Here is a 109,007-nt window from a genome sequence, read left to right as displayed (position 1 = left end):
GACTGCAGGCCGACGCTCTAACCACTGAGCAAAACCGGCCAGGGCAAGAAAAAATATTTTTAAAAAATTTCATCAAGTATACTGAATGAACATTCAAATTCTAATGGAAGGAGCATGCTGTTTTGCCTAAACTAAAACTTTTAAAGTGAAGTTTCCATCTAAGTTAATATAGAGCCACCACTGATTAGCTGTTTTATTTAGCAAGTTACTTAGCTTCCCTAAGCTAATTTCTTCATTTGTGGAAAGGGAATAAAATACATTTTACAGAGTTGATACAAAGTTCTGACATATAAGAATCGTTCCGCTAACAGAACTCTTATTTTAAAATCTCAAGATTATTGGGCTCTGAGTTCTTAACAAAATTTTCTGAAATTTCACCTCCACAGGACATGGTCTGTATATTTATTTTGTCTTTTTCTCCTTTCTAGAATGTACACTCTGTAGAGAAGGGATTTTGTCTATTTTGTTTATTGCTGTATCTTCAGCACCTGGAACACTGCTTGGCAAATAGAAGATGCAAAATATGTATTTATTGTTTGATTGATTGACTTAATTAGCTAAACACCACCACCAACAAGCACTTAACTGCAAAACTACTCCACTCACAAATTACAAATAATAAAGTGTTCAATTGTGTTATTTTTATAATTTACTATGTATGAAATTTTAATTATATTAAATATTAGTTAATAACTTGGTATTGCTTTAATATTGTAGTCTTCTTGCAAAATGGCAAAGGGTTCTATTCTCAAGCTTGCTGCTAGCCTGGAGTGTATGCAAACATAGATCCTCCCTGAATTCTTTTAGAGAGCTGTTGCTATACTGGGGACTTACTTTGTGACTCTCAATAGCTAAACAAAATTAGAGGAACTTTGAAACCTTGAGTTTAGATTTCTTAATATGGTCTTTTCCAAGTCTAGCCCATTTCTACATGGTAATGTTATGGTTCGACTAAATTTCTCTGTTTCCTTGGGCTCTAAAGTTTCTGGGCTTTCTTCTGTTATGTTCCTCCCACCCCCCATTATGGAAAAAAATGACAGGTAGTTCTGGAAATTTTACATATTTCAGGTCATGGATTATCTTTGTACCCAAAAGGAATGTGGGGAAGGAAAGATAAGGGTTCACAATCTCAGATGCTTGCACAGGGCAGGAGAACATGGTAAATGAGTGAAGGGGTGGGGATGATGAGAATCAAATATAAGAATTATAGTCATACACTTTGATATCAGCATGTAATAATAAATACATAATATTAGAAGCTGGATTTTCTTATGTAAAATTCAAATACCCAATTAAAAATAAGTATTTTGGTTATTATGTTTTTCGTCTATAATTATTTTTTTATTTTGAACCAGAGAAATGTGACATTTTTCTTCTGTTATTTGGGAGCAAAATTAATTTTATTCAAATGAATAATGTAACAGTTTTTTTCCAAAACACAGATTCCTTGCTCAGTAATTTTGTGTGTGTGTGTGTGTATATTTAACATATCTGAGTTGTTCATAGAATTCAATTCATGGCTAATTTTCAGAACTACACTTCAGTATACTGACTTCCATTAGCTCTTTATTCTTATTATCAATATTAGCTGAGAAAAGGCAAACTGATCTAAGTTTGTTCACTTTTACAAATATTTACTTGAAATCAAATAACTTTTTTTGAATTCAGCTCTTAGCTCCACAAGGGGTAATCATCACTTAAATTTCTGGAAAATTATTTCTGCATATGAAAATAGGCCATATTTTTCCTGGTTAAGCGAGCTTCACAAAGGCACAATTTGGTTACACATTTGATAAATAAATGGGTGATTTGTTTATGTAACTGGTTGTGAACACACTTATAGAGAAATAGAGCGTATACAATGTCAACCAAAGTCCCAATCTTTGACTAAGTCTTCACTAATGGACCAGCTGACACTTTCTTTAGATAACACAAACCAATTTCTTATATTCATCCAAAAAAAGTATCTTCAATCTCACACCACATCTATTAACATGTCTCCTATGGTTCAAGCCATGGTAGTACATCCATTTCCTAAGTATTCATTACTGTATTCATGATGTTTCCTTTTTCTAAATTAAATGATTCCCGTTTAATTATGAAATAAACATGTTGTGTGACTTGTGCAAACTGCCACCATGGATTTAACACTGGACTTGTTTTTGTAAAACAAGTCCAGTGTTAGTACCGACTTCCTGGATCACCTCCTGCAGTCCTGTTTACCCACTTTACTCATCACACAATAAGACTTTCCTGATATGCCCATTACTAGCATGATGTCCAAAAGCTATACAAACACTTATTATAAGTCTTAGAACCTTTTGGACACCACAAATAACTATAGCTAATTGAGTAGTGTTTGTATATTTTATATCTGTACTCATTGGCTGGGGGAGGGGAGAATATAAATGATTTAACTGTTTCATACAATTTTGTACTATAAGCCCCTTCAGCCTAGATTCAACATGCTAGGAAATAGTGTATCTGTTTAAGCTCAAATTTGCAAATCTTAGTTTCTGTTCAGGAAGCAACATTTGCTGCAATCAACCTTGTTGTAATCCCATCATTGACAAAAGGTTTTCATGCCAAGAAGATTATTTTACTTAATACATTTTACACCATTATCACTGCTGTATTTCCAGTCCTTGTTTTCAGTCCATTAAGCTTTTCATTAAGTTAATTTGTCATTACACGTCTTTGCTATTCTGGTCATAATTCTTACCGTGACTACTTTCATAATAGCTTCTTAAGTCCAATATGATGTGCACTAATAATGACTGTGCAGTATTAGTCATGTAGGAATAGCCTCTTTTCCCACAGTGACATAAGCTTTTCCACTGCTCATGAAGCACATGGCTATGTCTGTCTCTCATTTTTTCATTTTTTATAAAGAGAAAAAGAGTGTGCTGTGATGATAACTGGCAATGCCCAGTCAATATTAAGAAGACATTAGGTAGTGGGAATTATGATGTACCTGAAACACCTGCTCAATGGTAGCAATTTTTATGAATTAGGATTAGGTTTACCTGCTAACCCAATCTCACTTAAATAAAATATAAATGCATTTCTTTTGATTCAAGTTTAGGAAGGCAGTCCTTGGCTGAAGATCATCAAGAAACTAGACATTTTCTATCTTACTAAGAGTAGTACACCCTCTTACACCCTCTATTAGCAGCTTTCCCCTTGTGATTGAACATGATTTCAAGATTCACCCATGTTAAATAATATTCCATTGTATGGATATACCACATTATATCTATTAGCTCATTAGTTGATGGTCATTTGGATTATTACCACTTTTGGGCTATTATGAATAATGTTGATATGATCATGTGCCCTCACCAGGAATTGAACCAGGACCTCTCAGTCCAGGGGAGGATGCTTAATCCACTGAGCCACAACAGCTGGGCTAAATGTCATCTTTTTTAAAAAACAAAACAAACTCTATATCCAATCCTCCTTCCTGTCATTACCTCATTTCTTTGCTCCTTATACAACAAAAGTCCTTGTTGATTGTCTAAACTTGTTTTCTCCAGTTTCTTTCTTCCCACTTACTCTTGAAACGCACTCCATTCAGGTTCTCACTCCTTCCATTCTTCCAGACCTGCTCTTGACCAGCCCCAGTGACATCCATATTGCTAAATCAACAGTCAATTTCTGGTCCTCAGTTTACAGCACTTGACACAGATGATCACTTCCTCTACCTTGAAGCTCTTGTTTTCCTTTGCTGTGATAAAAGTTTGAATTATTGTTTAGCAAATGGTCATTCTCTTCACCCTTCCACTGCAGGTCGAATATGCTTCCCCACTCCCACCCCATGTTGGATTTGGCTATGTGACATATTCTAGCCAACAGAATATTAGCCAACTTGATGTGAGCAGAGGCCTTAAATGTGCTTCAGTGATGCGATCAGAGGCCCCAAAAGCTTGTGAGCTTTGGATTCACTCTCGTGTCCCAGTTATCTACCATGAGGACATCTTTTTCAGGTGGCTACCATCTCTTCAGTCTGGGTGCTGGCATGAACACACATGGAACAGACTTAAGCTCAATCAGCAACTTAATCCAGAGCCCCCCAGCTGAACACAACCTAGGTCAGCTGAACTGCAACTAAACTGTGGACTTGTGGGTATAAGAAGTATATCGCTATAAGCTACTGAGCTTTTATGTGTGGTTTGTTATGCAGCATTATTGTGGCAGTAGCTGACTAACCCACTTGCCTTCCAGGATACATCACTCTCATGATTGTACTCCAACCTCGGTTCTCACTGTTCTTTCTCAGATAGTTCTGTTTATTTACTGTACCCACCTCATTTCCCTAACTACTTAATAGTGGAGTGTCCCAGGACTCAGTGCTCAAACTGCTGGTCTGACTCTTGGTGCTCTTAGCCATTCTCATCTCATGCCTTTAAATCAGTGGTTCTCAACCTTCCTAATGCCGTGACCCTTTAATACAGTTCCTCATGTTGTGGTGACCCCCAACCATAAAATTATTTTTTGTTGCTACTTCATAACTGTAATTTTGCTACTGTTATTTCTTAGGCGACCCCTGTGAAAGGGTCCTTCCACCCCCAAAGGGGTCGGGACCCACAGGTTGAGAACCACTGCTTTAAATGTTATCTGGAGGCTGACTACTCCCAAAGTTGTATTGCCAGCTCTCACTTGAACTCCAGACGGGTATAACCAATTGCCTATTTGACATTCCCACTTAAATATCTAACAGGTATCTCAAATTAAATTAGTCCCCCAAACAATTCCTGACTATCCCCCTTCCACCTTTCTTATCTCACAGTCTTTTTTTTTCAATGGGAGGAAAAGTTTGAAAAAGTAAGGTTTAATTTTAAAAATCATATACACAGCCTAGCTGGTGTGGCTCAGTGGAATGATCATCTCCCTGTGGATTGAGAGGTCCGGGTTTGATTCTTGGTCAGGGCACATGCCCAGGCTGCAGGCTCGATCCCCTGCAGGGGGTGTGCAGGAGGCAGCTGATCCATGTTTCTAACTCTCTTTTTAAAAAAAGAATTAAAAAAAAATAATACACAGAACAACTCCTGACTTATTTCAAACTCTCCCGTGGGGTCTTTCACAGGCAAGTCAGTTTCCCATTGAGTCCAGAGCACTTAAAGATGCACCCACAGTGGACAGCGAGCCAGCCCCCCCTGAACAGGTTAACAACAGCAACTGCTGCTCAGGGTTGAACAAATGTCCATAACCTGATGACTAAGGAACAAGGTTGGCTTCCCAGGTGGTTCAGAAGGCCAGTTTCTTCATCAGCAGATAAGCTCTGGAATCCACTTCAAATCCATGCAGGATGTTGGCATCACGCTGTAGCCTCAGGAGCAGGCTCCCATAGGACGCGTAGGTAGAGAGACGTGTTGCTGCTTCAGTAGAAATTGCATCTGCCTCAGTCCCATACGCTTCCCCATACTTGACGTACCCAAATTGGTCAAACCTGGAAAGTCTAATATCTGTGGGGTTGTATTCACCATCATCCAAGGTACATCGTCACACAAAGCCTACAGGGTAAATGTGAATGTTTACATTTAAGATGAGGTCCACTGTGAAAGATTCACTCTCACCATGTAGTCTACATACTCCGTCAAACTTCTTGCCCTCGGGGTCAGTGTCTTTCAAATAAAAAATATTCTCAAGCAGGATGCCCACCACGATGAAAAGGCCACGAGAGTAGCACGGGCTGAACACGTGACCATGACTAGGGTTACACATACCACCTCACATGGAGAACAGTTCTCACAGTCTTCCTCTTCTTTGTACATGGCAACTATCTCCTTCCAACTGCTCATGGCAAACACCCTGAAGTCATTCATGACTTCTTTTTTCCTCTCTCACACCCCCCATCAGATCCTTGAAAAATCCTGTTGATGTTACCTTCAGAATATATTTTTAAAACCTGATTACCACCCACGTGGTGTGGCTCAGTAGTTGAGTGTCTACCCTTACACCAAGAGGTCAAAAGTTTGATTCCCAGTCAGGGCACATGCTCGGGTTGTGCGCAATGCCTGAGTGTAGGAGGCAGGTAGGGGGTATGCAGGAGGCAGCTGTTTCTCTCTCATGGATTCATCGATGTTTCTCTTTCTCTTCCTTCCCCTCTCTCTCAAAATCAATAAAAACATTTTTAAAGACCTGATTACCTTTACAACTACTAACCTGGAGAAGCTACTTTTATGTCTCATCCAGATTTTGTAAGACCCTCCTAATCGTCTCTGCTCTGCCCTTTCACCCCCCTCTTCTAATATATTCTCAAAAAAGCTGCCAGGGTACTCCTTTTTAAAATTTCAGTCAGATGATGTCATTTCTCAAAATGCTTCCCTTACCTCTTTGACCTTACTTATTACTATTGTCCTCAATTCAACCACTCTGGCCTCCTTACTGTTCTATGAATGTGAACATCCCAGGCATGCCCCAGGGCCATTAGCCTTGCTGTTCTCACTGACTGCGATGCTATAAACTGGATAGACACACAGGCTTGCCAGCTCACATCTTTACAATTTTGGCTTAATGCTTCCTTCCACCAAGGTCTTCCCTAATCACTTTAACATTGCAACTCCCATCTCCAAACCCCTCATCTCCTTTCCTTCTTTATTGTTCTTTATAGCACTTATCACAATGTGAACACTACATATTGTTTATTCATCTATGGTCTGTTGTCCCCAATAGAATGAATGTATACTCCACCAGAACAGGATTTTTTTGTCTGTGTCTGTTTCATTGTCTGTTGAATCTTCAGGACCTGGAACATAGTTGCATTCAATAAGTGTTAAGGGAATGAATCCCTTTGGCCTTCTGCATATTTGAAATGTCATAAATATATAGACTGGTAGTTAGTGACAGACTCAAAGGCAAATATTGTTAAGCAATTGTCTCCAACTCCCAAAAGATTTCCCAAATTGACAAAACAACTCTGTTTTATTATGAAAGCAAAGTTTATCTAAAAGGAAGAAAAAATCCTTGACTTCAAAATTCTCTAAAATTTTTTCCCCATTTTTTGCTTTCCTTTCATGACTACTGTGTGGGCTCTCAACGTTTCATGTTAAAACATCTTGTTCATCATAGTAGGATTAGGCGGTGGAAGGCAAACTCTGGGAGGAAAATATGTTTCTGGCCCACTGAGTGTCCCCCTTACCCACCCTCTCCAGTAATTCTGACTCATTTGTAGCGAGTCCATGCTTAAAACACAGCACAAACCCACAGACCACAGGCCAAGTTTGTGAGGTGCTCTGGTCAGGACTGCAACCCTCAGGTTGTTTTTCAGGTTTCTGGACAATAACTCAATTCCAGTTCTTGGTTTTGCTATTAAAGTCAGTAACTTCTATGGACCCCTATTTTACCTTCCAGCGTTTGATGTCATGATTCCAAAATGTAACAGCCGTTTAGGAGGACTGTAACCAGAAACAAGGCCAGGTAAGTGAAAACAAGGAAACCTGGGTGCACATACCTAAGTGCATCCTCACCCCACTCCCCAGCCCAAGAGGAGCAGTCAAGGAGAAAGCTGGCTAGACTTTGTTACCTGTAGCAGTTGCTGTTACTAACCAGGAAAGTGGTTAACTTAGATTATATACAATTTGCTCTTCTTGTGCTCTGAGTCCCCCTATTCCCCAATATTTGCAGTCATTCTCTTAATAAGCAGAGGAAGAAGCTGACCCAAATTGGGCCTCTCTCCCGGATTGGGTCTGCCCTTCATTTTAGATTAAAAATTATCCCCCCCAAAAGCCTTTTCAAGAGCAGGGGCGCCCTTATTTCTCCCTGTTCGCTGCCAGCCTCATCCTTGGCCAGGTTTTCCTCATTTCAGAATTTTCTCCAGTTTCATTCCTGAATCATGCCTGACGGCAATTTTCACACTATTTATGTTACGTCTCGAGATGACCTCCGGTGATGGCATTTGTGCTGAGAAAAAAGATGTAATTAGTCCACCGGCCAGAATGGATTCCCCAAAGCGGCCAGCAGTGCCCCGTCCCGGGCTCGGATCTGAGCGGACGGGCTGGCGGCGCGGAGCCGGGTGGAGGCGGGGCCACCGGGGCGCGCGCCCCTCTCGGACGCTCCCTCCCAGGTCCGCGGCGGCTCCGCCCACCTGCCCCTGGCGGGTACCTGGCTGGCGGGCGGGGGCGGCGCTGCACGGCGTCACGCAGCGGGGTGGGAGAGTGGGCAGGTGACAGCCCGGTGGCCTCCTCCCCTTTCTCAGCTTAGTCCGCGGCCAGGCTGCAAGGGCCGCTGTGAGGAGCTCCGCGCTCGCGCCGCCACCCTCTGCTCTCGCGCGCGCCGGGTGCTCGGGCTCCGCTCCCTGCAGGGTGAGTGCGGGGCTGTGAGTGCGGGGCTCCGGGCCCGCGGGCTGGGGCCAAACTTTTAACGAGGCGCGGAGGACAGACGGGGGAAGAGAGAGAGACTCCGAGGGCAGGGTCGGGAGCGCCGGGTGGAGGAACTTGGGCGAAGCGCGCGGCTTAGGATCCGGGTGCTGGAGACTCGCGGAGCCAGGCAGGGCCCTCGCTGGGCTCGGGGTGGTGGGGACAGGGAGTTCGCACCCCGGCCTGCGGTGCCCGGAGAGAAGGCCCTTCCCCGCTGGAGGGCGGGGCCGCCGCGCTCGCTCACCTGTGCGCTCCCGGGGAGCCCCCAGTCAGCCTCAGCGTCCCAAAGGGACCTTGGTCACCGGCTGTCCCGGGGCTATGTGCCTCCCCTACGCGTTCCCACGCGGCGCAGGTCCTGCTGTTCAGGGCGGGAGGGCGAAGGTGCTCGCTGGTGGGACTGGGAGAGGGGAGGACCTGCTCGACCTTGACCACCGAGGTCACTTTCCAGCCCCGGGATCTGGCCTCTCTAGCCACCCCCCAGAATCCTCGAGTCCCTTTCTTCCTACTTCCTTTCCCCGCTGGGGCGCTTTGGTGTCCTTGAAGCCAGAATGAACTTGGGGGCGCCGCTCTTGCAGCGGGGCGCTGCCTCTTTAGCTCCCGGAGCTGCGTTCATTCTATCCCGGCGGCTGCTGGTGGCCGAGGAGGGGAGTGATGAGCAGAGCCGTGGAACAGGTCGTGCCGGAGAGGGAAATGGGAAAGCCTGTTGTTTCATCTTCCAAGGTAGCATTCATTAGGAAATGGGCCTCTCCCCTTAATCAGTCAGCGCTGATTCAAACTTACCGAATTCGGGGACAGCGCTGTTGGGAGCTGGGACTGACTGGAAGGGGACGGTGTGGCTGGGGAAACTAGTTCCACATCGACTGAAGAGTAGTTTCGGCGAGCCAAGCCTTTCCCTTCTTGCTGAGATGTCCCCCTCGGAAAGCATTTCCACGTAACCCTATACTCAGGTTACTCTTTATGTCACTCCTCACTTTTATTGTTTAACTGCTGTGAAAGTCATTGATACTTTGTGGCTGCCTCTGTCTTTGTACCGCTCACTTGCTTATTAATTCCCGAATTTTGTAGTTTCTGCTCCTACTACTGGCCAGAAATTGTTCTTCCCAAGGTCACCAAGGACTGAAATAATCTTTTTCCTCCAACAGCAGATATTTATATCGAGTGCTTTATGTGCAGGGCACTGTACTAAGAACTTGTGTTTACTCTGAATCCTCCCAACCATCCTGTGAGGTAAATGATTTCATGGATGAGGAAACTGACAGTAACCTGCCCAAGGGCACAGGAGTATCAGGGAATTCCAGCTAGGGCTGTGGCCCAGCACTGGGGCTGTTAACCACTGCCTCACCTGGAGCTCCTTTCTTGGTCCTTGTTTTCCTGAAGTACTGTGCTGTGTCAAGCCTCATTCACCAGACTGTCTTTCTCAGATTCCTCTTTTCCATCTTGTGTCTCTATTTACTAGTTTGGGTTCTTCTTTTTAACATTTTGTAAGGACATCATACCTGCCAATGATCGTGTCCATTCTGGAAGATAAAAACCATGGCTGACAATATCTCTCTATTTAAATGCCTCTCCCAGAGCAAATTGTTCCAACCCCAAGACACAGGCACAGGAACTCTATAGAGATTTGGTCAGGGAATGTGAGAGCATTTCTTTCTGGTTCCACAACTGCAAAAGCCTATAACTTAAAGTGTAATGTGGGCAGAGCAATTGCATTCATTTTATAGACAGACTACTCAAAACATACATCTCACTGGTTGTGTCAGTGAGTGTAAAAAATTTGAGTTTGTCTTTGAATAAGAAAAAATGGTGTGTGTGTCCAACATCTATGGAACCCGAAGCACATCCAGACAGCACCAATAAAGGGATTTACACTTATTACTTGAATATATGCCACTTTAAATATTCTTTATTAATAATAAATAGGTGGTTCAGAGAGTTCTGATTTTCTCTTGCTATCAAAAATTAGCATATTTTTTATTTTCCTAAATTGCTACCTTTTTGATAATATGTATATAATTACTGATTGCTCCCTGATTCCACCCAAACTCACTCTTTGTTAGAATGGCTGACTTTGCCTGAATGCTGTCAGATGCTGGTGAGATTTTTAAAAAACTGTTATGAATGATATAATTAAATCAAGACAAGGCTTACATTTTGCCTTTCCTACTCTTTTCTTTTTTTACTTTAATTTTTTTCTTTCTTGATTTTAGAGAGAGAGAAAGGGAGAAGGAGAGAGAGGTAGAAACATCGATGAGAGAGAACATCAGTTGGCTGCCTCCTGTGTGCCCCCCACTGGAGATTTGGCTCACAACCTGGGTATGTGTCCTGACCAAGAATTGAACCGGCGACCTCTTGATGCATGGGTCGATGCTCAACCACTGAGCCACACGAGCCAGGCTCTCCTCTTTTCTTTTCTTCCTCCCCTCCCCATCACAACAGAGTTGAGAGGGTATTAATTATTTTTGATTTGATGGAACTGCTTTACCAGAATGCATGGTATCTGCATTTTGCTCAAAAAACACCCAGAGCAAAAAAAAAAAAAAGATTTCATAGGACTTTGTTTCTTCTGTTATCACCTCCACTCGTCTGGCTTAAGATTCTTTGTTTTCCATGTGTCTTACTCAGTATGAATGTAGCATCTCTTACTCAGTGAATATAATATTTCATTTGGACTTGCTCTGCTTTGCCCCAAAGCATCTGTAGTTGACATTATTTCTGTCAAGGGCCCCCTTCATTTTCCTTGTAACGTAGGTGCCAAACTCTGTGGTCCTATCTCTGATCACCATCTCCCAGTCATGAAATCTATTCAACTTTTTCCTTGTTTCTTCCTTCTAGCCTTCTTCAGTCTCACCCTCTCCCCATCCTCTCTTCACCCATCTCCCTCCTTCCCACTCCTGAACACTTAGTTATTACTACTCTCATGTCATTTTCTACTATTGGTAATCTTCTTTCATAAATGTTTGATGACCACAAAAAGATTGTAAACAACTTAGGACTTTACATCTCAGGCCTTACATAAAAGAAAGTGTTCTTTATTATTATTATTGAATTTATTGGAGTGACATTGGTTAATAAAATTATATAGGTTTCAGGTGTATAGTTCTGTAATACATCATCTATATATTTGTGTGTTCACCACCCCAAATCAAGTCTCCTTCCTTCCATCACCACTTATCCCTGTTCTTTACCCTCTCCTACCTCTCCCAGGCCCTTTCTCTCTGGTAATCACCATACTGTTGTCTGTGTCTATGAGTTTTTTTTCCTTAATCCCTCTGCTTTTTTTTACCCAGCCCCCAAACTCCTCCCCTCTGACAGCTGTCAGTCTGTTCTTTGTATCTAAGAGTCTGTTTCTATTTTGTTTGTTAATTTATTTTGTTCATTAGATTCCATATATAAGTGAAATCATATGGTAATTGTCTTTCTCTGACTGGCTTATTTCACTGAGCATAATAGTCTCCAGGTCCATACATGCTGTCCCAAAGAGTAAGATTTCTTTATTTTTTATGGTTGCATAGTATTCCATTATGTAAATGTATCACAGCCTATTTATCCACTCATCTAATGATAGACCATTGGGCTGCTTCCAAATCTTGGCTATTGTAAATAATGTGCAATGAACATAGGGGTGCATATATTTTTTCGACTTAGTGTTTTGGGTTTCTTTGGGTATATTCCCAGAAGTGGAATCACTGAGTCATAAAGAAGTTTCATTTGTTTATTTATTTCTTTTGTTTCTCTTGCCTATTATATCAGATAAAATATTGCTATGAGAAATGTCTGAGATTTTGCTGCCAATGTTTTCTTCTAGGATTTTTATGGCTTTGGGTCTAACATTTAAGGCTTTAATTGATTTTGAGTTTATTCTTGTGTATGGTGTAAGAAGGTGGTCTAGTTTCATTTTTTTTTTTTTTTTTTGCATGTATCTGTCCAGTTTTCCCAACACCATTTATTGAATACACTATCTTTACCCCATTGTGTTTTGCCTCCTGTGTCAAATATTAATTGATGATAAAGGTGTGGGTTTATTTTGGGTCTCTCTATTCTGTTTCATTGAGCTATATGTCTAATTTTATGCAAGTACCATACTGTTTTGATTACTATGGTTTTGTAGTATATTTTGATATCAGGTAGAGTGATTTTTCCAACTGTGTTCTTCTTTCTCAAGATTGCTTGGTCTATTCAGGATCTTTTGTGGTTCCATATAACTTTTTTTAATGCTTGTTTTAGTTCTGTGAAATATACCATTGGCATCTTGATAGGAATTGCATTGAATCTATCGATTGCTTTGGGTGGTATGGACAGTATAATGATGTGAATTCTTACTATCCATGAACCCAGTATATACTTCCACTTATTTGTATCTTCTTCATTTTCTTTCTTCATTGTTTTATAATTTTTCAAGTACAGTTCTTTTACCTCCTTGGTTACATTTATTCCTAGGTATTTAATTTTATTTGTTTGGATGAAATTATAAATGTGGTTATTACAAAAATTTTTTTCTGACAGTTCATTATTGGTGTATAAAGATGCAACTGATTTCTGCATATTTATTTTGTATCTTGCTACTTTACTGAATTCATTTATCAGTTCTAGTAGTTTCTTGGTGGAATCTTTAGCATTCTTTAAGTACAGCATCATGTTATTTGCAAATAATGATAGTTTTACTTCTTTCTTTCCAATTTGGGTGCCTTTTACTTCTTGTCTGATTGCTGTGGCTAGAATTCCAGTACTATGTTGAATAAGAGTGATGAAAGCAGACATTCCTGTTTTGTTCCTGATCTTAAGGGAAACTCTTTTAGTTTTGCCCATTAAGTATGCTGTTGGCTGTGGGTCTGTCATATATGGCCTTTATTTTGTTGAGGTATGTTCCCTCTATTCCCACTTTGCTGAGAGTTTTTATAAATGGGTGCTGGACTTTATCAAATGCTTTTTCTGTATATATTGATATGACCGTGTGGTTTTTATTCTTCATTTTGTTTATATACTATATCATGTTTATTAACTTGCAGATATTGTACCAACCTTGCATCCCTGGAATAAATCCCACTTGATCATGGTGTATGATCTTTTTAATTTATTGCAGGATCTGGTTTGCTAATATTTTGTTAAGGATTTTAGCATCTGTGTTCATCAGGGATATTGGCCTATACTTTTCTTTCTTTGTAGTGTCTTTATCTGGTTTTAGAATTAGGATAATATTGGCCTTGTACAGTGAGCTTGGGAGTCTTCCCTTCTCTTGATTTGTTTTTGAAATAGTTTGCGAAGAATAGGTGTTAGTTCTTCTTTGAATGTTTGGTAAAATTCATGTGTGAAGCCATCTGGTCCAGAATGTTTATATGTTGGGAGTTTTTGTTGTTGTTGTTTTTTACTGCTTTAATTTCATTAGTTGCAATTTGTCTATTCAAATTCTCTGATCCTTTCTGATTCAGTTTTAGAAGATTGTAAGTTTTTAGGAATTTATTCATTTCATCAAGATCGTCCAATTTGTCGGCATATAGTTGTTTGTAATATTTCCTTACAATCCTTTGTATTTCTTTGGTGTTGGTTGTTACATCTCCTCTTTCATTTCTGACTTTATTTATTTGGGTTTTCTCTCTTTTTTTCTTGATGATTTTGTTTCAAGATTTGTCAGTCTTGTTAATTTTTTAAAGAACCAACTCTTGGTTTCATCGATCTTTTGTATTGTATTTTTTAGACTCTATTTCATTTATTTCTGCTCTGATTGTTATTATTTTCTTTCATCTGCTCACTTTAGACTTTGTTGTTCTTTTTCAAGTTGTGTTAAATGTAAATTTAGATTAAGATTTTTCTTGTTTCTTGCCCTGGCTGGTTTGGCTCAGCGGTCAGAGCGTCGGCCTGCAGTCCTGAGAGACCCAGGTTCGGTTCCCGCTAAGGGCATGTACCTCGGTTGCAGTTTGTCCCCAGCCCTGGTCGGTTGTGCGGGTGGCAACCACTCGATGTGTTCCTTTCACATCGATGTTTCTCTCTCTCTCTCTGTTCCTCTCTCTCCCTCCCACTCTACCTGAACAAAAAATGGAAAAATGTCCTCGGGTGAGGATAAAAAAAAAAAAAAAAAAAAAGATTTTTCTTGTTTCTTGAGATAGGCCTGTAATACTATGAATTTTCCTCTTAGGAGTGCTTTTGCTGTGTCCCATAGATTTTGGGTTTTTGTATTCTTGTTTTCATTTGTTTCAAGATAGCGTTTATTTCTTCCTAGATCTTATTGTTAAACCATTTATTGTTTAGTAACATGTTATTCAGACTCCATCTCTGTGTGTTTTCCTTTTCTTTTTCTGTGCGTGATTGATTTCTAGTTTTATACTATTATGGTCAGAGAAGATGCTTGATATGATTTTAGTCTTCTTAAATTTATTGAAACTTGTTTCGTGTCCTAACATATGGTCTATCCTAGAAAACGTTTTATGTGCACTAGAAAAGAATGTATATTCTGCTCTTTTGGGGTTAAATGCTCTGAAGATATCAATTAAATCCATCTGATCTAGTATATAATTTAAGACTCCTGTTTTCTCTCTGGAAGATCTATCCATTGATGTCAATGGGGTATTAAAATCCCTTACTAAGACAATATTACTGCCAATCACTCCCTTTATGTCCACCCAGATTTGGAAAGCCCTCTGTTCTTAAACAATTGCTAGTTGAAATTAAAGAAATAAGACTTTTCCTCATTTGTTTGTCTATTCTCCTTGGTGTGTTACATGTACAAATAGTTTTAGGATGGGGAAGAATGCTATTTACTGAACAAATAATTTTGGAACATTTGTAAATATGGTAGCATGTAAATCGAGAGATAACCTTGAATTTCAATAATATACATTATATAACATAGAAAGAAACATGTCATAAACATATTTTTACAGAAAGATATATCTTAGCTGTATTTTTGTTGACTCGTCCAATTTGGACCACAAGATATAAAAATGTTGAAAACTAGTGCAAATTAGGCATTTTATAAGATTGATCTTAAAAAAATTGACATGTCCAATTATTCCTAATTAATATATATACATATATTAAAAGTATATATTATTATAATGTCAAGTAAAATTTTCATTTTTTTAAATGATAGAAGTAGGCATACCATCATAAATATTTCTAAACAGACGATTATCCAGATGAAATAAGTTATCATATAACTTATAAGTCTGTTGTGTTAAAGACAAGTCTTTATCCATCTGGAGAAGCAGCCACACAGGCCATGTACACCAGCAGCCTAGCTTCTTTGTCCCCTTTACTATAAGGTAATACAGCCAAACCTACCCCAAATTAGGAAATTTCAGAGTGCATGTTAAAAATCATTGAGTTTTAGCTTTTTGTTAGACAAGATGCTAAAGTCAGTTCAGGTCTCTGTGGGTTCGAGGGTGGTTAACAGTAACAGTACAGTGTGATAAACAGTGATTTACACAGATGGCGTAGGGAAAGCTAAGCAGAGTAAGGCAGTCAAAGTTGTCCTTTTGAGATGAAAGAAGGAAGTTTGAAAGTTAGGGCAGCAGAGAAATGGGGTGAGGGCAGAAAATAAAATTCAGGCCAAGAACATGCAGGTGTGATCAGAGGATTGCACGTACAGTAAAATCTCCATGGGAGGGTGTGAGAGGTTGCCTAGGTATGCATGGGATAGGGTACTGAGAGCCTGGTTTGACCTACTTAAGATTTTGGATTTTGTCCCAAATTTAATTGGGAGCCATTAGAGACCTATAAGAAGGGGAGGAAAATGTTAAGATTTGTATTTTAAAAGCACCCCTGGCCCTGGCCAGTTTGGCTCAGCAGTTAGAGCGTCGGCCCACAGACCAGAGTCCTGGGTTGGTTCCCGCTAAGGGCATGTACCTAGGTTGCAGTTTGTCCCCTGCCCCGGTTGGGGTTGTGTGGGTGGCAACCACTCAATGTGTCTCCCTCATGTCAATGTTTCTTTCTCTCTTCCTCCCTCTCTCCCTCCAGATCTATCTGAAGATAAATGCAAAAATGTCCTCGGCGAGGATTAAAAACAAAAACAAAAACAAAAAACGTACCTTTGGCATTTGCATCATCACCTCTCTGAAACCTCTCCTCCTATTGGAGGCTCTGTCTCATTTCTTTTCTTTTTTTTTTTAATCCTCACTGAAGGACATTCTTGCATTTATCTTCAGATAGAGTGGGAGGGGAAAAGTGAGGAAGAGAGAGAGAGAGAAACATCAATGTGAGAGAGGCACATTGACTGGCCGCCACCCACAGGACCCCATCCGGGGTGGGGACCAACTGCAACTGAGGTATGTGCTTGTAGCCGTAACCAAACCTGGGACTCTCTGGTCTGTGGGCTGATGCTCCAACCACTGAGCCAAACCAGCCAGGGCTCTGTCTCATTTCTTTATCTGGTCTGGAAAGAACAGCCACCTTCATTGTTTACATTCGATATCTCAGTCATGCTCAGTTTGCATGACAATTTTGGAATAGAAAATAAACTGCATGCGTGTCCTCTGTGCCACATGTTTATAGAATGCTCATGCCTACATTTAAGATTTAAACCTTTGTCGACAATCAGGAGGTGAAGAGTTTTTACATCTTTTAGATATCAGTAATAGTTGCAGGAAAGCACTACATGCATTTTCTCATGAACCCTCTGAAGCCAGCAAGGTGCCCCATAATCCTCATAGTGCACATGGGTGCAGAAAAGTGAAGAAAGGTGATCAAATGAAAAAAGCAGAAAGAGTGAGTACTTTTTTTTTTACTTTTGTGCACCCATGTGTACTATGGGGATTATGGTTAGAAGTAAGCAGCCAAGATCAAATTCCGGGTATAATTACAATGTTGAGGCTCTTACTCTGCTTGCTAACTCTGTGGGTTGATGTTTTATAGGGTATAAGAGACACTAGGGCTCTGATATCATTCGATAGTTTTGTGTTGGCATAAGGGCACAATTATAAACCTGACTTAGACTTTTTAGGGCCACTAGTAGAAATGTGAGAACTTCTAAGGGTTTGATAATAGTCCCTTATCTAAACACAGCTCCTCCTCCTTCTTCCTTTTTGTCCCACATTTCTGGGTTTTGTCTTAATAGCACACTTGTGATTTATCTGTTTATTATAATTAAATGGCATAACAAGGACAGAACAAATGTAAAAGGTGCTTTTATTTAAGGATGACTTATACTAAGTCTGTCCAGGGGCTTCTCTGCTCACTCCCCTCTGTGCCTATCTTTCCCCTGCTTCTCTAGACAGACGGTGCTGTGTTGGATCCTGTGGGCCAAAACATTTTGTCTTAGAAGCAAATCAGTAAACAAGCAAACAAATTCAGATCTCACATTTATCATTCAGTTAGCTAGAAAGCATAAGCTTATGCCTTAAGCCTCTTTGAAATTCCAACAGGTGTGACTTGAACTTGAAGAAAGAAAGGAGGTAGAAACAACATTCTTAGGAACCCAGAGTCCAAGTACTGATTATTTCAGTAGCGTAAGGTGAGTTTCTGAGTAAACGTAGAATGAAATTAAGAAGTTGCGAGAATCACTACTCATTGTTCAAAGGGAAAAAATGGGTAGTAGATATCATATTTAACAGTAGTTAATAAAATATATATTCTATATCTTATGCACTTGCCATTTCTCTAGATAAAAGACAGTTGGATGTTGACCACTGCATATGGTTCTTCCTAAATACGAAGACAATCCTCTTGACCTCTAACCAGTTGACCAGTGAGCCTATGCGCTTCATTTCTCCATAAAGCAGACTGCGTAGACTGGCTGCCAGTAGCCTGTTCCCTGTTCCAAGTGCTGGGTTGCTGGCTCAACAATAGTCTATTGTAATCATTACAAGCCTGTTGGTGCCAGTTACACTTGTTATTTTGATTAGATAATTTAAACAAGTATGTAAATCTATGAAACATAAGTGCAATTAGGAAGATTTCATAAAAGTTAGTGACTAAAAAAGTGGACAGGAAAACTAAAAGTTTGGAGAGAGAATCATAAAAACTTAAAAGGTAATATCCTAACCTTGCTTTATAAGTTTTTTGTTTTATTTTTGTTTTTTACTTTTTAATTCATTTAGAAAATTAAAACTGAAAATTGTAGAACATAAATTCTGAGTATGGTTTATATAAGAAAAATATTGGGGAGGTATTCCTTCCTCCTCAAGGAAAACTTGAAACTACTTTGGAAAATTGGAGACTTAATGCATATTTATGTCTTCAGGTTAAGTCAATGTTATAGTGTTTATATAATTTTTAAATTTTTTTACTGTAAACAATATTTTTGATTAACTGACCAGAACCAGTCAAAATTACTGCTGCTATTAGCCTGGCTATAATAGTTTATGCCATAGTATAGTAAGTAGTTAAAGCCTTTGCCTCTATAGTTATTCTAAGGACATACATTAACAGAGACAAAGTGAAATTTGCTATTGAGAATGTACAAAGCAGAGTACATAGAGATCTCCTTTTCTTTGCTAAGCATACCATGCTAATGAACTCACACTTCTGTGTGTGTGTGTGTTTTTTTTCTTTAAGATTTTTAAAAGATTTACTTATTCTTTTAGAGAGAGAGGAGGGGAATTGGAGAAAGGAACACATCCATGCGAGAGCTTAACATCAATCAGCTGCCTCCTATACACCCCTGACCAGGGATTCAGCCTGCATCCTGGGCATGTGCCCTAACCTGGAATCAAACCAGCAACTTTTCAATGCATAGGACTATGCTCAACCAACTGAGCCACACCTTCCAGGGACACATTTCTTGTTTTAAATTAGGCTTTTATCATTCATGTAACATTTAAGTTTATTTAAATAATGTGAATCAATATGTAGAACCTAGAGCTGGTTCCTACCATAAAAATTGAAAGTAAAAATACTTAGTACAACATTAGCTAGAGCCTATTAAACTTGATAAATTTCTTGGTGCTGTTAAGCTGACAGGTTGAATTGGGCAAGATAAAACTTATTCAAAGATTCAAGCTAATTACAGAAGTATAGTAGTTTTTTTTTCTAAAGTTTTGCAAGTTAATGAAAAAAGACAACTGATAACATGAAAAAAATAAAAGTACACTTTATAATAATAACATTATTGGACACGTGCTATGTGCTAGGCACTTTGCTAATTTCTACATATGCTTTATCTCATTTATTCTTCACAGCTATTGTTTCCATTCTATAAACAAAAGAGCTGATACATATAGAAGTTAAGTAACTTGCCTAAAGTCATTCGATTAGAAAGTAATAGTACTGGGAATCAAATCCACTTTAGTCTGAACTTCAGTGCTGATATGGCCATGCTTTTACCACTGTATAATGCAGTAATACAGTACTTATAGTCTGAATTTCTGATATTGGGGTGGTTTTTTGTAAGCTGTTTGTTAGAGAGGTGATCCTAGAAAGCGCCAGCAGAGAAAGGAAGGGAGGTAGTTAGGTACAGGGTATGCTAATGAAGGTGCTACCACGACCCTTGTGGGTACCTGGATTTCATTCCCACTGCAACATGCCTTAGAGTTATACCCCTAAGGGGCAAACAAGTGAAACCTTTGCTGGGGTATGAGCGTGTAGACAACTTTTTTAAAGGTAGGCCTTATGTTTATTAATATAACCAATACCTATTTAGTAGTTCACAATTTATAAAATTCCATGCATCATCTCTTTTAATTTTGTTTATTCCTCTCATAATATTTTTAAATTAAACTTATCGGGTGACATTGGTTAATAACATGTTTCAAGTATGCAGTTCTATAATACATCATCTGTATATTGCATTTTGTGTTCACCACTCAAAGTCTGGTCTCCCTCCATCGCCATATATTTGACCTTCTTTACCCTCTTCATCCTCCCCTCACACTCCTTCTCTGGTAATCACTCTCTGTTGTCCGAGTCTATGAGTTTGCTTGTTTTATTTGTTAAAGACGTGTTAAAGTGTTTCTAGCTGGAAGGGACCTAAGTCTTTTTACTGTTGAGGAAACTGAAACCTAATGAGGCCAAGTCATTTGGCCAAGGTCAGAAGCAAGTTCTGATTAGAGTTCAGGTGCTTTTCTAACTTACTAGTTATTTTTTTGTTAGCCTTAACTCTGAATGCACTTTACTACTGAAATTTTGAAGTTCCTTAATTGCCCCACCCCCATCCTTGTCTATAAGTAGCAACATTAATTATTCCTTATACTTTACTGTAGAATTTGAATGGGGCAAGGATTATGCTTTCCCCACATTACAGGTGGGAAAACTGAAGCTCAGAGAAGTGCAATGATGTACCTAGACCTGAGGCCCCAAACCCTCAGGGTTGTATAACCTTGACTCACAACTGAAACTGTAAGACAAGAAAAGTACATAACCTTAACAAAGATGACTAAACCATCCAGCCAAGCCATGCTAGCTCATCTAACAACCCTTTCCTGTCCCCATTCTCTGTTCTTAGTCAAAGTTTATCCCCTTAGGTGACTGCTTTAAAATCTTTGGAAGTAGCAGGGCTAGGGAGGGGTGAGGTCAATGGAGAGTTAGTGGCCACTGCTTTGCTGGGCACTCCCTAAAACATCTGTCAACCCCCAATTTAGGCTTCACCATTTCATCAGTAGATAGAGCAGGGATGAGTGGTTAGCTGTTTCCCTATTAACAGGCAGATATGTGCTTTTGCTGCTATTGTTTCTACTCCTTGTCCTTCTTTGCCTTTATATGTCACGAAAAAAATATTGCATGCATCATCTCCTTGGTGATATGTGTTCTGAACTCAATTCTAAAGACTAAAACTATGAGACTCCAAAAAATTTAAGTGATTTTTGCCAAGGTCACTTGAGTGGTGAGTGGCAGACCTGGGTCTGGAATACAGATATTCTGAGTGCACACCTTGCCACTCTCTACATGTGGCCTTAGAGTCTGTTTCCTCATCTCTAGCAGACAAGCATGGAGGAGGGCAGATAATATGCTTATGAAATAGGACAATTGCAAAGTTTGTGTGTTATAATATATAATTCACATTGCGTTTTTTCCAAAAATGATTTGAAATGCTCACAATAAATACATTACGATCCAAGCATAGAAGGGGGAAATCTAGGTAATGTAGTTGTGATAAATGGAACAATTTAATTATTAGCTGGGAGCTCATACTGAAAGAGTAAGAGAATGTTTTCACAACTCTAATGGTTTGGTTTTTAACCAACAAACATAAATTTGTAAAGTAGCATTTTTTCCTGTAGAAATGAATTGTAAAAGGGATCCTTTTAAAGAGGATCTTGAATTACTTCACATATAATATTTTGAATAACAGTTTTGCTAAAGATGCAAAGATATTTTACACATTATTATCAGTTCTCAATAACTCATTTATTATGGACATTAATGAAGGTAAACTCTTTGAAAACATTTCTCCAAAGGTTCCAGGACTAGGCTAATAAAGTGTAGGTTCTCATAATGATATACAATAACAACTCACATAAAGTGGAGCAGGACTTCTTGAACCTGAGCTTGGTCTATGGATGGACTTCCGAAACATCAGATACATGTAATCTGGGGAGGAGGCCCATAGCACCATTGTCTCAAAGCTATTTATTTAGGAAAGACATGAAATAATTTATGTGAAATGCTTAATAAAATTTAAGTTATTATATGTATGAAAATGATAAGCCTTTAATGTTAATGTTGGAATTAGGCTTATAATGTTGACATGAACCAGCTACGTAGACTTTATCCATGCTATAAGGACACAATTAGCACAGATAGCAGGACCCTAGAAAAGAGATATCTCCCGCAACCTTGGTAGTTTTCATGTCTGTTGTCATCATTCTCCAGGAAGAAAGGTTTCTACTTTTAAATGTTAGATCAATATTCACTCATTATGAAATAAACATTGGCTGTAGACACTGGAGATGTAAAAATGTGTAAGTCATCTCTCCTCACTTCTATCTTTATGTCATGCCCACATCCAAATTAGCAGCAATCATGTCCACAAAATGTATCAATAAACTCCTAATCCTACTATCTCACTGCAATCAATTCTCTATCAAGCAACCGAATTAATTTAACAAAAAACCCACAAAACATAGATTATGTCATTGCTTTGCTTAAAAGCCTCTGGTGAGAGGTTCAGTTTGCAAGATGGAGAGTCCTAGAGATGGATGGTGGTGATGATTACACAACACTATGAATGTTCTTAGTACCACTGAACAGTACACTTAAAAATGGTTAAGATGGAAACTTTTGTGTTATGTGTATATTACCAAAACTTTTAAAAAGGAAAACAGTTATACTACAATAAAAAAAACCCCTCTGATGGCTTTCTGTTGTACCTAGAATAAAACCCTGGCTCTTTAATTGAGGACTCAAGACCCTGCCTGCCTACTTCTCCAAGTCACGAGGCATCACCCTCCTTCTTGTGCCCTGCTTCCTGTTCCTCTGACAGTTTGTTCCCGCCTCCAGACCTGTGCCCTTGCTGTAATCTCCTCCAGGATCACTTGCCCCTGTCTTCTCAAGTGTTCTGTGTCTTTCTGAGTACTCTTCTGTTGCAGTCTTCTTTCCTTAGTGACCTGTCTCATCACTCTTGTGTTGCATTTCTTCATAACTTTTGCCACTGTTTGTTTTATATATGTTTTTGTTTATGTTTGTTTACTTGTGTGTCTTACCGCAAGAAAGTCAACTCTGTGAGTACAGGGATCTTGCTGTAAGTGTCAGAAATGGCAAGAAGGGTGCTGGTTCCCTGACCAGTGTGGCTCAGTTGGTTGGAGCATCATCCTGTACAATGAAAGGTGGCAGGTTCAATTCCCGGTTAGGGCACGTACCCTGGTTGGAGTGTGTATGGGAGGCAACTGATTAATGTTTCTCTCTCACTTTGATGTTTCTCTCTCTCATCTATCTATCTATCTATCTATCTATCTATCTATCTATCTATCTATCATCTATCTCTTCTCTCTCCCTCGCTTTCTCTCTTTAAATCAATTTTAAAAAGAGGGCGGATGCTTGTCACAAAGTAGGTGGCCAAATATTTATTGAATAAATGAATGGAGATGTGGTCCCTTCCCCCAAGGACTTTATGGTTTCTGAGACTGAGTCTCAGGAGCCTTGAGTTTGATTGTGAACAAGGTTTTTGAGAACCTCTCAGCTAAGTTTCACATAGAGAATGGGCAGCTAGTTCTGCCCAAAATAAAATAATGTGGGGGAAGAGGAGGAGAGAATGATGTTGGAGGCAAGAGTAAAAAACACATGTTTGGCTCAGCAGTTAGAGTGTCGGCCTGCAGACTGAAGGCTCACGGATTCGATTCTCTGTCAAGGGCATGTACCTGGGTTGCAGGTTCTATCCCCGGCTCAGGTTGGGGTCGTGCGGGAGGCAGCCAGTCGATGTCTCTCTCTCTCACATTGATATCCCCCCGCCCCCTTTCCACTCTATCTAAAACTCAATGGAAAACTATCCTCGGATGAGGATTACCCAAAACAACAACAACAAAAACACATGAATTGTTTCCTCTCATTCAAGGATGGAGAGAAACCCCTCTATATCCCTCTGTATCTAAAAGAAAAATAAGAGAAAATATAGCTACACATCATCCAGGCATGAACCCTGCCCAAGCCAAGCTTAAAATGAAAATTCTGTAAGATATCATATATCACATTCCCAGAAACGCCTGACTCCTCCAGACCATTTGCTCTTAGAAGGTCCATTATGAGCACTCAATTGTATTAGTCGATAGGACTGTCTTGCCAAAATAAGACCAAAATCTTACCAATCTTTCTGTCATTTTAGAATTATCTCCTCTGGCATGAGTTTTCCCAATGACAATCAAAACTCACCCTTCCTATCCTGTTGTCACACTACAGGTAGTTTTGTGGATAACTAGACTTTAATGTACATATTTTTCATGGTAAATATAGGAAAAGATTTAGAGGTTTATAATATAGACATCAATTGTGCTTGACATGGGAACTCACACTTCCATATAATCAGAAAAATCTTATTTTCTGACTATGATAATAATATATACTGATTTTAGAAATATGGAAAACTTAAAACAACGACAACAAAAACTTGTAACAAGAAAACAGACATCACCCATAATCTGTCAACATAAGAAATATCCAAACCTGTAGAATATTTTTTATAAGACTTTTTTGAGCCAACCTGATCTCAAATGCTCTGGAGAATAACAGTTTTGCAGCTTCTTTTATGCATTTAAAATTAAGGAGGGAGCATAAGGAAGCTTAGAGAAAGCAGGATGAGTATTCTGATATTTCAAAGATGTGTTAACCTAGATGCCAGAGAACAATTGATAGGGCTGGTTTAAAATCTTTCTTTTGAGAAATTACATGCCTGGGGTGTGCCAACTACCTGCCCAGTTAGGATTTTATGATCAGACCACCCTGTGAGGTTACTTTCCATAGAACTCCTTTTTTTGTCCTCATCACCAATTAGAAATTACCATTGTTAACATTTTGGTAAATTGTTTTGTAGCCTCTTGTAGGCATTTTTTTAAAGGTTGTCAAAGGTTTTCTTGGAAAATATTGGAAACTATGTAGATGAATAAACAAAAACTATCTCCTAGTGTACTTAAAAACAAACAAACAAACAAAAACCCCAAAACCCAAACAACCTTATAAGCATTTTCAACATAGAAAGTTTACTTATTTTTAAAAACTCAAGAAACTGCCCTGGCCAGTTAGGCTCAGCAGTTAGAGCATCAGCCTATGGACCAGTGAGTTGCAGGTTTGATTCTGGTCATGGGCTTGTGCCTTGGTTGCAGTTCGTCCCTGGCCCTGGTCGGGGCATGCGGGAGGCAAACCAGTTGATGTGTCTCCCTCCCTCCCACTCTATCTGAAGATAAATAGAAAAATATCCTCAGGTGAGGATAAAAACAAAAACAAAAAACTCAAGAAACTTCCAAATATTTATAAAAGTAGAAAGAATAGTAAAATGAACTGGATATACACATTGCCCAGGCTCATGGCTAATCCCATTTTATCTGTAAATATTTCAATATATCTTCCAAAGATCAGGACTTAATAAAAATTACCACAATACCATTATCACACCTACAAAGTTAAAAGTAATCCATTAATGTCATCAAATATCCAATCAATAGGAAAATTGTGAAAAATAAATGTGACTGCAGTGTAGTAGTGTAGAGAAGCTTAGCTAATAAGATGATATGCAATCTACTTAAAAAATTACATAAAGAATCATAAGAAAATATTAAAAACAATAGAAATTCACTTAATGCTTATCTCATATAGGTAAATATTAATGTTATTAAGCAATATGACAGCTTATATTTTAATAACTTTGCTATTTATTCCCAGTGTTTAATTTAAAATGCAGTGTCTACCTATAGCAAATAAATTTTTAAACTCTCTTATGCGTATTTAGGGCTAATACAATAGGAAAACGTGAATTTGGGTACATAAAACTCAACAGTTAGAAATGTTCCCATAAATCCTATACTGTGATACACTTAATACATTTTCCTAAAACAATAAATACTTTAACTGAAGGGGAATAAAAATGAGAGTGTTAGGCATATGCTCTGTTAAATTAATAAAGCAGAGAACTTCCATTTATTCTTAGGGTTTATTTTAGTAGTAGAAACAATTTTTATGCTATTAAAGGTACATGATAACTTTAAAAGGGAAAAGAAGCAAAATCCTGAAAGTCTGAGGAATTTATTCCTATTACAGTTATTGTGAGGGTGTAACAGAGAGACTTCAGGGAACAGCAAGACATTTCGCTTGACTGAGAGACTAGATTATCTGGAATGAGAGTGAGGGGGATGGTAGGTAGTAAAAGGAGTCCAGTTAATGAAGTCCGCGGTCAGGAATTCCAGCTTGGCTCCAGTACAAATTTCTGGAAAGAGAAAAGACCTGCTCAGAGGTGCTTTGAGCTGGCTGATTCAGGTTGCTGTCTTATCACACTGCCGCGTGGAAAGGAAATTAGGGTGTGAAACAGGAAAGGTTATATCTGACTGGATGGAAAGGAATGGGAAGGGCAGAGAAAGTAAAGGGAAGATGAAGAGGAAGGTGTGGATGAGGGAAGGGTAGGAAGCCAAGTTTTCCAGCCTGGAAACTTGCGTGGATTGTGGCGCCGAAGTTGGGAAAATTGGGTCAGGGAATGTTTTGGTTGAGATTCTGAAAGTTGCTTTAATTCTGTTGTTGGTTAATCATTGCAAGGTAAATGCATAAATTATGTGTAGAATTTGAGACTTTTAACCAAGGTGGCTTTTTCTGGGCAATTTCTTCATGATAGTGCATTTAGAGATTTAGAAATGATTCAGATGATTAAAATTCATTATGGTGTCCAGCTGGTGTGGCTCAGTGGTTAAGCATCGACCCATGTACCAAGAGGTCACAGGTTCAATTCTTGGTTAGGGCACATGCCCAGGTTGTGGGCCCAATCCCCAGTGAGAGGCATGAAGGAGGCGGCCAGTTGATGTTCTCTCTCATCGATGTTTTTGTCTCTTTCTCCTTTCCCTTCTTTTCTGTCTAAAATCAATAAAGTAAAAAAAAAATTTTTTTTAATTTGTAATGGTAAAGTCTGAATAACTAGCATTTCCCCTTACTTCTCCTTCCTCACCAGGAGGAAAACCCATGGAAGTTATTTAAGTAGCTCATGTAAACTTGACTAGAAAGAAAATTTCTTCTTTATTTACTAAGATAAATAAAGGTAAATATTTATAAACATTAGCCATAACCACTTTTATAGGGTAGTCATTGTTTTAATCTTGCATTATCTGCAATTTCTGTTTGTTGACTTTGAGCTATTTATTGTTTGAAAAGGCCATAGCTGGGGAGGCCTACACTGAGACCATATTGAACTAAACTGTATTTTTCTATCCAGAAAAATAGTTGGGGGAAATGTTAGTGTTTCTATACTGTTGTTTCTAGAATTTTTTTTTTTCAAAATTATCTAACTTAAAAATTAAGTAATGATATTTAGCAATACTATACTTAATTATAAATGTATTTTACATACATTATGCATTAAATCAATTTGTCTACTAGCCTGGAAGTGTAATTGCACTTTCCTTGGGAAAATATTTTCTTAGGTTAAAATAACCAAATTATAAATTTTGGTCTCAACTGGATATGTAGAAATGGAATAAATACAAATCCTCTGTTCTAAATCTGTGTTAATTTTTAATTTGTTAAACAGGCTTGAGATACTTTAACATTAATCATTTTAGTAGAACTGAAGAAGGTGGTGTAGACACAGGACCAGCGTTCTGACTTAGAGACCATTTATTAGGAATTTTCAAGACCCAAAATGCTGAAAATCAGAGAAATTGTCCCTGAGAAAAGTGTTCCAAAGTCCATTGAGTAAATCTGTGCTCAACTCATAGGGAGACCCTCTTGTTTTTAATCACAGCCTGTTTAGCATTACTTAATCATCCAACATCATTGGTTATCTGATTTCCCATCTCACAGCAGATTAAGGACAGCAAATTAGAATGAGTGGGATCTTGTAGAAACAGGATGCTGGTGACAAATAGTGTAGGAGCTAACAAGCAGATAGAAGACAGGAAATCTACATTTAAAAAAAAGGGAAGAAAACAAATGCAAGTATTTGAAATGCCTGGCAATTTGGAATTTCTCTCTTGTTATTAGTTTTTGTTTTACTTATTTATATTCTGGTTGGAATTATTTATTTTTGGAACTTTTTATTGTAGTGCAAAGATCCGTAGCTTTAGACATGGATAGTACCAGAGGACACTGCTGTGATCCTTCTGCTCTTAGTAATATCCCCAGTCAACCAGAAAAGTTCTGTAGATAAGATGATTGAAATCTTTCAAAAAATGTTTTACATTTTTCTATCAGAAAATTAAATTTAAAATGAAAGTGATTGAACCTACAGGTAAGCATTTCAGTTATCTAAAACACTTCTGTGAAACACTTTTCCTGGATGAGGCTGAATAAATGAATTGTACCCATAAATAGAAAGAAGCAGGATAAATTAATTTAATCTTACTATTGGTTACTTATCCCACTCTCTTTGAAGACTTTTTTTCCCCCTTTTATGGACTTATCTGTGTACTTTATGGGTATGTATTATTATGTGGAGGTATATTATAACACTTTCCTTATGTTCAAATTTGTAACAGGAAAGAACATGATATTTATTCTTTCTAGGATTCATCAATCCACATGACCTAAGCATCCACCGCTGGGTACCCCCTCTCTCCCACGGTGGGGCTCTATGCCCTATTCCTGTTCCTGCCTGCACTGTACCCATTACTGTTGATTCTGGCTTATTTTGGCAAGGTTTTGAGACCAAATGATTCTCACCCTTCCTTTCTTTCTTGAAATTCTTGGTTACTGACTAAAACAGAAACCACTTACTAGGTATTATAGCCTTTTTGTTGTTTCTTCCTACTGTTAACCACATGTTCAACTCTGTCTTTTATCCTTTGAAATCTGTGTTCCATTGTGTTTGAACTCTCTTATATCCTCAGTCCCATCACCTTCCGAACATAACCTCCCACCCCGTACCATACACTGCTTTTGAGAAGGCTTGTCCATTCATCCACTCAACAAATATCTGAGTATCTGCCATGTCCCAGGCAATGTCTCAGGCGCTAGAGAGGCAGCAATGCACAAAACAGAAAAAGATCCCTGCCCCTGAAGAACTTATATTTCTAGTGTAATTGGAGAGGGGGGGGGGGTTAAGAAAATAAAAAAATAAATAGAATATTGATGAAATACATACAAATATATATAATGATGAAAGTGCTGTAGAAAAAGTAAAGCAATGGAAACAGGCAAGTTCATGTTGGTGGGGGTGGTGAAGGTGACATTTCATCAAAGATATGAAGGAAGTGAAGCAGTTGCCATGGCGGATAATTTGCAAGAAGAAATGTCAGGTTGTGGGAACAGTGGTTTCAACTGCTTTCAGGCAAGAGCATATTTGGTGTGTTCCAGGATGGGCAAGGAGCCCCGTGTGGCTGAAGCTAAGTAAGAGGAGTGAGGAGGAGGTAAGGTCAGAGAGGTAGGACCCAGATCGTGTAGAACCTTATAGCCTGTTACAGAGATTTTTAACTATTAGTATGAGTGAAGCGGGAAGACATTGATTGGAACATTTTAAGCAGAGAAGTGACACTACTTGGGTGTTTTTGTTTTGTTTTGCGTTTTCTTTAACATGAAGAATACATCGAAGAGGGACAAAGGTGAAATTAGGGAGGCCCGCTGAGAGACTATGGCAGTGATTAGGATAAGAGGGTAGTGACTTGGATTACCAATGGAATGAAGAGTGGTTGGGTTCTAGGAAATACTGTCAGGATTTATGATGGGTTTGATGTAACCCACACGTGGGCCCTGGCTTCCTTCCCCCTTATTAACTCAACTATGTCCTGCCCCCCTTTCTTTTCCCTCCTGAGGATGAGGTGTCACCTTGCTGCAGTGGAAGAAGAGAACCACCTGGCAGGCTCTGTCTCCTCCCCTCTCTTTCTCCTCCAGACTTCTCTTGGTTGTTCCTCCTCTATTGCTTTGTCCTCTGACTACAAAAATACTTAAGGTTTTACCAAAAGTGATATAGCTTGATTTTGTACCTGCTTTCTCTTTTCTAGCAGACCTCTTGAGAGTGACCTGTTCAGTGTCTTTTGTTTCTCACTTGCCTTTATACTTGGCTTTTGCCTGATCACTCTGCTTAATGTTCCTCAAGTCACAGGGGCTTTCAGGTTCACTTGAGCCAGTAGAGACTATTCAGCCCTGTCACACTGGACCTCTTTGTGCATTTGTCTATGTTTATCACTGTCTCCTTCTTCAGAATTTTCTCTAATTTTGTTTCTGTTTCTGCATGTACTCAGTTCTCCTCATGTCTTTTGGACTCTTCCTCTTTCATCTTCTTTGTAAGATTCCCTACCTCAGCCTACCTCTTAAATTGTAGTAGTATTCAAGGGTTTGTCTGTCTGTCTGTCTGTCTGTATGTATGTATTTTTTAAATCCTCACTCAAGGACACTTTTTTGTTTTCTGTTCAGATAGAGTGGGAGGGAGAGAGAAGAGAGAGAGAGAGAAACATTGACGTGAAAGGGACACATCAATTGGCTGGCACTGCACGACCCAACCAGGGTCAGGGACAAACCGCAACCAAGGTGCATGCCCTTAGTGGGAACCAAACCCGGATCTCTCTGGACCGCAGGCCAACACTCTAACTGCTGAGCCAAACCGGCCAGGGCCAAGGGTTTGTCTTTAGACCACATTTTCCCCCATTCATCCATTACTGTGGTTTTAATCACCATCTAGATGTGAAAGCTTCCAAAATCTGTATCTTTAGATACCTTACCCCTCTTCCTAAGTGCCTGCTCGACATCTTCTCCTGAATGTCCCATAGGCTTGCCACACTAAAATTTGTGAATTTCCTGCTCCTTAAACCTGCCCCACTTTTCTTTGTTCCTTATTTCATCTGGTGACACCACCATGCGCGTAGTTACCCAAACCAAACCAAACACTTTAGTCACGCTACCTTGTCCTTTTATCTTGTCTAGTGAATCAAGCCCTTCCCATATTGCCTCATAAATATTTCTTGACTTTGCATTCTCCACCACTGCACATCCCAAACTACCTCTGCCCGTGCTGAGGCCTCTAAACATGTCTCACTGGGATGATTGCAGTTAAAGCCTTGTTGGTGTCCCTTCCCTCAGGCTCGTTGCCTCACATTCATTCTTCATACGTCTAGATCACAACACTGGTTTAAACCCTTTAGGGGCTCCCTCTGCTTGTAGTTAAGGCTTGCAGACTGTACAGAGGGGGTGCTTTTGAGTAAGGTTGGGGGGTCAGAGTGGTAGGACTCTGGCAGAACTGTCTGGTTGAACTCTTTTATATAAATATACTTCTGCGTAATATTTCACCTTTTGAAAGCTTCCCATTGCCTGTGCAATATATTTGAATATCTTTTCTCACTATCCTTCATTTGCACTCCTTTCTCGGTGCATTTGTCCATCCGATTACCCCAAAGTGCTCAGTTCCTACCAATCACTAAGAAGGAGCTCAGATCTCACATCTTTCAGGATGTCTATCTATCATTCACACCTTTTTAATTTAGTGACTGATATTTATTGGACATCTCTCAGGCAGCCACCAACATCCTAAAAGGTGGACAATGAGGACATACCTGAGGGCATTAGGGCAGTGCTCCTCAGAACACCTATGCTGGTGGACCAGTTGGATATTTTATGTGTTTGTTTTTGCTCTGCCATGCACTATAAATGGTCCTGTTGCGCATGAATAAAATGCAGTTTGCATCACATATGACTCACCACACAAATTCATCAACACCCAAACTGGTCTATACCTTGTTTAACAAGTATCACATACTTGAATGTCACAGCAATGTCAAATTGCTATAAACATTTCTAAATACTTACACTTGATTTCTGGACTTGCCTTGTGCCAGACTGGTAATAAACCGTCAGCATCAGTCCACAGGCCTCCGGTAGGAGAAGGGACAGTTTATATCAGGGGCTCAGAGGAGACTACACACTTCTGAATGGATGAGCTGTAAGGGGAGAAGAAACCCTTCTAGAAGAGGGTGAAATCTTAAAAAATGAATCAGCTTACCAATCAGGTGAACAAGGTGTTTTATCCATGAGGGGACATTGGAGCATAGAGAGGGCAGATGGAGCAGCCTGGGGCGGCTTAGACTAAGATACAGAGAGGGAACTGCTGTAAGGTGAGAAGTGAGGCTGGAGTGTCAGGTGGGGTTTATTTTATTCATTTGGCAAATACTTTCCAATAATCAACTCTGTGCTAGATCCTTCTTGGGCACTGGGATTAGAGGCCAAGCAAAGATAGTTTTTGTCCTAGTAGAGTTTAGAGAGGTCGCTAAGGGTAGCCAAAGAATTAGACTTCTCCAGGCAGTCTTCAAAGAATTTGAGCTAGCATATGAATGGTCTTGGAAAGATGTCTCTGGTAGGCTGTGGAAAATGATGACTGTTGAATCAGGAAAGTTAGTTGGTAGGCCATTACAATAATCCAGGTAAGAGATGATTAGGGTCAAGAAATAGAAGCTAGGGGTTGGGGGAAGAAGGTTTGAGGGAATGAAAAGGGGACTTTTTAGGAGAAATATTATTAGGGGGATATAAATCACAGGTCTTGAGGGGTCAATAGTGTTTAGGATGGCTTGAAATTTCTAATTTGTGATAAGGTTGTTGGTCTAATTCATTGGTAAATAAGTAAAGTGTCTGAGGATGTCATACCAATTAGGCACCTCCTCTTTGTATTCCTGTAGTGTGTTGTGCAAACCTCCATTATAGAATTGTTCAGTGTGTTTCTGTGCTCCTTGAGAAAGTGTACCCACTTGTCTACCCTAAATACTCGGTACAGGGCCTGACATGTGGCACAGGCTCAAGAAATGGTTCTTAGACTGAACAGAAAGATAGTATATTAGATTTCTATTGCTGCCATAACAAATCATCACACACTTAGTGGATTAAAACAATGTATATGAATTGTCTCACAGCTATGTAGGTCAGAAACCCAGGTTGTCAAGAGTGATGGCTGTGCTCTGTGTTTTACGTGGGGCTGGCTGTCTAGACTCTTATTGGAAGGCTCTAGAAAGAATCTGTTGCCAAGTGCATTCAAGTTGTTGGCAGAATCCAGTTCCTTGTGGTTGCAGGACTGAAATCCCTGTACCCTTGTGGATGTCAGCTAGTAGTTTCCCTTAGCTACTGGGGGGCCTCTCTCCAGTCATTGAACCCATCTCAGAGCCAGCAACAATGCATTTAGTCTTCACACTTCAAATCTCTATGCTTTCCTCTTCTGCCATGTCTCTTCTCCCTACCAGAGATGGTTCTTTGCTAGTAAGGGCTCATGTGATTACACTGGGCTCACCTGGATAATCTAGGATAATCTCCCTATTTTAAGGTCTATAACCTTAATTACAGTTGTAGAGTCCCTTTTGTCATATAACATGATTACAGACTTCAGGGATTAAGGCATGAAGATATTTTTTTGGGGGGGGGGGTATTATTTTGCCACCCATGATAGCAACTACCCACCAAGTCATGTAAGGATTATGATCATGGTTCTTAAACACACATTCCAGCACCTCCCATTTGTACAGGGAAAAACATGCAGACTAAGGCTTGACCAGTGTTAAAAGGAAATGAAAGCAGAGGTAGATCAAGCAATTCTATTTACACTTTTTCTTCTAACCATCCATCGATTTATCCATTCAATTAGTTATTCATTTATAAACATTTGAGTTACCTGCTTTGCTTTAAAAGTCTATGCTAGGATAGGAAGAGAGGGAGAGAGTGAGCTACAAAGGTAAATAACACCTGAGTTTTGTCAGCTCATCTTCTGTATTTTGAGAATTCTGTAAATTTTCTTGAATCCGTACCATCTACTGATGAATTTGGTTTGTGTTAATGCTGTTTTCTCCCCTGCTTAGTGAGTAATTTGTTTTCAGTACTCTGTAGTTTCAAAGCCTATACCAAGGACTCAGCAAATGTATTAGTTATGATCATTACTACTCGATTTACTGCCTTCTATGTCTGGCCATAAAATTTAGGAAACATTAATAAATATTTTTAATTGTTCTAATTTTTAACTGTATTCAAGTAATTGGCAAATATTACCAATTTCTTTTTTTTCCTTTATTGATTTTAGAGAGAGAGGAAGGGAGAGGGAGAGAGAGATGGAAACATCAATGAGAAAGAACATCAATTAGCTGCCTTCTGTATGCCTGCTACTGGGGATCAGGCCCATAACCTGGGCATGTGTCCTGGTCAAGAATCGAACTGGTGACTTCTTGGTGCATGGGTCGACACTCAACCACTGAGCCATACCGGCCGGACACCAATTTCTTATTAATCTTTTCAGAGATATTCTGTGCATTTACAAGAAAGTATTTGTCTTGGACCTGGCATTAATTATATATTTTAGTGATTATTCAATAGCAGTATAGATAAAACTACTCTATTTTGTTTATAGCTGCACAGTATTCCCTCACATTCGTGGACATTTGGAGAGTTTTTATTTCTTTTGCTATTAAAACATTGTTGTAAAAAAATCTTGTACATACACCTTTTATACAAGTGTTAAGTAGACACATAGGACATTTGCATTGCAACAGATATTGCCAAATCACTCGCACAGAGGTTGTCGTGCCGCTTCACATTGCCACCAGTAGCGCACGAGAGTGCATGTTTCTCTGCACCTTGGCCAACAATGAATGTTATCAAACTTTATGGTCTTTATCAATCTGATAAGTAAAAATGATATTCCATTCTAGTTTAAATTTGCATTGTCACATTGCTGAACAAGGTTGGGTATCTTCTTTGTATATACTTTAGAGTTATTTCTGTCTCCTTTTCTATAATCTGTTCATGTCTTTTATGAACTTCTCTGTTGGGTTGTTGGCTTTTTGTTGTTGTTAATTTGTTAACAATCTGTATACTAAGGAAATTAGAGTCATTTTGGATATAAGATGCATGCAATTTTATTTCTGATTGATTTATCTTTTGACTTTGTATACTGAGGTTTTGACATGCACATACATTTAATTTTAGGGGTTCATATTTAATTAATCTTTAAATCTATGACTTATGTGCTTTGTGTCATGTTTGGAAAAACCTTCATTTTAATATTATAAAATAATTACCCCAAGTTTTACTAAGTGTTTAACTTTTTATTTTGAACGGGAAGTTTCAAAGTTAGTACAGAGATATAATGTGTATCCGTCCCTCTCTTTCATTTTTATAGTTTCATGTTTTACATTTAAATTTAATGCATCTGAAATTTGTTTTGGTTAAGATGAGGTATGGATTCTAATTTATTTTTTACCAATCTGTTACCCATTTGTCCTAACATTATTTATCGAATCATCTATATTTTCCCCAGCAATTTAAAATGCAGATGTAGCCCTGGCCAGTGTGGCTCAATGGCTAGAGTATTGGCCCGTATACCAAAGGGTCATGGGTTCAATTCTTGGTCAAGGGCACATACCTGGATTGCAGGTTTGATCCCAGCCTAGTTGAAGCACATGCAGGAGGCAACCAATCGGTGTGTCTCTCTCACATCAATGTTTCTCTCTCTCTCTTTTCCCCCTCCCTTCCACTCTCTCTAAAATTCAATGGAAAAAATACCCTTGGGTGAGGATTAACAAAAAAATAAAATGCAGGTGTATTATGTGCTAAATTTCTACATGTCATAGTTAATTTCTAAAAATATTTAAAGTACCACAACCGAAGAGAAGCTGAACTGTTAGTGTATAGTTTTTTCCAGAGCTACATGTTGAGATGACCAGTGCTGGCTTTGTTGCAAAATCCTATATCGGTGTAATTTGGCTCATTTGTCTAGAATTGACTTTGTGGTGTTGTGGGTTGTGCTGGGGTACAAGTAAATAACATTCATTCCTTGGCTTCCAAGAATTCATCTTTGGCGGTGGTTCTCAACCTTCCTGATGCCGCGACCCTTTAATAACAGTTCTTCATGTCGTGGTGACCCCCAACTATAAAATTATTTTTGTTGCTACTTCACAAATGTAATTTTGCTATTGTTATGTCTTAGGCGACCCCTGTGAAAGGGTTGTTCGACCCCCAAAGGGTTCGTGACCCACAGATTGAGAACTGCTGGTTTATTGATCCCAATCTATTAAGGTAAAGCCTGTAGACTATGTAGTGCTTAAGATTAACCATGGAATGAATGAATCCTCACCAAACATTTCTTTTTTTTTTTTTATGAAATTTTTTATTTATTTATTTTTTTGTTACAGACATTTTACCTTTTTACCCCATTGGCACTCACCAAACATTTCTGAGGGACATGCTATATTATCTCTATTTTGTATATAGGAAGCAGAGACTCAGAAAGATTAAAATTGCCCAGACCTCAGGTCATGGAGTAAGAGGGCAGAGTTCAGACAGGTTCTGCCTTGTGATTAGTATTATCTACCCTGCACTATGTTTCAGGACATGCCTCAGATCTGCCCCAGATATCTCTTCACTCCTTTGATCTGAGATAAAAACCACTGTAACTTCTCAGCTACTGTGTAACTCCACTGTTCCATCTCTGCTTTAGCCAACCGATTGGCTTTCAACATTTTTAATTTCTGCTCTTCAATGAAAAGGCTAAGCAAAGATAGATGACTCATCCACTTATTTAATTATCTGAATTTAGGAGGTAGATTTAGATAATCCTTACATTCTTTTCAGCGCTGTGATTCCAGATACTTTTTTTTTCCTTTAAATCTTGCTAGTATTTTCCATAGTTTTTTAATTCCCATATAGCAGGCAGTGAACAAAAGCATTTAAGGAATGACAAGTATTTTCATGTGGGTTACTTAGAAGGAAAAACATGTTAGAAATTCTTTAATGCAATTAAAGATCACATCTGTTAGGGGAAGTCATGTAGGTGGGTTATTGTATAGTATAATAATAGACTTAATTTCAATTCATTACATTAGATTGCTAGCATATATTTAAAGGCCACCACTTAAATTCTGTATGTGCTTTGAGTTTAAGGTTATCAGTTCACACACCCTGTAAGGTCCTCTTACAGTTTTCTGTTAGCTGCAATATAGTCCATGTGATGCTTTACCTAGAAAACGGATTTTAGGAGAAATAAAGCAGGTAAGTCTCCCACTCTGAATTTTCCACTTACTATTAAGAATGATCACTGTAGCAAAGTAAGGTCTTCCAGATGATTCTACCCACTTCTATTGGAAGCTGTGTCTGTATGAGGTCTCCATGGATAGCACTCAAACTGGCCAATTTGGATACCTAAATACATGCCATTTAGTGTGTTTGGTGGGAAGGAGTATATTTTTAGGGTTTAGTGAGTTAATGCAAGACCAGCCATGTCCAAGAAACTGGTTCATAAACTAGAATCCCAGGTCTTTCATTTACAGTTAGTTGTATAGTCCTAACCAGTATGGCTCAGTTGGCTGGGCACCATCCCATGTACCAGGAGGTTGCCGGTTTGATTCCCCATCAGGATGCATGCCTGGGTTGCAGGCTTGATCCCTAGTAGGGGCATGCAGCAGGCAGCCAATCGATGTTGCTCTCTCACATTGATGTTTCTCTCTTCCTCTAAAAATCAATGAACTACTCCTTAAAATAAATAAATAATAACATTGGTTGTATATGTAGACAAAGCCAAGATAGAGCAAATGTATAAGTGAGTAATTCTGCTAAGAAGATCCAGGTCTAGGTGAGAAGATTGGTCAAATTAAAGCAATAAGAGCTTGATTATCTCCATTCTCCTCTCTAGGGATGTTTCCGTTTTTTTAAAACCTTCCTTTACCACACCCTTCTTTCTATGCAGTGCTGAAAAACCCTGATGTGTACTTCACCAACTATGTTTTTGAGATTTCGAGAGGACCTCTTTCAGTCGGCATTGTTTTACATCACCTTCCTTAATTTCAACAGAACTTTCACAATCTACTAAAGTTTATTCACCGTATAAATTCTGCATTACGTCTTTTCATATGAAGGGTGGAACCTAATTGCTATTAGTAGGTTGGCTGTCTTTCATTCCCAGTCCATGGCTAGCTCTTTATGCAAAGACCTCAACTCTATATTAACCTCAATCTGTGAAGGTAAGTGGTTGGCACTCTAGATTTTATCCCTGAATTTGGAGCTGTATCCTATTGGGGACTTGAACTTTCTATTTTGGAATCTCCCTTTACTCCTTTCCTAGACTTTTCTACATGATGGATTAGGGAGATCAGCAATAATGTGAACCACAAGCCATTTTAGGTTTAAAAGTCAGTAATCAGGGAGAACTGGAATAGATTATATTAACTTTCTCTTCTAAAATATTCCCAGGTTATATTCTCCAGGATACTCTATCTTTTTCATCAGCCTAGCTCCTACTTACGCTTTGAATGGTCTGATCTGATACCACTTTCTCCAGGAAGACTTTCTTGATATCTGCCTGGGACTCTGTCTCTCAGGCTGGAGTAATTACTCTCTCCTCTTTGCTGCTAAAACTCCCTAGGCTATTGCTATTATAGAGCATATACTATATATTATAACTTTGTGCTTGTATAGGAACTCTAAGAAGACAAGCACTTTGTCTAGTCCACATTTTTTTAAAATTAATTTATTTATTTTTGTTACAGCTGTTTCCCCTCCCCCCCAAGACACCCTCCTCCCCATTTAAAAAATATCTTTATTGAGATGTACTTCACATACCATACAACTCATCCATTTAAAGTATACAATTCAATGGTTTCTAGTATGTTCACAGAATTGTACAACTAATGCTACAAGCAACTTTGGAACAAAGAATCCTAATACCCATTACAGTCACTCCCCCCATCCCACCTCAGCCCCCCAATTTCCCAGTCCTAGGCAACTACCAGTCTACTGTCTATCTCTAAGGATCTACTTATTCTGGATATTTTATGTAAATGAAAGCATATAATATGTGATCTTTTGTGACTCACCTTTATGTAGCATAATGTTTTCAAGGTTCATTCATATTGTAGCATGAATTAGTACTTCATTACTTTTTATTGCTCCACAATATTATGCATATACCTCATTCTATTTTTTGGCTCATTAATTGATAGACATTTTTTTTCCTACTTTTTTGGCTACTATAAATAATGCAACAATGGACATTTATGTGTAAGCTTTTGTGTGGTCACATGTTTTCACTTTTTGGGGGTATATGCCTAGGAGTAGAATGGCTGGGTCATATGGTAACTCTATGTCTAATATTTTGAGGAACTGCCAAACTGTTTTCCATAGTGCCTGTACCATTTTACCTTCCCAAGAGCAGTGTTTGTGTTTCAGCTTCACACTTCACCAATACTAGTTATTATCTGCCTTTTTGATTATGGCCATCCTAGTAGGTGTGAAGGGGGTGGTTCACTTTTGAATCCTCAGCATAGGGCCTGCTATGGTGTTAATGCATGTTGGTTGATTAGCTAAGTCTGTCCTGCCATCTTGCTCCTCGTACCACCCTTCACACTGGCAACCTCTCTGCTGTAATGGGTAAGCATAGACTAGAGTCCTGCTGAACTTTGAATACCTGCTCTGCAACATAATAACTTTGTCATCAGAAGCAAGTTAGTTAACTTCTCTGAGCTTTCATTTTTTATCTGTGATATAAAGATAATGATACTTCTTTTTTAGTATTTCTTTTCTTTTTCTTTTTTATTGAATTTACTGGGGTGACATTTGTTAATAAAATTATACAGGTTTCAGGTGAACAAGTCTATAATACTTCATCTGTGTATTGTATTGTGTGCCACCCCAAGTCCAGTCTCCTTCTATCACTTTATTCTCTTCAACCTCTCCCCACCCCCTTTCCCATACTGGGATCTGTGTCTATAAGTTGGCAACCCCTCTGCCCTCTGACAGCTGTCAGTCTGTTCTCTATCTATGAGTCTGTTTCTATTTTGTTTGTTAGTTTATTTTGTTCATTAAATGCCACATATAAGTGAAATCATATGGTACTTGTCTTTCTCTGGGTTATTTCACTTAGCATGATGCTCTCCAGGTCCATCCTCGTGTCCTTCAGTAGATGAATGGATAAAGATAATGATCCTCTTTTATGGGGTTGCTATGAGGATTAAATAGAATGTGAATAAAAAATAGTGCAGTACCTGACCCAGAGCCCTTGATAAGTGGGTGCTGTTGTTATTCTCTTGGATAACTTGGTTAGCTACTCCCTTGTCTCAGGAACTAGGCAGCAGTTGATTTCAGATATGCCTAGTTGTGCTGTCCATAGTATGTTGGGTCAGCTCCCTTTTCTTCTTCAAGCAAACTGCCCATAAATTTCTTCAGAGGATCTGTACACATCTCTTTAGTTTTTGAGCAATACTCTATGATGACTGCTGAGGCCTTATCAGAAAAATGACTGTCAACTCGGGTTCTGCTCTTCCTTATGAATTTCCATTTTAGCTTTCACTGACCCATCTCACAGATTTGCTTGCTTCTTTTGTTATTAAGATGGCATTCTTCTCAGAATCATTGGTTTTTAAAATTTTAATCAAAACAGCTTTTTAATTGCAAAAATCCCACTAATGAAAATTCCAGGTTGGCAGGGGTTGATTTGGGTGGCTGAGAAAAGCTTTTCCAACCTTTGTCAGAAGTGGCTCAGTAGAGCTTGTTGCTGTCTTAGTTTTAAACCTCTTGGTTAATTTATGAAAGCAGAGGAACTGCTTTCATCTGAGGGACACAGTGGCAAAGTTCCCAGGCAGGAAGTCTTGTTCTCACAAATCTCATACTTGGCGGTCACAAGGGAAATCTGGGGATTTTGTTTGACTTGCTTGTGCTTCATCATGATTTCAGGATGGTTTCAGTGTTTTCACCTGAGAGCTAAATTTCTAAGAGACATAAATGTGGCATACTTGCCCTTACGGATCTTTATTATTCAGCCCCCATCTACTTGTCCAGTTTTAGCTGCTGCTGCCTTTCTTTGCGACTGGAGTAATGGTCTTGTAACAGGCACCCTCTGAAGTGTCCATGTCCTTATTTCTGCTAGTAGAAAAAATGTAATGGGAGCAAAACCCAAAGTTCATGACTTTGGGGGTTAGGAGGGAAGAAGGGGACAGTTGTGAAATAGCTTCCTGAAAAAATAAAAGGAGATTTTTAAATCAGAGAGTCGTAGGAAGAGGTGGGAAGTAAACTTGAATGGGGAGAATAGAGTCAATGGTCCTGAGAACTTGACTTGATGTGATTTATGATAGGAAGTCATTGTAGATTCTTCAGAAGGGGAAAAGATGATGAAAGTAGTATTTTAGGATTTTTTCCCCCTGATAGTAATATTGACCCTCAGCATGAATTTAAAGGTAATAAGAGTGGAGGCAGGAGTTGTCCAGGCCCAGATGCAGTAATACAGGGAGACGTGGGTTTCTTTTTGGTTATTAGCAGTGACAGTGGTGAAGAAAGGTTTCATTTAAGTGAAGTAACAGTGTGCAAGTCAAAGGGGAAAGAGCAGAGGCAAAGATGATTCCATTGTTGTAGGTCGGAAGAAAAGTCAAGCCATTAACATCAGTGGAGCTGCTGAATAAAGAAGCCAATCAGTGGGAGGTGGAACTTGGGCAACATTAATTTCTTTTCGGATTAGTTAGGTTTCCTGTGACAGTGGACTATCCAAGTTATAATGTATTTATTGGCAGTTGGAAATAGTGGCCTCTGGCCTGGGTGAAAGGTTGAGGATCAGAGTGTAGATTTGGGGGTCATTAACATAGTATTAGAAATAAGTAGATAAGAAGACAAAAAAGAGGCAAGGGTTGAGGAGAGAAACTCCCAGTGCAGGAGTAGGAAAAAAAAAAAAAAGAAAGAAAGAAAAGAAAGGCACTAACAGAACAAAATGATGAAGGGCTGAACAATGGAATGGTCTGAGGCCAGCTAGAAGGGTGGTATGTTCCAAAAGTCAGTCAGGGCTTCAGGAAAGATAGAGAGGTCAGCAGTGTGGGACTACAGGGAAACAGGGTGGATCAGAACTCAGGAAAAAGCCTTGAGTTTTAGTGAGAGAGGGATTCCTAACCTTTGTGTGTAGCTCCAGTGGGAGACAAGGCACCTTTAATCGGGGGAGATGGCTATCCACAGATGGTCATGCGAGGGTGCAGAATCCCACCAGTGCATCAGATCTACCCTAGAACAACCCCTCTCCCTATGTCACTATCAGAGGCCTATTTCTTATGTTTTCCAATTAGGCTCAGCAGCTTGTCTGCTCCAGACGGCGGCGAAGGGCTTTTCACTATTGCTATTGATCCACCAACAGAGGTCACAACCTGTTAAACTTCTTCCTGTCACAACACATGTTTTATGATGAAAATGAACTATATATAAAACAATAGGTCTTGCTCTCTATTGTCAGACTTATTGGCAAATAGTCCTTTGTTACTTTGTACTCCCTCATTATAAGTTTCTATTGTGTCTATCTCTTATTTTTGCTTTTTTCTAGGACTTGTCTTAGATAAGATTGAGATTAGGTGAACAGAGAAGCATTGTCAGTAGAGAATACAGAGGGAGAGCTAGGGTAATAAAAAGGTTAGGATGACAGCAGTCGCTTGGGGAAGGGGTTTCACAGAGTGAATGAGAAGATGTCGCATTGTCACTATCCTTAAAACCATTGGTCCGTCTTCTAAGAACTCCATGAATGATGTTTGAGTGAGAAGTATAAGATCAATACACTTAGTAGAACTGTGGTCCCAGGTTATATTCCTAAATTCTATTTAAAGAAATCACAAACTCCATAGCTCAGACCACAGATTGTAAGAAATTCAGTACATATTGTATCTGTCTTAGGTGAGAAAAAAAGTATAGTCGGCCCTCGTTTATTGTGGTTAATCGGTTCCAGACTCTACTGCGATAAATAAATTTCCATGAAGTAGGATTCTTTATTTATAAATCAAGTATTTTTTCAGTTAGAGCATAGAAAACCTGTTTACGACCATCTAAATACATTTTTTAACATTATTAGAGCCCTCTAGACCTGAAATAACACCCTTTAGTCACCATTACACTCGTATTACCCAATATATTAGACAAAATAAGAGAAAATAAGACATATTAGATGTTGCAGATATCATATGTTTATTGTACATTTACACACACACACAGTTCCTACACACAATCACTAACCTATGAAAATAGTGCAACTTGTTTGATGATGAAGCGATGAAGATGAAGAGATGTACTGCACAGCAAAGGAGAGCAAGTTTACTGCTCCTCTGAAAGCACGACCTCAGCAGGAGAGTCTTCAATGGTGCAGTATCTTCAGCAGGTGCATCGTCATCTTCTGCTGAAGGAGTACTGGGAGGAGGCAGTGGGTGTCTGGGTGCACGGTTGAAGAACATTGTGATAGGCAGTTGCTGGCGCTGTCTTTTTATATGCGTGAGGAGGCTTTTGTAGGGTTCTATCGCTCCATCAGGTGCATTCTGGAACCATAATGCACGCATCACTTGTGGATCCCATTCATCAATCATGTCCTATACTGCCTTAATAGTTCTCACGACTTGTGAGAGATGCTCAAGTGTAAGGCCAGCTTCCTCTTCCTGACCCCCAGGAACCTGTGGCTGCTCTTCCTCCTCCTCACTTGCAACCTTAGTCATCTCCACCAGAGCCTCATCAGTTAAGGGATCTGAATGTGTCTCCAGCAGCTCATCCACGTCATTGTGGGTCATATCCATGAAACCTTCTCCTCCCAGCATCCGGGCTAGCCTAACTGCCTAATCCCCTGCCAAGTTGCTTATATCCTCTGGGGTGAATCCTCTGTAGTCGTGGACAATTCCAGGCCACAACATCTTCCAGCTGGCCTTCACGGTCTCCATCTTTATGTCCTTCAATATGGCCTGGATGTTCTTCAGTCAGGTCACGATGGTATACTGCCACCAGTACTCCTTCAGCAAGAAGTTCTTCTCAAGGTCCATACCTTCGATGACGTGCTGCAGGGTGTTTCACATGTAGAGGGCCTTGAACGCATGAATAACACCTTGATCCATGGGCTGGATCAGCAAAGTGGTCCAGGGAGGAAGGAACTCGGTCCTCACACTGTCATAGGATTGGTCTTGCACATGACCTCCAGCATTGTCCATGAGGAGAAGGACATTAAACTCCAGTCCCTTCTCCGCGAGATACAGCTTGACTTGGGGGATGAAGCACTCATGGAACCAGTCTGATGACAGCTGCTTCGTGATCCAGCCCTTGTCATTGTGCATCCAATGCACCAGCAGCAGGTTCTTGTTTTCATTCTTCAGGACCCTAGGGTTCTTGGCTTTGTAGATAAGGGCAGGCTTGAGCCAAAATCCCTCAGCATTTCCACACATAACGATAGTCACGTGATCCTTATATACCTTGAAGCCACGGACCTTGGCCTTATCCTAGAAAATGAATGTCCGGGAAGGCATTCTTTTCCAGAACAGTCCTGTTTCGTCCATATTGAATACCTGTTCTGGATGATACTCACCCTCCTCATGGATATTCTGGAACGTGTTGTTCACGTAGTCCTCTGCTGCAAGCTGGTCAGCAGAGCAGCTTCTCCGTGGAGAATGACACTGTTCAGATGATACCTCTTCTGGAACTTCTCAAACCAACCCTTGTTCACTGTGAAATCCATGAACATTGCAGAAGAGGGTCCTGGTTGAGGTTCATCTGCCGTAAAGTGCTGATAGAGCTGCCTCGCCTTCTCCTGGATGACCAGTGAATCTAACGGAATGTTTTTCTTGCTGCTGTCGCTGATCCAAACAGCTAGGGCAGACTCTGTTTTCACTGTGAACTTATTATGACTTGTCACGGCGATCTTTGCTTCCTCGTTGAAAGGGACATTAGCCGTTGCATGGATATTATTTTCATTATTACAGATGGAGTGTACAGTAGACTCATTCGTGTTGTAATGGCAGGCAACCTCCACAATTTTCTTGCTATCTTTGATCATATCCAAGAGTTTCACATTCTCCTGCATGGTAAGCATCTTCCTCCAGCACTTAGTTTCATCATCAGGCGGCTTCGAAGCAGCAGCACGTTTAGGAGCCATTGTGGGGCTTAGATAAAAGTTCTCAGAAATTGCAAACACAAGAGCAAAGATGCTTCAAATGCATAGCGATGTAGAAGAGTGTATGAGAGAAACAAACTTGCATGAGACTGAGCCAATCAGTGGTCCAGATAAGAAGAGGATAGGATAGCCAATCATGCTGTGATTGGCTTGGTTTCATCACACCCAATTTTTTGGAAAAAAGTTATTGCCCACACACGAGGAGTGGTCGAGCGGTTGCACCTGGCATTGAAGGATTTGCAGGGGTGCTCAAATACATAGGCCTACAGTCCATATGTACGGTAATTTTCATTTTAATTGTAATACAGGGGTGTATAATGGATTCAGACAGCCGAGCGTGAGCTGTATCATTTTCACTGTCTCAATCAACTTTTTAATGAAGATATTTGAAAAAACCATGATAATGTGAAGCCGAGAAAGTCAAAGCGCAAAGTGGCGAGGGACAACTGTAAAAGTAAAGGTGAAATCCTTTGTAGTTTAAATGGTGTAATTTAGTAGTAGGGCTGCATTTTTATATAATAATTAATCATCTGAGATACTCAACTTTATCAAAAAGAAGTTCCAGATGACAAAAAGTTAGTGTGGTAGCTATGTAGATATCAGATGCTTGAGAATTTGTAAGTGGTAAGTATCTCTGTAGAAAACTATTCAGAAAAAGTGTTATATGGCCCTAATTACTCTGAAGATTATGTAACTTATTTATGCCAAAAATTTTTTTCATAGATTTTATTTCACTTAAAAATTTTAAAAATTAATACTGGATTTATGTTTGATCAAATTAGTAATATAATAGAAATGGTAAGAAAACTTCTTATGGGCAGTTTGACTAATTATGAATTTATTGGACTTTGCAATACTGTATCTTTCCATTTACTGTCCAAAAGGAAAAGCATTCCAAATTTCCAAGTACTTTATATTAGTGATAGCAAGGAGTGTGTTTCTGGTTAATCCCATCTGTTGCAGTACTGAATTTTGGTTCTTTTTGTACTGGGGCAAATAAGCCTCAAAGTTGAAGCTAGACTGGGAAGTAAAGAGCATATGAAGACAAAGGTTGCCTTTGTGTAACTTATCCAGGCCCCAGTTTTTCAGTTCTGATCTTTATTCTTCTTGGTATTTCATTAATTGCCTTTCTAACAAAGTATAATAGGAAAGAGAGAGAAATCTCAACTCAGTTCTGCTACTTACCAGGATCCAAGTTAACTGAACTAAAAACACTTAAGCCAGTAAAGACAAACAGAATAGTTCATTTAACCATACTATCTTTTATACTTTATGTTAATTTTACTATCTTCTATACTATACATAATATTAAACATGTACATTTTAATTAAATATATGTTCACTTTATACACACACACACTATATTATATATACTTTATTATAAATGTATTATGTCTTCCTTTAAGCCATGAAGATTTGGTTAAATGGTAATAATTCAAATGAATAAAATGCAATGAATCTTAGTCCTAGAGTTTTAAAAAGTGCAACTTACCTTAACAAAAACACATTCTTCAAGTTTTTCCAAACCAAATCTCATTAAAGAAAATCTTTGAGAAGATCAAGGACAGCCTCTCAGTAAAAGTCAAGAGCACAAACAGAATACAGTTAAATAGCAAAAAGTTGAGAAGTTGACCTTGTCATGTGAGTTATTTAAAGATAAATATGTCTTATTTGCTTATGCCTCAAACATAAATGTGGAGAAATGTGGGCCTTTCTTCTAGCAGTGCAGCAAAATGTGGTCATCAGCTCTGATCATTTCCTTTATTGATTGATTGTTGATATTATGACATTTATTTCTTGCCTTACCTGCCCTGGGTTACCTCCGTACATGGTATAAATTTGCATATAATAATCTTCCCACCTTTCCTCACAAGAACTTACAGAATTTAGGTGATGCAAGACATGTCTACAACTAAAATAAAATGCAGTATCGTGACTATCAAATATAGAAGTACAAACCAGAGTGAGAACCGAAATAGTTAACAACCAGTGTGGCATGGCCGTCCTGCCAAGCAGAATGGATGCCAGCCATGAAAAACTGACTTGGCTGTCCCAGTGCACAGGAGTTTCCGGAATGTCCATACTGTTGACCACTGTGCTGCAGCAATGCATACAATTTGTATAATTCAGTAATTGATTCAGCTGAATAATAATACATGGTAATGGACTAAGCTATCATTAGTTTTGGACAGAAAAATATTTCTACATCATGAATTCTTCAATAAATTATTTAAACAGAAGTTTAGATACGCAGTAGACAATAGTTAAGCAGTAGGCTTAAAAAATCCCTTCTGTGTACAAAGCCTCTAATGAATGAATGAGCTCACCTCTCCCTTACCCTTCAGTATGGGATTCTACTGTCAGTGTTTTCATTCATGAATGTGAAATGAAGATGTGTATTAAGTACTTATACATAGTCAGAGGCGGATCTTAGGGGCACTGCCCAAGGCTGGCCCAACCTGCTTCTGTCATGTTCCTGCCCCAAAACATTTTTCCTTTATACTGTAAGAAATGCTTTATTTTGTTTTCTTAAGTACCTAAACACACACTTAAAAATTCACTTGTGTTGCTCTAGCTGGTTTAGCTCAGCAGTTAGACCATTGGCCTACAGACTGAAGGGTCATGGGTTCGACTCCCTGTCAAGGGCACATACCTGGGTTGCAGGTTTGATTCCCAGCCTCTGTTGGGGTCGTGCGGCAGGCAGTCAATCAATGGTCTCTCTCACATTGATGTTTCTCTCTCTCTCCTCCTCCCTCCCTTCCACTGTATCTAAAAATCAATGGAAAAATATCCTCAGGTTAGGATTAAAAATGTTTTTTAAAAATTCATTTGTGTTAACAAGCATTATCTTAAAACAAAAGCAGAAAACCACAGCTCAGTGTTTTCCCTAAATGTGGTTGAAGGACCATCTACGTGAGGGAATGACACTCCTGTGGTGGACGCCCTGAAAATATGGCTTGTCAACAAGTATCTCAGGAAAGTGTAATGCACAATAAAATTTAAAAATAACTCTCTTATTTTAAATAATGATAAAATTGTTTTCTTTTCAGTATCTAGCCATAGGAGTTGGAATTTAATAATTGTACTTTTATGTTTGTTATTTGAGGTATTAGGTAATTGTGTACTTGGAACATTTTTGGTGGGGCTAGGTCTTGGCAGATAGTTGTATTCAGGGATTTAGAGCAGAATAAAATCTCTGGGTATAAAATCCACCCACATGAGGTTTGTGTTGAGGTCCTAGGAAAGGTGTTCTCTTTCCTTCCGCTGTGCTGAACGTGTATTTGTTAGAGCTAGAACACAAGTTAAAACTGTTTTTACTCACATTGTGGGCTAAGTCAGTGTTTGTGGCTTGTCTAGAAAACTAAATGCCCATTATACTTTGTTTCAATGGAATACTTTGAATTTCCAAACAACTGAAATATAATTGCACTTTTAGAAACTCAGCTGCTTACAGGCTGAGTTACGGGTGTTGAAATAGGGACCTTTCTCTTGCCCCCTTCCTTGCAGTTGGGGCCAGGGGATCTTCATCTGAGGCTGTGGTTTTCTTATTTTCCTACTTTGTCCTGGCTTCCTTGGAAATCAGAGTTCTTGTCTTAGGCATATACACACATATACAATTTCAACCTCTCCTTCACCACCAATTTTTCCTGGTCCTATACTTGTATTCAGGATGTTTTCATCTTTCTTTTTTTTTTAAGTATAATTTCCATTTTATTTTTTTCCAGGGAAGTTTTTGTCAGTCTTTAAGGATTTAGCTCCTTGCATGGGCTTTGATGGAGGGAAAGCACCCACAGGTCTAAACTGGGATGAGAGTGTGGAGTCCTTCTGGGCTTCACGCGAATGATTCCTGACGACCCTGCTGTGGGTGGCACAACTCACACAGTAAGGTAGTTTCACATACAGCTTTGATTATTCACTCACACCAGATCTTTTCTGCTGCATGCGGGACGCTAGTCTACACATTGGGAACACAGAGATAGTGAGGCCCGGGCTCCTCCCTCTAAAGAGTGGGGAGATAAAAATGAATAGACAGGCATTTGCGATGCTATGCAATAACTGCTTTCATAGATGAGACAAATTGTTATGAGAACACCTTAGTGGAACACCCGATCCTGACTGATCTGATTGAGTCAGGGACAACATCTGAAAGGAAGTGATACTTAGGTTGGATCCTTCCCAATAGGATGCAATAGCTGCGTAATTATTCTCTCTGCTTCCAAACCACACCCTCAGTCACCAGCCCTGGACTTTACCACCCAGCTAATCTTTCCTCACACCACTTTGATTAAGACAGTCCCTCATTGAGAAACATGTAACGACTCCTCACTGTCAACAGAACTAAGTCCAAAAAATTTCTTTAGCCTGGCTCTTGGTTGTTCCACAATCAAGTACTATCTCTGGAATCTACCTTTCTTACCTTTCTGTTGTTCCCTTCCTTAATTCTGTACATTACCAAAATGGACAAACTCTCTGGAAACACACCAGGAGCTTTTCTATAATTCCATGAAGGCAGGATTTTTGTTTTGTTTCCTACTATTTCACTGGTGCCCCTAAAACAGTGGTTGCACATAACAGATACTCAAGAATATTCACTGACTAAACCAATGAATGAGTGTCCCCTCGGAGGTCCCTCTGCTTGTGATGCATGCCTCTCTTCCTTCCCAGGTGCACATATTTTTGCCTATTGAAATCTTGTTCTCAAGGCTCAGCTCACGTATCCTCTCCTCCATATGCTTTTCTTCCGGGTCACAGGCCAGATGTGAATCTTTGTTTCCAGAGGCTGTAGGGTTCTGTGTGAACTGTTTGTGTGACCTTGCATTCTGATTTGCATTTTAGATATCTGTGTAGGTATTATTTTTCCTACCACATTGAAAGTTGTTTGAATTCAGGGACCATATTTAAAAAATAATATTGTGTCCTGCTCAATACAAGTACTTCCTTGTACAATAACGGATGCTTAAAACATACTTTTCGTTTGAAGAGAAATTGAATGAGATTTCACTCATGTGAAAACAAACAAACAAAAAAGGTGGAGAAGAAGGCCTAAGGGATGGAGTGCTTGTTCCTGCCCTGCCTTGTTTTTCTGATTTTACATTTTAAAATTCATTCAGCAGATTTTTATTAAGCACCTGTTTTACTCAAGGCATTGTACTAGGACTTAGAATATGAATAGAAATTAAACTGCCCTTAAAGTACTTTACACTTCTTCTGACAGAAAAACAAGATCACTTGTTCCAGTGATCACTTTAGTCTGTTAGTCTACATGTTATATTTCCCAGAGGCATCTAATCCGGATTGGTTTTCAGATGCTTTTCTCCTCTCAGATTTGCTCATCTCATTTCCACATGTTGAGGCTGCCTGAGGGCAAGAGCTCATGTTTATCCTCCAATCCTTTGGAAACCAGACATCAGGGACAAACCTTCACGAACAGATGTGGCTAGCCACAGATGCTGCTCAGGGACACAAACCGAAGTGAGAGACAGGAAGGTACCGGCACAGGGATGCACGTCTGTGATGGAACTGGGGAAACTTTCTGTTGAAAAGCCAACTCTGGCCTCATACTTGGGAGATGGTTTTAAAGTTGATTCTTGTTCAAAGTAAGAGAGGAGATGGGGAGAGGGCAAATCAAGCTATTTCACAAAAATAATAATTGCTAAAAAAAAAAAAAATTGCTCATTGGATAATGATAAGGGAAACACCTTCAAATGAGGATGATTTAGCAAGGGAGGAAGAAGGCCAGCTCAGAGAGCAAAAGGAAAAGGTAGCACAACCTGACTCATTAGAAAGGGACACGGCAGCTCAGCAGTGTCAGAACAGGTGATCAGAACTCAGCCTGCCGGTGGTGAAAGGTCTCCCCAGGCGAAGTATCACAGACAGCCTCTGTCTGGGTCATGACTCCAGAAAACCAGAGTTCAGGCAGAGCCTCTGCTCCTGCTGGCCTGGGGAAGAAACACTCTGAGGAGAAATACATTTCTCAGTAAGAATTCAGATTGCTAGGGAAACTGCCACCCAGACAGTAATCCCGCCTTCCCTGTGCATTCCCCTTCCTGGCTGCTTTCTCCCTGGAACCCGCTGACCCCTGCCACCCACACCCGCTGCAGGCGAGCAGGAGCAGCCTCCAGGAGGCTATGAGCTGGTGCTGGACAGAAAGATGCGGGCGCTAGAGTTTGTTCTGTCCCGGTGCTTTTATAAGACTGAGGCTGGAGAAAGGGGGTCAGAAATTTTTATTTTATTGAAATGTGAAAAATGATTATAAAACAATCATTTGTTTGTTTAAAACAGAGTTTCTTAACCTTGGCTGTATTGACATTTTGAGCCAGACAATTTGTAGTTGTGAGGAGCTGTCCTGAGCATTGTAGGATGTTTAGCACCAACCCTGGCCTCTACCCACTAGGTGCTGGGAACACACACTCCCCAGCTGAGACAACCAAAAAGGTTTCCAGAAACTGACAAATGTCCCATGGGGGGCAAAAGCATCCCCAATTGAGAACCACTGGTTTAGACTAAACTACAAACATTTATTCATCCTAATAAGAGTAGTTTCCCTCACAGTTACCACTTTGGCAATTGCAGTAGTGCCCCTTATCCATGGGGGACATGTTCTAAGACCCTGAGTGGATGCCTGAAACCACAGACAGCACCAAACCCTGTACGTACTATGTTTTTTTCCTATACAAACACACCTATGACAACGTTTAATTTAGAAATTAGGCACAGTAAGAGATTAACAACAACAATAATAAAATAGAACACATAACAATACACTGTAATAAAAATTATGTGAATGTGGGCTCTCTCAAAATATCTTGTTGCACTGTACTTACCCTTCTTGTGGTGGTATGACCTGATACAGTGCCTATGTGATGAGGTGAAATGAGGTGGATACACTGGACTAAGGGATTACAGCCAGGTGGGACAGGCTGAGACAGTGTGAAATTGTATGATGCTACTCAGCAGTGTGCAATTTAAAGTTATGCATTGTGCCCTGGCCAGTGTGACTCAGTTGGTTAAAGCACCGTCCCATACACCAAAAGGTTGCCAGTTCAATCCCCCGTAGGGGCACATGTGGGAGGCAACAGATTGATGTTTCTTCTGCATTGATGTTTCTGTTCTGTATCTTTCTCCTCCTCATCTCTCTCTAAAAAAATCAATAAATCATATCCTCAGGTGAGGATTAAAATTTTTTTTATAAAAACAAAATTAATGAGTCTAGAATGTAAAATAGACTCGGAGGAAATTTATTTCAAATGACAAATTTTCAGTTTTGTTCATTACTTTGTGTGTGTGTGCCTGGATGCAGTGCAGAAGCAAAAGTACGTGTTCCTTGTGCCTCCACACAGGATTTTGTGTGTTATTTTAATGTTTCATATATATATATATGTTCCTCCTTGGGATTTCCTTTCTTATACCCCACCCCCACCTTTTGCCATTTCTATTTAATAGCTAGGTTGTGAAAATTGTCTTGGGAATGAACAGACAACAGAAGGCAGAGAGAAACAGAAAGTTTTATCCTAGCTTTTGAATTCCAAAAGCTTAGGCACTTAGCCATACAAAAGAACTCAAGGGCATAAACAAGAGATTTGGGAGGAAACCGCTGAGGTTTCCATACCTCCTAGCACAGAAGAGAGTGCTTCAGGCTTGAGGGAGGAGGAGTCAGAGGGAAGGCAATTAGTGCAGACCTCAGAGAAAAAGGTAACAGCCCTGGCCAGGTGCCCAGGAGGATTATGGGAACAGAGGGCAGAAGGGGTCAGGCTCTGTTGCTTGGAGAGAGTGGAACAGGTGTCTGATGGGGCCTTAGGCAGCCACAGAAAATTTATCTTGCTCTAGCATGACTCAAGAGCAGAGAGAGACGTCCGAGTACCCTCCACAGACAAGGAAGTATTGCAGAAGAGCTGTGGAAAAGGAAGTCATGCAGCTAGCAACAACATGGACCCGCAAGGACACATGGCCAAAGACCGGTGGGACCCTGACTATCTCAGAGGATGGCAATGTTGACGGGGGACATAGAGGACTAAAAGGACTCTTCCTCCCAACTAACTTTTCCAGACTTGCTAAGAGGGGTGGTTATATTTAGAGTTGACTGAAGTCAGTTCCTACCACCCTCAAAGAATAAAGAAGCCTGCATTGAATATTAAGCTATAAAGAAATAATTTCTGGCTCTGGCCCGTTTGGCTCAGCAGTTAGAGCATCGGCCTGAGGACCAGAGAGGCCCTGGTTCGGTTCATGCTAGGGGCACATACTTCGATTGCAGTTTGTCCCCGGCCCAGGTTGGGGTCACATGGGTAGCAACCACTCGATGTGTCTCTCTCACACTAATGTTTCTCTCTCTCTTTCCCCTCCCACTCTCCCTCCCGCTCCATCTGAAGATAAATGAGAAAAAAAAAAGTGTCCTTGGGTGAGGATTAAAAAAAAAAAAAAAAAGAAATAATTTCTGTTCTTACATAGTTGGCTTTGTCAGATGAGGTTTAAAACCACTTACTTTAGGTATAGGATCAGGTCAGTGCAATTCTTTTCTCTTCTACGTCCCTTAGAGCAGTGGTTGCCAGACCTGGTGGATAATCAGAATTACCTGGAGAGAGATTTGGGTATAGTTAATATGTTTGGGGCCCGTGTGGTGATGGGCCAGGTTTGGAAACCTTATCTTAATACTGCATAAACCATTCTCAGACATGACAACTCCCCCAGTATAAGGAAGAAACGTAAAAATCATGACAAAGGATTCAGTTAAGGAATGTCACCTGGCTATGATAAGGCATCTGGGTCAAGAAGGGCAGGAACAGGAATAGGAGGTGCAATTGATATTGGAAAAGATTTCTCTGGTGATTCAAACAACTTGCAGGAGATGTGAAATCTGGGAGCAGATCATTGAGTCAGCACATACACCCAGGATGTAAGGACACCCACTTCCTATTCTGAGGGTGAAATAAGCTTGAAGTTCTCATGCATCTGCAAAAGAAAAAAACATTGCCACATCTTAGGTCTTAGTAAATTATGGAAAATTAGAGTATAAGCCTTGTGTTCTAGGTAAACAAAATGGTCAACACAAACATCATCAAATAAAGATACTAAACACCTGACTTTCTGTTTTTCAAATGTGAATGTTATTCTATCAGGAAGATGCTCTCATTTGTAAGTAACAGAACACTCAACTGAAAATGGCTTCAGCAGTAAGGGGATACATTATCTCACAGAAAATGCAGTCCAAAGGTAGGGAAATTCCTTCTAAGTTGGTTTAATTTCTGTTTTGATATAAGATGGTGGCAATCATTCCGAATATCACGTTCTCATCCACCTTCATCCAGAGCCCTGAGAGGATCTTGTGTCTCTTTTTAGGGGCTTCCCAACGCTTCCCGGAAGCCCCTCAAATTCCCTTCCCAGACTGTGTCACATACCGATATCTACACCAAGCACTGAGAAAGAATTGGGACTGCACCAGCTTTGTTAGGATAATCAGTGCTGGGTTCACTAGCAGCCCCTGTCAGTCACATGGGGATGCACAGGGCTTCAGGGGGCGAGGAGGAGCCGGATTAAGGGGGAAGAGTCATCACCCTGCAAGGAAGAAGGGAAGTGGTCTTTGAGAAACAATGTGGCTGTAACTGTGACTTGAAGAAATTACTCTGCAGTGATATTTCAAATATGAAATAAAGCTCAGGCAGTGAGTCCTTCCATCCAAGGGCACTCTGCTCATCCTGGTGATATGGGCACAGAATAAACGAATCTTAATGCTTTTATTTTATTTTATTTATTTATTTATTTTTATCCTCACCCGAGGATATTTTTCCATTTTTTTGTACAGATAGAGTGGGAGGGAGAGAGAGGAAGGAGAGAGAGAGAGAGAGAAACATCGACGTGAAGGGACACATCGAGTGGTTGCCACCCGCACGACCAACCAGGGCCGGGGACAAACTGCAACCGAAGTATGTGCCCTTAGCGGGAACTGAACCCAGGTCTCTCCGGACCGCAGGCCGACGCTCTAACCGCTGAGCCAAACTGGCCAGGGCAATCTTAATGCTTTTAAAAACAAAATGTGATCGATAAGTTAAACACGCTGTGCAGCAGCACACAAGACTTTCTAGTGCCATTTATATATCTGCTATTTAGAATGATCTTGCACCACAGTCTCTGATGATGCAGATAACACACCCTCAGCCCCTAAACACAGACAGCATAGGGTTGGGCTCACACTTGGAATTGTGGTTGTACCACTTCCACAGACTTATGTTGTTCCGACTGGTATACGGGTGTTTAAATAAATTGGATGTTTCCCCCCCTAATAACAATGACATCATAGTACATAGCAACCCTCTCTCTGAGTGAGTAGGCTCAGGCTTGACCTTCAATCAGGTTTAAGAGTTGTCATTTCCATATCAAGCAGGACCTCAAAACAAATATCTTCACAAGCCCCTCCATTCCTTTGTATTCTATTATTTCATCTTGATTTTCAATTCTTTGGTTTCTCTTAATAGAGGGGACTATTAAAACCAGACACCTCTGGAAAATATAACACTATATATGCACGACCCTCCAGACAAATGCAGACTGCATTTCTGTGTGGTTCGAGCTCTGCAGCACAATCGTGACTCATGAGTCTGAGCCAAGAGGCTGACAAACTTTATATTAGATGTTCATTTAACAATCCTAACATGTTACTATAACGTATTACAAAAGAAGTCCTAGAAACCACTAGAAAATGCAATTCATGTTGAACTTTTAGTGAAATGCTACCTATGCTATTTTTTTTTTTTATCCTCACCCGAGGACATTTATCTTCAGATTCAATGGGAGGGAGAGAGGAAGGAAGAGAGAGAAAGAGAAAAAACATCAACGTGAGAGAGACACATTGACTGGTTGCCACCCGCACAACCCCAACCAAAGCCAGGGACAAACTATAACCGAGGTATGTGCCCTTAGCGGTAACCGAACCTGGAACTGTCTGGTCCGCAGGCCAATGTTCTAACTGCTGAGCCAAACTGGCCAGGGCCTACCTATGCTATTTATTGTCTTTGTTATTACTCTTATGCTAACAGAGGGCCTCCCAGGCTAGCAGAACAATCAGTACTCTTGCTGAGTGTCTGGTCCCAGTGCATTTTTCTGTAATTAGAAAGACAGGGCAAACTTAGAGAAGGGTCAGAGAACCTTTAGGGCACATGAAGGACCTGCTCAAAATCCCCAGCACGTGTAAAACAGTGCCAAAGCAGAGATCAATGAGGGGAGCCCCAAACCTCCCAAACATCAAAAGAGAAAGGGAAAAGAATATGGCCCTGTTTCTGGGCCATAGACATGCCCTAGTAAAGCCGTATGATGACTCTACCACTCCTTCCCTTCAAGAAAGGGTCCCCAACATGCTTTGCAGGATTTGGATAAATCTACATTTGAGGGTCCACCTGGAGATGGTTGGCATGGTTTTAGATTTCTGGACTCCTGCTAGGTACTTCTTACCGAAGATAACTCCAAGGTCCCATCCCCATCTGAGTGAATTTCAGCAAGAGGTTCTCCCAGATGAGTTCTGCCTGTGATCACTGTTAAAATAGATTGGAGTGAAAGAGTCTAAGTGACCAGGCACCTTAAACACCCTCTCTATGTTCTGGTGTTAGTATCCATATTGTGCTGACCTAAGAAGCTCGTGGCTTTAAATAGTCTCCAGGTAAGCTGTTCTGTGGGCAGCTAGCACATTTCTCACATTTGAACTTGACATATTTACGGTAGGCCTAAAGAAGCTGGTCTGGGCAGATTAGGTCCCTTCTTTACCAGATGACCCAGTTACCATGTGATTCTGTCAAAAACAAGGAACAAAATTCATGGGTCCGTTGCAGGGGCTGGGCAGCGGCTTACCAGCACCAGTCCCCCATCAAGAAGCTCCTGTTCACCCTAATCCTGCCACATATTTTTGAGGCAGACCAACTCTGACGGGATTTTTTCTTTTCCCCTGAAGCACCTCTCCTGTCTCTTCCACCCTGAATAAAAGTGTGTTATCTCCTGTTTTTGAGTTTTAAGTCTCTTTTTCTCATACACGAGAGCCCTGACATTTCTGGCATCTGTAGCCCTGAACTTGCATGCCATTGAGTGTTTTAAATTGCTTGTCAGGGCCCCAGTTCTGCTGTCAGCTAGAAGGTAGCTCTGTACCTTGACCACACAGATTACGTTTCTTCCCATCTCCATGTACCTTTGTCTAGCAATCAAGTGTCTATGTTTAAGCATGGCAGAGGGTCGGGGTGAGGGCTGTATGCCTGGCTCTTATCCAGAGGTAGCACTGTATTTGTGAGACAACCCACATTGCCCCGAATTTTTTAGACCAATCCCTACAATGTACTGTTGGCATTCAGTCCATCATTGTCCAGGCTTATAAGGAAATTCTCAGCAGTTTGTATTTAGTTTCAACAATCTAAATGGGTCATGTTTTCTTTTCATACCCTGTCCCTACACAGTTATGGCCATTTCTTCTTTTCTGGTGGGCCTACAAGTATTAAAGACTGTTGGATGGCAGGTTATTACAAGCAAAGGATGAGTGGGAGTCTGCACCCTAGACAGCTTGGGCTAAAGGACCCCTTCCCTACCTCTCCAGTCCTCCGGCTCTCTCCTGCTTGGAGGATGTCCGTGTCTGCCACTCCATCCCATCTCAGCATGCTCCTCTGACTGCCTACTGTCTGCCTCCATCTCAGCCCTGTGTAGTCTTTGGGATTCGAGAAACCACTGTGTTTACGGGCCCGTGAAGATTTCTCTTCTGCATTAGACTGTGGTTACTTAGAGTCTTCGTGCTGTAGTCAGGGCTGGGGAGAGGAAAATGGTGGAGTGAGTGAAAACGGAAAAGAGGAGGTGGGAATTGCATAGAGTAATACTTTGAAATGTAACCCCACCACATGCCACTTAGAATGAGAATCTTTCAGTCTGATTCTGAATAATTTAAACAGCATTATTTTGGCAGTTTAATTATGAAAATAATGGCTTGAGGTCTATTATCTCAGTGGTTAAGGTGACGGGACACTCACATCGAGACAACTGGAAAATATCAAGTGAAGAGTCATGTATAATCTGTGACATACAGGTATTAAAATGAAAGTAGTAGAGTTTTCTCTAGATTTGTTCCATAAACTGCCATTCAGCCCTACAAGATGAGTTTGGCCAGATGTTTTCCAGTTAAATCGGTACAACTTGTCTCTACAAATGATAACGTCTGACTTTGTTCATTCTTTATCAGATTCTGTGCTCTAGACCTTACAAATAGATATTATCTCATATGGTCCTCAAAGCAACTCTGTGAGCTAGTTTATTTTATCTTGGTAAGTATAGAATTCCTGTTTTACAGAGTAGGAAATTGAGCTTTAATTTTGCCAAGGGTCACACAGCTATTAAGTGGTGGTATTCAAACCAAAGTCTTAGTGACCCCCACAGCCCCTGCTCCTAACCCCACATCGCACCTTCACTATGGGACCACACGTAGGAAAACAAGAGTCCAAGCTGACTCTGGCAAAACCCTGGCATCGCCACATCCTGAGTGTGAACTCAGTTTGAGGACACAGGATGTACCAAAGCAGGGGGCATGCTGAGATACCTTCCTGGGCTTGGAGAGATGTTCTGGAGCTGACAGACCCTTGAGGACTTAAGATAACAGCCCCTCTTTTGTGTAGATGTGCATTTAAGTCTGGGTATGTAAGCAGGAATTGTCCCAGCAGAAGGGCAACTGATTTTATTGTTTTATTTTTTCCCTTAAAATATTTTAATTCTTTCTTTTTTCCCCAATTTTTATTAATTTATTTTTGTTACAGATGTTTCTCCTTTTCCTCCGCAGACCCCCCACCCCCAGCATTGTTGTCTCTGTCTATTGGTTATGCATACATGCATATAAGTTAATTCTTTTCTTTAGGTAATAACATTCACATGAATCAAAAACCAAACAATATAGGTCTTCCTACCCTTCAGCCCAGTTTGTACCACATTCCCTTTCTCATGGATATTTTTTCAGAGTTCCTTTTATGGTAAAATAAATAAATATAAATTTGTATTCTTTTCTCTCTCTTTTTCTATATAAAAGGTAGTCATTTAAAAATCCTGTACCTTCCTTTGTTTTTGTCACATAGAGATTTCTCTTGGATATCTTTTCAAAACAGCACACCCAGAGAGCTTCCTCATTCTTTTGTACAATGGCTTACTATTTCATAGAGTTATATGTATTATTATTTATTAACCAGTCCCCTTTTAATAGACATTTGACTTGTTTCCAGTCTTTTGCTCTTACTAACTGATGCAATGAATAGCCTTGAATTATGTCATTCTGCATATATGCATGTATATCTATAAGAAAAGTTTCTAAAAATAGGATTGCTGGGTTAAAAAATGTGCATTTATAATTTTTACTGATAATGCCAACTTACTTTCACTAAGGATTGTACTAAAGTTTGCACTCACACCAGCAATGTATGAATTTCTCACAGTCTTGCCAACAAAATTAACACATTTTGGGGTTTTGGCATTTTGGCCCATCTGATTGATAAATATGTTTGGACTTTGGCCCATCCAATGCAATAAAATATTGTAGGTTTCTTACTATGATTAAAGTTAAACAACTTTTCATATGTTTTTTTTTTTTTTTTATCCTCACCCGAGGATATTTTTCCATTTTTTGTACAGATAGGGTGGGAGGGAGAGAGAGGAAGGGAGAGAGAGAGAGAAACATCGACGTGAAGGGACACATCGAGTGGCTGCCACCCGCACGACCAACCAGGGCTGGGGACAAACTGCAACCGAAGTATGTGCCCTTAGCGGGAACCGAACCCGGGTCTCTCCGGACCGCAGGCCGACACTCTAACCGCTGAGCCAAACTGGCCAGGGCTCATATATTTTAAGAGCCATTTGTATTTTCTTTTCTGTGGATATTTCCTTGTTGATTTTTTGTTTGTTTGTTTTTTCAATTTTGGCTTATAGGTCTTGTCAATTTCTAAGAGCTCTATATATTTGGGAAAGTAGTAATTGTCAGTGATATAAATTGAACATACTTTTTTCTACTTGGCTTTTTTCTTCTTCTTGATTTTTATATGGTCCAATGTGTTAGTCTTCTCTTATGCTGAGCTTCAGTCCAAAGTTAGAAAGGTTATAAGAGTGTTTTTCAGGTTGCCATCCAGTACTTCATGGCTCTAGATTTTTTATTTAAATTTTTTTTATCTGCTTGATGTTTATCTTGGTTTACAGTATAATGTTTGGATCCAACTTTTGTATTTGCAGATGGCTATTCAGTGGTACCACACCATTTATTAAATAACTGTTGATAATTTAGTGCTCACTGGTTTGAGATGCCACCTTTATCAATGTTATATGCATATATGTGTGTGTGTATATATGTTATATGTATATGTGTGTATATATATATATACACACATATACATGGTTTTATTTTAGAATAAAAAAAACTCAATTTTTCTATTGTAGATCTAGAGAATTTCTTTTTTATTGTGGTAAAATATACATAATATAAAATGTATCATTTTACCCGTTTTTAAGTATGAAGTTTAGTGGCATTAAGTTCATTTGCACTCTTATGCAACCATCTCCGTCACCTTTCTCTAGAACTTTTTCATCTCCCCTCCATATGACTTGGAATCAAGTGTACTATTCACTTTATGATATACTTTCCACTGGTAAAGTGTGCTGATTTCACAGATGTTAAAATGTGGGAAAGTGTACAACTTAGCATTTATGAAATACCATCCTAAATTTCCAAATGTATTTGGTGCATTTCTGGACATTCTGTTGTATTTCATTGGTTTGCCCCTTCACGAACCAGTGTGACATTGTTTTAATTATTAAAAATTTAGACATATTTTAATATATACTTTTTTTTTTTTGGTATGTGCCCCTAACGGGAACCGAACCTGGGACTCTCTGGTCCGCAGGCCAACGCTCCAACCGCTGAGCCAAACTGGCCAGGGCTATTTTAATATATAATACAGCTAGTTTTTCCTCACTTGTCTTTTTCCAACTATTCTTGTCTATCTGTTCAGATAAACTAGGTAGCCTCTCCTTGGCTCTTGTAAATCTTCTTTCCCTCCCTCTTTCTGCCTCTGTTCCACTGAAATTGTAAAAACTCGCATATAGAAGACCTCCCTCTTATGCCTGAAGATCAGCCATCTGTCTGGATGAGAGTAGCTTCTCTGAAAGTTTAGGTATCTTCTCAACTTTCTTTCTTTTTTTATATATTTCATTTATTTAGCTCTTTCAATGTTTTGTTTTGTTTTTAAATTTATTTTTGTTACAGATGTTTCTCCTTTTTGTCCCCACTGACACCCTCCTCCCCATCCCCCCCACCCCATCCCCAGCTTTGTTGTCCGTGTCCATCGGTTATGCATACATGCATATAAGTTCTGTGATTTATCTCCCCCTCCCAACCCCCTCTTCTGAGGATTGTCAGTCTACCCTACTTCCACGTCCCCGGGTCTCCCCTGTTCCTCACACTGTTATCTTCATTATATTTCTCCTCCTGGGTTTTTACTTCAGCATTGCCATGGGAGGTACAGTCCATTCCTGAGCTGCACTGTCGCATACAGGGGAGACGCTACCATGAAAGTTCTTAGGCTCATTTACTCCGTTTGTGGCTTGTACATAGAATGTCAGCCTTTTTCAGCAAAGTAAGCATTGTTTGTACAACGATGAAAAAATCTTAAATGTTCGCAGCCACTTCAGGGTTTAATGTGGTTCACTAATGCATTCAGCCTCAGTAAAAGTTTGTTGGTTTGCCAGTTATTCCTATTAAACTTTTAGCATTTTAAATATTGTATTACTAGAAAATTGGCTTATTTGCATTCATAGATCATAATGCGTTTCTTTTTTTGTTTTACTGAAGAACCCATTGTAAGAGCCAGTAAATCCTGTGGAAAATGGCCTTCAGCGATCTTACATCGAGGACTGTGCGTCTTTATGGTAATTGGATCAAGGATGCTGGTAAGTAACCATATTTCCTAATTGAGGCTCATCCTTCCTTTTTATGTCAGATCCCCATATTTAATAGGATTTCACTGAAACATAGTGAGAAACTTTGAAGTTTAACACTCCCTCAAGGACACCCGAAATATTATGTTTATTACTAATTAGTAAAGAAGAAGTGTGAGGGGTTTCATTACAGATATGTACAGTGATAGAGCTACACAGATGTTCATTATGATGTTTATATTAGTGAAAATAGTTTTAATATCCAATGAAGAGAATTGCTTAGTAAATGATGGTACATTCCAACTGAGCCATTAAAAGTGATTTGGAGGCACAGTGCTCTTAGCTTGATTCTGCCCTAATGCTCCTAAGGGAGATAACAGTTATTGCCAACAATGGCTCTATTCAGGGTGCTTCTTGAATGCCCCCCCCACACACACACACACCAGAGGTGTATTAGAAAGGGCAGGGAGTGTTTCCTAGGGTAACCCCTAAGTAATTCTAAAATGTCTGCTTTCCCCCCCTTGCCCATTAAAAAAATATCAGCGTTATAGAAAAACATTTAATCTCACAGAAAGAAGCTTAAAATACGTTAACTGAAAACAGGTTATAAAAGAGCACACATTTCTTTTGTGAGGATTAGCAGTTATCTCTCTATGGTAGGATTATCTGTAACTTGTTATTTACTTATCTATGTCTAGATTTTCTTAAACCACTAAATGTGTGTTGCTTTTATAACCGTTACAAAATGTTCTAAAAATATAACAAAGGTAAATTTTTAAAAATAATCAGAGCATTTTAGAGCTGAGATGGACTTAGATATTATCTAAGCTAAGTCTTCATTTTAGAGTTGAAAAAACTGAGGCCCAGAGATGTGACCTTGACAACATCAAGGTTAGTTGTTGGCAGAAAAAAACTAGAACCTATGTTTTCTGATTAGGATTAGTCTGGTTTCACATTTGAATTATATTACACATGTTCACCACCATCACCAATTTCGATTAGTTTTTACCTGTCAACCCGAAATCGCATGATGACCAAATTCAGGAGAAAAAAGTGCTACCTCTTGGTACCTACCACAATTGGAATTATATTCCATTTAACATTAATTTCAGCCACAATACATCGTTTCATGTTTGCCATCATTTTCAGTAGACTGCTGAGACCAATTTTATTTCACTAAGAAAAGGTCCTGACAGTTTTACCCGTGAAGAATGCCAAGGATCTCAAAAAGATCCCATAAATAGAGATGCTTCACTCTGATATGGAAATAAAGAGTGAATATTTCCATATCTTCCGCTCTTCTCACCCTCCTTCTCCTCCTCCTCCTTCTTCTACTAGTTTTTCAATTTATGTTATGATGCAGAGAACATATAGGTTTGTTTAGAGGTCATTTTTCTCTGAAGGTTTATAGTAGTTCTCATAAATTCAGTATTTCATTTAAACACTATTCTTTTTGTTTTCTAATGGTTTTTGGTTTTGTTTATTTATTTTAAAAAATACTAATATTTTGATTGCTTTTCAAAGTAGAGGTATACCTTGCTACCTGAACTCTCATGATTTGAACTTGGGAACCAAGTATATTTGGGTACAGTTTTTGAAATAGGCCTGTTTGGAAGAACAGATCCCTTGCTATTAAACCCTTGCTGTTCACTATTCCAAATGCAGGAGCCCAAGAGATTAGGATAATCAATATGCTAACTCAAGAGCCAAATTGATTTAAACAATGATAAATATCTACATAGTGCTAGAAGTATAAAATATTAAAAAGTGAACTTCTTCTGAATTCCACTTCTACTTTTATTCATGGATCAACTCTTTACTTTTTATTAGGAATACTTACATTTAAAAGCTGAATAATATTAGGTCAAAAAAAGGCATGACCAAGGGCTGGGGTGGCTATGGAGACAAGGAGAGCCCGGAGACAGTGTTGCAAACAGTACAAGAAGGATGAGAGGAAGAGGCAGGCAGTGCTACATATCTGAGGTTTGGCTAATTTGAAGTCTTGAGAGGAGGGAAGGTATGGGATATGTAATGGGAAGACCTAAATGTAAGTTCTGACACTACTGTGTACTATCTAGGTGATCCGGAACCAACGATTTGTTGTCTGTGAGTCTCAGTTTCTTTGTTAGCAAAACCGATGACAGTGGTACCTGCCAGCTACCAGATAGTATACATCAAGTACTTCTGTCATTTGGAAAGTTTCCCAATGCAAGTGGTGGTTACAGATGATTGATAGAGCATTTTCATCTTAAAATACTTTCAATAGGGCATACCACCTTTTAAAAAAGTTTTTCTTTAAACTTTTTCTTGGACTCTGGAAGGGTTGAAAGGTTTTGTGTTGAGATTTACATCTTATAAGAACACTTTCAGGTAAAGGAGGAGAAGTCTTTTGCTTCTGTGTTGTGTGGTATTGATCTCTGAAAGCCATTAGGAATCGTTTCTGGCCATCTTAGTTCAGTTTTACTTTGCTCACCCTGGGAAGTTCTGAGCACCTGATCAAGGGCCAAGAATTTCAAGTGTATTCTTGGCTTTGGCCCTAATCCTGAGTCACCTTCAGGAAACTTCCTGGTATTCTTTGGTTTTCTTATTGCTAGAGAAGTTGTGATCATGCATAGGTAGTTCATGTGGAAAATTCCACAGCTACAGAATTTAAAAATGGTTTAATTAATACTTAAGCTATAAGAGGATTTATTATGATTCTTAGCTATGAAGTGTCAAATTTTAAAATTAATTATAATATTTTCTAACATTTAATAAGCAACCTTCCTTGTATTTGGGTAATAATAACTTTGTAGACTTAGTTGTGATCTTTTTGCAAGAAGATGGAGCCTGAGTAAAAGTGTTGACATTCTGAACCTTTAGCACGCCCCCAAGTACTGAGATACATGCTTGCTTTTCCTTCCAGCTTCTTCATCTTATTGGGGCTTGGAAGTTTAAAGGGAGTGCTCTGTGAGCTAGAACATGTTACTTGAAAAGAGAATACTGACTTACAAGCAGTTGATGGACAAGTTCATTAATATTCTATGCATGTGGCACTTGTACTTCCCCCGCTTTCTCTCTCTCTCTCTCTCTCTCTCTCTCTCTCTCTCTCTCTCTCTCTCGAACACTTAGAAAAGAACGGTCAGGCTGGTAACAAGTCAGAACATTGACACTCCCTGGGGTCTGGCCTCTCAGAGTCAGCCATCACACCTTCTGCTTTCATCTCGGCTCTACTCACGACACCTAAATCCAACTCTAATGCCCAATAGAAGATGCATCATCACCATTTTGACTCTGGGGGAACAGAGCTCACCTCATCCATAAGCCTTCTGTAATTTGTGAAATCATAGACTGAATCAGGATTAACTTTAAATGTCATCAAGCAGCCCCCTCTACCACTGCCCCTAGCAAGTCATCATCCATACCTGACTTGTAAACTTTTCATCATGGGGAGCCCACTACCTCACCTGGAAAATAAACAGTTGTCAGAGTCATGAACATAATATTAAATACTTTGAATTTTATCAGCTCAGTAAAGAGAGCTAATTTATGCAGAGGAATAATCTGGGCAGCTATACTTTTAGGAATTTGGCTGCTGTATGGAAGACCGGATGTAGCTGATTGGATTGGGAGGCAGGGAAACCACATAAATGACTAACTGCAGGGCAATAGTGACGGACTCTGAGGCCCTGAATGTAGGAGAAAGAAGCTCACTAAACCTCTGGTTCTCAATTCTGACAGTTCATCATGGTCACCTGGGTAACATTTTTCAAAATATGGATGCCTGGGACCCATATGGACCCTAGGATTCTGATTCAGCTGGGTCTTTTAAATACTCCAGAGGTTGCCCAGCCTGGTGTGGCTCGGTGGATTGAGCATCGTCCCATTGCCTGAGAGGTGTCGGTTCGATTCCCGGTCAGGGCACATGCCAGGGTTGCAGGCACCATCCCCAAAAAGGGACGTGCAGGAGGCATCCGATTAATGTTTCTTTCTCATATTGATGTTTCTATCTCTCTCTCCCTTCCTCTCTTTCTCTAAAAAAAATCAACAAAAAAATTTAAAAAACAAAAAACTGAGAGGTGATTCTGCTCTGCTGACAGAATTGAGACCTGCTGTCATAATAGTAGCAGCACTTACTAAGGACTTAGCTCTGTGCTGGGCTCTTTACATACAGTAACTCACTAAATCCTCTATGAGATACTTATGGTTTCATTTTACTTTATTTCTTAATTATAGTTTACATTTAATATTATCTTGTATTACTTTCAGGTGTACAGTGTGGTTGTGAGATAATCATATACTTTACCAAGTGTTCCCCCTGACATTTCCAGTACCCACCTGGCACCGTACATCGTTATCACAGTATTACTGCCTATATTCCCTATGCTGTACTTTACATCCCTATGACTATTTTGTAAGTACCAATCTGTACTTCTTAATCCTTTCACCTTTTTCACTCAGTCCCCCAAATCCCCTCCCCATAATACATGCTTTTTTATGCCTCATTTACAGATGGGGAAACTAAGCAAAGAGACTTTAAGTCAGTGATGCCACATAACAAGTCAACAGGGGAGCGGGGATCAAAACTCCAGCGCTTTTCTGAAATAGGATAAAAAAGCTTAGTGTTTTGTTTTATTATTAGCTTAAAAATAACAAGAAATCAAATTAATTAGCTTTTCCCTAAGGATTTATGATTTTTAAAAAAAATCTGTAGAACTTGAAAGTCAAACACAAGGTTTTTAAAAAGGTATGTGCTTAAAATGTTAAATTATAAGAAAAAGTTATTTATTTTAAATTTTCTTCTGCTTCCTGAGCCAGCCCAGCATGCTTTTCCTGCTCATTTTATTTGTATTGTTACCAGCAGAATAGCAGAAAGATGATGTCATTTGACTTTCTCCCCCTGCTGAGTCAATGAAAGAGTAAAATAAAACATATTTCCAATTTAGGAATTCCTTTACTGACACTTTTAAAGAAAGGAGTTTTCCATCATTCATGTGATATGTGTTAATAACAGAAACATTTAGAAAATAATAAAAATCATTTGTACTGTCGCCATCCAAAGGTGATGTTAATTAACATCCTCGCAGGGGTTCGTTGGTACTGGTTTTAAGTCCTTATTTCATTGGGGATAAAAACTAGACATATTAATGTGGCTTATGTTATTTGTGAATTTAAGGGTTGGATTACCCACTGATAGAAGAAATCCATTCAAGTTTGATCAGTTCTAATTCTGTCCCTTGGTCCCCAGTTGTGTGACAACTTTATTTATTTATTTACTTTTTTATGAAAGGAGAGGGAGAGATAGAAACATTGATAAAAGAGAACATCGATTGGCTGCCAACTGCACGCTCCCCACTGGGGGATTGGCCCACAACCTGGGCATGTGCCCTGACTGACAATCGAACCAGTGACCACTTGGTGCATGGGTCAATGCTCAACCACTGAGCCACACCGGCCAGGTGTGTGACAACTTTTATATACTGAGACTTCCCAGGTGAGATATGGACCTGCGGCTAGGGTGCTTGTGGCCTTTTTAATAGGGTATGGTACACAGATGTCCCCAGAAACCTGTGAAAGGGAAGGAAGGAAGCTAATAGAAGCAATAGAAGACTTTAGTGACAAGTTCTTGTATAGCTGACTTCAGAGCCTTTCCTGACTTAAACTATGACAATGTTAATTTTAAATTATTTTTGAGAACTTTGTATTTTTATGGCTGTCAGCAAACTTTTGTTAAGTTGCTATTTGGGTAGGAAGTCAGACTTGAAGGATATTTAGAGTTTTTTTGGTAATTGACTACATTATTAGTAGTTTAAATGAGCAAGGGCTGTATTCTCCCCATCTCTCTGCCAACTCATAAAAGTGCCGGTATTTAGCAACCTAAGGTTAGTCAAGACTCAGTTTTGAGTCAGACGCACCTGTCCATACTTATTTTCCTTTATAATGCTCTGGCTTCATGAGGCAATTTAGTAAAATTACCCCAAACTACGTAAGATTATAGAATTAATCACATTTCATCTTGAGTCCCTTCTTACTCTCCTGTCTTGGAACCAGCAGCGACCAGGTGAGTTTCTTTTTACTTAGTTGTAAGGCTATTACATTTTTTTTGGTTCAAAATATCAGGTTTGGACTCTTAAAACCCACACTTTATATACTTAGGTGATGCTCAGGTCGCTTTCAATTTTATGATTCTATGATGCAATATATATAGAAAGGTCCCAGTTTTCTTGGAGAAAGAACATTAAGAAACAGAAAACACAAACATTTTAGTATATAGAAGAATGTCTGGATGGAGGAACTCTAAAATGTTACTAGTGGTTATGGTAGATGGTGGAGCCTCGCTAAGTGTCTTCTGTCCTCCAGATCCACTCTGCATGCTGTGCTGGGCCCTGGGAATGGCCAGTATGGATTATGTCCATGAGCTTGCTCCCCTGCCTGGTTTCTGGTTGGATTTAGCCAATGGAGAACCCCAGGAAACTAGAGAGAGGGAGGAGGGTGGTGTTGGGGTATCAGTTCCTCTGGCCTCTTCCTTGCAGGATTGTCTTGTGCTGCCTGAATCCCTCAACTGAAGGTCCTTTCCAGAGGGTTTCCCCATATGACTTTCTCCTGGGTTGTGGTAACCACTACCTCCCTCTGCCCTTTGAGACCTATGGTGCTAACAGCCTCATTATTTACAACCCTACCACTATCCCTGATGATTTCCCTTTACCCTGAAGATGGTAGTGACCATTGCCCAAATAGTCTCTGTCAATGTTAGGACTAGGTGGTCGCTTAAAGAAATGCTGGTTGCTGTCACTTATGTTTTGGCTAAGTGGATGTGCATTTACATCTTGTTTTTCTCTTAGATCCAAGAGTTGAAGACTGGTTCCTCATGTCCTCACCTCTGCCACAAACCATCATCTTGGGGCTCTATGTTTATTTTGTCATGTCTCTGGGACCAAAGCTCATGGAAAATCGAAAGCCCTTTGAACTCAAGAAAGCGATGATAACGTACAATTTTTTCATAGTACTCTTTTCTGTATATATGTGTTATGAGGCAAGTGTCTTTAGTATTCCTAATGGGAAATTTTTGCTGAAGTCTTCTGTTTATCTGTCATTATGTTTCTGTAAAATTCTTCAAGATTTAAGGAATTTTAGAAACTTAGCTTACTAAAGCAGGGATTTGCCACAAAAATGTTATGTATAAAGCATAGAGGATCTAAGTATAATTTACTCATAGATAATGAAAAAAAATTAACATTAAGTCCAGGGACTTGCACATAGTTGGCCGTTTAAAGATGATTGGATGAATCCATAAGTGTTAATTTTAAGCAAACATACTTGGAGAAATAAAGTAACTTACTCAACGTAGCATAGCTGGTTAGTGAAAGACTAATATTCGAATCCGGGTCTGACATCGGAGTTAATCCAGACTTTAATAGTTGTGATTCTCATGGTAGGAATCTTTAGTTTCTGCATGCTCTGATGAGCTGTGATGGTTGATTGTTTTGGTTTGGTTTAGCTGAGCTTTGAGGAAATAGAGAACTTAGACTCACACAAAGCAGTAGTTAAGGGAGCCTGTCCCTTAATTGTCAGTAAGAGAGACGGGGCTCTTTCCAGACCCAAAAGCAGACTCATGGATTCACTTTCCCTCCCTCTGCTATTAACGTGCCTCAGGCACCATCACTGCTTTTCTGAGATTCCTTGCTTCCCCCCCAATACTGGCTCGCTTCCTCTTCATCATCGCCTGTGCTTCCTCATACTGGGATCCACAAGAGTCCAGCATGGCCCCTCTGGCCTCTCCTGACACTGTGGTGTCTGCACATGCATCTTTCCAACCTAATTCCCACTTGAATCCACCTGATCGGATCACCCTCAATCTGTTCTGGCTTAATTTCCCACAGGCCTCCCTGAAGCCTGCACTTACTCTGCTGTCTTCCATTTCTTCTGTTTTATTTCAAAAATTAACACACAGGCCACCTTACTATGCTTTCTGGAGCATGAGTAACTGAAAGGGAAGAAGTAATAGAGCTGGGAACAGAGAAAATACATGCTCTTGGCATGTTATCAGAGATAGGATATAGTCTACTCTAGGACCGTCTTAAGAACAGACCTGGTGCCCTGGCTGGTTTGGCTCAGCTGTTAGAGTGTCAGCCTGCAGACCGAAGGGTCGCAACCAATCAATGTGTCTCTCTCACATCAATGTTTCTCTCTCTCTCTCTCTATCTCTCCCTCCCTCCCTCCCTCCTTCCCTCCCTCCCTCCCTCCCTCCCTCTCTGTCTCCCTTCCACTCTACCTAAAAATCAGTGGACCCCGGTTAGTCCCAGTTATGCTTCTAACTAGCTATTTGATTTTGAGCAAGTCATTTAATCTTTCTGGACCTCAGGTCTCCCATTTTATAGAGTCAAGATTGAACCAAATTGTCTCTCAGGTCCCTTAGACTGTATTTGATTGTATCATTAAATATGCTGTCCTCAAATATATTTCTCAGGAAGTAATTCAGTTATAACCAGTTAGTTTTGGCAATTACAACATAAAAGAAGGTTTAAAAATATCTGAATTTGAGCATTTCTATCTCTCATTAGCCACTAATACTAGAGTTGCTTATATGTCCCTTTTGGGGTTTATTAACTGCTAAATATAAATTATTACTTTTTCTTCTTGGTAACTTAAAATATAGACACATGGCAAAAGCTCCACAGACTTTTAGAATGTTCTTAAACTTAATACCAGGAAACCATTAAGTTCTACTCTCTGTTTAAACAAGACCTTTGGCAGCCGAGCAGCCTGTCATCTCCGGGACACATCTGAACACATGGTTTACTGGGTGGAGCATGGTTGCATTTGGTCTACAGAGTAAACATCTCCCCCAGGGATGTTAGGGAAAATATGACCGAGGAGAAAGGACATAGATGAGACTGAAGGAACCCACATGCCTTATTTTTTAGTGATGGTTTGAATGTACTCATTACTTGGCACCAATCAGACATTAATCAAGAGAGGCCACTGAAGATCCCCCAGAAGAACAGGGAGAAGTGGAGAATCAGTCAAACTAGTTCAAGTAAACGGACTTCGAGTGTTCCTTATAGCAGTCAGAAGTTAAGTCTGAGCGCAGGAGAATATGAGGACGCTCACTGATACATTTCGTGAAGCGGAATGTCGTTTCTGTACCACAGTCCCTTATTTCTTAGAGAAAGTTTATTGACTTGTTTTTGATAGTTTTTCTTTCTTTCTTTCTTTTTTTTTTTTTTTATCCTCACTGGAGGACATTTTTCTATTTTTTGTTCAGATAGAGTGGGAGGGAGAGAGAGAGAGAGAGAGAGAAATATCGACGTGAAAGGGACACATTGAGTGACTGCCACCCACACAACCAACCAGGGCGGGGGACAAACTGCAACTGAGATACGTACCGTTAGCGGGATCCGAACCCAGGTCTCTCTGGACCACAGGCTGATGCTCTAACCGCTGAGCTGAACTGGCCAGGGTTTGATAGTTTTTCTTACCCATGGCATATGTCTTATACTTTTCCAGTTCTTAACTTTCAAGTTAACATCGTGATTAAATTATTTCACACCGCATGTTAGGAGCTAGTTTTAGAAAAAGATGGTGTTTTTTTTGTTTTTTGCATTTATCATCAGGTAGAGCGGGAGGGAGAGAGGAAGAGAGAGAGAGACACATCGAGTGGTCACAGGGACAAACTGTAACCGAGGTACCTGCCCTCAGCGGGAACCGAACCCGGGACTCTCTGGTCCGTGGGCCGATGCTCTAACCGCTGACCCAAACCAGCCAGGGCAGAAAAAGATGGTGTTTTTCAAAAATTTATCTTTATTGTTGAAAGTATTACAGATGCCCTGCCCCCTTTTCCCCTCCACTGATCCCCTCCACCCTGTTCTCACCCTCCAGGCCTGCACCACACTGTTGTCTACGTCCATGGGTTATGCATGTGTTTTAAATACCACAGTCAAAACAGCTGACTTTGTTTCTTTTCTTTTCACCATTGAAACATCATTTTGATAATGCCTCATAAACCTTCAGTTTTTAGAAGTTAATTTATGGCAACATTGTCATTTTAGCTGTAATAGTAATTAAAAATAGAAATTTAAAGTGTACTTCGATGGCAGAAAATGTTATAACCATCCTACCAAGAAAGAAGACATTCTAGAGAAGATGTTAGCACTCGTGAGAACAGACTATCAAAGAAGAGAAGTGATCATATTTTCAGAACTCCAAATTAGACCAATCATTTAATACAGGTGTTAATTTAAAATCACAGTCCTTGGTTTTTTATTTACAAATGCTGGTTTAAAAGAAGACCTTCCCACCATCAGACTGAAAGAATGTCAATATAATCTTTGAATAACGGTTCAGACTTATCAACAGTAGGCTTTTTCTTCTCACCACTAGTATAAGGTCACTTTGTGGGTGTGTTGGAATTAAGGCTTGTTAGATTACATTTTTAATGTTGAGATTTTCCTTTCTTACTTGTTTTGTGGACCCAAAGCAACAGCCACACTAATATCTGAATCTTGTGTTTGGTCAACCTTAATTTTAAGAGCCATGGATTAGCATGTCACATCAGACACACTAAGGACAGGAAAAATGCAGTTGTTGCAGCCATCCTATGAGTACGCTGAGGAATTTTGGTTTAGACCATTGATTTTTTGACTAACTGGGGCAATTGAAAATCTCCAGAAAAGACTGAATTCATACCTAGATATTCCTTTTAGAATACAGAAGCATATGCATGGGCATACATACACATACCTAATATGTACATATAGTGGCACATACCTTCCAGTATTTGATGTTTAAGCAAAATATTCCCAGTGTTTTGTTCTCCACTATGTTAGAATAATTATTCTAAGAAATGGACATTTTAGTTCAGGCACAGTTTATCTAAATAATATATGAGTTTATGGTTTTGAAATTCTTATTGCTTTGATACCCAGTGAGCTCCTTGTTTGTAGTTGTTCTTGCATGCCTTTCCCTCTGCACTGACTGCTGACTCAGCTGAGGACGTAATGAAGGGACAGTCAAAACTGCCCTTGTTGTAGCTATTGAGCAAATACTTCCTTCTTTAAAATGCTTGTGCTGTCTTGCAGTTTGTGATGTCTGGCTGGGGTACAGGTTATTCATTTCGATGCGAAATTGTTGACTATTCACGGTCGCCTACAGCGTTGAGGGTAAGTTCCTCTTTGGAAAAACTTGTAACTCAAAATCAATGTTAAAACTTTTTGGACTCTATTTGTAACACTTAATGTGAACTCAGAAGGAGTAAATGACTCAATTATTAGAATATATATATTGAAAGAAAAATGCTAAAATTTACCAGCCAGAAAGAATCAAAGTAATAGATTATTATATGACCCAGCAAGGCCACTTCTGAGTATATATCTAATCCTCACCCGAGGACATTTTTTCATTTTTTGTTCAGATAGAGTGGAAGGGAGAGAGAGAGAGAGAAACATCGATGTGAGAGAGACACATCGAGTGGTTGCCACCCACACAGCCCAACCAGGGCCGGGGACAAACTGCAACCAAGGTACATGCCCTTAGCGGGAACCGAACCCGGGTCTCTCTGGACCGCAGGCCGACGCTCTCACCGCTGAGCCAAACTGGCCAGGGCTGAGTATATATCTAAAAGAAATAAAAGCAGGGACTCAAAAATATATTTGTACACCCATATTCATAGCAGCATTATTTACTGTAGCCAAAAAGTGGAGGTAACCCAAGCGTCCATTGGCAGATGAATGGTTACACAAAATGTGGTGTATACATACACTGGAATATCATTTAGCCTAGTAAGGAGGAAAGTTCTGACACATGCTCCAACATTCATGAACCCTGAGAACATACATTATGCTAAGTGAAATAATCCAGGTGCAAACGGACAAATACTGTATGCTTCTATTAGATGAGGTTCCTAGAGTCAAATTCAGAGACAGAAAGTAAAATGGCCCTTGTCGGGGGCTATGGGCAGGGGAGATGAGTAGTTATTTAATGTCTCCATTTTGCAAGATTAAGAGTTCTATGGATGGATGGTGGTGATGGATGCACAACAGTGTGAATGTACTTAATGCCCCTGAACTGGACAGTTAAAAATAGTGAAGATGATAAATTTCATGTTATGTGTATTTTGCCAAAATTAAAAAACAAAAACAAATTTTCCTCCATATTAAAAAAATAAAATGAATTCATATTTATGTGTGTTTCTGCAGATGGCACGCACCTGCTGGCTTTATTACTTCTCCAAATTTATCGAGCTATTAGATACTGTGAGTATGTAGTCACCTTATTTGGTAAATGTTTGATGTTTCGATGAAAGCAATAAACTGCTCGAGTTCAGTTGTCTGATAACTTTGGTTATCTCTCCTCTTCAGGCAGACCTACCTTTTATTGTCAGTAATATCAGAGTACATAGAATAAGCTTATTTTTTAGTTTTGCAAACTCCAAAAGATTTTCTTATGTATCTACTACCTGTTTAAGATAAGCATGTATGTGTCACATACACTACAAAACTGCATCTTCGTATAGATGGATGACAGTTGCATTGAGAAGCACGTTTAAGAAGCAAAGAGAATGCCTTACCTTTAGTCCTTCTTACAAAAGCACTCTATCATCCATACCCCTTTAAGAGGATCAATGCTTCACAATTCACAAACTTACACAATAATACTAAGTTACCCTGGCATATCAGTAATTTTGATAATATCAAAAGTACCTTCAGCTGCCCTGTGAGTCCTCTCTGTGCCTGGGGATAAACTGAATTTGGGTGACTAACCCTGAGAGAAGCAAGTGCCATAGATTAGGGCCCATTAGGAGAGGAGAAGGGCTTGTGCTTTTGTTTCCAGAGTAGGAAAGCTAGGTAATTATTGTATCTTTGTGGCATGTGGGTCTTGGTTAACTGGAACCAGTCCTGGGCCTAAGTATGTTCTTTCTTCAGAATATATACCACCACATTTCTTGTAGCAAATCTCAACATGCTTTACTTTCTCAGATGACTTTGCATAATGTTAGAATTGGAAAGGACATTAGCAGGCATAGAATCATTCCTGTGTTTTTTAACTTTAGCATACATTAGAACCACCCAGAGGGCTTGTTAAAAACACAGATGCCCATATCCCAAGCCCTAGTTTCTGATTCAATAAGTCTTGGTTGGAACTCAAAAATTTGTATTTCCAGCAAGTTTTCAGGTGTTGTCATTACTGTTGGTCCAAGGTCCACACTTTGAGAACCCTTGCTTGTAGTCCAGTGGTTTTCAACCCTCATTATGCAGTTGACTTAATTGTATGAAAAATCAAAAAGCCTCAGCCCCATCTGGAGATTTGGGGCTAGATGGTCTAGAGTAAAGACCAGGCATGGTTATTTTTAAAAAGCTTCCAGCCAGAGTTGAGAGCTATTGATATATTAAAGTCCAAAGCTCTCAGTCTGAAAATACAACGAGCCAAGAGGTTAAGTGACTTACCCAAAGGAATGCTGCTACTGAGGGGCTAGGATCCCAGATTGCTGCTTTATGGCATTTTTTTGTTGCACCATGCTGCCTTCTCTCATATGCATAAGCAAATGCATTTTGGCTTCATTGTTTCTGCTTTGCGTGTTCTCAGGTTTAGCTTCCATAAGGCAACAATTGCTGCCTCTGTGTCTTTACTGAAACCAAACTTCTAAAATACTCCTACGAGTACTTTTGTTTCTGCTACTTGTCTCGTATTTCAAAGTCTAACTCATCAATGCTCTCCTGAATTTTGAGTGTCTTTTTGAACATTTGATTCTGCTTTTGAATATTTTTTTGGAAAAAAAACGTTCCCCCAATTCTTTCTATTCTGTGCCTTTGTTTGCAGAGTTTCTGCAAGCCACTGGATACATTCAACCTGGACGAGCCTTTGTAGCCTTTCTCGTTTTCCCAAGGCAGCTTTGCTCTCTATTCCCCAATTAACTCTTCAAGATTTCCCCTCTTCATTTATCTTTAATAACAACTTGCTAACTTCTTATCTGTTGAAAGTCCTCTTTAAGATTGCTTACTCCCTTACCTAAATTGGAAGGATGTGTTAGAGAGCAATGCAGAATAATTTCAGTCCTAAGTATTAAGATCCCCTGCCTTCCCATATACTTCAAAATCAATGTGGATTTTTTTTAACCAATAACATTTCTTTTGATAAATTTTGGCCATAGTCTTCACTTTATATCTTTGATTTTCAAATCAGCATGCAATTTCTTGTTTAGCTTTTTCTCAATTCTCTCATGAGTAGGCATCATACCTAAGTTCCTTCATACTAATTAGCGTTTGAACTGCGCCTTGGAGTAACAGCTGCTTCTGTGAGCATTCTGAGTCAGTCCTTTCAAAGCAAATTATGATGTGAAATCGTTTTCACTTTGTCAATATTTTTATAACTCTAGAAATATTATTGCATGATTTTATATGAACTTGATTTTCTTTCAATTATTTCAGGTCTTTTTTGTTCTGCGTAAGAAAAATAGCCAAGTGACTTTTCTGCATGTCTTCCATCATACCATCATGCCATGGACCTGGTGGTTTGGAGTCAAATTTGCTGCAGGTAGCCAAGGGAGAGTTGGGATCATTTATTATGAATAATAACATTTTTGTTTGCTATAGACACAAAATCTATCCTTAAGTGTGATTTAAGAGAAACTCAAAACATCAACAAATCACTTTGATCAAACTTCTAAGTTCCATTTTTCCTTGAAACCTAAATGCAGGACTCTTAACCAGATCCTTCACCAACTCTCCATTCATTAGAAGTTTTGGGTACAGTCTTCTATATATGGTTTCTAGTTGTTTTGTTTGGATTTTATTCTTTTCCCATGGAGTTCCATTAAATATCTTTAAATAAATAAATAATTAAAAATATACAAAATGGTGAAAGTCTTGGTTTAATAGGGATATATTTAGATATCTATTCCTTATATGTATGTATCCAGAGTTAGAATGTTTATCTCAAGTTTCATGTCTTCTTTGCCTTCAAATTTCTGATAACTGATACATACTCTAAACCCTAACAACTCTTTAAACATGTGTCAAATTACAGTTGTCCCAACTTTTTAAAGCATCCTACCGTATTAAAAGATGTTTTGATATTGTTTAATTCAAAAGTTTGGCAGACAGGATCTTTTTTTTGCTTTGGGTTTTATGCTTCTGAACATTTAGAATTGGAAAAAATAAGAGGTTAAGTAATTTTACCTTATCATAAAGTTTTAAATAAGCGATCTTTCCAACATATTCTTATCTTATTAGCAAAAGTTGTTTGTGGGAGTTATTTGTGCTAGTTTCTTAAATTCAGGAAGTCTTTAAATAGGTCCGCAGCCCATATTAGACTATGTTGTAACATTTCTGTGAATGGCTCACTTCTGTTAGGCATTCTGACTCTGTAAGACAAAAAATAAAAAAAATAGAGGAACCACAATTGAACTTTTGTTTGAGTTTTAGACTCTCTATGCATGGTGGGGCGGGGGGAAGGTGGGGGACAGGGATGATGCATGTCTCATGTCTCAAAGCATAAGAAGACATGGATAAGCCAGTGGCCCCAAAGAGATGCCAGAACCTCCAGGAGCCAAGGGAGTGGCCCCTATCATATCCACTGGCATCAGATTTTTCAGTATGTAAAGTATCTCCTTGCCCCAAATTGGTATCTATCTGTTGAGCATTTTCAAAGAGTACATGTAGTCATTTTTTCTTATATGTATGTTAATGTAAAAATGTAACTCATGTTACAAGATAGTCTTATCTGTGTCCATTTCACAAATCAAGGGTAGCTATATTATTTAATCTCCACTATTTTACATATCTTTACTTCCTTTTTTTTTCTTCCTACATGTATATTGTGCCTCTCAGTTCTTTCTACAGTGATGTCATTGACATCTTTTTTGTCTTGATGGAATACTGAAAAACATCCACTAATTGAATGGTTATTTCTTGTGTGTATATAATTGTGAAATGCAAATGATATTGAGAGACATTTAGCTTATCTTTTAAGCAGCCTAACTCTTAAATTATTTGAAATAGGTGACTATTCTATTTTTAAAGTGTGCTAGAAAGATTCTTTTACACCCATATAATTTATTTATTCATATTTCTTTTGTGAGACCAGAATATTATCACAACACTGAAAAATATATAAAAATAGAAAAAAATTTGGAAAGCAATACCCCCAAATACAATGATTTAGAGATATTGACACAAAAAGTGGTTTCTTATCTCTGTATTTCATAATTTTTCTGCATTAAATATCTATTTATTCTGTAATGGGAAAAATAAGTTTTATTTGAAAAATGGAGTTAAACACTTTTCTAATCTCTATCTTTGAATCTGTTTCAAAACAAACAGTGTTTTCAATAATGAAAATTTAAACATGATATACCTCAAATTTTCAATGTTACCCTGTTTATGGACATCAAGCACTTTGTACTGGGTTTGATGTCCATTCCTTAATCCCCTTCTGCTTTTCAACATGTAAATAGTAGAAACTAATGTGTGTTTTTTTTTCCTCTGATGTTCCAGTTGGCATTTATGTTTAGCCTTCATATGGGATCTAGGAAACACTTGTACACCTGATATCTATTCAATGACCAGCACAGCAATAAGAGCTGGGATATTTCCAGAGATGTGGTTTGGCATTGACTTTCGTTCCTAGATGAAACTGCCCATTTTAAACGGTTCTTTCAAAAACTTGAGCATAACTGATCTCTATCTAGTATTCAATTTCCTGTTTGCCTGTTGTACAACTCTCTGGGTTAATAGCAATCCAGCTTTTTTTTTAACATGATGAAAATATTTCTGTGACAGGTTTTTCTATTAATTATGCATAAACTCTCTTCTAGAGATATGGAGCATTATAATAATTACCAGGTGATTCCTTTATCTTTCCCAAACCAAAGGAGTAAAAGATGATGGCACTAGTTGTAATTCATTCTGAGGTGTTTGCTTTTCAGAACTGTTATCACAAAGGCAGCAAGCATAGAAAATACGTTTTAGAGAAGCCTTCCAAAGAACATATGAAAAACATTACTAATTAAAATATAATTGTTCTGGGGAACAAACTAATTAAAATAACTTATCAGGAATATAATAATGAACTAGAGAAAATAAGCAAGTTTATTTTGATCAGTAACCCTTACTAAACAGTCTTAGCTACACTAGTGCTTTGTTAAATTCTTATCCATAGAATCCTTGTTTTAGGGCATTTAAATGATGAAAGCTTCTGAATGGGAATATGGACATTCTTATACCAAAAAATGGAAGTGGGTCTTAATGAGACAGGCTCTGAAGTAATGTAGTTGGTTATCAAGGGTACAGTAGATTACCTGTGCACATTTAATCGTGAGACACAAATAGAACTGAGAGGTATTTGGCTTATCCCTCTTAAGCAGCTTGATTCCTAAATTATCAGAAATAGACAACTATTCTACTTTTAAATTACCCCTAGAAAATGTGTTTTCACACCACTATATTTATTTAAGTTTCTTTTGGGAAAGAAGACTAATCCAAATGTAAATAATAAAAGCTGGGAGGTTGTTAATAAACTTCATTAATTCAGTTTCTTCTCATTTGAAATGTGTGATCATTAAATAATTAACTAAATTTTATTTATTCAGGAAAGGACAGTTTATGAAGGGATAGTACATCATAAATCAGGCACTGGAGGAATATTTAAACTACTTAAAAATAATTATTTAAAACAGGTTATTTTAAGGAAGCATGTTAGCAATCATAGTGTTTAGAATTGCTGTGGGGAAATTAGAAGATGAAAACCAAGATAGGAAGGCAATTTATAAAAATCAAATGGAAGAAGTAAACAAAGGTGGTTTAACAATTAATGTTTATTTTTTTTATTTTGGTAAAACAATAATTGATGAAAATGAAGTTAGCATATCTTACTAATGGAAGCCAGTGGTTTTACTGCCAAAGTTTTGAGGTATTAAAAATATTTATTGAAAATTGAGAGTGAAACCCTAGTTGATTTAGCTCAGCGGTTAGAGCATCAGCCTACAGACCAAAGGGTCTTGGGTTTAGTTCCCAGTCAAGGGCACGTACCTGGGTTGTAGGTTTAATCCCTGCCTTGGTCAAGATTATTTGGGGAGGTAACCAGTTGGTGTGTCTCTTCCACATTGATGTTTCTCTCTCTATCTATCTCTTTCCCCCTTCCTCCCTCCCTCCCTCCCTCCTTCCCTTCTACTCTATCTAAAAACCAATGGAAAAATATCCTCAGGTGAGGATTAACAAAAAAAGAAAATTGAGAGTGGAAAAGTGAATTTGATTTCACACAATGACATGTGCAAAAGTATTTTTAGTGGTTTTATTCATAATGACCCAAAATGGAAACAACCCAAATATCTTTTAATAGGAGAATGGATAAATTCAGATGTATTCATATAGTGTAGCACTACATAGCAATAAAAAGGCAAACTACTAATATGCACATCAACATGGATGAATATTAAAAATACGTTGATTGAAAGAAAGTCACAAAAGAATATATCCAGTGTAATTCTGTTTATATGAAGTTTAAAAGCAGGCAAAACTAGTGGTTGATTATACAAATCAGAATAAAGGTTACATTGTGAGGAGTGTATTCTTTGAGAAGGGGATATGGGAACCTTACCTGGTGTCACAAATGTTTTATATCTTAAATTTGGTAATGGCCATGTGGGTCTATGCATATGTAAAAAAAATCTTCAAATTGTACACTTATGATTAATGTACTTGTGTACTTTTTATATGTTAACCCTTGCTAAAAGTGAATTTGATTATTATTATTTAGTAATATATCATGTTTAAAAAGAAACTCAACTTAGATTGCTAAAGTAAACCCAAATCATAAGCCCATCTTAAATCAAGATATAAACGGAATAAGGGCATGATAATTTGTTTTCTAAAATTTGTATGTTATATTTTACTAAGTTAATGTATTATCCAGCTCCCTCTACTTTGATGGCTATTTAATAAGATTAATATTTCACATACTGTGTTTTTATCCCCACTAAAATTAAAGAAATAAATATACTAAAATCTCAGTTCAAACAAATAAATGTCTCATTTTAGGAAGAGTACCCCCATTTTACAATAATTTTATTTTCCAGGTGGTTTGGGAACATTCCATGCCTTTCTAAATACAGCTGTGCATGTAGTCATGTATTCCTACTATGGACTGTGTGCACTGGGACCAGCCTACCAGAAGTATTTGTGGTGGAAAAAATATTTGACGTCATTGCAGCTTGTGAGTAATTAATTTTCTTTAAAATGATATATGAAACTAGAGTCACTTGTCTTCCCTGTGAATTAGGGTATTAACTAAATAAAGAACAAAGTTTACGGAACAATAGGGATATAAAGTGTTAGCATTTATATGGCATCATGTCATCATCCTTACTATCTTATTAAACCGTGGTCAGGAACTTTACTGAAAACAAGACATACTTTTTGGCCAAGAGGTTCAGACAATTAAATCAAAATGTGTATCTATATTATTTTATGCATTTATATAAAATACACATTTATAATCAAAATAATCTCAAAGTTATGTGAACCTCAATAGGTATAATATTAAATTAGAAGTTAGAAATTTCATATTCTAGATCTGAATGACCTTGAGAGAGTGTAACTTTGATGAGCTTACCTATCTAGTCCTCACATTTCCAAGTCTATTTTCCTCCAAGAGTAAAAGTACTGTGAGGATTAAAGCTGTACAGTGGTGGTATGATAACCAGTCATAAGGAAATGGTGAAATAAATTACTTTAATTTCTACTTTGGAACATTACAAAGTCATGAAAATTATTCACAGCTGCTTTCTTTATAAGTGTTTTTTTCTTCTTCTTCTGATAACGTAAATTAGAGCACTGTCCTCAAGTAGACAATGTTCAGAAGAGCACAGGCACTCAGTTTAGACCTAATAATACTTTCCAAACATTAATCCTAAAAAATATATGGCATATAATCTTTTTGAAGAATAACCATGGGTTGAGATGATGATTTTTAAATTTTGTCTTCTATTAAAATAAAAATTCTATGTTCCTCAAGTTTCCAGAATTAGTCTATAATAATTTAGTGTTACATCCTGCCAATAACACTAAAGAGAATATGTGAATTTATGTATAGATAGCCTGTTGAAGCTCAGTTTTTATTAAATCCTACAACTTGTTAAGTGAAATTCAGCATATTTATATAATGCCTTCTCCCAGGTGAGAGACTGCTATTTTAGTCTGTAGGGGTGTTAAATCAGTATCAGAGTATATCCTTGCAGAGTTGTTTATTGTATTTAAAACTGACAACACCTTAATAACCAACCCTAAGAAATGGTGCAATACATTATTTTAACTCCTACTTTGGAATATTATGAAGTCATAAAAATTATTCATAATTGCTTTCTTTTAAAGTATACTTTCTGATTTTATTTTATTTTTTACATGCCCCTAGCGGGACCCAAACCCGGGACTCTCTGGTCCACAGGCTGATGCTCCAACTGCTGAGCCAAACTGGCCAGGGCTACTTTCTGATTTTAAAGTAATACATGCTCATTGCAGAGAAATAAGAACATCAAGTTAAGCAAAGAGAAAGAAAAATAAATATAATTTCCCCGCTAAGGGACAATCAGAGCTGATATTTTATTTTATTCTCATCTAGCTTTTCTCCTCTATGCATATATGTGTGTACCTTTTGCATGATATATATTATATTGCATATAGAATTTTGTATTGGGCTTTTTTTACTTAACATACTCTTAAATGTTGTAAAGTCTTTTTAATAATGTAGGAAAATACTTATATAGAAAGAAGAGTAGACATTTGTTCATTATTATTTTGCATGTATCAGTTATACACAATCACACGTGCAAAGAATGTTGAGGATGTTGCTTAAGCCTCCTAAGGTTTCATTTTTTCCCTCTGCAAAATGAGAGGAATAATTGTAGCTACTGCACAGGAATGTCATAGAAGTTCCTTAATATAATGCAAAGAAAGTTGATGATGATAATAAAAGAAACTATGTGAAAAATCTTAACTGGGTAACAACGGATGGATTATGAATAATTGCTATTTTTATTTATAGATTTTTACTTTTCCAAAATTTCCACAGAATGCATTTCTCCTTTTAATAAGGAGAAAAAATATATTCAAAAAAATCTGGACATTGGCCAGAGGTGTCCCCCTTAAGACTGTGTAGAATGTTCTGGAACACAGAGTCCTTGGGCATCACTAGTAGGGTCCCTAAATCTGTCTCACTCCTTGCAGAGTGTCTGCTGCTGTTGGCAAATAGGATATATTTTTATCTATGACAGTGGAGGACAAATGGCAGATATAATAAGTCAGAGATGCTTTGGCTTCTACAAAATTGATGGGGCATAAATTAGAATGTTTTTATTTCAACCAAATTGAAATGCCTGGTCTAACAACAGACTATTTGAAATTGATACTGTCCTAACTATTAGACCATGTGCATTTCATCAATCAAAGACTCATGTCAAAGACTTGCAGGCCCTGTTGGTTCTCTGAGTATGAAAGGGCTGCTGCATTGCACAGCAGCAAAGACATTTGCATAGCTCCACCAGTTTCCTGGGACTGAATAACGGTTCCAAATTCCCATCTGGATTTGGACACTGTTCTACCCACTATCGCTCCCATAGAGGCTCCCAAAGATAAAATTCCCTACCCAACAGTAGCCTGGAGGTGGTTGGAGAGTGTTTAAACATAAGCAGGCAAACAATGCATTAAATAATTGCTCCATTGTGACTCTTCATATCTGAACAATATTTTTCATTCTTTCATCTGTTAGGTCCAGTTCATTATTGTCACCATCCACATAGGACAGTTCTTTTTCATGGAGGATTGCAAGTACCAGTTTCCAGTCTTTCTGTACATCATTATGAGTTATGGGTGCATCTTTTTGCTGCTCTTTCTCCATTTTTGGTATCGTGCTTACACCAAAGGCCAGAGGCCGCCCAAAACAGTGAAAAATGGAATCTGCAAAAACAAAGATCACTGAAAGTCAAGCACAACATGAATCTATGAATGAGACTGACACCTTGTCTTCCTTGACAATCAAGAGATATATCTATGTGCAGTGCATTTTGTATATTTTTCCAAAGCAAGAGCTTGTATTTTTATGATAAGTTATTGGGGTTTCTGATATTTGAGAGCCCAAACTACCAGATAACAGAGTCTTCTGATAATTAGAGCCTAAAGCAGCCAGTTTTTCAGCTGTTTGTAAGCCTCACCCAAAGGTTTTGTTTAACACATTTTGTTAATAAAAGGATCATGTGAAATAGTACAGTACTTTTCAAAGAGTTGGGTATAAATGAAAAATATCATTAGATATTTTGAGTACAGACAGGGGTCCATGCTGTACAGTGGATTCCTTCCGCTGGGTCAGAACCTCTACCTGTGGGCTCTGGCTTTGTAGCTTGTGGACTGCATTCAGAAGGCACTGTGTTTATTCTAGAGTTAAATTCCCACTCCAGAGAACTCACAAAGTGAACATTAAATGAATTTGGGATAAGTTGTCGTTTAAAAACACTAATAATAATTTTTAATGGGTCTCTTGAGTAGTCGCCACCAGTTTTGCTGATAAGACTTTCTCGCAGCCTTTTGTTGCATGAAGTGTTCAGAAGTACCAATCTTTCGATGAGCACAATGAGGCACTTAACACTAAGGTTAAGTAAAAAAAACAGGTGGTTTGTTCTCATGGCTTAATGAACACTTTGCTATTACTGTTTTTCAATTATCTTTGTATATTTCTGGAAAGAGGTGAATTTGTCAATGGAAAAAGTACTGTGTAGTTCACTGGGAAAAAAAATCTGTTGTCTGTTGTATTAGGATGTCACTTTCTTATATTGTCATAGTTTACAAGATTATCTTCGTTAAATATATATTGGTTAGATGTGTAGATGTTCATGTCATTAACATATTGCAGGTACCCTCAAATCATAAATGATTTTAGACCACTCATCACAGTTTCCAGAGATGTGTTAGAGTGGCTTGTGAAATAATTGGAGGCAATAGTGACACAGAGATTATCCAGGGAAGACTTAGTTATATAAGGGTCTCTCTCAATAGTGAGAGAGAGAGAGAGACCACACAATAGTAATTGTTATAGATATACTGCATGAAAAAATATTTTCCAGAATTATTAACAGCCTGGGTTTCTTTTTTCAAATTTATAAATTATATAATGAAGGACTAAAATTCATTTTGCATAAGTTTCATTTCTTTAAAATTGCAACTTTCTAATATCCTCTTGTTGTCGAGACCAAACTAATGGTCAGTAGATTTTTTTATCCAAGACAAAATTTGGACATTTAAAATTTTTTCTTATAGCTTGTTTTTTTCCCCTGTTATATTTATACTCGATTTTTGAAGGACTGCTTATGCTTGTATTACTTTAAAAAGTTAGTACTTATAGGGCTCAGTTATTGTGTAACGCACAGTGGTACTTACTGTGCAACAAAGTCTGAGTGTTTACTCATTGTAAACGCCTATATTTCTGTGTCTTCCCCAGTCTGTTAATCTATACCATGGCCTTTTCACACTTACCAGATTCATAAGGTATGTGCCTTTAAGTGACCTTTAGTGACTTCACTTGCTTACAATATAAAAAGATGAGAGTTGAAAATGAGGAGGAATTCCTATTTTTAAAAATAAAGAATAAAGAACAAGAGAGCAGAGCTGAAAAAAAACTACAGGCCTGATTTACTTCTCTGAGGGTCTCCGGATTCCTTAAGTGTTTTCCTGTTGCGGCTCTTCAAATCCAATTTGTGCTCAATGAGAGGTGTGGTAGGTGCTGTTGTATATACATACAATTGCCAAAGACCCCAGTAGGGTAAAGACCAAAAGCAAGCAAAAACAAGAGAAGATAAAACAGGAGAGTTTGACTTCTTTCCCCGCATACTTTCTGACTTGCATTGTACAACCTCTCCTAACCACCCTGTAGCTAACAGCAACTTGTGATGGAAACATTCTAAATGATAAAAATCGAAGTGCAGAGCTAGAATGTTACATGAACAGAAATCACAGCTGGCAGAAGCGTCCTCCACGCAGACATCAGGTCAAAATACGTACACTGGTTGTGGACTTTGCACAGGCAGGGTTTTATCAAAGGGCTTTGTGGGTCACAGAGTGTTTCTATTGGGGTTTTGTCCCACTTTTTCAGGACTTTATTGCCTTTAGATTTGCTTACCTAACAAATAAAGAGCCCAGTTAAAAAATCTGGTTTATGACATAAGGCTCTAGGAATCCTTGAGAGAGCCTATATATTGTAAATAAATAGAAATACAAAAATTTAAATATAAGGGACATTGCAATTTTACAGTCTTAATTTAGTAGAATTCTTAATTGAGTAGACTACATTGTTACCTAAAATTTAAGATTAGAAGGTTACATTTTTCTCATATTATCCCTTATTTCTGTCATTTGTTTAAAGACTGTGGAAAACTCTGGATATTGTTAAAGTTTTGGTTGTGTTGTGTGTGTGTGTGTATGTGTGTGTGATAATAAATCTGTGGTATTACGTGTATGTATGTATGTATGTATTACAATAAATTTATTATTTGTTATATTACATGTGTGTGTGTATCTTTCATTTGGACTCTAACTGCGTATGTTTGCATGGGTAGGTTTTTTTTTAACCTGAATGCTCATTTAACCAAAACATTTTACACATTTGTTGTGTGCTTGCTATGTGCAGAGCTGTGCTAGACATGAGAGTGATACAAAGATGCCTCCGACACAGTTGGACCCTCCCGGAGCTTACAGACTGGTAAGGGCCCTAAGATATGATGATTGTCATGTGAGTGAAAAGCTTGTCACCTGGCAAGCAGGGAAGGCTCTCTGAAGGAATTTGAATTTGACTTCTGTGTTTAAGATGTACAGAATTTCAAAATTGGTGCTGGGTTCATAGGCAAGGTGTACTCAGTAAAAAGAAGTAACAAAGCAAGGGCCAGGGGGAGGAAAGTATTAGAAAAGTTGAGGGAATGGCCAATGGACAGAGTGAGGCTTCCTGTAGGTGCTACGAATAAATGAGGCCAGAAAGGGAGGCGGGCTCTGACCTGGGGGACATGTAGCTGCAATATCTGAGCTGATTCTTTAGGGAGCATTCAGTGGTTTGTGAGAGAGAAGAGGTGTGATTAAAGTGGTACCTTGAGAAGAGTCATCTGGTGGGGTAGGGGAATGAGACACTAAAGACAAAGATAAATAAGTCGATTAAGGGTGATGTGAAGAGAGCCACTGTGTGTGATAGAAACAAAGAGGCTGATGTGTGAGAGCTTATGATGGAGAGTCGGATGTGTATGTGTACACAAGAACGGTATGTGTAGCAGGGTTCCCGGGAAGCCGTGTGGCGGTGTGGAAACTGGTGAATCCGAAGCTGTGAGGCATGGATGTTAGATGCCAAGTGATCTTGGACAAGCTTGTTAATCTCCCCCAGCTTTTGTTTCTTCCTCTATAAAATGAGAATACCAGTGCAAGTTCTTCCTGCTGAACCGTTGTGTGGCTTAAATGAGATAATATATTTAAAAGCCCTTTGTAGTAATATGAAATAAGATTTGCACAGAGAATACAGACTCAGCAGAGTTGGGGCGGGGAGGATAAAAGTGAGTCCCTAGCTTAAGATAGAGCAAACATACGGTTCTCTCCACTCGAGGTAGAATATGGTATGTGTTACTGGGGTGGGGTGGGAGGGATGTTCCAGCAGATGCAACCACAGGGGAGCAGCCTCACAGAATGTCCTGTCCAGGCTGCACCAGAGAAAGGACCAGAGGGCTCTGCTTTGATGTGGCCATCTGGGTATGGTCCTGGCTTTAACTGACAGGTGGTATCAGGTCAGGCTATACATGTACATATAACCCCAAAATTCTTGCAAACAACAACACTACTAACATCCAAGAGCCTTTGTGTCTATATTCAAACTGCAACATGATGAAAATATTGCTGTACCTTGCCTATATTCTAGTATTCAATTAATTCAGGGGACAGTCTGTTTGCTGAAGGGAGGAAGCTTGTTATGATAGTATTGACTTAAAGTGCCCAGCACACAGGGGGGCATTCTGTGCCTGGAAATCCCGGCTTCAGCAGGACTGATGGAAGCACCTGGCTGACGGAACGTGGAAGTGTGAGCTCAGAGCTGGTCCCTCTACCTCAAAAGCTGTGCAAGTCCTTGTCGCCGTGTCTTCTGCCTGCTTTGTGTATCCTTCCCATGAGTCTGTTCCTTTCTTTTTATTCTTGTGTTAAACATCCCGCTTCAGACCCAGGTAGTTTTGTCTAGGTTATAGGATTATCCTTGGTTTTAATACATTTTTCCCCAATACAAAACCTTTTGTCTGAGTGGGCTGCTCTCGCGGAGGGGAGCGTGGGGCAGTGGTTGAGAACACAGACTCTGGAACCTGTCTGCTGCTCAAATCCTGGCTCGGTGGCTGACCAGCTGTGTGGCCTGCACAACCTCTCTACGTCTCAGGTCCTCACTGAAAACGGAAACAGTGACACTACTCCCCTTACCGGTGGTGTGAGGAGCAGATGAGTTGGCACCAGAAAGCGCTTGCAGCAGTGCGTCCGCGCTGGTTGTTCGGGCCAGCACGTGGGCATTCTCCTCAGCTCTTCCCTCGTTCTCTCACTCAGCCTCCAAGGCTTCACCTCAAAGTGTAACCAGCATCTGACCGCCTCTGGGCCCTCCGTATGTCCTGCCTCGATTTCTGGAATAGCTTCCTATCTGGCTCACTATTTCTGCCCTCACTGCTTACAATGCATCATCTACATCGCATTCAAACGTAAATTAAACCATGTCAGTTTTACTCAGAACACTCCAATGGCATCTGATTTCACCCAGAGAAAGAGCCAGAGTTGTTACAATTGTCTACGAGGCCTTCATGATCTGTCTTCCACCTGACATTGCACCTCTGTCCTCACTTCTTATGACCCCCTGCCTTGGCTCCCTTTTCCCCAGTCACACTGGTCTCCTTGTGTCCACTGGGCCATGGTCAGCACATTCCTATCTTAGGGCCCTGGGTTTAGTTTTTGCCTCTGCCTGAAGGACTCTTTCCCAAGTGACTACTTGGCTAAGCCCCTCACTTCCTTCAGTCTTTGCTCAGATGACACTTTTTCAGTGAGGCCCTGTTTTCTATCACAATCTGCATGTTAATCTGTCTTTACTTTGCTCTTTCTCTCATACAGCGCCTAGTACCTTGTAACATGCTATACAATTGGCTTAGCTGTTACTTATATTGTTTACTGACTGTCATCCTCATCGGAAAGGAGGGTACCCTCGCCACGCTCTCCCTCTCAGGAGCACACCCGTGCCTTGCCCTTCCCCCTCCTCGTCCCTCACAGGCGTGCATCTCCTAAACTCCCAGGGATCCCATGGAACTTGCAGCCACAGGAGCGATGGGCAGTGGCAGCTTGTTCCGGGCTCAACCCCAAGGCCCCTTTTCCTCTGACCCTCCAGAGAGCTGCCAGCAGCCCCGCCTTGGCCCACTTCTTTCCCATGACATTCCTAGAGGCCAAAGCAGCCCCGCCCAGCCTCTCCTGTTGCTTCTTCCCTCCTTAGCCCTTCCTTGTTTCACTGTCCCCAGCTTTAATAAACATACTCTCAAAATTAAGAGGAAAAAAAAACAAAAACAGAAAGGAGGCTACCCTTGTCCTGGAGGGTAGACACTGGGTGGTTTTGTCCACTGCCAGCATGTAGAAGAACAATGGCTGGCATTTTGCAGGAGTGGAATGTCTCTCAGCTGGAATCTGTCAGGTGTTTTTCTTGTGATTAGATTAGTTTTTAGGAGAAAGACAATAGAGGTAAAGTATTCTCACCAAGGGTGTCATATCAAGGGTACGTACTATCAATATGACTTTTCACTATTGATATTAACCTCAGTTACCTGGTTGAGGTAATATTACTGTTTTTTTCCTCCTTTCATGCTTTATTCTTTGGAAGGGAGTAACTCTACTGACATAATTAAGGATACTCCCTTGAGGGCAAAGTGTCTGCATAAATTATTTATAATTCTTCTGCGTGGGTAAGTTGCCTATTCTATTATTTATTTAATCACATATATTATTTATATTGTATAGACTCATGAATATGTATTTTATACTTTGGGTCATAATCCAATACAGGCTTCGTTATTTTGTTGCTCACATTCGTCCATCTTTGGCCACTGGGGGTCTTCCAGTGGGCTCCTGTGTCGCTTTGACACATCCCCACTTCCTTACTTTCTGCTACTATGCTCCAGGCTCATCTTATATATTTCCTTCGCTAGTCCTAGAATCAGTCAATTCTCCAAGGGCCCTGGTTCCTTTGGTAGAGAATGGTATTAGAAACCAAGAGCTGGCACTAGGTGTGCTCATTTCTACCGGAGTATCATTGCTTCTGGGCCCTCTCAGCTGACAGAGCAGAGAAACGTGTGTGCACTAACCAGAGTATATACACATATCTATAAATATTTCTATAGGTGACTGTATCTATATTTAGATAAATGAGTTCATATTGATATCTCCAAATGAAATCCATTACCACATGGATTATTTTAGCCATTGCCTCTTGCTTGTCTATGACTCCAATACTGAGAAACCTAGCCCCCAACATCTGTCATCTGTTTACCTAATAGTTCAAGCCTAGTGTGCATGTATAGAGGATTCAGAATTGTTAACCCATGTCCCATTTGTCAACTAGAGTTCCTTTTGTCTTTCATTTACAGACTTCTATTATTTACAGAATTGTTTAGGTTAGTGCTTTCTTCTTCATCCTCTTCAGTGAGGTTTCTTATATTTGTAATACAGTTAGATTCTTTTGTCACATTCTACGTTTCATCCTGGGGCCATCTCACCCTCTAAATGATTTTTTAAAAATTTGCATTCTTTAAGGTTGACTCTGTGCCGTAAGCTCTTTGAGTTTAGACAAATGCATGGTGTCATGTATCCACCTCTGCAGAATCACATGGAAGAGTTTCAATGCCCTAAAAACCCTGTCTGCTTCTCCAGAGCAGCCCTTCCCTACCCTGAGCTCCTGGAATCCACTGTTCTGTTTGCCATCACTATAGGTTTGGCTTGTCCAGAATGTTATATAAATGGAATCAGATAGTAATAGCCTTTTAAGTTAGATAGTTCCACTTATGAATATGTATTTAAGATCCCTCCATATCTTTGTATGGCTTGATAACATTTCTTTTTATTGCTTAACAATATTTCATTGTTCTTTATCCACTTGCCTGTTGAAGGACAACTTGGTTGCTTCCAGTTTGGGGGGGTGATTATGAATAAAGCTGCTATAAGCATTCACATGCTCATTTTTGTGTGGGTATAGGTTTCCAAATCAGGTGAGTAAATACATAGGAGCGCAATGCTGGATTGTATTGTAAGACATGTTTAACATTGTAAGAAAAATGCCAAAATGTCTTCCAAAGTGGCTGTACCATTTTGCATTCCCACCAGCAATGAATGAGAGTTTCAATTGCTCCACATTCTCACCACAATTTGATAGTTTTAGTTTTTTTTGGATTTTAGACATTCTAAGAGGTGTCTAGTATTATATCATTATTGTTTGGGTTTGTATTTTCCTCATGACAAATGATGTTTAATATAATCTATTTTTTCCTATTCCTTACCTGGGGTACCTTTTATTTTCTGATCTTTGCATATTTCCATACATTCTCCAGTTTTTGTTCCGTGTTTCCTCCTCCATGGAATATTTACAAATCTTATCCCTTAGCAGCACCTTCCTCTTTTGAATTTCTATTGCACTACAGTGAAGTTACATTGTACCCGTATTTAACTGACTTAAATTCAACTATAGATCCACAATCTTTCCCTGTGATCACAAAATCTGAAAGGCCCTGAAATCCAAAGTTTGTAAGTTTGTTATCTGGCAGCCAAACCTGACTTGGGCACTGAGAGGCTGTTTATATTTTTATTCATCCACATATGGTGAATGTTCATATTTTTTCATGTAGAAATATGAATGTGTTTGATTATGGGGTGCTGCCCGAACCTCTTCTGTAGTATTAAATAATATATGTGTACAATATATTCCCTTCAGAAACATCGTAGATTACATTTATTGATTCTCAGGGTAGTAGATGTATTTTAATGTCCTAGGGACTGGTAGGGAATGGATCTCATGAGGCTAAGAGATACCTTTGGGTTCCTGAGAGCAGGGGACCATCACTTTCTCTCTGATAGTGTCTCTGGAGATACCATTTGGTCAGACAGGGCCAGAGAGAGCCTGGCAAAGATTTCTTGGCCTTGAGGATGATCCTCATGTAGAAGGGAGCTATTAAATCCATCGGGGGAAGGAGGGAGGGTCACTGGATATCACAAAGGCCATCTCTGGTGTGAGATGACAAAAGGCATACTCTCGCCTGTCCACCTTCCCATACCTTGAGAACAGTGGGAATAACTGAAGGTATATTTTTATCTGTTAAAAATAAATAGCACCAAACCAATAAGAATACATGTCAAGGTTAGACATTAAGTAGGACTCTTACAAAATAGAAGAAGTTCTACTTCTTGGAGTCATGAGTTTATGGACTAAGAATTCTACCTGATATACAGAGAAAATTACATCATCCCAGAGAGTGTTACTGTCTCCTTTGTAGTGAAATGAACTGCCCAGGGCCTTGCATCTTGGAAGCCTTTGAATCAGCATTCAGCCTTAAGACTACTGCAGAGTCAATGAGTGTCCTTCTGTTCCTTGATAGCCCTGTGCTGTCATGTGGACTGATTGCTTACATTATGGTACTTTTTATCCATATATTTTCCCCACTTGTGTGCTATATAACTTTCCAGCTTTCTTTCTTGTACCATTTTGTAAAGTGAATCAAGATAAATGCTTTTCACAATTCCCCTACCCATTGTAAGAGTAATCACAGTTGCTAAGAGAGAAACTTTAAGACTGTGATTTTAAGAATATGAATCAGTTTTATACCTACAGGCAAAGCAGGCTGGCCTGCAATTTCTCATTTAAAACACATCCCCTTTGTCATTATTTACATCCACCACTGAAGAGCACTTTTGCATAAAACTGCAACATATATCGACCTAGTCAAATTGAAGACTTACTTTAAAGGAGTAGCATCTAATTTCTTATCCCTGGCCACAGGAAGGAAGGGAGCATTTGTTGCTGCTGGATGGTGGTGGTGGTGGTGGTGTGATATGTGATTGTTTTTCATCTCCTTCCCTACTTAGATAACTGTGCCAACTTCTTCCTCCTGGGCTACTACTGACTACCATGTATTGATGATGCAGACTCTTCTTGGTCTTCCATCTGAGGGTGGGACATGTGAATCACCCAACTAAATATAACTACTATTTTTCAAATCTTTTGTCATCTGTGATTCACAATTGCACTGTCATTTTTATACAGGAGTCTGTTGTCATTTCTTAATAGGCTCTAACATTTCAGGGTTGTGGATCTGTAATACAATTAACTTTATCTTTGCCTAATTCATTGTTGTATGCTTACATATTTTTTTTCAGCTTTACCAAGGTATAATTGACAAATAGGCATTATATATATTTTAAGTGTGCAACTTGATGTTTTATATACATTGTGAAATTATCACCACAATCTACAGAACATATCTACACAATAAAGTATTGTTAACTATAGTCACCATGCTGTACATTAGATCTCCAGAATCTATTTATCTTGTATAATTGAACCTCTGTACCCTTCTACCAGTATCTCCACATTTCCCCCTTTGCTCCCCCATTCCAGCCTCTGGCAACCACCATTCTACTCTCTGCTTCTATGAGTTTGTCATTTTAGATTCCACATATAAGTGAGCTCATACAGTATTTGTCTTTCTGTGTCTGGCTTATTTCACTTACAATAATGTCCTCCAGGTTTATTCATGTTGTCACTAATGACATGATTCCCTTCTTTTTCAAGGATGAATAATATTTCACTTTATATATACACACTACATTTTCTTTATCCATTCATCTGTCGATGGACACTTGGGTTGTTTTCACATGTTGGCTATTGTGAATAGTGCTGCAATGAACACGGGTGTGCAGACTCTTGATATATATCCAGAAGTAGGATTGCTAGATCTTATGGCAGCTCTATTTTTAATTTTTTGAGAAATCTCCATACTGTTTTCCATAGTGGCTATACTAGCTTACATTTTCACCAACAATGTACAAAGGTTCCCTTTTCTCCACACCCTTGCCAACACTTATCTTTTGTCTTGTTGATAATAGCCATCCTAACAGGTGTGATGTTATCTCTTATTGTGGTTTTGGCTTGCATAATTTTTATTTTAGATGAGAAATGAACAATATCATCTTTGTTAGTAAATACAGTATTTTCCTCTTTTGAAAATTTATACCTCCAGAAGCAAAGATCTTTAAATTGTTAGAAAAAATTTTTTTCTGTAAAGCATTTTGTTCTTTAAACCATTAGTGTATTAAATCCTACTTATATTACCGTCTTAACCATTTTCAAGTGTACAGTTCAGCAAAGTACATTCACATCGTTGTGCAGCTAAGATCCAGAACTCTTGTCATCTTGCAAAACAGAAACTCTGTACCCGTTAAAGAATAACTCCCTACTCCTCCCTTCCCCCAGACCCTGGCAACCACCCTTATATCCTACTTATATATTTTTAGAAGGAAGCTGATTCCCTTTAACATTATATAATAATAGTCTACCTACTGTGTTTCCTCCCCTCTTTGGCAGGGTGAAATAAACAATAAGCAATACGTATTTTTCTCCCACAAAAAAAGAAAGGAAACTTTAGATGTTGCTATTAAATAAGCATTATAGATATATTTAAGTAGTTCTAGTTACTTGGCTCTGAACTTTTAATAAAAAGTTATGTGTCTAACTCACAAAGATTGTAAACTTGAAGAATAAAAGCTGCTAGTCAAAAACATATCAGTAACATCAGATTATAGAATGTTCTTTGATACATTAATTTTTTTCAAATGTGTCCTTGTACGGGATATGTTTTTATGTTCTATACATACCCATTTGTCAAATATATATAAGATAAAGTCTTTTATAATCAAAGACGATCTGGGCTAATATGGAAAAGGTCATGGACTGTATAGATAAATAACTTTTACCCTGATACGTGAAGTAAGAAAATGGGACTTATATAAATAGATAGTGCGTCAACATGGATGACACTTAAGGATATTAGGGTAAATAAAATAAGCCAAAAAGGCTAATACTGTATTCCACTTATATGAGGTACTTGGAGTAGTCAAATTCATAGAAACAGAAAGTAGAAGGGTGGTTGCCAGGGTCTGGGAGAAGGGAGGAGTAGGGAGTTATTCTTTAACGGGTACAGAGTTTCTGTTTTGCAAGATGACAAGAGTTCTGGATCTTAGCTGCACAACGATGTGAATGTACTTTGCTGAACTGTACACTTGAAAATGGTTAAGACGGTAACTTTCATGTTCTTCTTCCCCTTTACGTTTACTAGATTTGTAACATGACACCAAACCTATTAGATTTGGTGTCAGAATTAGGCCAGCATTGTAAAAGGAGTTGGGAAGCGTTTGAAAATCTGTTAGAATGCTTTCACAAGGCATGTGGATTGCATGTAGTTTAAAGGGGTCATTCTGGTTACTCTCCGTACTTCCTTCCAGATATCACTGCTGAAATTCCCCATCTCTCAAGCTTCACTTGCCTCACCTGACTGCAGACCTCCGGGTCCTGCTCAATGGCCACTGCTCTGTTTGCAGACACTCCCAGGGCCAGGACAGCCCGGGTTTTTAGTGAGGCCACATCTTAGGGTGGCAGAGGGCAGGTCCTTTGGAGTAAAGAACGGCGAAGGCAAGCTCTGCGCTCAGACACTTGTCCCTTTTAACCTCTCACCCCTCTTTCCCTCCTCCCCACAAAAGACCCAAACACATTTCCAGCTCCTTTGCCATCTTTTTCCTTCCTCCAGAGATCTCCATCCTACTTTTGAAGGCCTTTGAAATATGTTTATTGGCTTTGTGTACCTTTGTTTCCTATACTCCTGTTATGAACTCCATTCTTGTTTTCGTATTCCCTACCAGGTATACGTATTCCATATATACATATTCCATATGTATATTCCATATATATATCTATGGAATAAAAGAAAAAATGGAAACAGAGAGCGTGTGGGCTGCTAGGGATAGCTTAGCTAGGGTGGAGACCATTAATCAGATTCTTCACTGTTTAGAGAAATATTTAGAGAACCACAAAATGGGTGTGTGCTTGCTTTGGTGACAGGAAGTGATAGTGATATTTCACAGCCACCGCCCTGGAACACTGTCTCTGCACTACTGTAAAGAGCTTTGACCTGGGACGCTAACATGCATGCACCCTTGCCCCAGCCAGCCTTTTCTGCATTGCCCAATATTCATTTTATATATAGATCCCATGATGCCTCTTTCCTACTTAAACCTTTTAAATGCTTTCATTATATGGATGAGAAAAACTAAAACCCTTAACTTGGGTTTGAGGCCCGATAAAGTCAGCATCTACCCAGCCTTCTTCCTAGCTTTTGGCTGAATAAAGACCTTAACATTCTTTTGGCTTCTCAAATAGTCCAAGTTCCTCTCTTTACTTCTGTCTGGAAACTGTTCAACTGACTATGTCCCTAGCCCACTGCCGCCATCACCACTGCCCCGAACATGCACACAAAACCCCCCACCCTTGAACTGAATAACTCCTATTCATTTTTCAGATCTTAGATCTAAGTTTACGTTTTTTGTGGATGCCTTCACAACTACCCAGAGTATATCAGATTCCCTGTTGTATGCCTGGAACTCAGATGCTTGTTTTAAGAGCACATACAGGAACTTCAGCTCAATATTTGTATGATCATCTAGTTCATATTTGTTCTCCCTGCTGGAGTGTAAGCTCCATGAAGGCCACAACTGTGCTTGTCATGCTTCAAATTTTATCCTGGGTTTTTAGCATAACCCGGTGCAGAGAAAGCGCTTACTCAAACTATATTTGTTGAATCAATATAGAAATTGGTCAATATATAAAAGCTAAGGTGTGAGTCTGTTCTATATCACACTGGGTCAGGTGTTGAGGTGGAGAGAGCTAATTCATAACATCTTATTTTCCCCTTACCCGAGTTTGGAAAGAACTTTGAGATAGATGCTGGATACAGGCAGGTAAAAATAAAAACTTTGCTACCAGTACTGGAGAAGAAGGGTATAAGACATACCATTTGCAATGAAAAGGAATGGTGGCTCCTTGAAGAAATGGTTGATTTCAGGTCTGTAGAAGAAAGATGAGCTTGAAACCTCTTCTAGCAGAAATAGACACCACTAAGGACTATTTGGGATATACTGAAAGGACACAAGAGCTGGTTTCAAAAAGACAAATAATAGTAATGAATCATTCCTGGCCAGTTTTCTCAGTGGTTAGAGCATCGACCCAAAGACTGAAGGGTTGTGGGTTCAATTCCTAGTCAAGGGCATGTACCTGGGTTGCAGGTTTGATCCCCAGGCCCTGGTGGGTCATGTTGGAGGTAACCAATCGATGTGCCTCTCTCACATCAATGTTTCTCTCTCTCCTTTCCACTCTATCTAAAAATCTATGAAAAAATATTCTCAAGCAAGGATTAAAAAAATAGCAATGAATCATAATTTATGAAACAAACAGAGAAATTGTAAGTTCATAATGATATTTTAAAAAGCAGAAAGTGGGTTGAAGGTGAGGAAAGCTCTTCTTTACATAGAATGCCAGTTAAAAAGTATAGAAGGAATGAGAGAATTAAAATACTATTTACAACCATGGTTATAATAACAGATTATCAAGGGGTGCAAAAACCCTTGGGTATGAGTTTGTTGGGAAACAGGATATTCATATGTTTTCATAGTATCACCCTACAGATTATTAAATATAAAAGAAAAAGATATAATTAAAATGAAGAAAGCTGGTGGGTACCCCCTTAACCAAGTGACTAAACTCAGCATCAAAGATAATGGGGCAAACTGACATGTTCTTTCTGATGTGATGTGATTGGAAGCACACAACATAATTGACATAGTAGACTTGTTAAATATTTAATATGAGCCTAATCATAAAGAAGCATGTTTATGACACAGTGTGGCCTTTTCAAATTTATCAGTGTCTCATAAAAAGGAAGGAGAGTATTTAAGATTGTGAAGAGTAAAAGACAAAACAACTATACAGTGAGCAGTCATTAAAATAGGTATAAAGAAAGTTTTGTGGTAAATTGGAGAAATTTAAATATGGACCATATATTAAGTAGTGTGTATTTGTTAAACATCCTTTGAGTAAGATGGTATCATGGTTAAGTAGAAAATGCCCTGTTCTTAGGAGATGCTTATTGAACTATATAGGTTCAGCCTCCTCCACCCCCCCCCCAAAAGAGCAAGAGCAAGACAGACAGATGGCAAATGGCACAATGTTGACAACTGATGAGAGTATTTGGAGAGCATACAGGTGTCATTGGACTATTCTTTCAACTTTTGCATAGGTTTGAAATATTTCCAAATAAAAATCAGGGAGATAAGTGGTTAGAGGAGGGTGGCTTTAGGACGGTTGACTAAGTGGCTAAGTGGGCTTGTTGATTCTTGTATGTGCCCTGATTGGGGATCGAACCTGCAACCCTGGCATATCAGGACAATGCTCTAACCAAATGAGCCACTCACCCAGGGCCACTGATACTTACTTATACCTAAATTACACTTGCCTTTCCAAAGTCACTTCTGGATGACCATAGGCTTCTCCCACCTCCTGTTCCCTCTGCCCCTTGCCATGGGGCCTGTTATAAAATCTGACTCAGTGTAGTAAAAGAAACTTGGCAAAATTTGTAGGCAGGCAGATCTCAAAGAAAACCCCGTAGGGCCTGAGCCATTCTTGCCTGGTTACAAGGCAAGAAATACTACTGGAAGGCAGTGGTTTTCAAACCAGATTGCACTTTAGAATCACTGAGATCCTCTGCCCAGACCTAACCCAGAACAATGAAATCACAATCTGTGGAAGTGGATGGAACCCAGGCATCCGTAGATTTTGAAGCTCCCCAATGATGCCAATGTGCAGACACGTCTGAGAATGGCTGCTTTACCATAAGTCTCTCCAGGTGGAAATGTGACCGAGGAATAAGTGTTCACCCCAACATCAGTCAGGGAAGAAAAGCAACCCACCTGGGGCCTCCAGGTTGTGGTAGGATTCGAACTCAAAAGGGAACAAAGCTCCTCGGGGTTGCAGAGAATAAAGAGAAAGAGAGCCCTTTCCCCGACAGCCATCCAGCTCCTACAATCATCCATCCAGTCCCTTTCCTGCTTCAGTCACCATCTGTGGTGACAGTACTGTAAACTTTTACATTAGTTCTAGTAGCGTTTCTGTAGACCTCATAGGGTTTTCTACATAGATGGTAGTTGTCTCCAAATAAAGACAGTTTCAATTATTCTTTCCAACCTGGATGCTTTTTATTTCCCTTTCTTTCTCATTGCAGTAGCTAGAACCTCCAGGACAGTGTTTACTAGAAATGGAGAGAGCGGGCATTCTTGTCTTGTTGCTGATCTTGGGGAGAAAGTTTTCAACCTTTGCCATTATGTCTGACATAAGCTTTGGATTTTCATAGATTCTTATTAGTATGAGGTTGAAGATTCTCTCTTCTATTCCCCATGTTGTTGAGAGTTTTATTTTTATTTTTTTCTATATTGAATTTTAGAGAGGAAGGGAGAGGGAGAAAGAGATAGAAACATTGATGAGAGAGAACATCAGTTGGCCGCCTCCTGCATGCCCCTCACTGGGGATCGGGCCCACGACCTGGGCATGTGCGCTGTTCGGGAATTAAACTGGTGACCTCTTGGTGCATGGATTGACAATCGATCACTGAACCACACTGGCTGGGCTACAGTTTTATTTATTTTTAATCAGAAATGGATGTTGAATATCGTCAAATGAATTTTCTGTTATTTTTTTCCTTATCCTAAATTTTTTTCTAAAATAGGAATTTCTAACATAACAAAAACAGAATAATAATAGGAACCTTCATGTACCTATCATCCAACTTGTTAGAAATGGGAATTCTCAGGCCCCAGTAAAGTCCTGCAGAATTAGAGACTCTGGGGCAGGGCCCAGCAATCTGTCTTAAGAAATCTCCAGTGATTCTGATGCATGCTAAAGTTCTGAAACCACTGCTCCAAAACATTAAGGAGTCTTTAAAAAATATAAAATACAATGATCACACCTAAAATTTTAAACTCTAATTTTTGTTTATCTTCAAAAATCTATTCAAACTACTTCCAATTGTTTAGTTGCTTTTAAAATGTTTAGTTTTTGTTATTTTTGTAGTTGGTTGAATTATGATCCAAATAATGTCCACACACTGACTAGTTGATCTGTGTCTTAAATCTCTTATGGGTTCTCCCTCTGTTCTCCACCCTCCCCTTCCTTGCACTGCACACACCTGGCCATTCACAGAACCTCCCACATTCCAGATTTTGCTGGATGCAAGCCCTCATATTCTCCTGTCCTTCACATTTCTTATAAATTGGTAGTTAAAACATAACACTGAGGTCATGTTTAAGTTGCATTTTGGGGGCAAGAATTCTTAGTAGATGGTGGTGTGGTCCTGGTCTCTTTAAAAGCTTCTGGCCCAAACTTGGTTCTAGCTCTTTGCCCTGAAGCTCTATAGTTACTCCAGGCTCTGCCTCAGCCTCCTAGCCATTGTACCTTCTCTCTTCCCTTCTCCTAGGATTCTATACTTTTCCTGGCCCAATTTAGAGACCTGACTTTACTCTCCTTATGACCTTTTTCTAACATTTCTTTGAAAGGCTACTTCTGTTTACTTTAGTTTCAAGCACAGAAGAACAGGCAAGAGGCACGCTTCTTGGCAGGGCCTATAGATCCCCACCTTCAGCCCACAGCTTGCTGGTGGAAGGGGATCTGATAATGATGGCATTTCTGTGGTTACTCCTCTGGTGTGCCCTCTCCCCAAAGGAGCTAGGGTCAGGAGACCTGGAGTTAGCCTTGCATCTGTGTTTTATTAAAGAGTCTCAGGGTTCTGGTATGTAGATGGGCTGGGGACCACTTTATAGCAAACTCTGAAGAGCCCACTCTCCCCACTAAGTCCTCCTGGAGCTGGAATCAAAGCACTGCCCTCTTACTAATTCCAGGAGCAAGGGAGGAAGCTAAATACGAACATGCAGCCCAATAGGTTTGAATGTCTAGAAAGTCTCTTTAATTTTAAATGAAAAAGGAAAACCCACAGATGATATATCCAGTCAAGCTTGAAACCAAATGCTGTGTGTTTTGTCCTCTAAAGAAAATCCTTTCATCCCTTCACTTTTCACAGTTGGTTTCTGAGTTACAATGTAGATGGACTAAATTCTTGGTAATTGGTGAGTTGGCTTCTGTTCCCCTCTTTGGTCTGTGGTAAACTCTTTCTTCTTTCTTTCTTTTTATTTTTTTCTTACAAGTAAAGGATCTGCTTCAGTTAACCTTGGGAGGGGGCAGTGGAGATTAGAGGTGGAATGAGGAGGTCTGCTCAGGGGCTGGTCATGTTTTGTTTCTTTTTTTTTTTTTTCCTCACCCGAGGACATTTTTCCAATTTTTGTACAGATAGAGTGGGAGGGATAGAGAGGAAGAGAGAGAGAGAGAGAAACATCCACGTGAAAGGAACACATGGAGTGGTTGCCACCCGCACAACCAACCAGGGCTGGGGACAAACTGCAACCGAGGTACATGCCCTTAGCGGGAACCGAACCCGGGTCTCTCCGGACCGCAGGCCAACGCTCTAACCGCTGAGCCAAACCGGCCAGGGCATGTTTTGTTTCTTGATCTGGGTGCTGGTTACAAAGATGTGTTCAGTTTGTGAACATTCCCAAACACTATACTGATAATCTGTGTGCTTTTCTCTATAAATATTACAATCCAATAAAAAGTTGAAAGAAAGCTGTGTCAGAATTTTAAAAAAGAAAAATATAAAATATAAAGTAATCATTATCATGTAAGGACAAACACTTAAAATGATTTTGTTTTGTATATCCAAGCCAGTGTCGGTGACTTGGCTCTGAAAGAAAAGACTGGCAGTGTTGTAGGAGAACACAATGACCATTGTTGCCTTTGTGAGTCCTGTAAGATAGCCCAACATGTGCAGACACCCTGCCCCAACCCCAGCTCACAGACCTTCCTTGTTCCCCGGCTTCTCTCGCCTCACAATCTCATTTTCATCCTGCTCTGGCTTCGCACTGCTGACTAGCGCCCCACTTCGGGCCCTCTGGGCTCCTGTGTTTATTTGTGGTCCGTGGGCCTTGGCTGCCAGGCTTCTCTGCGGCTGCCTCCAAGAGCAGAAAATTCCCTGTTGAATATCTTGCCACACAGGAAGCAACCCCAGCCCGGGCACCTTACTACTTACAAGTGTCTGGCTGTGGGACCTGGCCACAGCGTTTTCCGAAAGTTCTGCACATTCTCCCCCTCCGTCACTTTTGTTTTTGTAAATTGAACTCTTCGGGGCGATATTAAATACATTATTTCAGGAAACTTTTGTGATGAATGTTTGAAACGTGTAGATAATTTTATCCTACTCTGTAGATTTTTCTTAAAACTGAACTTAGGTGCTATACAGACAATTACTAATCCTGGGGTTTATTATTTGACTATTTGTCAGCTACTTGAGAGTTCATTAACGTGTAATGATTTGTAATCTGCTAAGTCAAACACTTGAATATTATGCCTTTGAAAGTGAAATAGAAGAGAAGGTCTTTAATGGATGTCTGGAGTTTACGCCTCTAGAAAGGGAATCAAGAGTGGGACAAGTCCCTGGTCCAGCTGTCACCGGCCCAGGGCAGGCTGTGGAATTGCAGTAGGCCCAGTGCCAGGAGTGGGCAGAGAAGCCAAGGCTCACCTGTGAAGCAGAGAAGCCGATCAGTCAGGGTAGCAAGCCCTCTGTTCTTCTCTTCATATTCTTCCTTCCTCAAAGTCCTCATTTATCTGCAGGGGTCAACTTCCAAAACTCTACCCTGCCCTCCTGATTTAATATTTTCAACCATGGGTCATCTCTATTTGGATGTTTCACTGTTAATCAAATGCTGCATGTTCAAATCCCAACTCATTTTGGCCTTTGGCATTTATTTATGAGGAACAGGTTCTAATGACCTGGGTGAATTCTCTAATACTGGTATAATATATTTTCCCTACACATGCAGAGGCATGAAGAATAGCAAATACCAAAGTCACATGGACCAGGGGATCCTAGGGGGTTGGCTAGATTCACTGTTAAGCTGGATGACATGCTCTTGCACACCTGCCTCCAAGGTGGGAGTTTTAAAGTTCATTTCAGGCCCTGGCCAGTTTGGCTCAGCGGTTAGAGCGTTGGCCTGCGGTCCTGAGAGACCCGGGTTCGGTTCCCGCTAAGGGCGCGTACCTCGGTTGCAGTTTGTCCCCGGCCCTGGTTGGTCGTGCGGGTGGCAGCCACTCGATGTGCTCCTTTCGCATCGATGTTTCTCTCTCTCTCTCTGTTCCTCTCTCTCCCTCCCACTCTACCTGAACAAAAAATGGAAAAATGTCCTCGGGTGAGGATAAATTAAAAAAAAAAAAAAAAAAAAAAAAAAGATATAAAGTTCATTTCAGGAAAATTAGAAAACTGTGCATGTCATGGGTATTTGCAGTTCCTGGTTAAGAGTAAAACCATAAGTCACCTATGGAATCTAGGTATCTCTCGGTACCTCTGTCAGTAGAATCCATAAATTGAATTTTAAACTAGCTGCCTTGATGATTCGTCGAAATAGTAAGTCCCTTCTCAGGGCTCCTTCTTGCTTACCCAGATAGCTTCTATTTCATTGTGGTTAATGGTGCAATCTTTCTGCAAGTCTCCCAGATGACAGTTAGGGCCATCTGCGGCTTTTTCTTCTTCCTCATTTCTTATAGCCAACCATTCACTAAATATTGACATTTCTTATATCTCTTCTTCTGCCATATAGTAGCTAGAACAAACATTTATTGAGAGTTTGTTTATACAAGGTGTATCAATTTTTCTATTGTTACATAAGAAATCACTATAAATTTAGTGATTAAGAACAATACTCATTTATTAGTTCACACTTCAGTAGGTCAGAAGTCTGGCATGGTGTGGCGTGCTCTCTGCTCAGTATATCAGGTATCAGAAGGCTGAAATCAAGACATCAACTAAGCTGACTTCCCCTCTGGAAGCCCCAGGGGGAAAATCTGCTTCCAAGCTCATTCAAGGTGGCAGAATTCAGTTCCTCTTCAAATCTCTGACTTTTTCAACCAGCTAGAGAAAACTCTTTCCTCTTAAAGGATTCATGTGATTAAGTCGGTCCCATTTATATCTCTCTATTGCAAGGTCAACTGATTTGGGACCTTAATTACACATGCAAAATCCTTTTACAGCAGTAGCTAGATGAGCGTTTGATTAACTGTGTGAAAGTGTGTGCACGTCATGGCTGGGAATCTTAGAGGCCAAGATTCTGCCTTCCATGCAAGGGAAGCAGAATGCTGAGAAATTTGGATATGTTTTCTCAGTTAAGACTTTCAATAGCCCTATGAAGCAGATACCACTATTATTTCCATTTTATTGGTTAAAAAAAAACTGAGACACAAGAGAAGAGTCCAAGCACTCCGTACCTCTTGGAATTTCACGTCTGTATTCATTCAACTACGTTCTAAATGGCTTTCCTACCTCCAAGATCCTCCTCCTCTAATGTATCCTATATTCCTTGGCCAGACCAATGTTAGTTCCAAATATGAGAATCTGTTCAGCTATGTCCTTGGTAAAGGTTTTATTATGCAATTTAGAACTGTAATGGTGTGAGTGTTAAGGTGGCGGGAGGGAGGTGTGTGTGTGAATGATGACAACAGAAGGTATAGAGTGCCACTTGTATCTTTCTTGACTCAGAAGGGAGAAGCAAGTATGAATAATCCTGAACAATAAGACGTCACAGAGTATTAGGCTCAGAAGCAAAGTTTATAGGTTAGATTGAAAGTATAAAAAAGTTAACCATTATAGAGAACATACATACAAGAAATACACTTATAGACAGAATGAATCTCATTTATCTTTAAGAGATGAATAACTTTTGAAGCTTAGTTTCATTTGCTTATTCATGTATTCATTCAACAAATATTTGTTAATCGTCACTATGTCAAGTACTAAACAAATCGTGTGTTTTCTCCTGCCGGAGTATTGCACAGCTCCCTGACTGGTTTTCCCGCTTCTCTTGCCCTACACTCCTCTGCCCAGCCCAGTCTATTAGCCACAAAGCAGCCACAGCGATGCTTAAAAAATCCTATTTAAGATCTGGACACTGCTGCTTAAAACTTTGTAATACATTTTTAAGTAATTCAGAGTAAGATGCAAATTCCATGGCCTATAATGTAGCCTAATAAGCCCTTCTCTACTCTATACCCAGCCCCACCTCCTCCATCTCTCTTTCACTCCACTGCAGCAAACACTGGCCTCTTTCCCATGTTCCTGGACATGGCAGGCATGGTCCATCTCAGGCTTTCACATGCGATGTTATTCATCACGTGGGGTGTTATTCACACATCAGCTTAGAATGTTTTTCCCCAAGACAGCTACTCCTTTATTTCATGCAGATTGTTTACTCAAATGTCACTTCAGCGAGGGACCCTCCCTGGCCATCTGAGACAAAATAGCATCCCTACCCCCACCTCTCTGCTTTTTCTTCTGTTTTTTTTCTTTCCAGCACTCAAATCTCACCTGGTGTATATACTTCTTTAAAAATGTGTCATAGTTGGCTTGTTTTCCTCTCCCTACTAGGATGTCAGTTTCTGGAAATCAGGGCTTTGTTTTATCTACTATATTCCAGTGACTGGAACAGTGCCTGACACATAGCAGGTACTCATGCATGTTTAATAAATGGAATGAATATAAATCTGCTTATTTCTTTGTGGCATTAATTTTTTTTAAAAATACAGAAATAAAAATATTATTCAACTGTTTCAATGAAATAGTAGGGTTTCATATTTTCCACATGTTTTTGTCCTTTCTTCTTTACCTATATCCCAAAGAACATGATGTCCCTCTTAGTGAATAGTATTGATACAAATTCTGGTGGGAGGCATTTCCCAACAGAATGGTGACAATATAGACCAAGTCATGGATTTTGCACCTTTAAGGAACCTCAGCAAATAGATCGTCTTGATGGCTTAAATGCCAACAAACACAACTGCATATTACAGAACAATCAGGTTTTGGCAGAGTTCTTTCAAAATGACACATCCAACCGGCTGGGAGATCTTTCATACAGCGGAATGTATGAAAGCAGCAGCCAGAAATCCTCCTGAGTGAAGACATGGCTCCCAGCCACACCCTACTGGGTGTGATTGAGAAATACAACTTCCAACCCCACAATGTACTTGACGTCTATGTTGCTTTTTCCTTCACAGCTTTGAAATTTCCTGATGTTACTGATAAGTCAGCTGGTGATGGTGAAACTGTACAGTTCTCAGTGCATTATTCTCACCTTATAAAGATGTTCTGGGGCTGAATGAGAGCTGCCAGAATGATCTTGATGGCCTCATACTTAATATGCCAGAGAAGAGTATGCACAGTAATTTATTAGAATTGCTACACTCGGAATGTGGAAATGAATTTTAACAATTTGAGATATAACAGAGAATTCAACTGTAATTGGGGGCAGTGATCTGATTGAGTTTATACTTCGTATGCAGTCAGTCCCAGTTAATACAAAACTAATGACAAGCGAAACTATAATCAGAGGGTTGAAAAAGAATTCAAATGTGTGATGTTTATGAAACTCAATCCTGTGAAGGCTCATTTAAATAGACTTACGAAAGATTTCTATCTTCTTCTTCTCCCTCTCTTGAAATTTGTCTTTACATAAATATACATGCACAATTCCACTTTATATTTGAAAATTACCCTTTTTGATTCCTGAAGGCATTAGTAAAAATCAACCAATCAAGCAATCAAGCCAAACCAAACTCCCCAGGTTTTCACTGAAGAACATCTAGGTTCAAGTCCAAGTTTTGTTAATGGGACACTTAACCTTTCTGGGTTAGCAAGTCACTTATCCTCTCTGAAGCTTAGCTTCTCAACAGTAAAAAGGGGTTATTCATAATTTACATCTCCAAATAGTTCTGAGAATCAAATAAGATAATGTGAAAAAAGCTTTAAAAGCTGCTTTACAAAAGTAAGGACTGTAATTTATTTCTTGTGAGAAATAAAAAATAACATCCTCTTCCCAAAAAGGAACTGAGGCAGCTTATGACATATTTATATAATACCAGAGAATAAGTAGAAAATAAAGGTAGAAATAGAAAATAACTCACCATTATATTCTTTATAGTTGTTAGGAATTGGCCACACATTTGGCTTTAAATTCCTGGTAGATAAATCAGAGATAAATATTCGGTTACAATAGCCATGAGTCTATCAAACCAGCAATTTTTGTGCTTATTAAATTAGAGTACAAATGAAGAGGGATCAGGGATTGTAATATGCTTAGGTGTAAAAATACAGAATAAACTATCTAATGCTTCAATTTTGAGTCAGTTAAAACATATTTATATTAAAATAAAGATATATCATTTATTTAAAATTTTTGTGTGAGTATCTACTATATAGTGGTATTGTTGTAATAACTGGGATACGATAGGAAACAAAAGGTCCTTGATCTCATGGAGTTAATATTCTAGTTTATTTGCAACTGGATCAGAATAAACATCCTTCTTACTCTGCTAAAGTGAAATTCACAGATAATCAACCTACACATAATTAAAAATTAACATAACATCCTTTTATTTAAAAGTGAAATAAAAAGAGAGTAATTTATAATAAAGCAATATTCATTTGAAAATGGAAATCAATACCTAAGCATGACTACACCTACAGATATGAAATAGGCAAGTACTTGCATCTACTTATAAAAGTAAATTTGAATGACAGAGAAGTAAAGACAATAGCCAATTTAATATTATCTTTTTTTTCTTTATATTTGACATTTTGAAAAAAGGACTAAATGAGTATATTGCATCAATATGTACCACACCTGTGACGAACCATTACAGATGCAGAATGTCACAGATATGCGTCTCAAACACCACAAACTGTGTTGTCATTATGGACATGATTTTCTGACATGACAAGCAAGGTTACCTAAACAAAGCAGAGCATGCTATTCATGGAAACTTCAGTGTGTGTTAAAACTGGCTGAAAATATTTGTATTTATGTAAAATAGAGTTAGGTGCTCAGCTCAGATAATTACAAACAGGTTTTTCACTGACCTCAATGGCCAGTGGGACATGGGAAAGTCATGCAGAACACGGGGCCAGTTGTTGGCTGTGCAGCCTGACTTAAGCATAATGGGATATCTAGCTCCTCTGGCTCCTGCCTATACATATCAGTAGTGGCCCTCCTACTTTTTTGAAAACCAGAAAACAACCCCACAAAGGCTCAAAATACTCTCAAACGGCAGATCCTCCTTTTTGATAACTAGAAGAAAGAAAGAAATAATTTAGAGACCGATAAGTGGTATGAAGGAAATAAAACAGTGCAAGAGTAGGGTGGCAACATTTGAACTAAGACCCCAATGGTGAGATGGAGACAGCCTTGTAAAGAAAGAGCTGGGGCAAGAACATTCCTGGCAGGGGAACAGTCCAAAGGCTGTGAGGTGGGGAAAAAGTTAGTATGTTTAGGGAACAGAAAGAAGAACATTGTGGCTGAAGCTAGGCCAGAAAGGGGGAAAGCACTGAATTTTTAGGGCACAGAGAAGGGGAGAAACTTCCTAATTATTATTATGTGATGTTGAAAGACTGATATCAGTAGTCCAACTTATGCTACATTTACAGACTGTCTTTGTGGTGCCTGATCATTTTGAAGCTGTGCCTTTCCAGTAAAAGGAATTATCTTGTCCATGGCTTATGATGGACTCTTGGGAAAATGCTCAGGAGGCACACATGATGTTTTGTATTAGATTCCAGTTCCACCACTGTGGCAGGTTCTGGATGGACAAGTCTCTAAAATTTCTTTTCTCTTTCTCTCTCATGCCCCATTGTTATTCCTTGCCAAGAACAAGCAGATCTCTTCCTTGGAATTCAGAGATCTCTCCTCACCCCACCCCCCAAAAGAAGTTTTGATAAGGATTCACTCATTGGAAGGGACATTATCTTTATTGCTTTTTCTGATCACAAAATACATATGTATCATCCCAGAAATTTTTTTTGGCTTTGTAAAATACATACCTAAACCACCAAATGGAGGAAAGGGGTTATGAAGATGGACTAAAGTGGGAATCTGAATATCTACTCAGTTCTTATGTCTTATCCTAAATACTCTCTGAGGTGATTGGATTTGAACTTTGAACTTCAGGCATAGGTATAGAATTGGTAATCATTAGTCCTTTTTTTTGTTTTTCATTTATCTTCAGATAGAGTGGGAGGGAAAAAGAGAGAGAGACATCAACGTGAGAGAGACACATCTACTGGTTGCCACCTGCAT

At 39.2% G+C, this 109,007-nt stretch overlaps 1 protein-coding gene and 1 pseudogene across 1 annotated transcript; one reads left to right on the top strand and one right to left on the bottom strand.

The window, feature by feature from the left end:
- Window positions 1-5,247: 5,247 nt before the first annotated feature.
- Window positions 5,248-5,724, bottom strand: LOC118641991 (annotated as a pseudogene).
- A 2,521-nt stretch (window positions 5,725-8,245) lies between these two features.
- Window positions 8,246-84,704, top strand: ELOVL7 (ELOVL fatty acid elongase 7). Its single transcript, XM_036279652.1, has 8 exons — window positions 8,246-8,303; window positions 61,565-61,662; window positions 68,472-68,662; window positions 72,708-72,788; window positions 73,824-73,880; window positions 76,053-76,158; window positions 80,699-80,835; window positions 83,386-84,704. The coding sequence occupies exons 2-8, from the start codon at window positions 61,599-61,601 to the stop codon at window positions 83,593-83,595; spliced, it is 846 nt and encodes a 281-aa protein (XP_036135545.1). The 5' UTR covers window positions 8,246-8,303; window positions 61,565-61,598; the 3' UTR covers window positions 83,596-84,704.
- The last annotated feature ends 24,303 nt before the right edge of the window (window positions 84,705-109,007 follow it).

Source organism: Molossus molossus, unplaced genomic scaffold (genome assembly GCF_014108415.1).
Source record: "Molossus molossus isolate mMolMol1 unplaced genomic scaffold, mMolMol1.p scaffold_m16_p_3, whole genome shotgun sequence".
NCBI classification, from domain to species: Eukaryota; Metazoa; Chordata; class Mammalia; order Chiroptera; family Molossidae; genus Molossus; species Molossus molossus.
The sequence above is the reverse complement of the archived record's forward strand: the minus strand, read 5'-3'. Positions and strand labels throughout refer to the sequence as shown.

Coding starts and splice junctions, on each gene's coding strand:
- ELOVL7 (XM_036279652.1), top strand. CDS start 61,599: ATGGCCTTCAGCGATCTTACATCGAGGACTGTGCGTCTTTATGGTAAT. Junction 72,789..73,823: donor GGTCGCCTACAGCGTTGAGG/GTAAGTTCCTCT, acceptor GTGTTTCTGCAG/ATGGCACGCACCTGCTGGCT. Junction 73,881..76,052: donor TTATCGAGCTATTAGATACT/GTGAGTATGTAG, acceptor CAATTATTTCAG/GTCTTTTTTGTTCTGCGTAA.